This window comes from Scophthalmus maximus, chromosome 13 (assembly GCF_022379125.1).
Source record: "Scophthalmus maximus strain ysfricsl-2021 chromosome 13, ASM2237912v1, whole genome shotgun sequence".
Taxonomy (NCBI): domain Eukaryota; kingdom Metazoa; phylum Chordata; class Actinopteri; order Pleuronectiformes; family Scophthalmidae; genus Scophthalmus; species Scophthalmus maximus.
The window spans coordinates 21,416,109-21,560,287 of NC_061527.1; the positions used below are offsets into that span (position 1 = coordinate 21,416,109).

At 43.7% G+C, this 144,179-nt stretch overlaps 3 protein-coding genes, 2 long non-coding RNA genes and 1 other non-coding gene across 9 annotated transcripts; 4 read left to right on the top strand and 2 right to left on the bottom strand.

The window, feature by feature from the left end:
- Window positions 1-3,155: 3,155 nt before the first annotated feature.
- LOC118317831 lies at window positions 3,156-63,666 on the bottom strand. The gene is made up of 3 exons (XR_004795543.2): window positions 63,500-63,666; window positions 26,333-26,503; window positions 3,156-4,767 (listed from the first exon to the last, which is right to left on the bottom strand). It is a non-coding gene; the product is annotated as an uncharacterized LOC118317831 (long non-coding RNA).
- On the top strand, window positions 22,870-35,085 carry LOC118317830. The gene is made up of 3 exons (XR_007032049.1): window positions 22,870-23,002; window positions 27,940-28,114; window positions 34,696-35,085. It is a non-coding gene; the product is annotated as an uncharacterized LOC118317830 (long non-coding RNA).
- Window positions 63,667-64,648: 982 nt separating the features above from the next.
- On the bottom strand, window positions 64,649-71,714 carry LOC118317826 (kynurenine--oxoglutarate transaminase 3). 3 transcript variants are annotated; one of them, XM_035646853.2, is made up of 14 exons: window positions 71,597-71,714; window positions 70,512-70,584; window positions 70,068-70,129; window positions 69,298-69,442; window positions 68,240-68,389; window positions 68,038-68,124; window positions 67,783-67,905; window positions 67,545-67,665; window positions 67,220-67,296; window positions 67,044-67,133; window positions 66,768-66,954; window positions 65,668-65,747; window positions 65,470-65,556; window positions 64,649-65,310 (listed from the first exon to the last, which is right to left on the bottom strand). In XM_035646853.2, exons 2-14 carry the CDS (start codon window positions 70,581-70,583, stop codon window positions 65,254-65,256), a joined length of 1,338 nt encoding a protein of 445 aa, XP_035502746.1. In that variant the 5' UTR covers window position 70,584; window positions 71,597-71,714; the 3' UTR covers window positions 64,649-65,253. The 3 variants fall into 3 exon arrangements, with proteins under 3 accessions (XP_035502746.1, XP_035502745.1, XP_035502747.1); XM_035646852.2 differs by having other exon boundaries at window positions 71,531-71,667; XM_035646854.2 differs by lacking the exon at window positions 70,512-70,584 and adding an exon at window positions 70,356-70,511 and having other exon boundaries at window positions 71,531-71,617.
- Window positions 71,715-75,514: 3,800 nt separating this feature from the next.
- Window positions 75,515-85,649, top strand: lrrc8c (leucine rich repeat containing 8 VRAC subunit C). Its single transcript, XM_035646850.2, has 3 exons — window positions 75,515-75,665; window positions 79,784-79,926; window positions 82,040-85,649. Exons 2-3 carry the CDS (start codon window positions 79,789-79,791, stop codon window positions 84,287-84,289), a joined length of 2,388 nt encoding a protein of 795 aa, XP_035502743.1. The 5' UTR covers window positions 75,515-75,665; window positions 79,784-79,788; the 3' UTR covers window positions 84,290-85,649.
- An 811-nt stretch (window positions 85,650-86,460) lies between these two features.
- On the top strand, window positions 86,461-95,057 carry lrrc8db (leucine rich repeat containing 8 VRAC subunit Db). 2 transcript variants are annotated; one of them, XM_035646847.2, is made up of 2 exons: window positions 86,461-86,616; window positions 90,585-95,057. In XM_035646847.2, exons 1-2 carry the CDS (start codon window positions 86,604-86,606, stop codon window positions 93,140-93,142), a joined length of 2,571 nt encoding a protein of 856 aa, XP_035502740.2. In that variant the 5' UTR covers window positions 86,461-86,603; the 3' UTR covers window positions 93,143-95,057. The 2 variants fall into 2 exon arrangements, with proteins under 2 accessions (XP_035502740.2, XP_035502742.2); XM_035646849.2 differs by lacking the exon at window positions 86,461-86,616 and adding an exon at window positions 88,633-89,015.
- A 45,424-nt stretch (window positions 95,058-140,481) lies between these two features.
- On the top strand, window positions 140,482-140,554 carry trnak-uuu. The gene has a single exon. It is a non-coding gene; the product is annotated as a tRNA-Lys (tRNA).
- Window positions 140,555-144,179: the final 3,625 nt, after the last annotated feature.

The window sequence follows — 144,179 nt, forward strand, 5'->3', positions numbered from 1 at the left end:
AAACACAGGAGAACAGGAAGTGTAGAACAGGAAGACTGGATATGGGCATCAAAATAAAACAGGAAATCAATACGACAAAAACAAAACAAAAGAGTTCATAAAGAAAAAACAATTTGCAGTCTAAACGGTAGACAGGGTTCTTTATCAATAGCAAATATAAAAACACAATTTACTCACTGATTTACCCTTTTAGATTAAAACTATTTTTTGCTTTTGGGTGGGTTGACTGGTAGAAATCAGTTTCAATCCATCCACTCCTTTGATGATTTTGGTACTTTTTTGTGAAATTTTTTTTCTTAAAAAACAAAAACTGTTTCAATGGTAAATCAACTGTTTTTTTCTTGCATTAATAGTTCATCAAATGTGATCTGATCACATGTGTAGACGATCTGCTTAAGCACATTGTGTTTGTGCATTTGGAGACTAGATTTTAAAATCTTTCTTGTCTTCATAGAGCACAACCCGTTGAACACTCACATGGCTGGTGGGGAAAGTAAGTGAACTCTTGGATTTCCGTAACTAGTCGAACCTCCTTTGGCAGCAATAACCTCAAACAAGCTGAGTATCAGAACTGCACAATGTTCGGCAGGAATCTTGAACCTGTCTTCTGGCAGAACCGATGTGAGATGTGAATGTCTCTGAGCTCATTCCGAAGGATTTCTATGAAGGTCTGAGCTTTGACTGGGCCACTGGGTGGATTTTCCTTGTTTGAAGTCACTCTGAACTACACTTACTTCAATGTGTATATGGCCATTATCCTGCAGCATTACCTAACTTCTATTGATCTCCAACTGGCAGACAGCCACCGTGACATTATCCTGCAAGATACCTCGATAAACTTGGGAATTCCTTTCCCCGTTGACGACGTCGAGCCGCCCCAGGCCCAGAGGCAGCAAAGCCCCAAATCATAATACTCCCTCCACTGTACTTTACTGTTGTGATGATGATGTTGTCATGTTGGTATGCAGTTCCCTTTTTACTCCCTACATAGTGCTGCATTTTCTCCTAAAGAAATTCAACCGTAGTTCCATCAGTCCACCAAACAATTTCCCGGTAGCACTGTGGAGTGTCAAGTTGTGCTTTAGCACACTTCAAGAAAGTGCACTATGTAACCCTTCATCCAATTCAACAGTCCTTGACTTGAAGTCTTGTAAAATGTTTTGAGTGTTTTTTATGATCTGGATTCACTGACTTCAGTTACCTTCTATTCATGTCATAACGATAGGGGTTCACATATTTTTTTCCAACCTACAGTGTGAATGATTAAATGATGTATTTAGTATGGAAAATGCTGTGTGATATTAGTATTAATTCCAAAGGGTTCACATACTTTTTTCCTGCCGCTGTAATACTCCTTTTTGGTGGATATAGCTCATTTCATCCCAGTTGATGTGTCTGCTGTGGTGGTGACTTTTCCTGTGAAATGCCACATAGATGTGCTTCTTTGTTGTGGTTCATCGCATACAATGGCTTCATGGTAAATTTGATTCTGTAGATGGATCACCGATAAGGCCGGCCTCTATCAAACTCGAGGTTTCAGAATTCCATGGCAGTTTTTCTTCTTGCTCAAGGTTTTCATATAACTCAGGGACAGTTATGCGTATTCGTGTTATTCACTCTAACTAACACAACCCATGAATATTTGCCCGTTCTCCCTTCCACTTTCTGCGACAAACCTCCTCTGAACAAACACACACAGACACAAGCAGGTTAATATTAACTGCTGAATGAAAAAAAAGATGTACTGGAATGCCAATGAGAAAGCCACACAAAGCGACTGTGCTAAATTCCCCGTTCACGTTCTGCCAAGCCCTCTCCTTCTTCACCCGGTCACCTATATCAATTCATGTCGGGGTGCTCACATACATCGGCAATAATTTTATCTTCCATTTCTGACACCTCAGCGCACAACTGGCGCAAAATTGGCGCATACTCGCATCCTTGCATCGGCTTTGTATGTAATGTACTCATGTAAATAATTCACGTCGCGTCCGGTGTGAACACAGCATTACAACACTGATGCATTTGGCCGTTCATCAGTTGCTCGTTGTGACCTTTTCCTGATGGGGTTAACATTTTCTTTTCATATAAAGTGCGATGCAATTTCCGCACACTCGTATCATTGGCTCGCAGCGCACACGGTGGGAGAAAAAGAGCTAAATTTGGTCACAAGTGGCACTGCTGCCAAAATACCAAACAATGAAAAATAAATTCATTGGAGGGAAATGTCAGGTAGGAAGCTGTGAGAAGGGACTTTGGAGGTCTGACAAGACACAATTACAGACCGCCCCCCCACCGAGGACTGGGATGTGGTATTTTCATGTCGGTAGTCTCTCAAGTAAGCCCACAGCAGCATGGCACACCCCTCTTTGATCCGTGCGAAGGGGGCGCCTGATGCATCCCTCCTCCGCTGCTGATATAGTGTGGGAATGAATGTCAGGACAAAGTCGGCAAAGGGCCAGCCCCTCCCGAACACATTCCCAATGCACACGAGCATTGAAATGTATAAACCTCCATTTCAGTGGGCCTTCTGTCTATTGCTGATGATCTCTGCGAATCAATGTAAATTGGTTGGATCTGACACGCAGGACTGCGAAGGACTGTATTTGAAATAGTGGTAGAAATTCTTGTTCTAATTCCCATCAGAGTCTCCTCAAAAATTCACCAGATACAATTTTCTGACATGAAAGCTGTATATGCTGATATATACACTATTGACTCTCATCTAATAATCTTTCCAATTATTCATGCCCTGAAGACAGCCTGATAGATTGCCTGTGGTAATTAGAATGATTAAGTGAGAGGTGCAAAATGGTAATTTATCCTTGCATGACAGAGTTAAGTAAACCTGGTTATAAAACCTGCCTAATTAGCTGTCGTAAAATAGAGCAGAATGGTAAACCAGTGAACAGGTAGTTAGACAATGAAGTCATTTATTTCAGGCTTGCCAGATGGCCTGCCTGCCTTTTTCTCACCTCCAGTAACTACAGCTTTTTATATGTTACACTGATTCAATATAACAGTGTAATATTGTCACAAAAAGATAGTTTCTTCAAACTGCCAGGACTTCAGAGGGTAAGCAAAAAAATGGTCAATGGAGTTTTAATCTTTTAAGCAACTGAATACCTCATTGCGAAATTGCATCTTAACGTTGAAATTCAAATACCGCTGAATTTATAGCACTTAATTGTTTTATTTTCAACCATCAATCTATTTATAGAAGTGTGTGTGAACGGTCATGAGATATGTCACGTGTTAGTAAGGACGAGAGGAGATAATTTTTGATGCAGAGCTAAAATGCTCTGAGATTCTTTTCGTTTAAAGAAAACAACGCCATTTTAAAATGAAAACATATTTGTCTGAGTGGAACCATCAGTCAGTCGTCACCCTCACAGCTTTTACTCATGTCAAGTGATATTATTTGAAACTCGAAACAGTAAAGCATAACTTTGAGCTCCTATGTTCACTGTCCAAGAGTATGTTCTTCCATCTGAATTAGCCAAACATGGATTCTAAAATGATATTGTAATTGCTCACTTCACCTAAAAAAGAATACACTTTAAAAAGTTGATTGGTCAAATTCTCCTATCTTGGGTAAGGAGTTTGTCTAGTGTTGCCTGGAATAAACTTCCAATCTTTAAGGCGATATTTGCCTCTCTACACGACAGGGCTTGAGACCTGTAACATATTTTAAAGCCACTTCAATCTAATTTGTTGATTGGATGATTGTTTAAAGCTTCCAGTTAGTCTTTGTTAATCTAATATATCAACTGTCATATTTCATCCATGTGTGAGAGAAAACGAAAACAGGTAATAAATTCAGCAGGCCATAATTATTGGTCTTCCTATTTGTGTCCTTTGATGTAATCCGTCACGGGTTGGCAGTCCTCCCCTCCCTTGTCCCATCTCGCGGTTGATATGAAGTCACACGGTAACATGTCGCAGCCAATGCGCAGCTCACAGAGAGACATGCACAATAACCTTTCCCAACAACGGCCATCTCAGCACGAGTCTGTCACATCCTCAACAGCATTGCATGTGACACTACACTCGGGGGCAGATTTCTCCCAAATATGATTTCAGATGATTGAAAGCTTTTTGATTTAGAAGTGTATTCTCTTAAGCTAAGTGCTCTCAGAGACCATCAAGGAAATTTAATTGCCTCACTTAGAGAGAAAAAAAAAGCAGGTTTTCTGACCCAAATGATATCAGATCTTAACATCTCAATAGAAACACATGGAATTGGATGGTCAACTGGGCGCCTAATGTCATTTGGAAATGCAATTTTCTGATGGCATTTCCTAAGTCTGTCTCACCGAAAGCACAAGATTGATCAAAATCTTAATCAGCCATTTTCAGAAGTGGACTTCGGGTTTGGCTCGATGCTAGATTACGGAGCCAAACAACCATGAATGTTGACCTTATAAAAGGAAAGTTTCTATATTTGAGAAGCAGTCGGCCTGACGTGATTACCCAGTCACAGTGCACCAGTACAAAAGGCAACGGATTAAATTCCAGAGTCAGGAGGAATGATTGGAGTGTACTAAATACGTGCATCGTCAACATACGAACAGAACAAACTGATGAACAAAAGCATAGTATGTGGGCACTTAGTTGTGAATTTTCCGAGCTGATTGCCAACATGCTATCCAGCATGATGATCCAGACTGGCCTGCTGCTGGACACTCGTGGTCCCAGGTAAAGCCAAATTGAAGGGAATCATCCCGACCTCTTCAAACCAGATTGAGTCGGGAGTCCAACGTGCGCCTGAAATAGTGCCAGAAAAGAAATTCAGTGAGGGACATTAAAGATTTTCTTTACAAGCAAGAAAAAAGAAATGTTCGAGCAGCAGCATTGTTATTATGCTGAATGTGGTTCAAGGACAGAGGTCTTTCCATCAGGCCATACATCCAGGTGATATTCAACAAAAAATTGAAAGAATGTTCATTCCAACAAACCACTCAACACTCTCAGTGCCATTACACTTCAACTTCTCTTGGCTCCAGAAAACAGGGGATAATACCAGTGTGGCAGTGAAAGCTACTGCCGTCATCAAAGATGTGCTGCCGCCCATTACAAAGACTCAATCTTTATTTAATTTTTTTTAATCACATTTATTACACATTTATTTATTTTAAAAAGAAAAGCTTTGTGATTAGGTCTTCTCTCATCCACTGTTATTGACATGTTTCTTTTGCTGACTGTTCTCTTGACTGTTATCTCAGCCCTGGAAATGATTTAAATACTGTTAGTCATTTTTTTATATTATTTTTATTCTTCATTTGAGTTTATTCTGATATTTTGCTCAGTATAAGTTGGTCCAAATAGAGTCAATATCTTGACGCCTATGGGTATAATAAGAATAAAGGACTAAACTCAAACATATCAAGTATGCAAAGAAAGAAAAATAGCTTAATGTTGGGCCTGGCACACATACAAAGTGGGGTATGGTTGCCAATTGTGCAGCCACTAGTGAAAGGTAGGCAGTGAGTTGAGAAAGATCCAGGCTTTTAGCGAGTTATTATGATCATCTGTAGCAGTGTTTATCTGCAGAGCTCTGAGTCCAGTGGCTTTCTATTCCATGCCTGGCTTTCAGTGACCATTGTTATCCACTAAGCGGACAGCGAGACTGGCCAATGCAAACTCTCAGCATGGTGATTGTGAGCCTGGCCGACGAGGGCCGAAAGGTAACAAGCATCTGTACTGCGTTGGCTTCTAAACTCTTGTTGCTTGCACGAACCTACATTCACAGCACCAACTCCGTGTCTGCAAACACCATTGCCTGACTGTTAATCCAAAACAAAAGCATCCCTTTCACATATCTGTCTGAAGACTCTTTAAACTGTTTCGAAAATTGTCTATACTATTACCACTGATCGAATCTCACTTTAACCGCTCTATGGACAAATAAACGCGTAGGCTTTTGTGCCATGCGGCTTTTGTGCCATGCGGCTTTTTGCAAAGAGCTAATACGTTGTTTTTAGCCAGTCCGACTACAACAGACACGTCCGTTTCCATTGTGTTGTGTGCGAGAGAGAGAGAGCAGAGCGAGTTGGGGCTGACTGAATCAATGCATTGTACAGTTCTACAATGAAACAAGACTTTACTCATTTGAAATCGGAAAAAAAAAGAAAAAGAGGAAAATCAATATGTGGCGGTCAATGTTGATATTGTGGTGGGCTGCCACAAATAAATCAGTGTATGGGAAACTCAGAGGAGTGTCCTTCAGTGTGGCCCACAGCGTCTGGCTCTTCAAAGATCAAAGTATCTTATAGGATGGTGAAATTGAAACAAGGAGGTCCTCTAAAATAGTTCTTCAGCAGCCATAACAGAGGTTGACTTATTAATCAGTCAACCAGTATCATTTACACACAGCAGACAATATGTATCAGTGGCACTGCTGTACTGGATATAAATTGCCATATCTTATTACATAATAATAACATTATGCTCATATTCAAGTTCATACTCTTAATTTGGGTTACAACTTGAAAAGGTTTACATGCTCTAATGTTCAGAAAAGGCATCAGTGTTCTCATAATACCCATTCCTCTTTTCACCCTCTGTCTAAAAAATGCCTGTAATTAAATTTAATTAAACTCCGCCCCCCCGATAAACCCAAGTCTGCTCTGATTGGCCAGCTGGGCCCAGTTAGTTGTGATTGGTCAACAGATTTCAAAATGTGTAGGAAATGCCACCCCCTTTCACCAGAAAAGTGGAGATTCTCAGATTGCAGGTGGGGTTACCCCAAAAGAGTCCAACTGTGACATCACAGTGGGAAAGAAATCTGAACCAGTCGTTCAGAGCCAGACTGTAGGGTTTAGCCAGCTCACGAACAAACGACAGGGTGGTCTTTTTTCACAGTTTGTGGGCCGGCAGCCTCCACAGATACACACATGTATGTGCACAAACACTGAAAAAGGGATTTTTGCATAATATGTCACATTTAACATTTTTGTAGCATTCAGCAGCTGTACAGTTTCACATATTTGTTAACTGTCGCCCATGGATGGAGCAGAGGCTACAAATAATGAATAAAGAAAATTAGTAATAAGTAAAATAGTAACACGTATAACTGGATGTCTCAAACACTCGTTTTGAGCACTGTTTTGTGACCGTAATGCTCTCTGTAACATATTTGCATAATATTTTGAATTTCCTTAGTATGAACAACTACAGTTTATTTGTAACTCTTGAAACATTTTTTTTAATCATTGCATTATGATGTTTATAGACATCCCTGTAGATGGAGATAAGTATGAAAGTGCAATCTAGCCGAGTTCATCACAGATTGTCCTTGAGGCTTTGAAACAAGATCCATTTAGATTGTAAGGCAGAGGAAAGAAATATGGCCTATAATATCTACAACGGCTTTGTAGATAATGATCAAATGGAGAGGTCTTAGGAAAATAGCTTGAACCCCGGTGCTGATTAGGATCCAATAATAGGATGAGAAGAAGAAAAAAACTCAAATTAATTCTAGGACGGTGTAATTATTTGGTTCTGATGAGAAAAGTTGTTTTCTTATTTTTAGTATCATTTAAAAAAACAAACATTAGACAAGCCATCTGCCAAAAAAAACTAAACATACATTTCACAAGCATGTCTTTATCCACAGTACTGCTGTTAGGTTTTGTTAAAATTTTTGTGTATGTATTCATAAGTGAATTCATTTCATTATGTCTTGTTTATTTTTATATATTGAGCAATTTGGGTTTCCATGTCCACATAACGTGGAGCTGAAGCTACAGCAAATAAAGAGCTTGGAATGTAAATGAATAAAAGATAGCATGAATGATCAGGTACAAACTGACAGCCTGAGCTTTTCTCAATGGCCGATTCTGAACAGTGCCTCCCGAAGATGGAAACCTCACCACACAATGTGCATAGGCGAAGACAAAGCGCTCTGAAACACTGCCAGACGACTGAATGCTCCACACTCCTACAGCAAAGTCACACAAAATCTGATTCCACGCGGATAATATCAAATCGAGGCGTAACAAATCCGACAGCGTTGACACCAGCGTGTTCCTTTAGAGTCATCCCAGGACCATGAGGCCTACTATGGTGTTTGTTTAGTAATGTCGTAATGAACTTGCTTGATTCACCGAAACCGAGCCGCCGCCGCCACACTGTGACAGCGGAGCTCACAGCTGCCTGGGAAATAATATAAACTATTAGCAGATGAAACAGAGCTATCGGTTCCATCTCACTCGAATCAGGAACTTGTTTGCCTCTGCACAACCTTCAGGAAATGCACGGCCTCGGCTGGCACCCCGAACTGACGCCAAGACACCGAGCGCAATTAAGCCCTGCATGGCATGGGCAGCCATTATGTATGAAATCAAATTACCTTCATTAACCTGCCAAGTTGGCTGAGGGCGTCACTACCCACTGGTTCTTTTCTCCACCCTCGCGGAGGAAGATGAATGACAAACCAAAAGAGGTGCAGCATGCTGATATCCCTGTGGAGTTCTAATACAACATCCCCTCCCAAAATTTTCTAATGCATTCATACTCATGGAAACCATTTCTGCTGCCTCCGCCACGTATGTTTTAATGTTGCAAAATGAAATGCATGGCTTGAAAACAATATCGCACGGTATGAGATAATTAGCTCTCCTGGCTTGACAAATGGGCCAATACCTATGTGCATACATGCTTTTAAGCACCGCATATGTTGCCTTCATGAATAGGCATTGTGCTTGCATCCCCAATTGTAATACATATATTTATTGCCATAACTTGTAATGCCTGAACAATGGCTGCACAGGGAAAAAACTAAAATACAGCTAAACTGCACCACACTGACGCATAGGGAACAGTGAATGAAGATCAGGGATCATAGAGGAAGATTATAGCCACATCGCAGTCATGGTAATACAAGGAGGGTTTTTTTGTGTGTTGTGCCTTTCTACCAACGACCTTTCACACCATGGAGCATGTCAAACAGCATTGAATTTACGCGCTTAAAAAGGGGGGGGGGGGGTGATCCCCCCCACAAATGGTTATTTCTCATAGGAAAACGAGAATCAAGTTAACAGCAGAATGCAATTCTGTCTGGTTGCACGCGCAATCATTTGGCCTTATGTAAAACTGCCGGCAGAGGCACCGGGGGAACTGATACTTTTGGTGACTGGCTATCAGAGGCAGCATCAGAGGTAAGTGATTCTATTTAGATAGATAATAAATATGCGGTCATGGGGAACCTATATCCAAAACCCACATAATGACTTTCTGCTGTGGCTGGAGGAGGAGGTTGCCAATCAGTCTTTACAATATTTACAGCAATTTGCTCCCCTTCATCCTTTCTCAGTGCTAATTCTATTTCCTCATTCATTACGGACAACATATTTTTAATGAGGGAGGCCTTTTCCCAGTCTAAACGTCTCCTCAATTCTTGTGTTTATCAATCACGGAGAGGCTTTTAGGCCGGAGACACACGGATATCACATGGTGAAATCAGTCTTGAATTCCACTTAGCCAGTGCACTGACTGATTGGGGATTTAGCTTGAATGCTATTTTGAGTGATGGCCATGTAACAGCTCAGAAACCACAATATGATAAATGTATCTGAAGTCGGAAAATTGAAATATATATATATATATATATATATATATATATACACCGAAGTAACTCTCATTCGTTCTTCATTTGCGTGCTTTTTATGCAAATTCCCCTCCGAAATTTGGATCCTCTGATAAGTAATAAATCACATATGAAAGCCATTGATACTTTATCTCTTTCGAGTCATTGCTAACAACAAATGTTGCGCTTGTGCCACCTGGAGCCGGGCGATTTATCAATTTGTAATGATGTCATCAAATGAAAGTAGATAATATTGGGGATTTTGGCCTGATTGTGATGTAGCCTAAATGTGGTGTTTTTCTGGTCCTATCTGAGGTATTTCAGTTAATGGAACAATTTTCCCTATTAGACTGTAGCTGAGTGACATGAAACATGAATCCCTCTGCCTTCCTCTGTCATTATATCAGCATTCCTGATTATCATTACTAAAACCTTTTATATCTTAGGAGAGCACCAATAGTAATCCTAAAAACATTGTTACACTGATGGTATCAAGGTGGTAGTAACTGATGATGTCAATAGCACAGAGCCTAAAGGCCACCACATATTCAAACAGGGACGTATTATCACAGGTCTCTGTTTGGATACGTCTACACAATAAAAACACAAACCTACATGTTTAATATCTGTCAGACCAGGAACCATCCAATGATATTTCTGTAAAGGATTCTGTGGAAAGCTGCATCTCACCTAATCTTTCAGTTGCAGTACCTGTGACTATGATTGCAATTTTTCAATTTAGGAGTTTAAATGTAAAAATTTAAGAATAATCCTATAATTTATTCAGTTTGGCCGCTGGATCATTTGTCATTTTTTCTCTTTGCCTGAGCAAACAACCCGTGAATATCTGCCCGTTCTCTGTCGGACGCAGATGTCAGTGGTGACAAATTTTGCGTTCTTCGTGTTGCGTCATTCCCGTTTAATTGACTTTGAATGTAATCTCATCTCGCGAATAATTCGTGAACGCAGCATAACAAAACACCTTGTTTATAAAGTAGGACTTTAACTATAATCTTCAGAACATTTGTGATTTATTTGTTTAGCATTGTATCAACTGCAATAGCTCAGAATGTTTTACAAGCCATAAACCTGAAACTCAAAGAACATGTAATGCTCACATACGTTTTTGGCTCGCTACAGCTAGCTGTACAAACACTATAGTGGCTGTTGGATTAATTGATTATTGATGAGGTGGATCATAAGCTGTGAACACTACACCGATAAGTTGAAAATGGTCCATTTTCTTATTTACTGTATATATCTAGTAGTTACAAAGCAACATACCACCTTTCATTTGAAAACGCGTGTCTGGTGATCTGAGATATCTCCTTTGAGCTCTGTTTTGGTCTCCACCAACAGCATGAGGAAACCATGTATGTGCGTTCAGCCGCTCCATTATGTTGAACACCTGGTGGCTGCTCTGCGCAGTTGCCAGGCAACCAGCTGAAACTACACAAAGTTACTGCTGCCAGCCAAAATAAAATAAGCCGAGCACACTTTCAAAATCTATTTAGACATGGTTTCTACTTCTTTTCATTCTACCGCTTTAGGTTTCCGTGTTTAATTCTGTGGCTCAGGAGAGGGACAGCGAGTCATCCGCAGATTGGAAGGTCAGCGGTTAGATTCCCTGTTCCTCAAGTCCACAAGTGTCCTGTGCCAAGACACTAAACCCCAAAATTGCCCCTGATGGCAGCGTGAGGATGGGATGCGTGAGTGATAGACAACGCGCTAGGTATAGCAACCTCTATTTGGATGTGTGTGTGAATGGCTGGATGTGATCTGTGATGTAAAGCACTTTGAGTGGTTGTGAAGACTGGAAAAATGCTGCATAAAAACGCAGTCCATTACATTAAGTAAAGCATATTGAATGTTGTGTACGTAAGAAACGTGCCAAACTTGCCTTTGCCTATTACCAAGTGTTTGGCCCTTTGACAGTCTGAGACAACAGAGGCAGTGTAAATGTAGGCAGAGTTCCACAATATTTCGCCTTTTAGATGAAACCTGCGCGTCGGTGTCCCTGACTTCATAAATGATCCGTGAGAGCGGTCTGCGTGGGTGGGTGTTTGAGTGTGAAAAAGGAAAATTCAACAGTTCACACAGTAGCTCGACAGTCTCGTTACAAATCATTTCACTTCTCAAATGAACATCTTTAGAATTTCGGCAGACGTGCGACATTATGGTGAGTAAAGGACTCCTGGGTAGTGTCATTGATCAACCCGAATAGGCTACGGTAAAGTCACGTTTTTTTTCCTCTCATTAATTACTCTCATTTATTTAGTGGACCATAACTCTATTTGTGAATGGAAATCTTATTCAGAAGACAAAAAAAAATTAGCCGGTGCGTGCTGGATTGTTGGAAAAGGGGGAAAATGAGGTGTCTAACCTAAAGTGACATTTACAAATTACCTGTTAATTTCAACTGGGTTGAGGGATGATAGGACTGAATTGCACTGACAGGAGGGTAACTGGGTAATGAGAGCTGAGTCTGTAGTGGCCAAATAAGTAACGTGCACTTAGAGGGAAAGTGGGTTTATTCCATGTGAGCACCTCAAGTACTCTCAGCTCTCGTCTGAACTGTATTCCGTCCACACCCACCTGACAGGCTTGTGGGGCCCCCCACCCCCCACCCCCCCTCTACTTTTGGTCCAATTAAGTGGAGGCTGGATGATGAATAGTTACAATCAGCCTTGTTTTAGAGGCTTGTGCTCGGGAGGATACTCACCATGCAGAGAGAGTGCGAGAGGACGTCCACGTGTCAGAGTGCAAGGGGAAGTGGCGAGACTTGCATCGGTGTCACCTTGCATCCGTCCCTGCTAATGTCTGCTCATAAGAAAAAAGAGTCCCGCTCCCGCTACTGAGGACAACAATGCACAAAAGCTGGTGTCCCTCACCCTCCTTCTGCCATGCCCCGAGCAAACATTAGGGAAGACAAAACAGCGGCAAGTGGAAGCCGGTGACATTTGAATTGAATACCTCAATAATGGATGCCATCTCGCGCTAACCTCCATTTAGCCGGCAGAGCCGTGGCGGCACAAAATCAAGACAGGATCCCTCAGGTCAACGGAGACAGAGGACGTTGGTTAATGAGGCCTGTACTGCTCTGAAAGCATCATGCTAGATGCGGAAGGGGGGGGGGAGCCCCTGTACCTATTAGCAGTGGGGAGGATGTACATTTCTAATAGTTTTTTTTCCTGGAATCTGGATGTAAACGTCATCGTAATCCCTTATTCTGTGCCTGTCATGTTCCTCAACTTCTCTCATAGGTCAGTAGTTTCCTACATGTGTGAGAGAAAGGCAGAAGAGGGAAAAGAGAGATAAGGTCAATTAGGACCGAGCGCTGATTTGCCTTAAAAAGGTCACCCAAGTCTTCAGAGCGATCTTCCTATTGTAAGACACCGACTGGAAAACTCCTTAACAATCTCCGCTGTAGCTGCACAAGAGCACAAGACTCCACCCTGACCTCTTTAGAAAAGGCCGGCCCGGCTCCTTCCTCACTTTCGTCTGACCGGAGAAAACTAATGAGTGTGAGGCTGTGGGTAAAACCTAATGGGGCTCAGTAGTTTTTTTGCTCCGGGCTGACTGCTGAAAATGAACATTTAACCACAGCTCAAGTAATTGAAAAAATGACAAGTGGTACATACAGGCCATCATCCCACACAAACACGCACACACACACACACACACACACACACACAAACAACACGCAAATTATTCTGATTATTTGCCACCTCCAGATTAGAAGCGCCTCTCCACACTGTCACTTACAGCACCAACCAGCAGTAACGTCAGAATACACAGGAAGAAGCAGAGATGTGGAAGTAACGTCAATTAATATGAGACTGCTGGCCTCTAGTTACGCCGGGTACGGAGTAAGTGCAGAGGCAAGATCTTGATGTTACATATACTTAGCTGTGTGGAAGTAGGCCGCACAGTACTAATAAGCTCCATCTATGAGGAACCTTCTCAGGGGGGAAAAAAGCACCAACATATGACCGTCTCTTAGTGAAAAAATAAAAATAATATTGCAATACTAAGTTTTTCTGAGCTTAACTTTGCTCACAGCTCCACCTGCTTGTCATTTATTGACATTGACACTTGTGTCTCTTGAAAGTCAGAGCTAAATTGTGGCGTATGTGTTATGTTACCTCTGACCCCCCCCCCCCCCCCCCCCCATTACATACACTGTACCTTAAACAGTGTGTTAAGCATCCCATTACAAGAGCTAATTGGAAAATCTGAGTCAAAGTGAAAAAAGACTCAAAACTTAGAAGTTAATAAGTCTAGTATACAGCAAGCTTTGATGGATTGTCAATCAAAGACCCATTGTTATTCCAAACTTTACTTTGAGAGTCCCCCTCCGCTGTTACTTCACAGGAAACAGTAGTTTCTCTGCTGGGGACAGTTTCTCAGTTCAAGACTTAATGTATGTACAATCATTATACCGTGACGTGAAATTTAGTCTGGAGCCGATCATGGTCCGATATACGACGAGTGAGAATGGATTTAACAGGCAACACTGGATGCATCCTCTCCAGGGCCGTTTCTAGCTTTTTGGGTTCGTGTTTTTTTGGGGGGGGCTCCCTTCCAATTTCAAGCACAACAAGCACACACCAAATCTGCGTCACATTTCATATGCATGTATAATAACACAACATATCTCAAATTTGAAAAAAAATTCTACTGATAATGTTCTGATGAATTCCCCAAAGGCAGCTACATTAGCATTAGATCATTTCATAACCAGTTCACCCCAAACCTTACACTGCATGAGTGCTGTACTACTATTACTACTACTACTATAAAACAAATGATTATGCATTAATATACTGTAGGTTTGTAAAAAAAAAAAGGGTTTGCAATCAATTTACAAATTAAACCTGATTGCACATTAAAAAGGGGCTTTAGCTGCAAGGTGCTTTAATAAATCGCTTGTTTGAAACTAGAAATGACCCACAATTTTTTGATTTACAAACAGCTGACAACAAATCCAGTTCTATGATATTTGAAAAAAAGTTTTTGAAAACTTGTTTGCTTCACCTTAGTGTTTGGATTGAATAATGCATCAAAATTCCTGTTTGCATTGTATAACCCTTAGTCTTAGTTTTTAGTTCATTATTTTTATTTTTTCAATTTTACCTCAATTTTATTCAACCGTCATTTTTTGTTACGATGAGCATTACCCAGATTCAGATCAGCTGCCCTCTGAGATAATTATTCAAATGAGAAAATGGCAAATTTTAAAAACAAAATGGCAAATGTCCTATCCAACATACCCAGCTAACGTGACAATCTTGCAAGACTCAGCATAATCAGGCCAAGATTAAATGTTAAACAACCAAAGTCTGAGCTGTCAGTCATTAGGCAGAACAGGTGGGGGTTAAATGCCTTGCCTAAGGGCGCCTCGGTGGCGGTAACTTCATGCCTGACCTTGGAGAGAGCAGACGACAAAAACAGTCACCACAAAGTCAACTCAGCAGCTGCTCTGGAGCATTTGGGGGGAATTTCAACCCCTTACACAAAGTGAAATGTAAGAAAAGTATTTTGTCTCGTTGAAAGTGGAAACTGTGTGAAGTCGGATGGATGGGTGTAAAGTTAGCCAGCTAGTCAATTCACTCAAGTCCAACTAGTTAGTATCGTGGCATCATGATGAAGGGCCAGCGTTCAATGTAGCGCAACTGCACAGGAGCTATTGGTCCGACGATGTCTGGGAATTAAAGGCAGGGAACGACTACCAGTCCGCTAGTAAATGTTTCTAGTTCTGTGCATCACGCTTTAGTGGATTCAGCTGCCTGTCCGGCAAGATTATTTACTCCACCCACACACAAGGTGTTGAATCCAAACAGTCGGTGACCTAAGCATTGTGCAATTTTTTCGCTCCAAATTCTTTGGCGGAACAAAGTCGAGTTAGATTTTATGCAATTATTTCTCGACTTTTATTAAATATACCTCAGGAAAAAAGGCAGAGGAGTGGACCACCTGGGCCCCGACGAACGACCCCTACGTAATCCACCGACAGCGAACTCTGATCCTCTCGACCACATGATGTTCACCTCCATTGTTGTTCATAGCTTGTTACTACAGCAGGGTACCGAGAGGACAAATGACCACTTGCAGACCTAATATACATACACCCCACATCTTCAACCACACAAATACATCAAGTTTACGTTTATATGTTTTTAAACATGTGTAGAGGGGATCACTAATATTAGTGTACAACAATTTTCATACAATATTCATTGTAATTGATGTACTTCTACAATTTTGATGTTCTTCTAAAGCAACGTAACTAGAATATGTTCCTCTTAAATTATAAAGAATATATAGTCAGAATACTGACTGTAAATACAGATAGGTATAGTATGTGTAAGCGAGACATTAATGGTGAAGCTGGTGACACTGGCAGGATAGGAGCTAATCTTATCTATGTTATTAAATCATGTAGCCAACTATTTTATATTAGTGTAAAATATCATAAAATGAAGTACCTCAGAAATGTACTTGAGAGAACAAACTACTATTTACTAATTACTTAACTAATGACGGCAGATTCACAGACCCATACTGCGTTTTCATGGCTTCCCATTTTTGTTAAAGAATAATCGTCATATACTGTATTTGTTATATGTAGAGGTTAAGATAAATCCAGACTAGACCTGTAAAATAGTACTAACTAGTACTTTAAATAATGCACCCCAAAAATATGAAGATGCAATTGTTACAACAACTAACAAAGTACAGAAAATGTATTTTAGTGGTTAGATTATGTACTTATACGTATATTTACTATTATTCGAGGACCACAAGAACCCTTGATTGCCTCAAGGGAAATAAGTGATTTCAAATATACAAAATGAGACAGATTAAAGCTAAATTATTATCTCAGACATTAACCAGATTGAACACGAACACCAACACTGTGATCCATCATACGGCTCGAGCATTATCTTAAATGTCCAATGGCTATTCCATTTATGAATGTTATGCCTGATGGATGATGGCAATTAACAAAATTCAATCTCCAAAGAGTTCTCAGAATTCTCCCCCCACATTTAAATACACACTCACAGAGAAGGTAATGCCCCGTTTGCTGCGCTCTCCTTGAGCGGACTCAACTTATCATTTGAATCAGGCACTCATATTTACAACACAAATTATTGTGCTTTCAGAGCAATTTTTAAACATTACCTGGGACAGATCTGATTGCTAACCTCGAATATAAGTCACCCAGTGAGGTTTTTTTTTTTTTAAAAGATGTCTGTTCAGATCTACATTTGCCATATCCAGGAGCTTACGGGGGCAGCCTCACATTTCACACCTAGAGCCAGTGAAAACATCTTTTCTGATGAACATCTCTTCAATATGGAACAAAAGGTCTTTGTTCTCTGTCCTGCTAGAATGAAACCTAAGCATGCAGACGGCCTGTGTGCGTGCGGTGTGAGTCCGTACCTGTCCAGGGACATCGGAGATACACTGTCTGAATCCCAAACTCACCTTTAAAAAGACAGTAAATTATGCTTGATACTACGTCTGCAGAATATAGGGCCCTATTTCAAGATGCTAGTTTGTAGACTGCCACAGTTGTCATTGTTGAGATTACTGTAGACTTCTTTAATTTGTTTTTGGTGTTGTCCGCTGTTCTACCGGTTGGAGAAGCCTTCCACTAATCACTGCCTTGTAGTCCTTACTAAGATGGGGACAACATCTTTCTATGTATGCTTGGTACATCCATAAAAAATAGTGACCCAAAATATATCTGTAGTATGTATATAAATACACTGAACAAAATTATAACACTTTCGTTTTTTCCCCCCATATTTCATGAGCTGAACTCAAAGATCTAAGACTTTTTCTATGTACACATTTCTCTCAAATATTGTTCACAAATCTGTCTAAATCTGTGTTAGCGCACAGGATAATCCATCCACCTCACAGGGGTGGCATATCAAGATGCTGATTAGACAGCATGATTATTTCTCTACCATAAGCTGTCTCCAAAGGCGTTTCAGAGAATTTTGGCAGTACATCCAACCGGCCTCACAACCGCAGACCACGTGTAACCACACCAGCCCAGGACCTCCATATCCAGCATCTTCACCTCCAAGATCGTCTGAGACCAGCCACCCGGACAGCTGCTGCAACAATCGGTTTGCATAGCCAAAGAATTTCTGCACAAACTGTCAGAAACCGTCTCAGGGAAGCTCATCTGCATGCTCGTCGTCCTCATCGGGGTCTCGACCTGACTGCAGTTCGTCGTCGTGACCGACTTGAGTGGGCAGATGCTCACATTCGATGGCGTCTGGCACTTTGGAGAGGTGTTCTCTTCACGGATGAATCCCGGTTTTCACTGTACAGGGCAGATTGCAGACAGCGTGTATGGCGTCGTGTGGGTGAGCGGTTTGCTGATGCCAACGTTGTGGATCGAGTGGCCCATGGTGGTGGTGGGGTTATGGTATGGGCAGGCGTATGTTACGGACAACGAACACAGGTGCATTTCATTGATGGCATTTTGAATGCACAGAGATACCGTGACGAGATCCTGAGGCACATTGTTGTGCCATTCATCCACGATCATCACCTCATGTTGCAGCATGATAATGCAAGGCTGCAATGTTGCAAGGATCTGTACACAATTCCTGGAAGCTGAAAACATCCCGGTTCTTGCATGGCCAGCATACTCACCGGACATGTCACCCACTGAGCATGTTTGGGATGCTCTGGATCGGCGTATACGACAGCGTGTTCCAGGTCCTGCCAATATCCAGCAACTTCGCACAGCCATTGAAGAGGAGTGGACCAACATTCCACAGGCCACAATCAACAACCTGATCAACTCTATGCGAAGGAGATGTGTTGCACTGCGTGAGGCAAATGGTGGTCACACCAGATACTGACTGGTTTTCGGACCCCCCCCCCCCCCCCCCCCCCGGACCCCACCAATAGAGTAAAACTGCACATTTCAGAGTGGCCTTTTATTGTGGCCAGCCTAAGTAAGGCACACCTGTGCAATAATCATGCTGTCTGATCAGCATCTTAAGATTTAGACAGATTTGTGAACAATATTGGAGAGAAATAAGCCTTTTGTGTACATAGAAAAAGTCTTAGATCTTTGAGTTCACCCCATGAAAAATGGGGGCAAAAACAAAAGTATTGCGTTTATAATTTTGTTCAGTGTATAATCCAGATCCAGACTGGCAAACTGGTGGTGACTAACCAACCAGAAATCGCGTTGACGACAAACACCAGAAGAAGGCGGTGGCTGTAGATGTGGCAATCCTGAGTGACTGAAACATCAGGAAGAAGGAACATGAGAATAGGCCTGTCACTATAATTACGTTATCGACTTATCGTACGATATGAATATGAACTCACTCCTTTTTATTGACCTCAATAATAGCCATTGTGTTTACATGTTTTTTTGTTGATGTTACATCTGTTCTTGAGCTAATCAATGACTTTTTTGGTCTCTAAAATGTCAGATAATGTCATAGAATTTTTCGAAATGGGGACCATGTCTTCAAATTGCTCTTTTTTCTGGGACTAAACTCAAGTCTAAACTTTGGATAACATTTCTCTCTCAGCACACGCAAACGACCAATAGACCTATACTGCAAGCTCACATGATTCAAAAAATGGTGTTATGGTCAATCATTTCTGGGACAATTTATCGTGCAAATTTAGAGTCTTCAATGAACCTAACCCCATTCTGCATGTCTTTGGACTGTGGGAGGAAGCCGGAGAACCCGGAGAGAACCCACGCATACACAGGGAGAACATGCAAACTCCACACAGAAAGGTGCTAACCACTACACCACCATGCAGCCCTACTATTATCGTTATGATTATTAATATTCTTTTTTTTACTATATTAGTATTAACATCACAGTAGTCACTGTTATTGATTAAAGCTATAATTAGCACTGTGGCCTTTTATCTTTTGTCTCTTCATTTTCTCCCCCACCCATTTCCAATAATTCTTTAATTCAATTTAATACTTTAGTAATAACTATCTGTATCGTATACCACTATGACCCCTATGTTTTGTTTCCCTTGTTGTTGGCTAATGTTGTTATTTGTCTGCACATGCTTGTTTTGTCTCGTTCAATTTCACCAATAAGAAAAAATATATATATTTTCCAAGTGATAGAATTACTTATTTTCATTATTCCACTTACAGTATTGACCTTCTTTCCAAAGCACTCCAGCTGTTTCCTCTCCACCCACTGTAGCCCTTTCCCCTGGCCTCTGTGGGGTCTTCATTACCGCAGCATATAGATGCTGCCGCCCTTACAACAGGCTGTAATGAGGGACAAGATCCACGTATGGACGCCAGCTCAGTGCACATATACAGGCCCTGATCATGTTCTGATATATTTTGAAGAAGTACCAGCATCTACAATGATGGAGGCAATACAGGGCCTGTAACGCAGTCGATAACGATTTATTTAAATACTTTTTGAAACCTGCGCTTCTGTCACTGCCTCACTGTTGTACAGTCCCTATCCATTAACAGTCAAGAACCAACACATTTTTTTGAACCTCGGCTTATTTGGGGGAAAATCACACATTTAATGTATTTTTTCCCACTGCAGAGAGGAACGAAGAGAGAACTAATCTCAGTTCTTTTGACACCTCCATATAATGATGTTTTGGAAGGGAGACAGTGGAGGATAATCCCCGGATGGATGTGAGCCTACCCCGTGTGTCTGCAAGTCTGGTGAGAGCAGGGAGATGCAAGTTGGCTCTCAGATGTACCCTGCAGCTCCTGCAGCCGGGGTGTTGAGGGGTAAAGAAGAGGTAGAAGACACTAACAAGATCATGCAATATTAATGAGGCGTTGAGATGTAGGACATGCAATGCAAATCGGCCACTGCGTATGCAGGAAAAATAATATCATACATCAGCACGCGGACTTGCATTTGTAAAAGTGAGTAATTAGCGTTTACAAACAGAGAGAGGGGGCCACAGCAGCATATTAAATGATTTTTTTCTTCTTTTGGGAACACATTTTCGGATAGTAATAACAACAGGAAGTGAAGTGGAAAAGGCCAAATATTCATGGAAAGAGCACAGTAGTGGACGTTTTTGAAATAGAGTATCTCTGAGCTGGCCTGAGTTGCAACTCAGTCTCTGAAACAGGGGATGCAACTGGGGACGCGGTCAACTTTTCCAAAAACATCAAAACAACCCCATGATGCTATTTTTAACTGAATAATGTCCGAACACATGTAGTGGAAGTAAGTGTGAAGAGTGTTAATTTAATATTAACTGCAAGCATCCAGATAAATTAAAAGGGGCACCAGTGCTTAACTTACCAGTACAGCGATGCATGTAAGTATATTCATCTTTCCTAAATGATGACTAAACGAATTGTAAACATGGTGGCTGGTTTTTAATAACTAAGCTTGCAACACAATCATAAGTCTATCTGATCTTGTTTTTGTTTGATTTATTAAATCTCATGAAAACATCTGACGGAAGGAAATTGAGCTGACAGGTGGAAGAGGTTCTGTAGGATCATGAAAAACTTTGATAATCAATGAGAAGCAGATATGAAAGACGTGTAAGAGTTGCCCCATAAACTAATATTTCTCCACTGTGCTCTATACTGTACATGCAATTTAGAAAAACAATAAAAACCAACACTTTCTGACGTGTCACTGTGACAATTAACTAGAACATAACTAACTAATCTTAGGTGATTAGGGCCGATACTACTACAAATATTGATTTATGTTTGTAAGTTTGCAGTGGAAGAAAATCTCTCATGTTCTTGCAGCCATGGCAATCCTTAACACTGTACATAAGATGGTAAAATCAGTAAAAACATTTGCTGAATAAGGCGATATGTCAATGGAAAACCTTCACAAAAGGTGGCGAAGACAGAAGTTTAGAGATAAAAGTATAAAATCAGAGAGCTTCTGATGTGAAACAGAAAGTGGGTACGGTTAGAGAAATACACTTTTGACTGCAAGGTGGGTTCAGTCCCAAGAGGGACTGGTGAATTTGCGGAAGGGGGAGGGGGGTGTGAGAGTACCGCTCTCAACTTGTGCTGTTGGTGTAACGGATGGAACACATCTGCACTGTCTGACTTGACCAGCAACCTACTTCCTATAGTCTTGCCAAAGTAGGTCAACAATCCCACTAATTGGTGCAAATCTTGGTTCATTTTCATTTGAAATGTGTGGCTGATTGAAGAGGATTATCCGCACACGATCAACCTTAACGAATGAAAAATACCACTCAATTTTAAACAATGCTTGATAAAACACCAGGCTTCAACGGCATTGTGCACACTTCACGGAAAAAAAGGCGGAAAAGTGAAGCGCTTGCAACGCCTCTGCACGTGAGTGAGCGAGTCCCAGTGGGGGAAGCGAGACCATCTGCCCCCTTCGCAGGTGACTGTCCCCGGATGGAGGATGGAGTTCAGCTGAGACAGCGAAAGAGAGCGGCGGGGTAAACTGTCCTGCTATGAAGCTGCTGTAGCAGGCAAATAACACGTAATGGGCCCTAGATAAGCCAACGTACATCGGGCACACGGTTCTCTGGTGTTTTCTGCCCATAATTTCACTTCTACTGTAACTGACCGCGTGCTTCACCGCAGGCGAACTCCTGTCAGAGTTGAACGACAGTGGCAAATATCCTGTCACTGGCTTAGAAAAGCTGCGAGTGCCACATGCAGAGATCACCGAATCACAGAGGCCATGAAATTCAATTTTTTTTTTTTTTAATGTACAAAAATTTGATAATAGTAGCAAGAAGGGTTAATTGTGACGTGAATACTCATAAACCACAGCCTTGTTTTCGGTAGGCTGAGTATCTGGTTACAGTGATGTGCTGTCTTGATATTAAATACTGCTATCACGTCCATACGTGTTCCGGCAGTTTAAAACGTTATGAAAGCCATATACAAATGTCGGCGTTTTTTTCTCACTGAAGGGGTATGTATTCTGAAAAATAAAAAAAAAGCATTTTCAAAATCGATTTCAAGAAAGCCAACACAGTCTAACCCCTGTGCAGTTGGCTCATGCTCATTATGCAAATACGTAGCCCGAGGTAATGCAAACCCAAACAGCGAGAGCAAATTAGACGATGCAATTCTGCGGAGTGAAGACGCGACAATTAACATCTTACTTAACAATGGGAGTGTTTATTTTGGATCAAAGGAGCGAGGGCTGTGAGATAACCTCGTTTTTGCTTTCATGTTCAGATATGCTGCTTTGGACTCAAAATGTGTAATGTGTCCGAAGGGGAAATAATTTACCTAGCGCCCGCATATCAGCAAACCTCCGATAAGGAGACTCGCGGCGATTTGACATGCCTTTCCGTTGTAGCCGAGGCGGAGTTTAGCCACAACATTGAGTGGGACGAACACGGGCGAGCTTTTCATGCAAAGGAATATGAGGCGCAAAGGTCTGTCCAAATGGCGGGGTAAACACTGTACATTAAAGCAAAACAACAGGAATCAAATAGGTTGGAATTCACTTATGGAAGATAATTCAAGTTAGCCCACGGACTGTTAATTGGAAACAAACATGGTTATTGCGTCGCGCACCACTTGGCTTGTGTGTTTCCTTGACGGCCTCGGGGAAATTTGCAAGTGTTTTTTCAATGTTTTAAAAATTCTATTGTTACATCAGGTTACTGGCTTCTTCTTCTACTCTGTTGGTTCTTAATTCTGCCAGTACCCACCAGCAAGGACTGCAGAGGTAACAGGACGTTAAATGATACCGATTTGGGCTATTTCTTCGCTCTGACATTTTGGTTTAACGTGAGCGTGCGTCTCTGCGTCTCATTCAGCTGTTAACTGTGAAGCTTCCCCTTTACACAAATGTGTGCTAAAATGCTCTAATTTTAATTAAGCAATCCAATAACACTGTCCGCCTTGTTTGAGCACCTGGGTTAAAGAAATTGGAAAATGTTTAATTTGGTAAGGCATGCGCGCACACACACACACGCACACGCACGCACGCACGCACACGCACACACACACACACACACACGCACACACATACGCCTCTATTGGCAAACAGTGGATTTGGAAATAGTTTCTCATTCAATTTCTCAAAAGACCAACTCCATTAGCTGGAGGCATGTTTTTTCTGTGCTTGTTACAACCTGCTGTTCCCTGTTTGACTATTATTAGCGCTGATACATCAAATCTAATGGATTATGTTAATACGATAGCTTTTACAAATGTCATTCCAGACATCTCTGATAACAAACCACGCATTTTCCAAAGCAGAAATCATCAAATGATGTCTTGATTGCATCATAATGCTATAAGAGGATGAGCCTGTATTTGGTAAATGGAACACGTCCCCGCGAAACAACAAACCAAATGCATGTCATCCATTGATGGAAACATCTGTGAATTGTTATGCAAACTTGGGCTAATTCTTTAAGAGTTTGATTCATTAAGGAGTATTGTTAGTTTCAGTGGCTGAGCCCTTATTATCATGCATTTAGGAAATGAGGCAAATATAAAGGCATAAGAGCCCAATCAATAGCGCTTTTCATTTTGCCTTAATGGCCCCCCCTTTTTCCCCTCGCGGACTAAAAAGAACACGGGGGAGGTTGGTATTACAACCATAAAATGTAATTTCTCTGCAGGAAAAAAAACAACATAATAATGTCTCCTATCCCCTTTCTGCATATTCCTATAACATCCTGCAAAATTGAGTATGGATTTAACATCAAAATGTTACACGATTTTTTCTCTCTCTCTTTCAAATGAGATATTAAAGTCAATATTTCAGGCAGAGGATCTTTCAATTCAGGGGCTCACATGTTGGGCGCTGTGTGCTAAGATGAGCCGGCTTGCAGGCACGGCTGCAGTTTTTCCACAAAATTAACTCGCGAGAGAAGTCAAACTCAGGGATTTAGATGTCAAACACGGCAGAATATAAAGATGCTCCGACACCACTCCCATTTAGAAAGGGAAAAGAATAAAAAAAAAACTCATTTGTATGTTTGTTACCACAGTAGTTTCTTTCGGGGTCCAACGAGGTTTGCTTTGATATTTAAGAGGGATAAAAGCAAGTCACATTTTGGGGCATAAGTTTATGTAGGAGAGTTGAGTTTCATTCAAAGGGGCATATATACCTAGCACTCACACAGAATGAGCTTCAATATTTAACACCACATTTAAACTACACCAGAGGACAGAAAAATCTGCATGTTTAATCAAAACTGTTTCGTAAATTAAAACAATAAGGCTACTGTATCAAGCATTCTGTTTAACTCCACCATAAGTAGCACGGGTCCATTATAGCTAAACGTCAACACCATCGTCTCACGATCTAGTCTCGTCTAATAGCATAAAGAAAACGGAACCATCGGGGGCCAATGTAAACATTCCCTTTTCACTATGGTTGAGGAGCTCGACTTAAATTGTAATCGTCTGCAAAATTGTAACGTCAGTAACGTTAAATGAGTGGGATATGGAATAACATGGATGCTAGCTAATGCTAGACTCACATGACACATAATGTTGCATCAAAATTCCCGACAGCCAGGGGGGCGATGACGATATCGATATTAGGGAGTTCAAGATTTCTTATTCCGAGACATTGGCCGGAAATAAATATTTGAATCCGTCCGTGAGTCCTAAGATGTAGTTATCAAACCTGTGACACAGAAAGGTAACTGAGGCTTGATGTTTTTAGTTTACCCATAAACTTTATCATGAATAATCATAAATAAAAAGAAAACAATACAACCAAATTTAGAGAACCTGAATTAAGAAAACTAATTTAATTTACGTAAAATTTAAACATGAATACAATTATTTTTCTGCATTGTTTTTTGTGTACAATAAAAGATTTCATATCGGTAAACATAAGCGCTGTGAAAGGCTAATATTGGCCAATATTATCGGACAACTGATATAATGTATAGATCGATATAGATAGATATATTCACTCATCTCAGATGCGTTGCACAAAAGCAAGAAGCTTTTCTTTTTTTTTTCTTTCATTCATCAAACCGCCCTTACCCCTGCACCATTCCTGTGCCAGATTCACATATAAACGATGCACGCACGTCGTGCTGGAGGAGATGCGGATGGATGAAACCATTGACTGTTTTCTCCATGGTTTTCTTCTTCATTAAATCAATATGACCGGGATCCTCTCTGTCTACAGGTGTAGTGTGGTTCTAAACAAGAACGTTAATTGCTACCCATTTGCAAATAACACATACTTTTTAAAAAAAGCCACATAATAACCTTCATAAAGGTGTTTAGTCCTTTTGTTGTATAACTTGTACTCACAAACATTATATTGTTTGTGAGTACTCAGTGCTCATTATATTGGATTAATGGTACGTGGAAGAAAAGGGTTTGGGAAAAGCAACTAAACCACTCACATTTATGGAGCCATGAGTGTAGACTCAGTAGCTGAACTGGGTCACCTGATTATAGTCACACACAATACAAAGTGCATCGCTGTGAAAGAGAAGGTCCATTACATATTGTTTGTAATCAAGCTCTGTAATGAAGCCCTAATAACAGAAATGACTCTCCTGAAACCCTGAACGCAACAGCTTCTATCGCCGTATGCAACTAATGGACTTGTTATAGATCAGACCGCTGTTGTCTGAGGAGGCGTGAGTACATCTTGATGAGCAAAGCAGAATCATTTCTCCCACATTAACAGCTGCGCGTCCAATATGGCTTTCGACGGGCTAATTAAGAAAGAGGAGCTGATCCCAGCAAGAAGTGAGTCGAGGAGAAAGTTTTACCTCCTCTCCATCGGCGGGGGGTTATTCTTGAGGGAGCAGGTCGTGGGCGCCCCATCTTCCCCAAAATCCTCCACGCCTCATCCTTCATCTGCGGCTGCTCGTCATGTTCCGTCACCGGCACAGTTACACCTGAACACTCTGCTGCTGCCAAACACCTGGCTCCATCTCCCACTGTCCAAATGAAAAATAAGCATAATTTGCCTTTCTGAGTATCCAGCAAATGAGGGATTTCATGACAAATTGGGTGGTGGAGGTTTATTATGCAAAAAGGGGGGGGGGGGGAGTTAGGGCAAAGACAGAGAGGGGTAGAACTAAAGGGAGGTGTAGATACGATTTGCAGAAATTGAGGTGATGAATTTTGGCTTGTGTGCTCACTACTGTCGGTATATTTCAGGTCCGCGCTGTTTTTTTTTTGTTTCGTGGAAAGGAACGAGGCAAGGTTGTTCTCTTGTTTTGAATTCAAGGTGAATGCAAAAGTGAGTAGAATAAGAACCACACATGCTTCACACTAAAGAGTACACTGGATTTCGGTGTTTATATATTTTCAGTGTATGGCTTAGCTGCAATATTTCAATAAGGATTTCCTATTTTTGGGTTATCGTCCACGCAGTTTGTGTGGTAACCCAGAACAATGTGGTCGGGAAACGTGAGCATCATCCTGTGGAGGGATTCAGATTCACGCCTGCAATGGTGAATTAACTGCCTCGATGGTTTGATGGATGTGTTTCTTAAAACTTAATTAGTGCGAAGTTCTCTCGGGATAAGTGGGTGTTCAATAAATGTCTCGCAGTTCAACACAAGTGGCATTCGGAAAAACATCTCAGATCACATCAAACTGAGCGAGCATGGCAGGGCAGCAGTCGTGACGGGGTGAGAGGGAGTGAAACGGAAACGCGAAAAAAAGAATATTTAGACTAACAAGTGCCTCGCACCTTCTCGTAGAAGGGTGAGAGCATCTTAAGAAGCTCCAGGACCTGAAACAGGAAATCCAAAAGAATAATTGAATATTTATTATTTTTAAGGCCTTAACAGTGTTTTTCCCCTCTCTGATGCCAGATGAGTGACGAGGTTAATATGAAATCAGCGGTGGGATTCACACACCAGTTCCAACGTTCGTCAACATGCCGATGTTCCAACCCATGAGCACGACCCCCGCTAGTAATCACTACGTTATTACATGAGTAGTTTTCTGGATTTACAAGCGAGGTCATGGACCAACAGGCCTCGATTGTAGTTTTAATTTGTGCCTAATAAGTGTCACGTGTGTCTTGCAGAGTTTTCTTCCTTTAACTTACTTCCAACCCATAACACAATTTTAAGGAACATGAAGATCTTATATATGACCTTCATTCTGAACTATGAAAATTAGAAAACGTTCCTTTATGCCTTTCACCCCATTTGCTCTTTGTGATGGCATTTTTATTTCTCTTCGGCACCACATTAACCACCACAATTAACATCACGTTAAAAAGGTCTAAACAATGCAGTCATTTTTGTACTTTTCTGGCGGCACCTGGTGGTAAAGTTGCAAACCGCAACTAACTGAGCATCCGACAGGGGACATTTTATGGCTGCGCTCCGCTAATTCTAATTCTGGTTTCCCGCAGCGCTGGGAATTCAACGCGAATGCGACGTATTCTGGACCGTTTTCTGCCATCGTATTTAATGCTGCGTTCCATCACACCTCGGAACCCGGACCTCGGAAGTCGGGGTGGAACCGGAACGGAGCACAACGCCACGTAGCAAACATGGCGACTTACACGGAGGTCGGGTCCACCTCATGTAAGTTGACGAAAAAACATTGGTTCTTTGCTGCAGGTGATTTATACATATATGAACACACAAATATGGACAATATATTCAATTTCACTGAATATGTTCTTCTAAATATTACACACTGTAGCTTTAAGGAGGAGTCTGTACACATTTTAAATTTGAAAACGAGCTCCTCAATTGTAAAATCCATCATTATCAGCACACGAGGTCCTGATTTAAACGATATGCAAGCGGGGGGGGGGGCATGCCTGTGCCTTCACCTACAAGTTAACTTCAGAGAGAATGCAAAATATCCTTTCTTGTAAACTGACCAAAGCGGATTACAGTAATGAAGTTAAACATTCAGAGGCAGCAGAGCTTGTAAGTTCTGTTGAAAACCCAAACACTACTGGAGATGAATAAATATCAACTTAAGGAAGGACCAGCGACAGACAAACAACAAGGGGGAAAACGGCTTCACTCGCAAAATGGGACGTTTAAAAAAAACAAAAAACGCTGACATCTAAAAGGCAATTGCATTTGCATAGCGCAAACTTTCATCTGGGGGGATGTGAAGAAAGACTCCACCACAGGAATCATTTAATATTTAATAAATTAGAAACAGTAGCTATGGCTAATTAGAATTTGCACATTTACAAATCAGCCCTGATAGCAAAACAAATTATGAAATATAACGGCGCTCGGCGGATTACCGAGGGAAAATCAGATGACAGACAAAGCAAATGGAGTATCACTAACAACACACTGTCAGAACACATCACACGGCTAATCCAGTTAGAGGCGGACGCCATGGAGGCTTCGCCTTTAAAATATTGATACGCTATTTCGTAAAAGGTTTTTTTGTTGTGGTTCTTGAGTACATTCAATCTAACACTTGCTTATTGCTCATGGGTCATTAGCCTCTCATCCTCTGCTGCTTGGCCAGTTTGCTTTGAAAGAAAAAGGCCCGTGATTAAATGAATGTCTTTGCTCCGTTACTCCATTAGCGGAGGTCTTGATGCTTTGCAGTTCCATTGTTTATATTACGGGGTACAAAGGCGGGCAGTGTGCAAACTGTTCTCGTATTCCTTATTAGATTACTTCCTGGTGCGATGGCTTTTGGTAAAAGCCATGGAATTTCTTGTAAGGGGACTTGACGTGCACTCAGAGGAAAAAAAAAACATTTATCAAATGATAAAGGCCGAGGCATTTTCTTTGGCTAAGTAGTTATAGAGTAGATGCCATATAAAATGTGCATCAATAAAAGTCAAATAAAGAAATGTGGAACAGCACAGGAGAGGATTACGGCTATTCTGCATGTCAGGCCCACGGCTTTTAACGTAACAGAGCGAGAGCATATTTATCATAATGTAGCCAACGCATAATGTAACACTTTAACTCCATTTTACTCCAATTTGAAGACGTTTCCTCAAGTTTTCATTGCATTGAGTTTTGCATGCAGTCTCTTCATATACAGTATCTGAGCTTAAGAAAAGTGCTAAATTAAACAACACGTGCTATTGAATGTAATGAAAACATTATTTTGGTGAACAGACCACCATTGTTCATTACAATGTGTAGCCATATTTATGTTCACACACACGTATCTCAATACATCTCGACTGTAGCTATTGATCTTTGAAGGACATGGTGCTTTTGCATTGTCTGTAATACAACAATGCAGCCCTGACTTTTTTCAAGTTAAAATATATTCAGTATGGATAATCTTTGTGTATTAAAAATTGAAATTAAATGTGCGGTTTGTTTCACCATCTACAAAAGACAAACACAAAGACATATACTACTGCCTCATCTGGGTCTACGAATGGCTTCGTATGCCACATCAAAACGCCTACAGTATCTAAGCCTGCAAACTGTTGGCGTCATTGTGGTTGAGGGCCATCGGCTTTAGTTCCTATGCCACGTCCTAACACTCATCAGCAATAATACCAAAACATTCCCTATCATATTTCCAAAGCAGCAATAACACCATAACACTCACTACACATCTCCTAGTTACCACATCTAGGGATGTGGAGATGCCATTTTCCCCTTCTCCATACCGATTCCAATGCCTGGATTTTGCGTATTATCCGATAATGAGGACCAATTCAATACAAGTGCTTAAAACAAAAAAAAGAAGAAAAAAAAAAGTAAACAGGGTTTATTTTAATAGCTGTTTGCTACTAATCCTTTATGAAGTGATGATTGCTACCATTGTTGTTTGGCCTGGCTCAGATTAAACCCTTTCGAAAAACAGCTACATGAAGAGTAATGAATGTCAGAGAACTTATCTTATTATATAGTTTGAGATAGTCTCAAAAACTTAAAAAAACAAGACAAATTAATAAATCTAGCAATAAACAACAATTACTTCCTTTAAAGTGCAGCCACAGCTTACAAAAATAAATAACCCTTTATAGTTTTACAGTATCGCCTTTTAATTTTGGAAACTTTCCGGAACTTGCCGCCGGCAGTACAGCACAACTGCAGTTTTGTCTGGGTGAAATTACTTTAAAGAGGTATCGGTTCGGTACAGTACGTAGATTTGCGTACTAGCCAATGCGTGATCCAGCAGTCTCTGCAATATCAGAGGAATTTCCGATAACTGGCATCGGAATCGGAACATCTCCAACCCCATCCTGTCTGCACAGCACGTTTATTGTGAGACACGTGGCACAGAGCTTTCCATAAGCGCCTGCCGCCGGCCAACCAGCTGACTACAGACGAGCCTTTATTTACCTCACCTTCAGAAGGTAACAGGCTTTTTATTTGAGGCAGGCTTCGACCAGAGAAAGGCCTTTAATTCTAATTGCCTAATATTATTGGATATATTTTAATAGGGAGCTCAGTTTTCTCTCAGCTCAGGGCAGGGCCGCAGTTCATGCTACTCACAGACACACACGCAGAGGCTGCGGTGGACACAGGCGTGGTAAAGATAACTTGAGATGACGACAACCACACTGGTTACTGTAAGTGCAGCAAAAGGTAAAAGGCCAATAGTAAAATACTTTATCAAACCACCTGTTCAACAAACAAAAAGCTACAGTTTCACCTGTTTTGTCTGCAGGCTCCCAGTATCATTTACACAACCACAGGAGGTCAGGAGAGAAGAGGAAGGACTGATACTGACTGATGTGTTTGTTCTGCTCCAAGTCCCCCCTCCCACTAACTGGCTTCTTTCCCCCACTCACTGGCTGCTCCATATGCAGGTGGAAAGCCCTGTGTGTGTGTGTGTGTGTGTGTGTGTGTGTGTGTGTGTGTGTGTGTATGTGTGTGTGTGTGTGTGTGTGTGTGTGTGTGTGCGTGCGTGCGTGCGTGCGTGCGCGTTTGTGTTTGTTGCACAACAGGCTGTCCTGAAGGGGCCTCCCTGCAATGTTGTGATGCTGGCCTTTAATTCTGAACACATCTTCTCGTCAAATATCTGTCATTGCCTAATAAAGCAGCGAAATAGTCTTTAAAAAATTAAAAAATGACAAAAGACAGGTTCATGTTCCCAATGACTACAACCCAGCCAGCAAATACGGTTTCAGCAACATGGGCCTGACATGGGCTTCCCATGTGGGCCGAATTTATGGGACCCATAAGGGATATAAGTGGGCTAATTGGGCAAAGGCTGGCGCTGGGCAAATTGTGTGGGTCAGATATGGTTTTGGGGATCAACATGGGCATCACATGGAAAGCCCACGTGGGCTAACTGTATGGGCCCAAACAAAGGGACACATGTGGGCTAAATGGACATTGGGTAGGACTTGGTAACACTGTGTGGGACCCATATGGTTTCAGTTACATGGGTCCCACATGTGATGCCCATGTGTGGTGACTATATGGGCCCCATAAGGGACACATGCTGGCTGGGCTTGGAACTGGGTAAGATAGTATTGGCCCTTTGAGGGATATATGTGGGCTAAATGGGCATGGAACTTGCTAACACTGTGCAGGATCCATATTAGCAGCCCAACCATAATCCAAATGGGCACCCACATGGACATGCTGGCTGGGGAATGATTATTATTCATATCATTCACTAAGAAGTCATTACTAATCACCTTGTTACATATTTTTCATAGGGATTAAGGTTTTTAAAAGCACGGTTCAAAGGGAAGATTTGGTGTATTGTTTTTTTTTTAATGGCTCCTGTGGATAAATTTGCCCTGTTTGACAACGGGGGGTCAAAATAATGCCCTTTGAAAGAGATATGTGTTGTGACATTGTCAGCCCTAATCTGCAATTCTGTTATGATAGCCTGCTATGAGAGGTTAGAGGAGGGATGTTTAAAAAGAGTAGCGTACAGGAGAGGCATAAGCTTGCCTAATCACGAACGAATGTAGGCCTGAATTACATAGTGATTTAATCAGTAGCTTAAAAGGTTACCCCTGTTTTTTCCCTACTTTACGAAGAGGATGTAATGTAGAGAGGAAAATAATAGATATGTTACTAAAGTGACGGGACTGTTGGCATATATTAAAATAATATATCAATCTTTCACATTAATCCATACGCAGAAACAAATCTTGATCATGTAAATATGGAATAATCTGTAATACAATTAGAGTGATTGTTTCAACTGAATGTATTCTACAGTGTGCACACACATACTGTATACACTTCTCTACCACTGTGCAATGTGTGGATACAGCAAAATATTTCACTTTAAATATTTACTCTCTAGAATACACTGTAGGCTAAGGTGACACAATTTTGCGGTACACAGATACATGGAATTTCAATATGAAAAAGAAATGAATGTCGAATTCATTCACTTGCACTCAATCAGAGGAGAACATCTTTAACATTTTAGTCACAGGATAAAATTCAGCTTTTCCAAACACACAGTACGCTCCTGTCTGAGATCACGAAGCATCGCAGAGAAGCCTGAATGAACGGTGAGCATACACGGACTCACAACCTTTTGGGAGAATTTTATAATAAGGTAAAACTAAATGTTGCCAATTTATGTGTTGCTGAAGAAAGCCCTTTCAGCCGCTGGCTGCTGATGTGCACAGAGAAAGAAAGCATGGAAACTATTCAGCAAAATCTTTTTTCATCTCCACAATAACAGAATTTTTTGAGAAAATTTAACTTTTCTCTCTGTCCCAAGCACTAAAATACATTTCCAAGGTGTACCAAGTTTAAAAATATGCATGGGGAAACATTGCAGTACAAAGTATCAGGTAGGCAGGAAAAATTGCACACCAATAATTAATGTAATAAAGTAGCATTATGTAGTATTTGGTGTAATTCTGAGGACGCCCTTTTTCCAAATTCATAATCCTTTCATTGTCTCTGTTCTTTGTTAAGGTAGCCACTCCACGCGCGTCGACCAACCAAATTTTGCTCCTTTTCCGCGCTGTGACGTCTTTCAGAGCAAAAACTGTAAACACGCCAGGGGCGACCAGATGATAATTTGTTGTTGGTGTTTTTTTAAACAACAGCCATAATCCGTATAGGATACGAACAGCTGTAACTGAAGCGGAGCTGACAGGATTTGGGACAGCTGCTTGAAATTTTGGGGGGGTCTGGTGAACCTACTGTCACCTGCCGTCTTTGATGCTGTTAAACCAGAAACATTGTGGCTACACCTTATTTTCATACGGCCCATGGGCCACAATCAGCTTGGCACTGCTATGCTAACAATGCTAGCAATGCTAACTAGCTGCTAGCCAGCACCTACGCCTGCCGACGTTCTCTTTAGAGGAGAGTTCAAAATATCAAAGATTGTATATCACAATGTGGCCTAAAGATATAGCAATGTTATTTTTAAGGCCATTTTGTCCAGTCCTATGCATTGTCTAATTTATCTATATTCAAATATTGTCCATTGTATGTTTTGGTTTATTAAGTTATGTTCCAATGGCAGTCTCTAGATCATGAAAACCGACTTAAGATTTATTCATGCACGCCTGATCTGTGCACTGAAACTAAGCAGAATTTTAAATCAAGGAAGTCCAAAGAGAGCATACTTTGACGAGTGAGATACCCCCCCACCCCAAAAAAATTATTTGACACGATCTGCCACAAAAGATATTATAAAAATATAAGAAATAAATATACAAAATTTATTAGAGGCCAACAATCTTGATTTTGATATCAGTTCAAATCATGCCATGCTCTTCATGTCACATGGATGCATCCTTCAATGGCAGAATCCAACATTGCTGCAAAAGCATACAATGGAAACGTTTCTCGTTCTCATGACTATGGGTGCTCAAAAATCATACTTACGTTACTGAAAGAGCAATTTTTGCATGTAAGGGACAGCTTTACATGTATTTGTGATAGGTATTTGTTCAGCAGTAGATGTGTTTACCATAGGGTCTTACAGATGACCTTTTCTTTAACTGGCTATCAATATTTGCAATTTGAAAATGTATATAAAATCAGGTGTAATTTTGTCCTGGATACTCTAAGTGAACCAGCATGACACTATTAACCCACATGAGATAACAGTCACTTGACAATAAGAGGTTTAACATGTGAGATCACATAAGCGAGGTCCTCTGCACATACTCGCTCAGTGACCTGACTAGAATCAGTCATCGGGTCCACTTGTTTTTTTGTAAACTGAGACCTAAATAAAAGCCTGCGTCATTTGACCTGTGCCGCAGAGATCAAACTGCTTAAGTGGCTGAGGAGGCAGAAAATGGAGAGGACCGAGGTCCCGGTGAAGGCCTTGGCAAAGAAGAAGGAAGAATTCTCAGGGAATTGGTCACATTTTTCTCCTCAAATCCTTCAATTAGCATTTCCCCATTTGTATATATATTTTTTGTTCCGGGACCTTGTTGGTGAAAGCTCAACATGTCTTTGTTCTCAAGATTTTTGCTTTTCTGTATTTGAACCTATTTCCAGGTTTTCCCCAATTCATTCTAAATCCAAAAACTTACTTTAAATCCCCCTATTTAACATTTATCAAAATTAACACAAAATGAATGGTTTACAGCACACATATAAGAGCAAATGGAGTGTCTCCTAATGTACAACATTCGTAAAAAATAAAGATATATGTCGCATTAACAAAACTCTGTTTTACTATGATGCCATTTATTATCCGTTCATACAGAAGCCTCCACTTATGGGTGCCCACAGGTGACGTTGTTTACTAATACTTCATAAAAAATGTATTTCTGTGCTCGACTACATGAATGCGGTGATATAAAGCTTTTAGCAAGTGTTAATACATTTGCATTAGTTATTGTTACCCTGCTGTGGTTGCTGTATTCCTTTTAGCGCGGTTTGTTTTACAGTGATTTACTACTTCCACCATAGAATTTATTTCCTTTGGATTCAGAAAAAGCCGACCAGCCACTAATAGCCGGGCCTGCTGCTTCATTCTTCCATGGGTCATTAAGTGACCTTTCATCTGCTGCTTTTCACAGCTCCAGTGTTCGGACTCAGACGTACCGTTTGGACCCAAAAGCAGACATTTATGGCCAGTGGAGCCCAGATGGGGCCGGGATTGTTGTACTAGAAGAGGTCTTTTTCATATTTGTGAAGGTCATGTCCAAAATAGCCTGTCCTTTTAGTCCTTAATTCTTAAACCTTTGTTTAAATATTTGTTGAATGTCAAGGTGAGAAGAGATGAGTATTTCTGTGGGCATGAGATAAAAGTCCCTTTGATAAAAAAGGCCTATCAGAGGGGGAACCTCATCCCGAGGCTTTAATTTGGATTTTTAGTGTATGTGATATTTTGATATTTTAATATTTGAACTTTTATTTCTTACACTTTGGACGGTGCTTGACAAACACATGGTACAGTAGATGTCAGTGACTCCTACTTACATTGCTACATGAGATTTTACTGGAAGTCTGGCATGGGCATATCTAGTAGCCACACACAGTGAATATCTATTATTCACAGTCAACCCCCCCCCCCCCCCCCCCCCCCAATTTTTTTTTACATCTGATCTTAAAACATGCACATCTTACAAAGTTCAGGGTTGTTGGCATGTTTGAAATCTCGCTGGAGTCCATTTGAAAAAAAAACATATGATCAGAGGCCTCTATGCCAGCTGGCAGTTTGCAATATTCTGTATAGAATCAAATATTCTCTTGCCACTTCTGAACTGCTGATGTCCTATTGATGTTGTGAAATTAGGTTTAACATTTCCTTTGAAAGTTGCAATTCAAACAAGCACAGATCAAACCGTATAATTTGAAAGACAGGGGGTCAGTCAGTCAGTCACTGGCAACGATTCTCTTTCAAATGGAGGAGGTGGGGGTGCCGTTTGGAATCACATGCAACATTCACGGGCACACTTGCTTGATTAGCGGCCGCGATGGGAAGCCCTGGAGATTGGCAAGGCATCCTTGATCCAAAGGGAGTGAAATTATAACAAGTAAGTCTTTCTGGTCAGTGTCACTGTGTCCAGGTAGGAAAGAAAATGTGGAATGTGTTTATGACTCTGAGCCCCCCAAGTCAACAACCAAACTGTGGCGTACTGCACATGTAATTTAGGGCAGCATCTACGGCCCAACATCAGCGCGTCACTCATTACCCATTTCCGTTGATGTCTGTGAAGCACGACTTGCATCCCGACTGCAGATCCCTCATCTGACGCTAGCACCATGGATGGTGTTGTTAAGATTCTCGATGCTATGTGGAGAAGCGTATTTTGCCCTTCACGTGGAGCCCCTCCAGAGGCCCGAGCTGTGGGCTCCATCCCTCCATCCCCATGTGCCAACACGTCAATCAGCTGTAATTGCCATCCTGGAGGAACAATATCAGGCTGTGGAGTGCTAACCACACAGATTCATTGCAACACCTAATCTGCTAATGAGCTCAGCGTGGCTATTTTCAGCGCTGCCGCAGACATCATAGCCATCGCCGAGGAGGCCTGGCGTGGCTTCCAGTGACAGCAGAGGACAGTTGGCCTGTTGTAGGAGGTACAAAGAGGACCCCAGCCTGCACGCTTCAGGACAGCACAGTCACTCCAGATCCTGTTTGGAGGGATGTATACAGTATGTGTGTGAGCCGAGCAAATCACACATGCTGCTTAATATTTCGGATTCACGCAGCCAATTTTTTGTCTCCATTTCTTCACATGCCTCACGTTGATATCATAAAATACATCCGTGAAATCCAGAACTGCAAATTGGCCTGTGCTCCATCGAGACGATAAAATCGTCAGTGATCTTGCGATCAAATTGGATAAATAATGCATTGAACGACCAAAATGGACACAAGTTGGGTTTTTTCCAGCGGCTCTCTGGAGCACCAAGTTTTGCCGTTCGAGAACAAAAGAAAGAGGGAAAAAAGCAACACAAACAATCCTTAATGGAACTGATACAAGAGGCTTTTTAATTATCTAACTCAATCAGCTAAAGACCAGCAGATCAATGAATCCCCATTACACTCCCCAGCTCTGTGCCCAGACGGCAGCAGTTTACATCAGTTCAAACAGCAAGGGATGCTTGCAGCTAAGTGACAGATTACAGGTTGTGGCTAATCTAATGCAGCCACAGCATTTGTACAGAGTACATCTTTAATTCAGACTGCGAGCTTATCTCATTGTGACCATGTCACTTAACTAATACAACCTCTCTGAAATATTTATTGTCCGCCCGCAGGAGATGTTACTTTTCCATTTCGAGGGCTTTGTGAGCAAAAACAACAAGTTTGCGGGTAACCCACGTTATAAGACTTGTAGAACGAAACAAAAACCCTTTTTTGATCTGGTTTACAAGTGCATTCATCTCGAAAACAGCGCCACAAAAAGAAAATATCATATTGAAGTAGGAATCAAAGATCAAACATTAATAGTGATACATTAAATACATTAATATGTTGGGAGCATTGTTTTGGTTCAGGCTGCTAGGGTTGGGTACTGGTCAGTTTGATCTTAAATCCATGTCTGAGAGACTAATACGTCCCAACAGTAGTCATAAAACCTGTTATCTCCACTCAATCTTGTGTGTAGAATGTAGAAAACATTACCCCTTTCACGGTATGGACACACCAACATGACCTCAAACAACTCACATCGACAAAGACCGCCTGATGCATCCGCTCACATTCGTACTCGGATCACACCGACCACGTCCGACGACCAATTAGCCCGCACGTTCTGCACTTGCGTGAGAGGAAGTAATGGGGGCGGTGGTTTGTATACGTCGTTCAGAAAGGGAAACCGGAAAACCCAACCAATGAGGTTCAGTGGACCCAACACCATAAAGAGTAAACAAAGCAAACAGCCATGACGACCCAGATTGACAGAGAGGTAAGATTTGCAGACTGCGAGCCAACCTCTTTTTTGGGTGTGTACCCTCTTGACCTCATCGTTTGTGTTCTTTCACACTTCCGTTGCTCTTGATTCGCTAAATCTGAGGTATCTCTGTCATCAGCCGACTCCGATTGAACATGTTTAGTCGGCCACGACTTGGACAGTTCAGAAAGCCGACGGTCGGTGGCGTGTCCCGGCCTTTAGGCATTGACTTTTGCCGGTTAAAATAATAAACAGGATGAGTCAGATAAGCTGTTAGTAATGAATGGTAATTCTGTAATGGCTAAAATGAATATTTTGCCAGTTGTCAAGCAGTTTCTCTGCAAGCCGGTGACCATAATCCGCCAAAGATTGGAAGGGAAAAGAAACCATTCCGTAACATCCCTATTCAACTGCGAGTGGACCGAGCAGTCCACCCTGGTAAATATATCCTGTATATCCTGTGAGTATCTAGCATGTCGAGAAGATAAGTAGGCTCAACCGGTCATTTCAATATGGCAGATGGGCGGAAAGATGGATGATCTCATTTTCAGGTTGTATTTATAGCAACATTATTCAACTATCTAACCTTCAAAAAAACAGCTTCAATATAATTGTGATGGTACAGTGACCTTGTTGTAGTCAGTTTCAGGCCCAGCAAGTTCACGAGTAATGCCAAACTGTAGATCAGTTTAAAAGTCATTGAAAAACAACATATCTTCTCTGATATTCAGCCTGGAAACTTGCAACTTTGCTTGTATAAAAAATATCAATAATTCTTGGCGTGCTTTGTCAAGCAACAGAACTTTCCGTTTGGGAAGCCAGGGATGATAAGGAGTATACATCTTTGGGACCTTTTTTCAGTTCACTGAATAGGAGTATGCAGTTGGTGCCGGTCAATCTATGGATGGGCTTTGTTTTCTGTACATGAAAACCATTTAACCGCTGCAGAGGCAAACGTGTACACAGTGTTGCATTAAATGTTGTCCACATTAGTCCATCCATAAAAGTGTTTCCCAGAAAGGTGATTACAGATCTAAATTTTATCTTCAGTTTTAATTACTGAACGCTTCAGTTACTTGAAGATTTTACAAGCTAAACTTAATTAGTTTGTGGAAAGGGATTCAAAATGATTTGGATTCAGTAAGCGCAGTCAATATCCTATATCCTAGACCAGTTACAACACCAAAAAATATTTCTGAACAAAGAATCTAGAAAATGTCTGGAGATCACCTTGTTCAATAATCTTTATTCTACTTGTAAAACACATTGGTTTTGTATAGTGTAACTTCTGTATTTACAGAAACATCTTTAAACTTTAAACTGTTTGAAGTTTGGAGAAGTTTGTACCGATGAAATTGGCAGAAACCCAGGTCGACGCACTTTGGATTACTGCATTCAGCAATTGCAGCTACGCAAATTGCATCTCAAATATACAGATATTCAAATTCTTCTAGTTGGATACATTTGGATCAGACATCCGCTTTTCCTCTGTAGTTCTCTACATGGATGTACTGAAGGTTGCTGTAAGTGATGGGTGTATCCCAGGCTTAAATTTCAGCATGTCGATTTTGAGTGCAAAGTATTTTCATCCGAGGATTGCCGAGGCCCAACATGTCGATCATGTTTGGATTGCATAGAATTCAATATTTCTCCAGGAAATCATCACGACACAGACACACTCACAACACGACACACACTTGACACGCGAAAAACTCAAAACCATTTTGAAAGAGCGACACACTTCTCTGTGGATTTGAATTGGTTGTTTTTGGATTAGGACGGATATTAAAATGAATGTACGATTGAATCGAATCCAAGTCAAATGCTCAGACTGTTTTACGGAGATGATGAAGCAGTGTGTGACATTGAATGGGCAGTGTTGGCCGTGTCGTGGCTCAGTATCTGCGCAAAATATGCCTCCCATTTGTAGGCATCCACACAATTATTTTGGGTGGTGCCAAGTGAATATCTGATTGGGGGTTATGAATTCAGGGATTTAATTTCACTGCAACAATGCATCAATTGTTTCCAGTAAGAGATGCCGAGACGGTGCTGTTGTTCAGTAAACTGATCGTACGCAGAGTGTACTAATGTCTCTGCGGTGGAATCCATTGATCTGCTGTCCCCCTGCATAGTACTTTCCTAACGACATCTGAGATGCCACCGTTACAGAAACGGAGAGGAGCATTTCCCCCAGCTCTCTGTAGCAATTTATTGTGGGAAGGTAATAATAAGTCTATATTTGAAAAAATGGGAGTGGATGAGCCCCTGTCTGAATGTGGGCTCGCAGCCTGAAACCACAGCGGCTCATTGTGGCACGGGGAGTCATTTTCAATTTTTCTTTAGAGGGAAACATCACTGACTGCAAAAGAGCAGTTAGATAGAGAGGCCACATTAGTGACTCTTTTTACTGCTTTTTATTCACTCTGCTAGGGACTGTACAAAAGCAATTGAGGTCATGAGGGAGGTTAAATCATGTATCATTTTGTGACGACCCTTGCATAATTTTTTTTGGAACCCTCTGCTTGACTTTACCCATGGCCCCCGATATCTCAAAACAATATTACATAACATGTCCAAGATTCCAAACAAGGATGAGGTATATGGATTACATGTGACGACGGCAGGGCCTGACGTGTATGAGATCGTTCGTCTGATTGTCACTCAAATCAATTACGTGATGCATGAGTTACATGGTTGGTTGCCCTGGGAGATGCTTCTTGAAGTCAGCTGTTTAAAATAGACACGGTGGGAGGGAAATGTAATAATTTTCCCTATAGTTGCTTAGTGATTTCATACATCACCACAATCATTATTTTTTTCATGTTCTTTCAAACTTCTAAGAAAATTGATGTGGCAAACCTATGCGTTACGGGTTGAGCCATTACAAACTTTTCCCAGGAAGTTCTTCTGCTCCAATTTATTTGTTATTTTTTTGCAGTTCAAAAAAGAAACTTGTATCATCTGATTTTGGTGGCGGCCAAAGTTCGACGATAAAAATGACAAGTGACATGCTGGGGAATTTCATTTGGTATTTGTTTAGCTGATAAGTCTGTCTTATTTTACTAATACAATCTGGGATTTGTCATGTAGTCGAAAATCTAATAAGCAACCAAAACCACTTTCAGCAAACGTATTTCCAGAGCCTGCTTTTCTCTCCCCGGGGTGAAGTGTGTCAGTGGTGTAGCAGCGGCCGCTGTATGGTAAACATAACACTGAAACAAACCACAGTGAAGTTTCTGGCCATCGATCTTCAGTCATTAGCTATGAGCTCATGGCGCCACTCAATGACCGGCAAGAGTCTCGGAGTAATATAAGCATGTAACTCCGTTATTGATCGCCACGCGCCCCCTTTTCTGTGTCAAGAACTCTTAATAGGGGGTGTCAAAAAAAACAAACCACAGTGTCCAAACCAAGACAAGGTGTTGAACCAAACGGAGACCTTTGCTCTAGACTAAAGGCAACCCTGTCTCCTAGAATTGATTTTTTTTTTAAATATATATATATATACAACTAAACTGCGACACAAAATACCTTTTGTATGAAATGTAATCGCTACAGAGGCAACATATTGTTGAATGACCAATGTGCTACATTTAGTAATGGCAGTGAATATTTTGGTGGAAAACTCACACTGTGGACATTTTGAATCAATATGTTCGGTTGCAAAATACATAAATTAACATCATATCCTTATTATGTCATTATCAAATGTAATCCAACAGAAAGCTGTTGTACAACATTTAATAAGTGTTGCAGTTTAATTGTATAGAAAACATTTTGAAGACTCAGGGTTGCTAGATGTTAATCACAACAACAGATGTTTGTTTGACTAACCCAAGCTCAAAACTGGAAAATAATCAGTCAAATAAGTGTAAAATTCAACTTTTGATTTTTCATGGGAGCCGAATCAGCCCCCTGGGTATACGTCGTATGGTTGACTCATTCATCCACCGCGACCTCTTCCCAATGAAGGCTTGGTTGCTCTTTGTACCACCTACAGTAAACTGACCTCCCAAAGCCTTTCTGCTGAGAGGTGGCATGGTGGCAGACGTACCTGGTGAAGGTTAAAAAAAACACAGTACTGGAAGGTACTGGGCATTCCATGTGGATGTAAACAGCTGAACAGTGTGACTATTCTCTAGGAGGAAGTGGACCATTAATGAAAAGCAGATATTTACTGTTAGCGACCATGGGTGAGGTTGAATTGTCCTTCCTATCTACTATTCCTATCAACTATTCCTTGACCTCAGTGGAAAAGGTCATGAGGTCAAGGAAATGTGTAAAGGAGGACTGATAGGACATAGGAAAGGCTAACAGCGCTGCTCAGAGAATCCGACTTGACTTTCACTAATACTACGTCATCATGCGACGGCGGATGTTATTGACGTGCGTCTGTCGTGGTGAAACTAAATTTTTTTTAATACGGACTACAAAAACGCAGCGGGTCCATCCAGCATGTTTCAGTGCTTTACCACCGTGACATCAGATGTAAATTATTCATATGCAACAGTAACTTACATGATGATGTGCGCCGCTTCTGGGTCATATTCATACTCTTCGACTTTTCTTCTTCTACTTCGGATTGAATCGTTTACGTCCGTGCATGGCGCGTCACGTTAAATATCGCTGCCGCAATGAATTGTGGGGCGTCTATATCTCCTTACTCTCACAAAGGAAGCTCCAGTGTACCCTATGCTAAAGGAGATAGGAAAGGAAGCATTGAAGCTCCTTTCCTATGCATTTAGAGAATCCGAATAGCTCTTATCATGGCTGCTGATCAAATACTTCAGGGTCACGTCAAGATTTAGGAGACTTCCTAAGCCAATTTGACAATTGGCCCTCACTCCATGTAGACGGTTAACATGCTACTGGTTGTTAGCAAGACTAAACAATATTAAAATAAATCAGAGAGGTGACAGGAATTTGAGAATTTCCCTTGCAATTGTTGAATAAGACTGCAACAAAACTTTTATAATACTAATTTGTCCATTACAAGTTTCACTTTTATTTGTTGACAAAAATTGTGATGTATCATGTCATAAGTTACTTTTTATTTTGGTTAATGATGTCGTCATTGGGTGGAAAAAATGTTGTTAGCGAATACAACAAAAAGAAAGACATATTCCAACAACCCATAATAATTACCAGTATAACGCTCTATACTAATCCGAGGAGAATTTACTTTTCTTTTTAAAAAGGAAAATGTAAACTGCATTAAATATCACTAATAACCAAAACCCTCCTGAGTCTCTGAGATCTATTGTAGAAAGAAAAAAAAGAAGAAGAAAAAACACTCACATTTATTACACCAGACTTCGACATCACTTCTCATTTTACAAACAAAAAAAGTGAAACTGGAATGGAGTACAGTTCAACCCCTGGGCTAATCGTGGGGCCTTTTATCTGCAGCAGGAAGAGTGTCTTTTGTCAGAAACAGCACCCTGAGTCTGGAGTGGGGGGGTCGGGGTCTGGGCATTGTCTCTGCGGAGGACACTAATGGGTTTTGGTGTCATGTGTTTTTCACTCAACACTTGACACATGGAGCCGCTCTCCTTCAATCACTCCACTTTATTGTCCATTACGATGAGGTATGCCAAAGTAACGGGCCGACTCTTGGTCACTTAGATTGTCCAAAAAATGAGAGTCGATTTCTTAGACACCCCCCCTTCTTTCTCCTTTTTTCTTTTCGCATCTCTGTACGCCAAGTTGTCTTGGCAACACACAGCTTCACTGTATCTGGAGTGTGTGTGTGTGTGTGTGCGTGTGTGTGACACTATTTCAGTCGCGTAAAATGTGTAAAAGTCACCATCTGGCTGCCTGAGCACCTTTGTGTCTGGCAATGTATGCAAGTGACAAGAAACTATTTGGTTGTAATTCCCTTTTCAAGGTACTAGACCGTCTAATGAATCCCTGAATGTCAATGAGGGTGGGAAAAAGGAAGCTTCACAGTATTTGGGGCAGTAAAAGATGTATTCCATCCGAAAGGAAAAAAAGGAAATTCTCCTGAAATACAACTTCTCTTTGTCCTCACCTGGCACTATTTAAATTATTGCTCCATCGTAGCAAAGTAGGCCACTGCCATACCTCCTAATCCATTAGGCAATTAATATGGGAACTTAAAACACCGCCGCAGATTTGGGCCCGAGCTCTCGTCGCGGCTCTGCGAGACAGGGCGCACTCGGGGGCAGTCCCTGAAACTTGAGTAGATGATTAAGTGCATTTCTGCTCTCGAGAAGAGATTATGTCTTGCGCCAGTGCCCGAGTCAGAAGGACGGAGCGCGGCTGTGGAGCTTGGCAATTGTCGAGGTGCATTGAGATAATGATGTACCTGTCCTCAACAATAACGCTAATCATATCTCACCTCCGGGGTATCGCTTTAAGGTCAGAACGAATTCACGACCATACATTAAGTCCTTGCATTGTTTTAATGAAGGCGCACGGGCTCCTGCCGTTACGGATTGCACTTTGCACCTCGAAATACCCCGCGTGTACCAATGCCTCCGAATCCCAAATTCGCCTTTTTCTCACTTACCAGAAAGACAGAAAACTCAAAACAACGTTGGAAATACGGTGCACCTCTGAGCACCGAACGTTACGAGTAAGAAGGTTGTGACACGGACGACCGCAGGCTCATTTTTAATGAATGGGAAACCTGGCCCGAGTTTACGCTGGGCCGCAGTCTAGTCCCCTAAAATGAAAGCCGTGTAACACCTTTCCACTACGCACACTCCTAATGTATGGGGCCACTGAAACGAGCATCTGTGTAGACGCCAGCGCCTGATGGGAGGGTTTTTTTTTCCACAGAGGGAGCCACGGAGATATATTTATGTTTCCCCCCCCATTAGCAGAGCTTTAAATAATAAAGTAAAATAAATAGCATCCATTAAACTGATCACATTGTGCTAACTCAAATTGTGTTTATTATGCTAATGGTACATGAAATTAAGAAAAAGACCTTGATGCCAGTGGATTTAATTAATGGGCTTTGCGAAAGGCACCGGGACATAATTCATTTCTGAGTAAGTAAGTCTCATTTGCGGTTCCATGGGTCCTCGTGCCACTGATTGCCTGAGTTATTCTTGCAGATGTGCTGCTCACAGCGTGTCCCTCCATTAGAAATGAACACCTCATTATATAAACTACCTAATTAAACATAATACAGCTCCGCATTGACTCATTAATGCGTGGCCCTTCTTTCGTCTGAAGGAAAGAATGTGTGTGTGTGTGTGGGGGGGGGGGGAAGCGAGAGGCAGAGATAAAGCCGAATGACAGATAGAGGAAGAAGAAAAGGAGCCGCGTGCGGCACAGGCGAGTTCGCTGTCGTCCCATCGTACCAACATCGTTTCACAACTTGAAGTCCTCGTTACGGACACAATGGAAGAAAAGGAAAAAGGGAAGTATTGGTTGTACCGTAGGTGAGACAAAACTGCAGAGGAGTCTCTCTATTTATAGCAGCCTATGTTTGGTGCTAAACATAATCCAAAAGGCCCCCCCCCCAAAAAAAATGCTGGACAACAGAAACGCTGGAAAGAGATGAACAAATGCGTGTCGGGCAACAGGAAGATCAGTGGGTAAAATCGAGGCCACCCCCTCCTTTGTGGCTCAATCCGCCCCAAAACCTAAAGCAAACACGGCCCTGCGTAAGCCTCAATAATTCAACACTAATTAAAAAGACACCAGGATATACAACCACTTTGAGCGCTGCGGAGGCGTCAGTCACCGGCATGCACACAGTGCTCCATTCATTCCGCTGTGTGTGTGTGTGTGTGTGTGTGTGTGTGTGTGTGCGTGTGTGCGTGCGTGCGTGCGTGTGTATGTGAGAGAAACGATGTGTGTTTTTAATCTTCAAGGCATTTTTGCGAAGTGATGACATTGTGGTTGGTGTTCATTTCTTCACGAAGTTTCCTTTGGTCGGAGCGGTGAGTTTGGATTTAAGATTAGAAGAGTTTGGGGGTTCGGAATGTAGCGCAAGCTACAGGAATCAATCGCGTCAGCGAGGGTGCTCCCACGGCAATGTCTTACAAAATGTGTGTCGTTGAGTGCACGTCGAGTGAGCGAGTTCAAAGTGGGGCCACGCACATCCAAAGGCGAGCGCGGAAAATATCAAGACATTTGGCAAATAAGTTAACGTAGGGTCAACTCTCTAGCTTCGATCCCAACCTCAATCATAATCAGCACATGTGGAGTTTTAGAGTCACTATGACAACAGAGCAAACTCTGTGACATGAAGATGAAACGCTAATAGGTGAACGTTGAGTCATGACAACAAATGAGGTGAGAGATGTTTCCAAGCTCCCCTGAAAAGGTTAAACAAAACTGAAAATTTAACTAAAACTAAAACCAAGAATATGTGTAAAAAAAATAAAAGTTCAATAATCAAAACGTGAAAACAATTTCACACGACACATTTGTAATAGTAACAACCTGATCTGATCAATACTTTGTCAGCTTAACAGGCTTTTTGTTGTGGCAGGAGATAAGTTCAAAAGCGTTAACCGATTTCCTTGAATCATGGGTGTGATCGTCGCGGGTTGCAATGACTGTCTCTCCACTCTCTTTCCCCAAAGAAGAGAATCGTGTCATGATCTGAGAATACAGGGCAGAAGATGTCCCATTTTCTCCAAAGTCCTTCTAAAAATAAACACTTGACACACATTGGAGGAAAAATTCAGATTACTGCGGGGAAAAACGTTGATGAGTTGGCACCGTCATAGAGCGTTATGTCAATTTGGTAAAAGCATAAATGTACAAACCACTGATAGCATCTACAGACACATAACGACTACCTGCTCCTGCGATTACAAGCTGCTAATATAACAGGGGCGGCCACAAATCCTATAAGCTCCCATGTTTTTGACTTCACATCAGATTATTGTAATTGCAGCTCACCTTCAATCTCTGCTCATATAATTTACTGCCGCCTCTCCTTTCTCCCATCGGCCCCCCTTTTCTTACTCCGTCAGGGAGTCAACGGCGGATGTGCCCAACGCGTGTTCAGATACACACCGCACATTTTGCTTCATAACCGTATCACACTTGGAAAACAAATTCCAAATGTGTTGCTTACCACTTCATTTCTGAAGTGGAAAGTGGAAACGAAAACTCTGACCGCACCGGATCAAGTACAACTGCGTGTTCTCACCGGGAGGCCACGGCGCACAGTTTATCTGGCTTATGGAAGTATCAGTCAATTTGCCATTACTTGAATTCATTTCTTAAACTCAATTTTAAACATTGCAATTAGATTGCCAGTACGTGTGGCCTTCAGGACAACTAGTGGACACAGTGAAAGTACTCAGTGCCAAAAACATAAAGTGGAGAATCATTCCAAAAGAATGTGAGGGACTCATTAAAGAGCATATTTTTGTATTGTATACATAACCTACACTTTCTGATATGCAGAGATAACTCGCAGCTATTAGGCCACAGCACTTCAGGCTCAATCAGCTTTTTGTTTACACAGCAGGGTTGACATTTTTATATGTTTCGAACTTTTGAGTGATAAATTAAACATATCAAATGATATTCTTAAGTGACTCTGATCTCTGGCATGCATATGGAAGGAGTAGAAGTAAATGTGTCCTCATACGGAGCTGATTCTTATTTCTTTCTTTCCTTTCTCTGTCCGTGCCCACCACTGTAAAAATAAGAGTATCTAGATACAAATTTTACCTAAGTTAACAAGACGGCCAAAAAACGCAACCAACCGAGCAACCGACAGGGGGACACTTAATGGTGGCGCACCGCTGATTCCATTTCCGGTTTCCGGCAGCGCTGGAAATTCAACGCGAATCGCGACGCTCTCTGGACCGTTTTGTGCAACAACCGTATTCAACACGACGTAGCAAACATGGAGACTCGCACGGAAGTCGGGTCCACCTCATGTAACTACATTGAACTCATCCAAAGTTGACGACCGAAACATTGGTTCTATGTTGCGGGTGATTATACAATATATGAACACTTAGTTATGGACAATATATCACATTTCTTTGAATAAGTTCTTCTAAATATTTACCACTGTAGCTTTTAAAGATAATTAAGTCCCGTTGGGGATTGTCTCTAACAAATTTTTAGTCTTACTATTGGGCCCCTCATAGTATATTCTTGAATTATTGGTTGCTATATCAATTCCCTTAAGATCTGTTTTCAGTTTTAACATCGTGTCGGTTACCACCTTGTACTCTTTATGTATTTATCCCTGGCAGACGGTGCCTTTCTGTGTGGTCTAACACAGGTGTTGATAATAAATACTAGCAGACATAACTTTTGTGACTCACCTCTTTGATGATGATTTTTTCCACTCCATCCCTATCTATGCAAGTGGCCAGCTCCAGGATCTATACTCAGACTCATAACTGAAGTATGGACTCAATTAAGTCATTATGGGAGACAGATTTGGGGGATATGTCACACGAGGCGGGGGGGGGGGGGGGTGGGAACAGCACACGGCCCCTTCTTTTCGCACGCCTAAGATTTACAGGGATCTCCAGAGTGACAGCTGTCTTCAGACCCCTGCCAAATTCGTACATGTGCTTTGGCCCTATACATCTTTGTCTAACTTCTGGACAATGATTTTGGAATATTTTGTCTGAAAAATACTGGGCTGAAAGCACGACCCCTGTCCGTTTTCAGCGCTCTCTTTGGGGGTGTCAGCCCTCTTTACCCTCTTTCTCTTTATCCCCAGAAGAATGTAATCGCCTTCACCACTTTACTGGCCAAAAGTCTGCTCCGGATGAATTGGACACCGTCCAACGCCGTCTCACACACACTCGGACTCGGGACGTGCCACGGTATCTGGAGTTAAAGAAAATTACTCTCTCCAAGGGAAGCGCCGGTGCATTTGTCGAGGTCAGCGGCCCCTTTCTCGAGTATATCAGGAAGTCTTCACATATTCCAACACGGCAAATTAATTGTGGAGGGAGATAAAGTGAGGCGGTGTGACCTTTTTTTCAAATGAGGTACAATTGTTCACTTGCTACAGCTCCATCGTCATTATGCTTTTGTGTGGTTTTATGTTCTCTAGTTTGCCTGTGCACGTATCAAAGGTTCTTCTTTATAATCATACATGTTGGCATTCTTCTTTGCAGTTATAAATGGCAGTTGTTTTTGCAGTAATTCAGTGGCGAAGGCTACAGCCCAATGACAAACACTTCTACAAAAGTGCATTTGTGAAACAGTTAAGCCAGAAGTAAATGAAGCCCCGCCCTGTCCTTTTCTCCTTCGTGAGCAGAGCGCCTGCATGTCGGTACAGTTACAGTTACAGTCCGTGCACTGGGAACACGTCCCGTCAAACATGGTGAGTTTGTCCCAAAAGTTTTCAACCTGAGACACGAGACCTGCATTAACGTCATCTCGATCAGAACTCTTCAACAACTAAATGGGAGGATGTTTATCGAAATATCAATTTCCTGTCAAAAAGACATTTTAATATACAAAACATATATTTGTCATTTAGTCAAGATGTAATAGTTTCTTTTAAAGAATAATGTGTGTGCATTTGTCTCTCATCCAATTGCTGCACAATCCCCTAATGGAAAGGGTTTGGATTAAAGCCATGGCACGAAACAGTCTCCTATTAAGAATTTACCTTTTTAATTATGCTGCAGTTATGTCAGAGCTTTATGGGGCCGTTGTGCCCCCATGGTGGTTTTTCGAGACATATAACCCAGCGACTCATCCCCGGACTATAAACTCTATATTAAAAAGTTCCCGCACTGTTACGAGGAGAACTCACAACAACTGCAAATGCAGATAATTAGTCTGCGATTGCCAGAAATTAGGCCATTATGAAAACGGCAGCCACCCCTGCTGACAACTTGGCTCCGTGATTAACTGTTAATAATGTTGCTCCTCCGCAAAAACACTGGCACAACGGAATGTGCTTCATCCAGACGCAGCCCAAATAACCGTACAGACACAAAAGCAGCTAATAGAGAAACACATTCACGTACATTTTACTGTATCCGCGCGACGACGTGCTCCTCATCCCTAATTTAACCTCGTCATCCCGGATCAACAGAGGCGTCAAACCAAACCAGTGAATCAAAGGTATTTATCAAACTTAAAACTCTGAGGGATTAAAAGCAATAGTTACATTTATTTATAAAAATGTGTGGTTACCTTGAGCGGTCTCCCATACCGGAGGTCACGGGTTCGTGGCCCCGACCAGAGCAGTAAAATCACAACAACAAGAAATAGTGAAAAAAGCTTTTATCGAAAATAGCTTACTGCCCCTTTAAGTGAACAGACCACGTTAGTTACCGTGCTCCCAGGCTTCCAAAAACCATTGACACAATGTACATTTTGTTTGTTGTCTCCATTCAAATCCCAAACTCTCTACCTATGAATTTGGCTGTGCGAGACAGATTGCTCCACTGCTCATGTAAAAAATACTGTAGTTTCAGCTCCCTTTTGACTCTCACCATTTCACAGTTGTCCATCTCCTGTGTTCCTGACAGATCTCACAATGACAGAGTCCCTGACATGGTGACAGTTTTTACCACCTGATGTCAAAAAAAGTACAAATGTCAGTTTGCATTTGGTGAATCTACACTATAAAAAGTGGGATACCAGGTTTTGGCACCCTCGCCAACGGACGGGAGCTGGGAGCTACGACTCTACACATCAACTTTCTACAATTGTCTGTTTTTCCTCCAATATCATCAGTTGAAATAGCCTATAATTCTAGCCAACCGTCCTCTGTCATGACTGCAGACTTACAATACAGATACGATCTGATGTAATGATCTGGATTGAGTTTAGACAGAGTTGCATCTAGCGAGGATGGACGCGGAGCTGATGCAGGGGATGGAGACTGTGGTGAGGGCCACCTCTCACGAGCAGCTGAACTCCACCTTGACTTATGTGGGTCCATTAATTATGAATAAACGGACTGTATTTATACAGCGCTTTTTTAGTCATATAGACCACTCAAAGCGCTTTACAGCACAAGTCACATTCACCCATTCACACACATTCATACAGCGCTGCTATTTACCGTGCTTTTTCATACACTGCCCAAAGAGCAGCAAGAAGCAATCTAGGGTTAAGCGTCTTGCCCAAGGACACATCGGCATGCCGATTGGCGGAAGCTGGGACAGAACCGCCAACCTTCAGGTTAGGCGACAACCGACTGCCTCCTGAGCCACAGCCGCCCACCAATAGAGAACCAGATAACACTGTGCAAAACACGGCCTGCACAGATACTGTAACTATGAAAAAACTTTGAATCACCGCCTCGTGGTTGTACGACCCCAGCAACCAGTCAGGTTACATATTATATCTGCACCTGTATTTACATCACATAATGGCCAGAAAAGCGTTTTATGATTGTCACAGTGAAGCTGACCTTTGACCTTCTGAATCCTTTCATCTAATTTCACTTGCGTCGTAACAAGCAACTTAATTCTAGTGGTATTGCCTAAAATGTGTGTTGTGGTGTTGGAGAGACCTTGACCTTTGACCAACAATCAATCAGTTCATCCTTTAGTCCTCACGGTTCACAGGCATGGGACGGATGAACAACCCAGAAATGTAATGCCTTCAGTCAGGGTTTTTTAAACACAGCTGTCGCTGGTGCAGATGTGTTTAAAAAAAAACCCTCATGTATTAAACACATGTCTACGTTTTCAGAATGAACATGCTAATCGCTAATACAGAAAATTTGACTGCAATGGTCATTTGAAAAACACAAACCAAGGCCATTGCTAGTGGTTTTTCCATTCTGTTTCACTCTCTGTGGTGAAATGAATCCTGAGCACAAAGATAACCTGAAGAAGGAGCATCAACGGTAAATCAGCCAATGGAAAAATCTGCCAGTCAAGCCAAAATGTTATTACGCCGCTGCGAGTGGCCGAGCAACCTTCAGATACACCGTGTGAGTGAGATGATTTATTTTAGAAAGCCACAACAACTTAAAAACGGATACAAAAATTAAAGAGATTGACATTTAATCACAGGCCACAACATAAAAGTTAAAATTTCCTGCACAACGACATTTATTCTCGGCGTTTAAATTACAGATGGCGGATTGTAATCTTTTTATGTGCGCTTTTATTGAGTGTGTTTACGCTCTGTGTAGTCTGCGTTGTGGGGAGGGCCTCTGGTCATCGCATGCCAGCCTTTTCAGTGCAACGCAAGACCCCTCCTGAAACTCTTGAACGCTGACAGTGCTTGACGTGAGCTGTGTTAATTACAGTAATGGCACGCATTCTCATTAAGTCATTGTTTGCGTATCCCGGGGCCGTGTGGAGCCCGGGCGGCGCTCCGGTCCACCCAGGCCACCGCCGCATCGCCGGCCTTGTGTGGCTCTGGCCTCGTTAGCGCAGACAGCTGCTCCTCCCAGCCACGGCCGTGGCCGACATGGCGAGTGGCGCCGGACATGCCGCCGAAACGCACCCACCCACCGCGGAGGCGACTGTCAGACACAGAAGAACCCCCACGAGACAGGGAAACGTCAATGAGTAATCAGCGAGAAAAGAGCTCCTCGGGTTATGTTTTCCAGGGCCCGCCCTCCCCCCCCCGCGCAGAAAACCAGCCGCTCCCCTTCACAGGGACCGTTCACCGGGCTTGTGTCTCGTGACCTCGTCCCTTCCCTCTTAAATTGGTGCAGTCAAAGGTGCAGTTGGTGTGTAATTGCACCAGTGACCTGTGGTGAGGAACACCACGACACGGGCATCCTGCGACATTCCTGTGTCAGGGAGGAAGCCAAAGGGAAAGTGTAGCAGTGATCCGGCAGGAGGACAAAAGCAGCAATGACATCGACGACTCAGGGCCTGTTTTTATTCAACTAATAAACACCAAATTTTGGACTGAAGAAGAAGATAAAAGGAAGAATTTGCCGACTCATGAATTCAAGAATAAAAGCCACTGGTCACGTTCGGGATTTCTGGACGTAGATGTTAGATGGTGTCAGTTCAGACGGCGATGAGCTGAAACCTTCTGAGACATGTCACAGAGTATCACTGTCATCTTAACTGATACGTTAGCCACAGCAATATGCAGATTTCTGGCAAGTGACCAAAATGAAGTTGATGTTCATTTTGCTAATCTATAAATATCTTAACATTCCTCATTCTTATCCACTTGTCAAAGCAGCTTCTCCAGTTTAATTTACTATATTATCCCCATTTGTACGTTCATATATCATTATATTAAGGGTTTGTGCTCTAATTTACAGATATATTTCTAATTATTAGGTGTTTAAAATTTCAGAACACATTCAAAATTACAGATCACAGCACTGCAACTTAAAGCCCCAAATGTGTACTTTTTTCTGGCGGCATCTGGTGGTAAAGTTGCAAACCGCAAACAACTGAGCAACCGACATGGGACACTTTGTGGTGGCGCACTGCTGATTCCATTTCCGGTTTCTGGCAGCGCTGAAAAATTCAACGCCAATGCGACGTATTCTGGAGCGTTTTGTGCAACAACCGTATTCAACACGACGTAGCAAACATGGCGACTCACACGGAGGTCGGGTCCACCTCATGGAACTATATTCAACTCATGCAAAGTTGAGGAAAAAACATGGGTTCTTTGTTGCGGGTGATTATACATATATGAACAAGTAGTTATGGACAATAGATTCAATTTCTGTGAATGACTCTTTCTAAATATTACACACTGTAGCTCTAAGAAAACACATGCAAATAGACAAAACACAAGCAAGAAAACATCTTCATAAATTTGACAACACGTGCGCAGCATTTAGAAAACGCGCTGAATGAACCTGAATAGCGCTGTGAGTCAAAATCTGCGGCAACAACAAGCGTGTCCAGATGTGTGCATCGCTTTTAAGTGTCCTCTGGAAACACTTCCATTTCGCTGCGATCTATTTGCTGCGCTTTTTCTTAACGTCTTGTGCTGCGGTCTTCGCGGCGCGTTTTTATTAAAATGCTGCGCATGTGTCGTCAAATTGATGAAGACGTTTTCTTAATTTGCCCGTGGTTTGTCTATTTGCATGTGTTTTCTCAAGTTGCAGTGCCGCGAGCTCCCAGGCGAGCAAAAATTGCCTAATTATATCAACGCGGGTGCACGTGTCTCTGAAGGTGACAGAGTCGGTGGTCAGCTGGTTGAACCACTTTGGTCGGGCTGCACACGTGGAGGAGCAAAAAGCAAAAAGATGTGACAAATGATAAAACTTTGGAACAAATCAATCAGCACGATCAAATCAGCTAATCCAACAGATGAATGCGATACATTTTTCCCGCTAAAATAATCAAGTCATATCAAATTAGAGTTTATGGAACGTGATTGATGCTTTCTAAAAATGCACTGCAAATGTTCGAATCTCTAACGTATCATGTCGGAGCAAAGGTGTCAGCGATGGCTTCAAGAAACAGGGTTTGAAATGTTTAATATGGAAACACTGTCTCCTCTGAACGTGGGAACTATAAAAGGTTTAATTTCCCTATCATCACTGGGATCTAATACCAATCTGTATTCTCTATTCAGACCGTCTGTGTTGCTGCCAGACAAAGCCTTTGAAAAGCCAATTCCTGGGAATTAAAAAAAAAAAAGAGAGAGATTAAAATGTCATTAGGTGCTACATAATTGAATGTCAATTTTGAAATAAACTTGAATTCAATCCCTGGTCGTTAAACTGCATGCGGTTTGCCATTTTTTTCCAATCATAGTTTTGAGCGTGCGGATGAGAGCAAGGTGCTAACTTCAAAATCATTAAATGGAAGGGAGTCTTGTTTGGCCTCGCCGTGCCAGACTGCTTTGATTTTGGCTCAGAGCGAGGGGGATGAGCAGCTGGAGGAGAGATCAAATTGAAACAAAGCTTCGGGAAATTGAAGTAAACGTGAGCGTAATAATATTTAATAATAAATTCTCACAAACAATGGCGACCGAATGAAGTAATCTACGAAAAAGTGTGTAACGTCATTTGCATAATTGACACAGCCCCCCCCCCACCCCCCTTCTCCCTCCTGTAAATGAATGATGAAGACAATAAAAGATGTTGCTAAAATTGGGAACAATAACAGCAAAATTTCATCAAGGCCCCCATGCTCTGATTAATCTGCGCTTGCGAATCAGTGCAGGGGAAAGAGAGAGAGAGAGAGAGAGAGAGAGAAGGAACCAGAGGAGGGGGGGGGGGGCAGGTGATTAACAACAGCAGGGATTGCCACCGTGGACAACCGTGGCCCGCTTTGCTCAGCTCGAGGGGGCACCATGCGAACACCCCTTCCACGCAGCTGCTGCAGGCGCTGGCTAGCTGGATCATCCCCTCAAAGCCCGCGTGAGTGCAATCATTTGTATTGTCGTTAACCCCTGGTGCACCACCGCCTCCATGCCTCTGCACTGGGAACCCCCATCATTTCAACACCCCCCCCCCCCAAAAAAAGAAAGATGGAAACATCTCTGACACGGAAACTGGAGACTTTAAAAAAAAAAAAAGTTCCATGACATGGAAAAAGCAGTAAATCATTCCATGTGACATTCCTAAATGTTTCTAATCGCTCGCTCAGCTAATTATTTGCTATCTGAGTACACCGCCATTTCTAATTATTCAGTACGAAGGAGCCGTATTAAATGAAAACACAACACAATGGCAGACCCCATTTCATATTCAGGATTTCTAATTAACGGTTTTCTCTTTTACACACACACACACACACACACACACACACACACACACACACACACTCGTATCTCTCTGATCATTTAGATAACAACTTTCATCATCATCTTTTGATGTTTACAAAACACAAGACCAGGCAGCAAGTGAAGAGATTTATGCCGCGTATTCGGGGGGGGGGGGGGGGCTCCTAATAACATTTGCATTTATTAGTCAATTAACTTGATTAAATTCATATTCCACGTCTGATCCAACTTCGCTCGCGAGAGACAGTCGCTGCTTAGTGAATTAAATAGTAGCAGGGGCAACAAAAAAAAAAATGACGCAACGGAGCGGAGGAGGGAGGGGCTGGGGGATGGGGGGGGGCGGTCGGCTCTGTCAGGCTTCATTATGCTGTAAACAACACAGGACAACAGGAATTACACATTACAACAACATAAGCCATGTGAAGCGGGTCCGTCCGGAGAAAGGGCTCCTTCTACTCCCCTTGTATGTTCTTTCATCATCTTCTTTTCTTTTCTTTTACAAGCGATAAGTCACATTTTTCCGTCTGTGATCATCAGCGATCGCCTCTTGTCCTCGGCGGACTCCAGCAAAAAATCCTAATGAGCACATTAGTTAAAACATATGAGACTTTTGCCACATTCCTCCCCTGCAACCTCCCCGTGTATCCTCCGCTGGTTTCCTGCCGCTCCCACGAGCGCGCACTATCTTTGTAAATTCCAACGCAATTAGTGGCCCTAACATACCCGGAGACATCCATTTGATTTTAACCTCCGCTGTCCAATTAACAAAATGTAGGTTGGAAAATAAATGGCAGACGCCTAAGCAAATTAATTATGTGTCCACCAAGCTGTTAGCCCATGTGCACAGAGCAGGGGGCTGGCAGTAAGAGCCGGGCACACACTGCCATATGGCCCGTGTGAGAGCGGACATTGTTGTTGGGGGGTGGGGGGGTGGCAGTGGTACACCCCTCGAATTCTCACAGATCTTTATGACTTGCACGGTCACAATAGGCGTACGACGTGTTGTGAAATGCTGCAGAATTAGTCTAGTATAAAACTTTTCTCTTTCCTTTTTTTGTATGATTTGAGGATTAGTACGTTATTTTGATCCATCTGTGAACCCTTGAGCCATTTGTTAGTTTTTTTATGCTCTGCTGTAAATGTGATTATCCCGTGGCATGGTTTATAGCAGAGCATTGATTATAAATGCTCCTCTAGCTATCGTTTCCTGGAATTTGCAAACTACTACTTGGGTTACAGTAAGACTCATTGAAAGGGACACACTGCCAAATGTTACACGTGAAGTTTAGACTGCTCACCATGAGGACTTCTCTTTTCATACAAAGTGTTCCGTAGCTCTGGATGAAGCTTACCAAAGTTTTATTGTTTTGTTTTTTTTAAATGACCCTGGTCATGTCACAGTGACATGATCAGGGTCGTCTTCTCTTGGGTCGGAGAGAATCTGAAGGGCAATTAGGAGCCATGGAGGGTCTAGTGAGAGAGACCATTCTGTATATAAAAAGGGATGCTGATCTGGTTGCATTCTGGGATATGTATTTTTTTGTTCCAACTTGACCCACATACTAATAACCAGGATATCTTGGCCTCCTTTTAATATTATCTAGCATTTCAAAATGAAAAGAAATCAATCCTTCTCCAATACAAAACTTAAACCGCATCCAGATTTAAGTACACAGTTTGAGCAGACAGTCAGTCTGCATATGAAGAAATTAATTCATCAAATGACCAAGTAAGGTGTAAGATGCTTGATTTAAAAAGGAAAAGAAAAAAAGGGAGGTGTAACAATAGCAAGAACTGGAGCCACTTGGCAAAGTTTGGTTTGAAAGCTGGAAGGAGAGCAAACCCTCTTCAGCAGAACGTGATCAATGTGGCCACCTAGAGGCCACATGACATATCACCGACAGCTGCTCTCATTTTTAAGAGCAACAATAACCTAATTCCTCCCTCCGTAACAGGATCGTGACATCAGATTATTGGCGCAATAATCATAATTAACATAAATTATGACGGCGTCATGCGCGCAAACATCCTAATCCGTTGGGATTCGGTAACGGTAGCGCGTGGAATATGTCTGACTGCAGCTGCCTATGTATGGAATAATCCTCTTCAGATTGAGAAACTGCAGTTCCTGTGTTCCCAGCATTGGTTCTCACGCCACATCACAACTGTGCAGCATAATGCGTTGACAGTGCTGGATATTCCCTAATTATCTCATAATAAGAAATTATAGCAGGAGTAGGGCTGCGAATAACGATTATTTTCATTATCGATTAATGTGATGATTATTTTCTCGATTAGTTGTCTGGTCCATAAAAGGTCTTAAAATGGTGCAAAATGTCGATCGTGTTTCCCCAGACCCAAGGATGATGTTTTGTTTTGTCCACACGCCGAAGATATTTAGTTTCCTGTCACAGAGGAGCAAAGAAACCAGAAAATATTCACATTTCAGAAGCTGAAATCAGAGAATTTTGACTCCCCCCCCCCCATTAAACTACTTGAACCGATTAATGGACTATCAAAATAGTTGGCGATTAATTTAGTCGTCCATTACTTATCGATTAACAGTTGCAGCTCTAATCACGAGGAGACCCAGCAAACGTACGCAAAGGAAAAGAAAGCAGAGGACACGTGTTCCAAAGTCTGTCACTCCTCAAAGGCGTTCAGTGAAAATATTATTAATGAAGATGATCTGTGCCATCTGCTGCAAATGGCTTTAAATAGGTTTAAATTTAATTGACTGCACTAAAAATCACACTGAACCACTTCCACCAAAAGCAACCTCATAGTTTCTGGAATCGGATAAAGAACCAACGCACCGAGGGATCAAATTACTAGACAAGCTCGCCGCTGACACTCTATAACCATGAGGCTGTGGGAAAGGCCGAGGGCTCAGCGGCAGAAATGTATATGCAAAGGAAATGGATCTTTTGCCCGGGCAGACAGACAGGTGTAATTTCTCCCGAGCAAACCTGCATTCCCGTTTCCATGACATCATCAGCCTGTATATAGTCAAAGGTTCACACAGTCATGGTGTGTAGATGTTAATCTAGGGTTTGGAGAGGAGGAGGGGTGAACATTAACGCCCCTCCTCACCTTTCCCTTTCTCTCGGCGGCACAGCGCACCTTCGCCCCGGAGCACAGCACAATTTCACGCCGAGCAGCTTGGAACGTTAACTGTCAACTCTGAGGCGACAATTAAAAGCATTTCATCAGATGTAGCGTTTCCTCCACCAGATTAAGTGCAGGCAAACCACGGCTCACCATGGCAACTATAACTCCTCTTTGTTGCGCGATGTATTGTCCCAGAAACGATTGCGCTAAACGATATTATCTTCATTTTATGACCAATTTTTTGGATACCGAAGCGCGCGACCTTTTGGTCGTTGTCCTACACAATTTGTTTTGCTGCTGAGATAAATGTTATCCAGAGTTTAGACTTTGCGTTAAGGCCTCAGATAATTTGAAGGAAAAATACTAAGAAATCCATATTTCCTGACTTTTAATCGACCAAACCAGTAATTGATGAATCACACGACGAGGACAGAAGCAGCGAGACTTGCTTAACTATTGTTGATATTCATTCTTATGTCAACAAACACGCACGTAGACACAAGATTTGAGGTCAATCAAAAACTATTGAGTTCATATTCATGTATTGTACAATAAGTAGATGTCGTAATTATCGTGACAGGCCTAGAAACATCTTTCCGTTGGTCGCTCACTGTGCCAAATCTGGCAGAGAGAACACGAAGACCTGCTGCAGGTCCATGGAATCTGCCCACGGTCTGCCCTGGCAAATGGGCCTGCATGAGATCAACATTTAAAGCTCGTCCTTTAACGTCAGCCACACTAAGCAATCCTCACCAGTGTTTTTACTGGGATTTTCAAATGAATGTGAAAGCGCTTCTCCCATTTCTGTACTGTGCTACTTTCTATTCGTTGCTACACATCTTGAGGAACATCTGGAACCAGGAACTACTATTAATAAACATCTTGACGATTACTATGCAGTGTTTTGATTCATATACACCTTCGCCTTGCAATAGTACTATGGCACCTTTTCCTTCGATAAACAATGTGCCGTACTGTCTAAATGTACCGTCTGCGTGTAGGTTTTGTATTCCATTCATTCATAAGCGGAGGGAAAAAATATTCTGAAAATGTAACATACATATAACCCTGACAGATCCCGCTCTCGTCCGCCTCAGCAGCGACGGCACAGACTGGCCATGAGTACAGTAGTTTAGTTCCAGCTGTTAACGGAAGCTCAGAGATCTATGTATAAATTGACGAGTCATACATTTTAAAATTTTTCTGTGTCAAAGCATGTCCATTTTCTTCCACTGTTTATGTGACCTAATGCCTAACGCGTGCATATTTCCATCTTGCTGAGGTCGCGTCCTGTCATCGTCACGTTGAATAAAAATGTCCAGTGCGAGATTATAGAATCAAAATAAACATAAAAACGCGAAATGGGTTTTGTTTTTCTTTTTGCATCGCTGTTGTATGCCGGAAAGACAAATGGACTTTTTTTTTTCTGTCTGATGTACTTTGTCTCCCTCAAGTGGTCTAAAGGACCAATGCACGCCATTACTCACAGTGGTGCGTGTCAGTCGGATGACTAACAGAACACACACAGTACGGGGGACATGCTGAAAAGGCGCAGCAGGAAAACAGAAGTGTAACTGAATACTTTAATGGAGACTGCATTCCAGTCAGGTGAGTCAGTTCCCATGCAGGCCCGCGGTGCTGTGGAGCCACCGTCAGTGTTATTAAATACAAATGTGCAATTTGTGGGATTAACAAAGTAAAAGCTCTGCTGTGAAAAGGTTAATTGGTCCCTGCACGTTACTTTGATGTCTTTTCTGCTCTGCCGTGAATTACACAGCATAGACCACAGTCAAATTAGACGGGAAAATGGCCGACAGCCTCTCCCAGCTACTCCCTTCACTTCTCCAGTTCAGTCAGAGACATGAGCCGGTCGATTGTACAACGTGTCGACCAATCGTGGGAACCGGATCGACTTTCCCCATCGTAAGCCTTTTTTCCACATCACACATTTTCTCGACGCGTCAGCTGTCGCGACCCGGCTCAAAGGAAGGACAAAATGTGGAGACCACGCACCACTCAATAAAGGAAAACTAACTTCAACAAGTGTAACAAACCAAAATGACAACGCAACCAAAGTTCATCCATATCAAATGACCGAGATGAGGACCTCTTGTTTCTCAGGCCCCACATTGAGGCCATCTTATCTATGGCAGGTCGAAACAATCACTGAGCAGCTGAAGTCTCTTTCTCGAGGTGTCATAGTCGCGGGGAGATGACGACGTTACTCAAAGCTAATTGCACTACAGAGGCCGGGGATGGGCAGACCGTCTTGGGACGCCGAACACTTGTGAACCTGTTGATCTGTGTAGCGAACCGGAAGTCTCCTCAATATTGAGCTCTTATAATAAATACTTCTGCTTGAGACATCCACGCTTTCCGTCTTCCTGAATCAGCGTCCACTAAATCTATTATTCCATTTCAATGATAAATGGAATTCAGCCATCGCAGGGTGGCTTAGGATCGTCCTCCCTATCGTCTTTTCCTATCTACTATTCCTTGACCTCAGTGGAAAACGTCATGAGGTCAAGGAAAGGTGTAAAAGGCGGGTTCACACGACTTAGGAAAAGCCGACAGCTCTCATGCTCAGGGAATCCGACTCCGCTTTCACTAAACTATGTCATCATGCGACGGCGGACGTTATTGATGCGTCTGCCGTGGTGAGAATACAAATTTGTGAAGAAGGACTACAAAAAACACAGCGGCTCTGTCCAGCATGTTTCAGTGTGTATTACCAGCGTGTGGCATCAGACTTAAATGCTTCATAGGCAACGGTAACTGACATGAAGACTGCTGGGTCGTATTTCTACTATTCTTCTTCTTCGGATTTCATCGTTGACGTCCGTGCATGGCGCGTCACATTAAATATCACTGCCGCGATGACTTGTGGGAATTGTGAAATTCCCTTTCGCATAGGAAAGTCCAGTGTACCCTTTGCTAAAGGAGATATGAAAGGAAGCATTGAAGCTCCTTTCATATGCATTTAAAGAATCCAAACAGCTCTTATCATGGCTGCCGAGGAAATACTTCTAATTCGACCGCTCCCATCAATCCTATTATTTACACCTTTATTCCAAATATGCCATGTCGGAACCTTTTCTTCCAACTGTTGCTCTCCCACCCCGATACAACTTCCAATGCTTTGATGCCATACAAAGAGATGTGCAAAGACTACCTGTGTTACAATGTGTCGCACATAATATACATGTGCACCTGATCAGATCTTTTTGGATACAGAGCTAAATCCTCGGTGTGAGAGACTCCAACTTGCATGGCAACCATAAGCACAATGTATGTACAGAATATTATTAATCGCACACACCTCTTCATTCATCCTACTGACAAATTAAAGGGTAAAGATGTGAATTGGAATACGACCACCCACTTCTGTTTGAAAAATATAGCTACGGCTGGGGGAAAACCAGTGAGTAAAACTAACTCTGGATACAATTTGCATTGAATCATGACATTGAACAACTGAAATTTATATCACGATGAAAGAAATATGTCCACATTACCATAAATTGAATCTGCCGAGAGTCTTAAAATATTAAATCATCAATCGGCCCGTCTGCATCTGAATTGAAAAGCCGGGCCTCGAACCCGCAGCCTCGGTTATGGGATACCTACGCGCGCTTGCGTGGTGAGGTCTGTACCTTTTTTTTTAAATATTTGTTTTCAATTTACAGAGCCGGGACACACAGAACCGACAGCTAGCGGACCGTGGGGAAATATTCGCTGAATTTTACAAATCCCGTACTGCCTCTCAAACTCTTCTCAGAGCTGTGTGGAAATGTACAGCTAATGCTGACATCTCCTGTTTCTCACTCCCCTGTTTTATTGCAACCGTGTCACTCCATTAATCAGTTTCTGGGCCCTGATACTGGGAATGCAATTGTAGACTACACAAAGTACTAATTTTATACGGTATGAACACTACATCAATGCCTTAAGTATTCTGATTTGACGGTTACTATGAAAAAATGTTTCAACCGTATGCAGGCATTTTATACTAGCAGAAAAAGATACAGGTACCAACGCATAGAAATGTATATAGCAAACTGCCGCCGTGGTACTAATAACATTAATGATGGCTCCTTTCCATTCAAGTGTCCCAGCATCCCCATGACAGTAAACCATCAACAAGAATACCAGGACCCTGAAACACACAAGTGGATTCACTCGCAGTTGTCGTTGGTTTCACAAAGCTCTCAGCAAAAGGTAAGCATTGCAATGTGCGAGCATGAGGAGCGAGAGGATTACTAATTTCTGAAATCTGAGCGCTGACATTGTCATGGAGAGTGGTTTCGTTTCATCACCTTGTTTAGCTCTATTACAGCACTGTCCAGTGTTGATACACACCAAAAAACTGAATATGCTGGAATATGGTCAATTAGAAAAAACACATAAGGCCAGTTAGAGTTTACTAAAACTTACTAAAGCGTCACAGGATGTAACGTAAAGCAATGTCACAGTCAGGGTTTACCTGGTGTCTTTGCTGTATCCGTCGCTGTGCGCCTGAAGCTGGTCGCGTTCTCCAGAGGAAGTTTGCTGTGCTTTCTGAATGGGTATAGAAAAATTAAAAAAATAGGGGAAAACGGTTCAACATCATTTTTGAGGTGCCACTTTCATGACACAACAGGTACACGTGTGACAGGGTTTTATGTATCGATGCTTCCACAATAACTCACCTTCACACTACATGGCGGCCTATTAGTTGAGAGTGGTTTTGTGTGTGTGTGTGTGTGCCCTCTGCGTGCAGGCCAGGTACCATACACCGCTGTCTAAAGAAAAAAGTTGGGCTTCACTCAGGCTGATGGGTCTTGCCAGCCTTGTCCTCGGCATGGTCTAGAAATTACCGCCATCGAATGCAGTGTGGCTACAGTTGGGACTGAGGAGCAAGCCAACCTGTGATGTGTCTGACCTTTGGCCCTGGCCTCCCCCTCCTCCATTCAGACCCGGACAAGTGACTGTTTCCCCCCTCTCATTGCCGAAAGACACAAGAAGGCAGCCCAAAGGATCAAGCGACTTAACCTCCCTTTTTTAATAGACTGTTCACGATTTTAATATTTTTTTTATAATTAATTAAAAACAAAGCTTTTCAACTCACATTGTCTTGTGGTCTTCTGCCCTTACCGAGACTGGTTGGTCAAATCAAAAGAACCTCACACCCACTGTTTGTCATCGCAGTGAACGTGCGTTACACACGTGAAAGAGAAGCCAACTTTAAAAAAAAGTTAAAGATGTATATTAAACATTCAATAATGGCCTTTTCCTTTTTTTCCCCTAATTTGAAAACATCTGATTCGGCGAAAAACTTTCATTAAAGCTTTCATAAAGTCAATATAGTTCATCAATATTACCTTGTAACATTTAGGTACCATTTTGCAATAAGATTACAAAACCATGGTCTACGGTGGAGGCACTAGTATTCAAGTGACATAGATTTTACTGGTAAGGGCAAGCATGTAAAGTGCACACACATAAGCCTGCGATGCGTTTCAGGATTACATTTCAGTATTGTGGCATTGGCACGGACGTAACAAACCACCCATATTAGGTTGCATTTTGTGACAAAGGGTTTGAAAGCAGTCGAGTGTTAGAAAAACAGCTGCATGACTGGGACAATGACAAGCCGAGTCAGGACCTTTATTAAGTACACCGATTTTAACAGGGCATACTTTCTCACCACAACAAACATCTGCTTCATTTGTGGACACGTTTACAGCAGTTTTCCCAAAGAAAAGGAAACCAAATATAAATGCTGGTCCAAACGTCCAAGCAGCTGATTTTATCTGACTGTACACATCAAAGAGGCTCAACCATATCTGTGACCGTAGCAGAATTTTGCATAAATGTCAAGTGTCTGTTGGGTCTAATGTTAAACCCCTATGCAAACATCAACTTTAAAAAATGATTCTGAATAAATCTATACAGCAAAAACCAATAGGAATGAATAAGGGGTTGTTTATATCCACTGGGAACAAACTGACACCTCACCATAGTTACAGTATCTGAACCAAAGGCAGACAACTTACTAGTATTAAAACAATGGTAAACTATACTGAATATTGAACATTCAGATCCTTTCCTAATAGCATACTGTTAAAAATATTACAAAAGTCCTACATTAAAAACCCAAGTCTGTATATATATATCTATATATATAGATATATATATATAGATACATAGAGGCCTTATATCTGGCCTTGGGCCCCAAGATCCAGGCACTGCACCCCATTAAATCTTAGTCCAGTTCTTCAGGATCTTCTCTGCTGCATCGAGAGTACTGTCTTGCTGTTGATAAAATAAAATATAAAGTAAAAGTTATTAAAAATGCCTTTTTCCACTACAGAAAAGAGGAAACTGCACCTTTGCCAAAATGTATCTTTACTAGATAATTGTGGATGTTCTGTCCTTTCGCCTTATAACTATCAAGATAGCTTTTGTATTTACCTTAATAAAGCAAAGGCGAATATATTTCTCAAACTGCTTCTTGGACTCATCCCCAACAAACGCTGTGACCGGAATGGCTGCCAGTTTCTATAAAATAAAAGATTTTTTTATGAACAGTAATAAAGAAAAAATGAACATAATGTTTGCAATGCGTGTGCTTTATACCATAGGGAGCAAAATGGAATAAGGTCAATTTACCTTTTCCTTAATCATCCACTTCACAAACTTATAGTCATAGGCTTCACCCTCATCATCAGTCACATGTGACAGGTCCTGATCTACAATGAATGCAGAGCAGAGATGATTATTCAGCCGTTGGGTTGGAGTCCATAGTTCCACTGCCGATCCAAATTGATAAAATACTAGGAGTTCTGATATTTCAAGTTTATCAAGATATTATTGTCCACCATTTATATTAGCTTAAAGGAAATAATATTGCAAGTAGTGATTTATTTATTTTGAATGGTAAGGATATATCCATGAAATAAATGTACCATAGTAATCTTAGTTTTGCCTTATTTCAATATTGCATTACATGTTAAAAGCTGTGCAACCACAAGCCTGTGAACACAAAAAACACATTTTCTTGTTTTTACATTTTTGTGTCCAGTAGTAATCCCTTTTGCAAAAGTTGCGTTTAAGGGAAATGAATGGCCGCCGTCGAGTTTCACCGTTAAATAATTACCAGCCACGACAGCGTCATTGGAATTTTTTCACATTGTGAGTCTGTACAGTACATGTGCATCTGTGTCATCATGGCAAAGATGAATTCCTGGAGACATCAGAACTTTACAGGTGTAGAGTGGAGAGCAGGAGAAGGCAGATTTCCACAGTGGGTGGTTCAACCCACGACTACAGAGTACTCGTGTAGTAATGTACAATCAACCACTAAGTACTCATGAGCCGGAACAATTTTACCTAGAATAAGTCAGCTTTTGTATTCCTGCACTGAAAATGCATATCTTAAATTGAGTACATGTTCTGATTCAAAGAACCCTTTGAATTGCTAATTGCATACCATATTCTTTTGCATGAACTGATCTACATTGTTCTGAACAGATCTAGTTACTCACAATCTCAATTACAACATAGTGAGGATATTTCTTGCCAACTGTGAGTTCACACTATACCTTGAACATAAATTAGTAATCATCTGCTCAATAAACTTCTGTGAGGCACATACAATAAACATGATATGTGAAAATAGTTAATGGAACTTCAGTCTAATACAGCTTTAGACTGTTTGAAAACCAGTGTGTAAGTGTCTGTGTTGTCAGTTTAGATGGGCAGTAACTCACTGAGAGAAGTGACATCCACCAGCATGAAGTAGCCTCCCTCTGGGATGACCGGAGTCATACCGGCCTCCTGCACGATGGCAGCCATGCGGTCCCTCTTGCCTTCAAGCTCTTCTGCCAGTGAGGTGAAGTAGCACTCGGGCTGACCCATCAGCTCACAGTTCAGGAGCATACCTTGTGCCACGGCCTCCTGTAGATTAGAAAACAAGCTTCATTTGAAAGTGGATTTAAATATTCTTTTCTTTTTCTTACGGATCTGAAGGAGCTTCTCTGACTTGCCTGTAAAGGTGTCGGACAGGTGTAGAGAGTGTTCTGCATGACGGTCTGAAGGTGCTTGATCAAGTGCTCAGGTCCTATGGACCAACCAAGCTAGAAGACACAAAGTTTAATTCCATCTTATGCAAGACCTGATTGTTGATTGTTAAACACAAGTGTTTTAAATACGGATTTCTCACCTTCCATCCAGTGACGCTAAAGGTTTTCCCTGCACTGCTGATAGTAATTGTTCTATCCCACATTCCGGGCAGAGTTGCTGAAGAGATATAGGACAACAAATAACAGGAAGTTTGATTTTAAATCCAGAAACAACTTATTTTTATCTTAAGTAGAACATAATGTTATGCTTAAGGATCAAGTGTTTTCTGAAGAACTGTCCTGGTGTGTAAATCTCCTCTCGGCAGACTGAGACGTGTAAGACCACAATCATATTGTTACCTCCACCAAGGAGGTTATTTGCGATTGGTTGGGTGAATAATTAAATGTTAAGCTGGAAAAACATACCAATTTTGATATGCTGGTGGCCTCTGTAGATGAGCCACTCGTACACCTCATCGCTGAAGCACAGTGTGTCATGTTTAATGCAGAGGTCAGCGATCATCTGCAGCTCGTCTCTGGTGAAAACCTGCGGGAAAAGAACAGAAACCACCAAAGCCGCTCGAGTTCCCCGTCATGTCAAGACATGAAGTCTTTACATTTCTCAAACATATTGAGTGGTGACTGCGACGTGTACAATACTTGCCTTCCCTATAGGATTGTTGGGAGTGTTGATGATGATGGCCTTTGTCTTGGAGTTGAATTTACTGGAAAGCTCGTCTGGGTCAAGAACCCAGTCAGCACTTGTGATGGTCGTCTTTCCAGACTTCTAAAGGATAGCAGGGAATATTTCCTTTCATGACTTAAAATTTACAACTTTTCGCAGGCCAGAGTGGTTGGAGTAAATACTGTAAATGTGGAACATGTATGGCAAACACCAGTGTCTTTGCATTAAACTTACAAGGCGTAACGGTATCAACACAGGCTTGGCCCCTGCCATTCGTACCATCGGTACATAGCAATCAAAGAAAGGTTCTATTATGATGACCTATAAGGACAAGCATAATACACAATTAATAAATTAATAAATTCACAAAATACAGGGGGCATATTTACGAATATTTAGACACCCTTGTGTGGTCCAGTGAGAGGGAAGTCCTTACCTCGTCTCCCTCCTCCACCAGCCCCTGCATGGTGCTGAATAAGGATCCGTAACCCCCGACTGTGACCAGGATTTCTTTGAAGGGATCAATCTGACGTCCATAGACCTTCCCATAGACCTGAGAGAGGCCCTTCACCAGAGATGGGTGACCCTTTAAAATAAACAGTGGGTGTAAATCAGTGACATGATAGTATATAGACTAAAATTTGGACCTCTGGCTTCTGAACTACTGCATCAGAATCTACATTTCCAATTTAGATGATTGCTCCTAATTCAACACTTATAAACTGGAGATGACGAGAAGGAGGTGTGGTGTCTCATAGTATCGGAGCTCCGTTGATGATGGCTTTTTTATATATTCAGCGGGCACACGCGTAGCTCTGTGTGAAAATAATCAGAGTTGATCTAACCAACTCAAAACTGCTTTTCTGGAACCGAAAACTCTGAGTAGATCAAATTTGTAAAAACTTGCTTCCTGGAATAGGCCCCAGGTCATTGAGCACAACACATGTTGCTGCATGAAGACAACCACTGTCGTCTTCAACTTCTTTGCATCTCTAAACCCCAACTAAATAATTGGCCAGCCACCAAATAAAAATGGTTGTTTTGAAACCTTATTGAATCTTGCCCAACACTGACTAATGACACTGGCAAACATGCTTGCGACCCTGGGTCCCCCAACACACACCAGAACAACAGTTGCTCGGCAACTCTTTTATTTATGGAAAGACAAAACATACAACAACTTAAACTACATGTGACTCTGCCCGGCTTCGGTCACACGTGTTCACTCCCCTGGTGCAGCTGGAGGTCTCTCCTGAGCCTCCTCCACCCTCACAGAAACATAACTCACTCTATTCAAAATCGTGGTTAAAACCACTTCTCAACAAGGTAATGTAGTTAAATTGTGGCTGTGCAATAGAGCAACACCTATAGACTGTGCTTTAACAATCTCAGTCTCCTTCTGTACGACATTGATTTTTTTGATAGTTTTGGCGTCACAATGACTTTCCTCTTTGCAAAGTCGTCCTCCATGGTTACTACAGTTAATCATCTTACAAAGCCTCTGGTGTACTGGTTCATCTGGTCCACCGATGCAGCCTTAGCCAGCGCCTCCTTGACGTACGACGGCGGAGGGATGTCCGGGTAGCCTTGGCCAAGGTTAACAATGGACGGGTCTGCCGCCACTGAAGTAAATGCCACCCTGGAATGACAAAAGGAAATAAAGTGTAACTGGCTGATCCACACAAGACTCTAATCTGACTGGAGTAATTTGATATCACCATTGACTTAGTTATTTCTTCAGTTACAAGCACAGTCAGCAACGCATTTGCATGTTGTTAATACATTACTATATTATAATGGAAGAGACCTGCTGCAGTGTATAGAAGATTGCACCATGTCGATCAAAAACAAATGCATTAATCATTTTGTATACATTTCCACCATTTATTTTAAGTGATGGAAATGACTTTAATCAACCTCAATCCAAATAACATTAAGAATAAAAATTACTAAAAACCCTACTTGCCAGTCTTAGCTAAGAAATTTGACTGTCTGGGACAATCGCCATTTTCTGTGCCTTTCCAAGCAAAGTCCTTTCGTAAAAAAAAAAAACGACTGAGGAGAATGGTGGTGTTTTCTTTCTTCAACCTTAATTAGTTTGTGTAACACGAGATTTAACCGGTTACCACACCCTGCTAAGTAACCATACCTATTTACACTTTCCAGAATTCAGAAATGGGAAACAGATCAGACATATGTGCTCCGAACTCCTCTTCTACAGTGTCATACAAACAGATAATAAAGGTTTTTATTCCGTCACTTACCAGACATTTTTGTCCAGGCCCTGAATTCTTTTGGAGTTAGCGTGACGTGACGTCATGGTGTACTGCAAGTCAAAAAGAAACCAAATTTAATAAACCCGAATGAACATCTTACCAAGTGCTCGATTACACTGTGTTTAACTGCCATAAGCCCAGTGGTGGTGAAATACAGGAAGTGCTTGTCCAGCAAGAGGTTTGGCAGCTAAAATAATCATCAACCACGCAGGAGGTTGGTCGTCGTGTACGTTAACATTTCATTGTAACAGTGGAGAACATGTGTCAATGTATCACCTGATTCTATCATCCAGCAAATTCTTCAACAACACTACGCAACCGCTGCTCTGGTGTTCGCCTGTCCAGGGTCTCACTTATGGAACGCCCCCCTCGTGTTCATCACCACCATCATTGAGCAGAGGAGCTAAATACAAAGGTCTGAGGTGGACTTACCTGTGAAGTACAAAACCGCCTGTAGTGAATGTTGAATAAAGGGCAGTTCAGGACTTGGCGTGCTATGTTCATGCTGCAAGTCAAGACAAAGATGAAAATTACAGTGAAATTCATTTTTTAACCTTATCATGCTCTACTGTGTCACCTTGCAGTTTTTGCACACAAACCTTACCGAGTAATCAGTTTCATTTATCGACATGAACGTTAAAAGCACAAGACGGTCTGAAAATGAAAAACCATGTCTCGATGCAAAAAAAACCTTTTTGATTGATGCATTCACACGTGAATCGGTCAATGTACTACTGACTATAGAAAAAGGAGAGAGCTTAAGAAATGACGTTGATCAAATGGAAAAAAACACTAACGCTGACAATGTTTCTGTAGTTGTACTTTTTATAACCTCTATAAGGTTAAGTTCCATAGCTTCCTATTTGATTAATAGTGAAATGACCAAAAAAGGAGTCATTTATAAAACAATAAATGCCAAACATTTCTTAATGAAAGCATCTCAACTTATCTTGTATGGTTGTTTTGAGGGTTTTTTTTAAATCAGAATTCAAATGAGTATAAACAATCATTAACCCAACATTTTTTGTACTGTGGGGTCAGGAGGAAAAATACACTACACTGCAAACCTGCAACAGTAGGTGGCGCCAGTGGGCCGAGCTAAGGCCACAGTCAAGTACAGGCTCGTGGAACAGCTACGACTGCATGATGTCAAATATGAATATTATGGATAGCGACCAGTTCCCTGGTCGGGAGACATTGTCAAACCCCGGGGCTTATGTTGCCAACGACGCACGGGGGAACACGCTGCGTGTGAGCAAACCGTGCGCTAATGTTAGCTGCCCGCAGCCCCACACCAGCGGGCGCAATGACCGACGGCTAACGCTGGTGCGCACCCACTAGCTAGCCACGGCAGCGGCGTCAAGTGAAGGCGGCGAGACGCACCGGCAGGTCTCTTCGCTTTATTGGCCGTGGAGCGCGAGCGGGGGTTTGCCTGCCGCGAAAAAACGTACCATGTAGTGATAGGGGTTAAACAGCCGCCGTCGGTCGGTGGGTCGGTGGGTCACCGCGCAACTTACTTGTTGACGCACCGTTGTCCGTTGTGAGGGGCAGCGGGAGGAGGCGGTGCTGCTGCGTTCACGGTCGTTGGAAATCTGGGCCATACAGAAAAATGGGCATGACCCGACCTAAGCAAATTGTGGCTTCAGTTGTTTGGTTTTTTTGTTGTTGTTGTTTTTTGTGATACACTCACACAAGTGACGGTGAGTGTTCGCATCACCAGAGGGAAATAATAATAATGATAATAATTGTATTTATATAGCACCTCTCAGAAGTAGCTTCACAAAGTGCTTTCATAAAAGCATACAAATCACAGACAATTAAAATCAGCATTCCAACAATAATACGGTTTTCAGGTCACATATCTGTATAAAATATATATATGAAAAGACAATATAAAAAGACGACATCACAAAAAAGCAAGTCTATAGAAATTATAGAATATAGAATAGAATAGAGCTGGGTTACATTATGTGAGTTTGTCAAACTAGTTTGGCCTTAGCTTTGTATCATATGAATTTCTTCTTTGGAAAAAGAACAAAACAATGTTCATGGAGGCACTGGCAGTTTAAATCCTATCCGATGCACGTTTTATTCGGCGTCTTTGAGACTTAAACAAATCGTTTCCTCTCGTGTACACGCCGTCGCCCCCGATTTGTGCCTCGGAGACACAGTCCGGCCCCTGAGCTCAGCAGGGTGTTCCTCTGACCTCACCGCTTGGTTTTTGCTCTGAGACTTCATATAATCAGGTGTCCCTTTTCCAGATGATGGCCCGATTGCGTGAACCGACCACACCTGCACTGCAGTCAAGGTGTAGGAAGAAACATCTCGGACGATCAAGAGAAAGGAGAGGCCTCTGAGCTGAAATTTCAAATGTCACAGAAACGTTACGTCAACGTGACGTTACCGTTTTTCCCCTTTTCATTAAATTCGCGGCCCTCTAAAGTGCTGTTGTCACTCAGTCGTTATAGGGGTTTTAAGTGTAGATCGAGGGCAAATTGAACTTTTGCACATTAGTATAAGGCCAACATAACAAAGTGCACACGGAAAATCGGAAAGTAACGTACATGTAAACAATTGGCTTTTAAAACCATGTATCTACTTTGTAAACATCTGCCGATTTGTAACTTGATGTCAAATATAGTCTTAAAATGTAATCGTGGAACACAATTTTTTTCAAATGGAGTGCGAGTAGGAACTCTGAGAATGTCTGATTAAGGCATTAACCCTGCTTCAGTATTTATTTTAGCCATTGACTATGCTTTATTTGCCACAATGCCATCTATACTTTAACAAACTTTGGCTCCCCTGACTAAGATGAGCTGTCGTGTGCATGTGGTTCATGAACCACAGCCAGTACTGCACAGACAATCCGTTGGTGGCCGAGTTGGTAAACAGCCTACATTGTGCTTGAATGAGGATATGACCTGGTCAGCCCGAGTCAATGGCTGACTCATCTGGAGGACGACAGGATTTGTCCTGAGAACCTATTACAAAGTGAGGGCCTCAGATACAGACCCAAAAGCCTCACTAACCCCTTTACTCTGCGCAATTTACTCACTTTTCTCATGCATACACCCTATATATAGGGCAGCTGTGGATCAGGAGGTAGAGAGGTCGTCCACAAATAATCCCTGCGTCCTCCAGGCCGCATGCCGAAGTGTCCTTGGGCAAGAAACCTAACCCTAAATTGCCTCTGACGGCTCTTCAGGCAAGTGTGTGAATGTGTTGAACACAACCAGCTGCAACATGAACATAAAGTGTGCAACTAACTTATTTTCATAATCGATTCATCTGTCGATTCATTTCCTCGATTAATCGATTAGTTGTTTGGTCCATAAAATGGTGAAAAACGTTGATCGGGTTTCCCAAAACCCCAAGATGATGATTTTTTTTGTCCACACGCCAAAGATATTTAGTTTACTAAATAATATATACTGATTTGATATTTAGTTTTCATAGAGGAGCAAAGAAACCAGAAAATATCTACATTTAAGAAGCTGAAATCCGAGAGTTTTGCCTTTTTTTCTATAAAAACTACTTGAAACGATCAATCCACTATCAAAATGGTTGCCGATTCATTCAGTAGTCGATTACTAACAGATTAACTGTTGCAGCGCTATTGTAAACCTAAATCATGAGTTAGAATCAACGCAGAGCTATTGCAGACTGTATTAGGCTTGGGCGAATTGTGCCTAATAAACTGACAACTGGGCTCCCCCAGATATCAAACATTTTACATTATTAATACAATACCATAGATCTACAGAATATTTCTGTTGAGGAAATCTTCAAATTCCAGTCTTTATAATAGCTATAGTGACACTTTGTGTGTGTGTGTGATAGCAGCCAACAGCTGTTAAAGCAGTCAGTGCTTGTAACTGGCTCCTCCATTTTTGAGGGCGACAAAAATGGAGGAGCCAGTAATTTTCAAACTTTTATCAGTATCATTTATGAGAAAGTATACTGTAACCTATGACCTATACCTGTACTTGTATTTGTTTTTATTGCTGCTTTATACAATTTGCTTTAATTCACCGTTTCTGGTTTTCTGCTTTTTGATTAGTATGAATAAAAAGTTTATAAGCACAATGCATTAAACCAGTGATTCCCACATCTTTTGTTCGTGACCCCTTCCATTAAATACAGTGTCTTGTGGGCACATGATCACATGTGGAAGTCTACAAGTTGTTTGCTGTAGTGACCCCCCTCCCCCCTAAACTTTGAAGATATTGTTAGAGGCATTTCACACAAAAAGAAAAAGACTAAAGAGACAAATTTTTTTTATCTGTCCTAGCCCATTAATCATCTCATGCCCCCATACCACCCCCGATATATCCTCCGAACCTAGGTTCAGCGTACAAAGTACTCTGACACTGATGCTGTAGCATGAAAGGAAGTTAATGCAGGATATAACTCTTTCTACCTGGACGGAAAGGAAGGAAGGACGGAAGGAGGAGGAAGGGAGAAGAGGGAAACAACTTCAGAATTAAAGGAAACATGGAGGAGGAAGGACGGAAAGAGGAGTGGGAAATTAAAGAGTAAAAGCCAAGAAATCAGACAAACCGACTGAATTGTGATTGACCACTAAAACACGTCGACAAAGGGAGCTTGCTGATCTTTGGAGTGGGTTTTCCAGATTGAACATTTCATCTTCTGCCATTGCTGCGGACCTGGCTGCCGGAACATCCCCCTTGACTGTGGCGGAAAGTACGAAAAGCCATAAGTCAAGTCTCCGAATTTGAAAAAAAACCTCTCCAGGCTGCCTCTGTATTCATGTTCTCCTCCCCTCCTTGGACCCCACCCCCTTTATAAATACTTTACACATACACATTCATCCCCTTCACTGAGCGCTGAACCAAAGCCCTCAAACATCACAAACCTGAACTGGACTCCATTTAAACTGAAAGGTAATAAAAACAAGAGGGCCTTCGCCAGCCTCCTGCCGGTCGGCGCTCGGGTCCTAACTAACCTCCCCCTGAAAACACACATATCTCTCTCTCACACACACACACACATACACACACACTTACACAATTAGACAGTAGAGAAGTTGAGTAACTACACTTACAGTTACAGTCCATCACTAGTTATGTTATATATAATATGCCAAAGGGGGGATATTTTTTCTAGACGAGCACTTTTAAACACTCTTAAAACATAAAAAATCACACATCCCTTAGAATATATATTTTTTCAAATAAATGATGGAGTATTTTTATATGGTACGAGAAGAACTAGTACTGGTACTTTAAATCAAGGAAAAGACCAGGAGTACCTCTCCCACCGCCGTGACACAAACAGCAGACGCACGCACGCACACACACACACACACACACGCAGGAGGAGTGTGTGTGTGTGTGTGTGTGTGCGTCTGTTTTCCTTAGGCAGTCCACGCCCCCGGGGGCTGCAAGTCAGCGACATGCCAGCGCGCCGCGGCCGAGGATACAGGAAGGCTGTCCGGCCGGAGAGGGAGGGGGGGCGAAGGAAGACGGAGGACGGCGCACGGCGCACATCATGATCCGAGAGCTCGCCGCGTGAAAGCCGACCGCTCGGATTCCTCGAGTCCGGACCTCGTCTGAAGGCAAGGTAAAATCACAGCCGTTACTCATTCCTCCCAACGGAGAGCACACTAGAATGTAGAATAGAGCCCCCCCCCTCCCCTCAGATAGCCGCCAGCTCACCTGGTTCGTTCTCTGCGCGACCGTGAATGCGCGTTAGTTTTTGCGCACGCGACAACTCTCAGCGCGTGCGCCACTGCATGTGTCCAATGGGGAAGGTCGACGGACTTCTGGATGGGCTAGTCTCAGCTGTTCCGACTGTGTTTGCACCTTTTTTTTTTTCCACTGTAAAGTCTACTATAGTGTGCCTCATCATTTTTTTTTCCTGCAGTGCGGGTAACGGTTTTTCTTTTTCTTCACATTCTTAACGAGACAGGACTTTTCTGTGTGCCCCGGGGCTGGGTGTGTTCCAAACACGTCTGTTTTGGGATATCTGTGTGATTCAGACGAATTTCCTGTCAGGAAGGGGGATGAGGATATGGCCTGGTCAGCCCAAGTCAATGGCTGACTCATCCAGTGGAAGACAGGATTTTTCCTGAGGACCCATGAGTAAGGGCCTCAGAGACTGACCCAAAAGCCCCCCTTCACCCACTTTTCTCTCTGCAAGTTTGTTTTCTCATAAATCCATGCTAGTATTCGTGTTTTTACAGCCAAATTGCAACAAAAAACCATATTTCTCACTTTTGATATCAAGTCATTAGCCCAAGTTCTAATCGGTTGCCGATATATTTTATTTTAACCCCAAAGGGGGCATCGTGGTTAAAGTCTACACAACAAATTACAAGTGTCTGTTTGGTTTGAAAGGAGAGGACATTTGGGCGATATTATTTAAGACATTATAGAGTTGCGTTATGGGTTAAGTTTGTGGAAGTCAAGATGATTTTTGGATTCTGACCTTCTGTTGACAATCTGGGTCTTGCGAGTTCCCCTCATTGCGAGAGTGAAAATATTAAATCCCTGGACTTTTTGGTGCCATTAAAATGCACTACTTAAAAGTCTCAAATGTCACCACCCGACAGGGGTCGTCAAACAAAAATAAAAGTACATGTTAGGCAAAGAATGCTATGCTGTAAAAAATATTATTACCAATGTATTAATTAGCATGACCAGCATTTTCAATGTTGTGTCTATTTGAGGTGAAGCCAGCTGTAAGTGGGTTATATAACGTTGAGTCATCCACTGATCTGTTCCGCAAGAGGTTCACCAACCCCTTACCCGAAAGCGAAACCAGGTCTCTGAATTCCTGCTGCATGCAAATGGCAACAGTGATGAAGGGTTTGGGGGGAAAAGAAAAAGAACAAAATTATATGATACAACTTTGAGGGCTATTTTTGTGCTAGTTATATTATCGGAGTCTATGTCGCGGTTTTAATCATCACACCTCGTCATGAACCAAACAAAAACACACCGATTTTGAACCGAGATATCAGTCCGTACCTTTGAGTATTCAGCAGTTCATGAAATCTGTGCGAGGACGCAACTGCAGTGTGACTGAGGGGGTTCTTGAAGTCTTTGTAAGAAAAACGGTCCACAGCGCAAAAACTGTCGGGAATATAGACTGAGCTTGTGTTTTGCATGTAAAATCTTAATCTTCAGAAACTAGACAGTAGCTGTCAAATATACTAAAAACGCATTTCACTTACTATAAAGTAGTACAAGATATGAATACTCTGTTAAAGTTCAAATGTCTCAAAAATGTGTACAGTAGCTACAGTAAAAGTCCAAAAAAAAAAATCACAGCGCCGTCTGAGAATGACACGGCATTACCAGGACAATGTTTTTGGATACAGATGCTGCTGTTGTGTTTCCTGTAGAGAACAAAATCCCATGAGATAAATATGTTTGGCACACATCTGCACATCTACATCTACTGTTCCTGTTCAAGTCGACCATTAGTCGACAGTGGAGCGCAAACATCCCCCGAAGGGCTTCTCTCCATCCCTCCGGATGTTATGACACGGAGATGTGAGAATCATTAAAGACTTTTTTCCCGGTAAGAAAAACTTAATTGAACTATCAAAAAATTTGATCCGCCGAAAGGCCTCTGGGCTTCCAAGCAACCGAATTCAACGCCTCACAGCTACAGTCATGAATAATGGAGTGAAGTTTGAGTGTAGCTATATTCAGCTTTCGACAGCACCTGTCTTTTTGTAACCGGGCAACTCAAAGCGATGTGCATTGCAATCTAGCACATTTTAGATTATTCATTATACCTGCTCAGACGTTCAGACACACGCTTCACTACAAACACTGCCAGTGCTTAAAGGCGATTTTCAGCATCTAGCGCTTTTAATTTTGAATGACACTGCAGTCGACCTACTGCCAGACAGATATTGGAAACAAGATACTTGGAGCTGTAGAACTGTAGAAAAAGAATTTCACATTAGTGGACCACAGAGAGCGCGGGCAGAAAGCAGCATCAAGAACACACTGCGTTTGATCGTTTTTTAAAAGAGAGTAATGAGATGAAGACCCTGCCGGGATCTGGTTTGAATCCAATTACATCGGTGGTCGTGTCCAGTAATTACCAGATGTGAAACCACTTGACAAAACAAGTTGACTTAGAGAAATGAAATGTCCAAACACTCGTCACAAACGCCACAAAGTGACTCATTTATTTACTCCTCTGTGACCACTGGCTTTTATACAAGTACACCGGCAATGTGCATTTGTACAAGTGACGAAGATCGCCATGTTTTGAGCCGAAGCATTAGGTTTTCACCGCTCTCCTTTTTCCACCGAGCGAAGGCTAAAGAGGACGAGGTGAAAAAGTCAGAGCTCCTCTGGAGAGTGAAAAAAAAAAAAGGCTTTGGAGTTAAGCACAATGACGCTTTGAGCTAAATGCTAATATCAGCATATTAATATATTCATAAGCACATTGCTAACATGCTGATGTTTACCACGTGTAATGTTCACCAATGTTAGTTTAGGCTTAGGCTCATTATGAGCCATCCAACTTAAATGTAGATACAGGTTGTTTTCTCTGTCCCTCCCTGGGTATGGCCCATAGGAGCCTCTGTTGTCATGGTAACACTATCAAACATACGGTCAGGGTCGTGGAACGGGCATGGTTTGCTTCGATTTTTGGCACAGCAACTTTTAAACTAAGGTCGAGGAAAAAATCTTAGTCTGGGTTAAAATGGAGGACCTTTGTTGTTATGGCCATTACAATAAACACTCAGTTAATGTTATTTGGACAAAAGTCAACGCTTCCAATCCATCCATCCCAACAAAAGTCCATGAGGCAATTCTCATCCCTCAGCAGCCATCTTGGCAACACCCGTGGGCAGGTATTTTGAGGCTAACCTGACCTGGCTCCTTTCTTTACAGGGGTACAGAAGAAGAAAGGATCCACCTGTAAATGTGTAGACTGGGGCTTATAGAAATCTGTGTACATAGCTTATAAACTATGTTCTAGGATTCATAGACCGAGTCGGCAGATTTGTGTACCGTGCCCTCCAATACATGCGCTCAAATGAATTGGTTTGCGAGTTAATTGCAGTGAATGTATTGTTACATAGTAAAAGGTCCGAAACATCCAGCGGACATCACAATATAGTATGACATCTACCCTTAAAGGAGCAGTAAGCGATTCTAAAGCAACGCATGTTTTGTAAAAATCTGCCAATATAATTCCTCGCGGTCCACTAGCCGTCGGTTCTGTGCGTGCACTGAAAAAAAATCTGGGTTTTTCGAAAATGAATGGCTCGGGTTGCGCCACACAACACTGCAAGTGCAGTTTTGTAAACATCACGCGTTGATACGTTGAGAGACCTGCAAGCGGGTCAAGCTGCGACTTTGCGGTTTTGGCCCAGTGGTTAGTGCATCAGTCTCTCATTCCCCCGAGGCCCCGGGTTCGCGGCCCGGCCTGAGTAGGACAATCACAACAACAACAGAGAAGCAAGCTTTCTCCAAGATCGCTTACTGCCACTTTTAATGTTGCGGGAAAACGACTTGATTAAAGTATTTAAAGTATTGGACAAACTCAAATGTGACCCAATGATGGCATTGTAATAAAAAAAAAAAAAACGGAGGGTTTGTGAACAGTTCATCATTCGGGGGGACAGGAATGAATGCTGAAAAACATTTTCCCCTATTGTACTGACTGAAGGTCATGTGGGCTAATCTTACCTTCTTTTGGAACAGGCATCATGATTCCTGTGATGGAGTTCCGGCAGTTCTCTGAACAGCAGTCGGCGTTCAGGGTCCTGAAGCCATGGTGGGATGTGTTCACCGACTACCTGTCTGTAATCATGCTGATGATTGGTGTCTTTGGATGCACCCTTCAGGTCAGTAACCATGCCTCACCGTGATGTTTCTATTGTTAGATAATGGGATATATATATATATATATATATATATATATATATATATATATATATATATATATATATATATATATTATGGGCTCAAATTAGGGCCAGTAAGACTTTGAGCTTGTAAAGTGATGTTCACAAGTAACATAAATCATTACAAATCTTCTCTACATTTGTATAAACTTGAATTTGTCGGGCAGATTTATTTTACAGGTAAGCAAAGTTTGATTTACAACTACAGACGACAGACATTCTCTACCTTATGCACGTCTTCATGCTTTTATTACGGCGTGAGCTGCTTGTGTTCCCACTTAGGAACTGTAACCTCTTTGTAAGTGAAAGAGAACTGCACTGCAGCTAATGTGCGCTAATGTAAGATGAGTTTAAACTGCAAAATGTATATGAACTGAAAGGAGGTCCTCAACATTTATTTTTTTCCATTTAATCTAGAGTACTTGAATCCACCAGAGCAAGTTCTATGATGGAACATTACTGCCCTGCCGTCTGCACTGGCACCAGCTCAAAACCACTAATTCCCCGCTCTTACAACCTGGACTGTGTGCAGCAAAGGAAGCATTCAGCCCATCAGGAGTTCACGAGTGGAAACATTTACCCACCCAGCCCCTCTTTGTAAACACAAGATTCCAAACTCATGCACTTGATTCTCTCTCTCCCTCTGCAGAAACTGGGAATTATATCAGCCTATTTTTGGAAAAAAAAAACTGTTGACAGGATATTTATCAGGATGGGAGCAGCCATTGTTTCTCACTCTCTTTCTAACCGTGTTTGGCCATGATCTCATAGATAGTAAATTGACTTGGCATTTCATTTGGTAGCCAAGTTTACTTTATAAGTGGAGTATTACCAACATTTCATGCTATTCGATCTCCCCTGACCTGACTTTGCATTTTGATCTGCAATGTGCTGCAGCGCAAGTGCATTGTCCTCATTATGTTTATAATGTTATTTTGTATTCACTTGCACATTGCACATTCTCCTTGACATGATGCAATAGTATCTGGCAGCTGAACAGAGTGCACAAAGTACCTGCCAAGTGCCAACTTCCTGTTATTAGCATTGCAGAGTCAAACACATCATTTCCATTATTTACAGTAGATGTAAACACTAAAGGCGCTTGTTGTTTTCTGATGTCAACTTGTGGCCAATATTCAGGACGTTTACATCCACAATGTAGACCAGGATACACAGACGAATATAGTTAAATCAGAGACGAGTTTATGGGCATTGTAATAATGTGGTTACTGTAAATCCTCGTACACATGCAGCAAGTTCAAATCCCAACTAACTTTATTTTTAAGTCACATTCTTGCTCTCATTCTATTCTCTCAGTCAAAACACAAGAAGTTTTTTGTTTACAAAGAGGAAACGCATCAGGGTCACACGCTAAGGAGTAAAGAATGACTAAAGAGTGAGTTAAATTAAGTTAAGTTAAGTAAAAATACAATGATATTATATATATCATGTATAATAATATTATGATAATACTATTTGATTTTTCAGGAAAACAAAAGTTTCAAAAACGGTCTATTTTAGGACTTCGAAAAACTAGTAGTGTAGGTGATTTGAGTGTAACTGGTTATGGGGATGAAGCTTCGGCTGAACCTTCTGTGTTGTGGTGTGAGACTTTCTCGTCTGTGATGCATCAGGTTGTATGTAGTTGGACTAAATGGACTGCATCCACACAATGCTCTCCGAGTCTTAACCACTTAAAGCATTTTACAGAACAAACACATTCATCCATTTGACAAACACATTAATTCCGGCCTTCTATGTGCAGAACTTTTTCTATCACTATGTGCACATTTGGGGAAATTTGGGGTTCATTGTCTTGCCCCAGGACACTTTGACATGCACACCGAAGGAGCAACCACCTTAGTGTTTCTGCCAGGTGAAAAGATGGCTGTCTGAGGATGGCCCTGTAAGTGGCCACTGAGACAAACCGGTTGTACCGCTAAGTGGCTGTGCCGTATGATCCAGCTCTCTTGATAAATTCATCACATGACGTCTCCAAGTCTATAAATGTTTTATTGAGTTAATTTTAATATTTCCTTACATTTTGGTTTAGGTAATGCAAGACAAAATCATCTGCCTTCCCCAGAGAACCGCATCACCTTCAGATAACACGAGTGAAGTGGAGCTGAAGTCGCTGGCACACCTGCCATCCAACATCTCGGCTGTGCCCAGAGAAATGAGAGGCCTGAAAACAGATCTGGATCTGCAGCAGTACAGTTTCATCAATCAGATGTGTTATGAGAAGGCTCTGCATTGGTATGCCAAGTACTTTCCCTATCTGGTTCTCATACACACTGTAGTGTTCATGGTGTGTAGTAACTTCTGGTTCAAATTCCCTGGCTCGAGCTCTAAAATAGAGCACTTCATCTCCATGCTTAGCAAGTGTTTTGACTCTCCGTGGACCACACGGGCTTTGTCTGAGGTGTCCGGAGAAAATCCTGAAGAAAAGGACAGTAAAAAGAACAGTACTCTTAGGTCCAACATCACCGTGTCCCCTGGAGAAGGCAGTTTGGAAATGACACAGTCCCTCCGGTCCATCCCAGAGAAGATTGTAGTTGACAAGCCATCTGCAAGTGCGCTTGATAAAAAAGAGGGTGAACAAGCTAAGGCTCTTTTTGAAAAGGTGAAGAAGTTCCGTTTGCACGTTGAAGAAGGAGACATTCTCTACCTTATGTATGTTCGACAGACTGTGGTCAAGGTATTTAAGTTCCTCCTAATCATTGCCTATAACAGTTCTCTAGTGAATAAAGTGCGGAACCGAGTACGTTGCGAAGTTGAGATCCAGGACATGACAGGCTATAAAGAGTTTGAATGTAATCACACCATGGCTCATCTGTTTTCTAAGCTGTCATACTGTTACCTGTGTTTAGTGGCTGTCTATGGATTAACGAGCCTTTACACCTCCTATTGGCTGTTTTACCGCTCACTGAAAGAATACTCCTTTGAGTATGTGCGACAAGAAACGGGCATCAATGACATTCCTGATGTCAAGAATGACTTTGCGTTCATGCTACATATGATTGACCAGTACGACCCATTGTATTCGAAAAGATTTGCAGTCTTTTTATCTGAGGTCAGTGAGAACAAGCTGAAACAGCTCAACCTCAACCACGAGTGGACTGCTGAGAAGCTGCGCCAGAGGCTTCAGACTAATGCCAACAACAGACTTGAACTTCAACTGTTCATGCTCCCTGGGTTACCCGATACTGTCTTTGAGTTGACGGAGCTGCAGTCACTCAAGCTTGAGATCATCAACAATGTCACAATACCGGCCTCTGTCTCTAAGCTGGAAGACCTGCAGGAGCTGTCTATTTACCAATGCTCTTTAAAGCTGCACACAACAGCTACTTCCTTCCTCAAAGAAAACCTGAAAGTGCTCCGCGTGAAGTTTGATGACAACAGGGAACTTCCAAACTGGATGTACGGCCTGCGCAATTTAGAGGAGCTCTTTCTCATTGGATCACTCAGTCCTGATGCCTCTAAGAACATAGTTCTCGAGTCGCTGCGGGAGATGAAGTGCTTGAAAACTCTCTCCCTAAAAAGTAATTTGACCAAGATTCCTCAGTCGATAGTGGATGTTTCCAGCCATCTGCAGCGGCTGTACTTGCACAATGACGGCACGAAGCTGGTAATGCTCAACAACCTGAAAAAGATGACCAATCTGATCGAGCTGGAGCTTGTGCGTTGTGATCTGGAACGCATCCCGCATGCAGTCTTCAGCCTCACCAGTCTGCAAGAGGTGGATCTGAAAGAGAATAACATTCGCTCAATAGAGGAGATCATCAGCTTCCAGCATCTTCGAAAACTCACTTGCCTTAAACTGTGGTACAATGGTATCATGTACATCCCAGAGCATATCAAAAAGCTTGGCAGCCTAGAACGCCTGTACTTCAGCAACAACAAGATTGAGATATTGCCTTCGCACCTGTTCTTGTGCAACAAACTGCGGCACCTGGACCTGTCCAACAATGACATCCGATTCATCCCTCCAGAAATCGGAGTCCTTCAGAGTCTACAGTATTTCTCTGTCGCGTGTAACAAAATTGAAAATCTACCAGACGAGCTCTTCTTTTGCAAGAAGCTCAAAACGCTCAAGCTTGGAAAGAACTTGCTGTCTATACTGTCGCCAAAGATTTCCTACCTAGCTCTGCTGACATATTTGGAGCTCAAAGGCAACCACTTTGAGCTCCTGCCAAAAGAGCTTGGTTACTGTCGTGCTTTGAAGCGCAGTGGCCTTATAGTGGAAGACACACTGTTTGAAACTCTGCCTTCGGATATCAGGGACCAAATGAAGGCTGAGTGAGATGCCTTAGTGTAGCCACAGTGCCTGCTGTTCGTTCCGTCTACCAACTCAGAGCCCTTGTTTTGTATTAACTCATATCCATACTTATGTATTTCATTACTGTTATAACAAGTTGTTTTTCCAGTTTCCTTGATGGAAGGAAAATACGTTCTTTGTATGTTGTCATTCAGAGTGTGGCTCCACAGGGGTGATTATTCTGTTATTAACATAGCCTCTATGTAAAAATGGATGTAGTCACGGGTCCGGATAAAATTAAGCCAATGCCGAAGTGCCTGAAGACTGCATTCTCTTGAATGACCAGCAGTGGGTGACTCAGCTGGTCCACTTACAACAACAAGTCAGTTTCTATAGCAGTCTATGGCTGTGATCGGAAAGTCCTACCTATCGCCTTTTCCTAACTATTTTTCCTTGACCTTCAATGGAAGTCATCATGAGATCAAGGAAAGGTGTAAAGGAGGATTCATAGGACTTAGGAAAAGCCGACAGCGGTGCTTAGAGAATCAGACTCCACCTACACCATACTATGTAATTATGCGACTGCAGATGTTATTGACGTGCGTCTGCCTTGCTGAAACTACACATTGATGGACTACAAAAAGCGCATCTTATAGGCTACTTCGCACCACGCGTTGTTAACAGGTTGATTCATGCAGGCTAAACACAGACAACACGGTGAAAAATATTAATTCATCATGAAGGTTGGAATGGAGAAGCTCTCAGTCAGACCCACCCCCCGCTCCTGTCTGGTTGCAAAAAAATCCAACATGGCGCAGGTCACAATGCAAAACTCGAGGCTTCGAAGCGGCAGTTCACAAACCATTGGCTGACATCATCATGGGGTTGCCACTTGGTTATTAAGTATTGAGTCTTTATCCAGCTATAAATTCTTCTGATAGGAATATTCTGGCATTTACGGAAATACACCTTCTTATTTTAGATGATTAATATCTATCTCATATTTGTGTGTTAAACAAACAGCATGTGACACAAAGACCAGGATCAAAATGAAACCTGGCTCTGTCTAAAGGGGAAAAAATACCTGGGCCAGCTACTCTGACTCAGGCTCACAAATTAAGACTGTTGGATAAAAGACCATTGGATTACTGAATGTAAATAAAAACTGAAAACCTCACTTATGTTTAGGCTAGTAGCCTTATGCTGCATATTATATATTTGATGTTGCCCTTATTAAGTGTTTTATTTTCTTAAAGAGACTGTTAGCTGCAGTGATACGAACAACAGCAGGGAAAATGCAAAAAAACAAGGATATATCTTATAGAGAACATGTTGTATCTTCTCTAAACAATTCTGTGTTATAGAGAGATGCCATTTTAAAGTGCATTAAACTTAAAGGACAATATCATAGTGGTGTCTTTCTTCAGTTCTTGAAATGTACAAGTGTCGTACAAGTAAAGTGTCGCCTATTACACATGTATTTTTATGAACAGTAGTTTTACCAATTGTTGTTCAATAAAATTGGATTTATTTGTGTGTCAGTGTTAAGGTTGCAACTTCTGAAAGGAAAGTCTCCCTCTGTTTATTAGAATCTGTTTTAAAACCAGAGTGGACATGTGAAAAGTCTGGAACAGCAAGAGCTCAACAGCCCACAGATGTGAAAATCCTATTCATGTTCTGAATTAACATTTAATTATTAGCCGTTGTAACCACCCGACGTAGATTTACCACGAACTATGAGGCTGTGAAACAATGGAATATGCACCTGTAGAAGTGTGTATTATATCAACTCTGTTGAAGAAGAAAAAAGCGATGTCTTTGAGAAGTACTACACTACCCACAATCCTAGAGTATAACGAGGTCTCTGATTGGTTGGAAGTCGTTGGAAAAGCATTCGCAATGGATTATTCATCGAGTAATTCCTACACTCTTAAAATACTGGCCTTTTATCCATTTTCCAATTTTTTGGGGCTCAGAATAATATATGTTATGGTAATGATTCATCTTGTGGTTTATTGGCTTGGTTCAAGGCCTAAAACCCTTCATATAAGGATTCTATGAAAAGTCAATGGAGTGAATAACCAGAGCCATTCTAAAAGTGAGCGGTCACTGTTGAGCTCTATATCTGCTGCGCTTTATTGTTTGTCACGTTACTCTGAACTCTTTTGTCCCAGTCGGGATCCTGTAGAATGACGGCCCTGGTTTTCCAGTGATCTGACTGGTTATTAGTTGGACTGGTGACTGGCTTTGATCTATTACCTCGAACTTCACCTGTTCCAGAGCAGGTTAGCCGTTCAGCATGAGTTAACTTGGTGATTTTCCCCAGTAGGTAGATAGAAGATCGAGCTAAGTCGCCATCATGATTTTACCCGGTAAGTAGAGAACCAGCTTTGTAGGATGGAAAACCCAGCGTAAAACCTGAAGTCACCTCGATAACTGCAAATCCAGCTTCAAAGTACAGGCCTCTGCAATGTACTGTAGCTCATAACTCTTGCAATACAACACACAATTCAACCCACGAGGCTGCGCCTTGTGTCGCGCATTTTTAAGCCTTCGAATCACATTTCGAAGCAATCAGTGGGTGTGTGTGAAACACGACTTAGGACATCATTGGTCAAGTGATTTGGATAGAAGGAATCAAGCTCCTGTACAAAGCTTCATTGAAAATTGAAAAAATGTGTTGACGCGCCTTGGCACTTTGGTGTAACGGGTAATATCACCAGTGTTTGTGCCATCTACCGGAAGAGGATTTATGGGTCAAAACAAAAGTTATCGAGACAAAAATTGGAACAGCCATAAAGTATACGTCTACTTGATAGAAACTTTCATTCCCTTTGCTCTTCTTTGGCGGCTGGTTCGATAACAGTTGGTCGTAGGGTGATAAGAATTGCACTGTTGGAATCTGTGGAGTCTCGGCTTACCCATGATATGTAGCGTGTGGTGTTAGCATGAAATATACAGTTATGGTGTTTATACAATATGCAGATTTAGTTCCTTGCTGTTTAAATTGTGTTTCGTTGAGGTGAAAATGGTTGAAATTGGCGCGTAGCCGAGTTTCTCCCCATTCTGTGCATATGCTATGAGGCTATATTGCCTCATGTGTAGCACAATAACGTGATTTATTTCAAATGGGTCACAATCAAAACCAAATTTGGACCCAGTTGGATCGATTAAGATGTGTGCCTGAGGCCTTGATGCGTAGCCATCTTGTTGCACTTCCATTTGCACATCCAAATGTTTGCACTTCACGTGACTCAGGTAGACTTCAGGTAGTTCCCGGAAGTTCTTGGCACGCAATTTTCGAGTCCATTATTCAGAGCGACAGAAAATGCTATATTTGGTAAAAAATGTATTTGATTTACAATAAATGTATCGATTAACACTAAAGCAGACCGACATGCCTTTGTAGTTACTCTATGTAGTTGGTCGATGTTTTCTTAAATCATAAATAAATCATAAATCATAATCCACAAACATGCTTTAATGAGCATTTAGATTTGATTCAGATTGTGCTGATAATATACAATCTGATTATAAGTTCAACACAGACGGTCCATTGACTCCATTCTGCTGCTACTCTAATGCGCTGCCGCTTACTTCCTGGAACTATTGAGAGGCTCCATGATCCGCCATTGCTGGGGGGGAAAAAACTGGTTCATCGGAGTAAACAGAGATGTCACTACTCTCTCGCTCTCTCTCTCACGGGCTCTGGAGTGGAGGCCCCATTTTCAGAGGGGTTTTTAAACTTTGGGGGGGGGGGGGGGGGGGTAAACAATATTAAACAAAATATTAGGCATAGCAGATAATTTTTATATACTTAAAAACATGACTGGACACGCGGTTATTTACATTTATGGTGAAAAAAGGATTTAATGTCTTTACATTTTTCTAGTAAAATAACGACTTGCGTCTAGTACTTTATTCTCAAAGTCTCTCTTTTATTTTTATTTTTTTCAACGTTTAAGTTTGCAGTTGGCGCAGTAAATACATAGCCGGAGCACGCTTGAAAAAAAAGTGCAAACTTAAATGGCTGCCTGGTGAAAAAAAAATACATCCATTCGCGTACAATTGAACAGATGTATTGTTTTTTAAAGTAACGTTTAAAAATGTGGCGAAGAAGACGTTTTTCCGGCGGTCCCCACTGCAACAGTGGGACTCAGACTTACGCTACTTCCACTACTCTTTAACTCCGTTAAACGACATCGCTGATCACCATCTCCATAAGGTGACATACTAACTATGCATAAGTAACTCATACAACCCCACTTCGAAAATCACCCAACTATCCCTTTAAGCTCCGTCGCACATCTTGCACTTTTACGACGGTCCCTAACTTCGGTGGGTCATCCGTAGCTGTCCCGTTCGTGCGAGCTTTTTCCAAAGCGCTGTATGACGCACAGCGCATCAGCTCCTGGTGTGGAAGAAAAAAGACAACAACCCCCCACTGTGAAACATCAGGCAGCAGCACTCCTCCTTGCACACTGCAAGAGAACTTGCATCCGGTGTGTGTGTGTGGTCATGATGAGAGACCGAGGATGCGACTGAGCGCGTGAGCCGCATCCGAGCGGGTGCACGTCGTGCCGCGCCGGGGCCCCAGCGGACCCGACCATCTGAGGCGCGGGGCGGGGGTGGACGGCTAAGCCGCTTATACGGGCCTGCTGTTGTTGAGCCCGACGCGAAGGGCGCACGACTCCTTTTTTCCGCAGCGGAACATGGCGCGCGAGAGGAGGCTCTGCTCGCCGTCGACATAACGGGACCGGTCCACCCGAAGGTGCGTAACCGCGCGTCCGAGCGCAGGTCCTCGGAACCGCGATGCTCCGTCGGTCTCTGCGCCGTTAGCAGGCGACATAGCGGCGGTGACAAATGAATGGGTCCATGTGCAGGGTAACAATGCAATTGGTAGTGGATGTACACTTGTGATGTAACCTGAACGCGCCGTGATTATTATTATTCGTGCAGAACCTTAGTGCTGCGTTTAAAGGCTTGACGGACACCAGGTCCACCACCTTTTGTTGTGTATATGGAGATGCTTCTTGCTGCTGTAGCCGGTCTCAGCCTGCTGTGCAGCTGCAGTAACAATAGTGACCTCCGTGCTGTCAGCTAAACACACAAGCACACACACACACACACACACACTCTGGTGGCCAAAAGCCTTCGCTTGTGTGCTGTATGTGGCACTGGGTGTGTGTTGTGATCGGGCACATCATTGTATAAATCAGTGCAATGTTTCGTCTGCACAGATCATTTAGTGTGTCCCAATCCCTCCTCTCTAAATCCACAACAATCTCACAAGGCTGTCCTCTCCGGGCCCCTCCTCCGAAATGGGCCTGGGAAATGTGGCCTTGCCCTGATATTGGAACACAACAACCAAGTGTATTTCTTTCCGGTCCTCCTACGCCATCGTCACCTAGCCAGGAAATTTGAACTCCTACCTTTTTGTCTATATACAGAGAGTCACAATGTTTACACAAAGGACATTAAATGACACCTCTCTCTCTGACAGTGGAACTTAAACAACACTTCTGGTGTTAACAGAGCATGATTTATTACAAGAATGTCATTTTGAATCACATTGGATTACGATTCTGAGTCATCCTCTTGGTCAGTCAGTGTCTGTCACATAAACTGGACTGATGACCAAGCTCCTGCAGGCGGCAGGGTGTAAATAATGGATCACGATCAGACATTTACCCTGTTGGTTCTTTCATCGCGCGCTGCAGACAATCGTTTACGAAAACAATTATTGCTATTTGGGAGTTAAGATAAAATCTCTGCATGAACATGAAATTATTTTTCACAAATTCACTCTGCTGCTGGTCACAGCTAAAATATAAGATATTCTGCTTGAATTAGAGGATGAAAGACCCTTAGATGGAATCTCAACCGTTAAGCATGTACTGTATTGTACAGTACTGTATAGGTCTCTTTTGCTTCTCTCTCCTGTCTCCTCTTTCAACCCACCTCTCCTCTCCCCCATTTCTCTCCTCTCACCCCAACCAGGAGTTTTTTTTTCTTTTCTCCACAGTCGCCAAGTGCTTGCTCATTGTGGGGACTGTCGGGTTTCTCAGTAATAGTGTGAGGTCTCCACCTTACTATGTTAAGTGCCCTGAGATAATGTATGTTGTGATTTGGAGCTATACAAATACTATTGAATTGAATTGAAAGGCAGCTTGTGACAGCTGCCGGGGCCAAATCCCATTTGTGACAGCAGGGTGACTACAACGTAACCAAACCATCTGTTCCAACATGGACCCTTGGAAACATTATGTGGAAACAATTTGATAGGTTGGTGAAATTACACAAAAAAGATAATTAAGTTATTTCATATTTTCTGTTGCAGGCATGTTCTCCCTCACGGAGGTAGCCTCCCTGAACGACATCCAGCCGACTTATCGAATCCTGAAACCATGGTGGGACGTCTTCATGGATTATCTTGGTATTGTTATGCTGATGTTGGCCATATTTTCTGGAACCATGCAGTTCACTAGAGACCAAGTGGTATGTCTTCCAATTCTGGAACCAACCATGGAGGGGGCGGGGGGCTTCTTGGGCCCCCGACCACCAGAGACAGCTGATCGTTTCCTGAACAAAGAAAGTGCAATCGGGGAGCAAGCTGCTCCCCTGATTGCTAAGAGGCCTCCCGAAAGCATTGCACCCACAATTCACTTCGCACAGCCAGTGACCTTTGGGCAGCCCAACCCTACAGGTGTCAGCACCGAGCTGGATTTTCAGCAGTATGTTTTTGTCAACCAGATGTGCTACCATGTTGCCCTCCCATGGTATTCCAAATATTTCCCATACCTTGCTCTAATCCACACTATCATTCTAATGGTCAGTAGCAATTTCTGGTTCAAGTATCCGAAGACGAGCTCCAAAATAGAACATTTTGTCTCCATACTCGGAAAATGTTTCGAATCCCCTTGGACCACTAAAGCGCTGTCCGAGACTGCTTGTGAGGACTCGGAGGAGAACAAGCAGAGGCTGGCTGGCGCCTCGTCCCTACTGAAGCATCTGTCCACGAGCAGCGAGGAGGGGAGTCCAAACCAGTCTGCCCCAGTGCTGACTAAATCCGGGGTCACATTTTCTGCTGAAAAGCTCGTGAGTGAAGTCCCCTCTATGACCATACTGGACAAGAAAGATGGCGAGCAGGCGAAGGCCTTGTTCGAAAAAGTACGTAAATTCCGTGCCCACGTGGAAGACAGTGACTTGATTTACAGGCTGTATGCCATTCAGACAGTCATCAAAACAGTCAAATTCATTTTGATCCTCTGCTACACAATGACATTTGTTGCCGCTATTGATTTTAACCATGTGTGTGAGCCTGAAATAAAGCATTTGACTGGATATGCTAAATTCCATTGTACACATAACATGGCTTTCATGTTGAAGAAGCTCCTTGTCAGTTATATTGCTATAATATGTGTTTATGGCATTATCTGTATCTACACACTCTTCTGGCTTTTTCGGCGGCCACTGAAGGAGTACTCCTTTGAAAAAGTCAGAGAGGAGAGCAGCTTCAGTGACATTCCTGATGTCAAGAATGACTTTGCTTTCCTCCTTCACATGGTTGATCAGTACGACCAGCTGTATTCAAAGCGTTTCGGGGTTTTCCTCTCAGAGGTGAGTGAAAACAAACTTCGAGAGATCAGCCTGAACCATGAGTGGACATATGAGAAGTTGCGGCAGCATGTGACACGCAATCCTCAAGAAAAGCTGGAACTTCATCTTTTTATGCTATCCGGAGTCCCGGATGCTGTGTTTGATCTCACCGATATAGAAATCCTCAAACTAGAATTAATTCCCGAGGCCAGGATAACAGCCAAGATCTCGCAAATGATAAACCTCCAGGAGCTGCACTTCTATCACTGTCCCGCCAAAGTTGAGCAGACTGCTTTCATTTTTCTTCGCGATCACCTCCGGTGCCTTCATGTCAAATTCACAGATGTCGCTGAGATTCCCAGCTGGGTATACTTATTGAAAGGCTTAAGGGAACTGTACTTGGTCGGTAACCTTAACTCTGAAAACAACAAAATGATTGGACTCGAGTCTCTCCGAGACCTCAGGCACTTAAAGATCCTGCATCTCAAAAGCAACCTCACGAAGATGCCAACGAACATAACAGATCTGTCCCCACATTTGATCAAGTTGGTCATTCATAATGACGGTACGAAGCTCCTATTGCTGAATAGTTTGAAGAAAATGATGAATCTAGGAGAGTTGGAGCTTCAGAATTGTCTGCTGGATCGAATTCCCCATGCTATCTTCAGTTTGACCACCCTTCAGGAGCTTGATCTCAAATTCAACCACATTAGTACCATCCAGGAGGTCATCAGCTTTCAGCACCTCAAGAGACTGACATGCCTCAAACTTTGGCACAATAACATCAACGCCATTCCGGTGTCCATTAGCCACGTCAAAAGCCTTGAATCACTTTATCTCTCACACAACAAACTTGAGTCTCTGCCCTCTCCACTATTCTCCCTCCAGAATTTGAGGTACCTCGATGTGAGCCATAACTCCATAGTGGTTATACCGCTGGAGGTTGGCTTTCTGCCGAACCTCCAACATTTTGCCATTACGGGCAACAAAGTCGAGGTAGTCCCCAAGCAACTGTTCAAGTGCACCAAACTGAGGACATTGTGTCTCGGCCACAACTCCATCTCGTCCATTCCTGAGAAAATTGGTCAACTCACACAGATGGTGCACCTGGAAGTGAAGGGAAACTGCCTGGACCGTCTGCCGCCCCAGCTCGGCCAGTGCCGCCTCCTCCGCAGGGGCTGCCTGATTGTGGAGGATCACCTCTTTGACTCGCTCCCCGTGGAGGTCAAAGAGAGCATCAACCAGGAATCGAGTGTTTCTTTTCCAAATGGCTGCAAGTGTCTAAGTGACGGGCGGTAGTCACATGGGATCGAATGTTAGGCAGTAGATAGGGGTTTGTATTGGTCGGCAGTACTTGCCTTTGGCTACACTTAATAATATATCACAGGAGCTTATCCTTTGAACAAAGCTCAGCACGTACAAGGTCCGTTACACTGGAGAAATTATAGATTAACTAGAAATTATCCTGACTAGTGACATGTCTACATGTTTATTTTGCTTTTGTTTTCAGTTAACGTATGTGCACAATAGCAGTTAAATCACCCAGCTTATATATATTTTGTACCTTTTGTATGCAAAATATCTGTAGTGGATCTACAGAAATTTGTATGATTTTCCCCCTTTTTTTTATGACGGTTTTCTACGAATTAGATTGAGGTTGACCTCAGCTCAATGGGTTGGTTCACTCAAATTACAAGAAAAAGTTGCAATGCACCTAAATGTTCTGCCTCAGAGCTCAGAACATATACATAGTGACATTTCTTTTCAGAAACAGAGCCCCCATTACCCTGGATAAGACCTCATTGCACAGCTGCATTACATCTTTTTCGTTAAAGGGAAATACTGCTGCTAAAAGTTGTCAGTGTTATGCGTCGCTCAACAAATTTGAAAATTTGTTTTCAAAGTTTCAACCCAGGCTAATACGCCACCAATACAGTGTTTTCCCCCTTTTATTATTCAGCCTTTGTAAAACTAAGCTGAATGCATCTTGGGCTATATTTGTGTCCAGTCTGGGCCATGAGCAGGAGAAAGACGCTTACAGGTCAACGTACCTGGGTCATAAGGGAACAGCAGGGCCAACAGTTGGGTATGCAGTGTGTGTACCCGAGTTTTATTAAAACCTTCCAATCTGAATAAACTTGTAATACGTTTTCATGTCACACACTGAAATGATGAAAAATCTCATTCCCATTTCCTGAAGTGTCATTATTTTTTGACACAGTGGGGAAAAGAAACGTTACTCTTTTTTTTTTGCTTGCGCTACAGCCAACTCACAATGATGATTTTTCTCAATTTTATTTTTGCTCTCATGTTTTACTATGTACTGGTATTTTACTATGTATTTTTGTGTGCTCTTTTTATCTAATCATGATCTCATTATCTTCTATCTGTACTTGTGTCTCCACAGCACTTTGTTTAGCTGGTTTTAAAATGTGATGTACAAATGAAGGAATTACTGTCTGTAATTGCACTACTGTTATTTAAAGGTTGAACTTAAAGATACAATTGCAACATAATTCTGTGTTATGTTTTGCACCTAAAAAAGCACATTTTTGAAATATTCTGCATAGTTATACGATTGAACCTTGATGCCTGAAAGACATGGCTGTTTGAAACCCCCCACGAAAATCATCTTTAAACACATTTATTATTTGTTAAACCAAGATGTTCTCCTCAAGTAGCATGACTGCTAAACACTGTGCAATCGGGCAGGGCGTGCCGAACATGCTCAACTCTGTCAATGAGATGACACGGTCAGGGCCCGAACCCGCAGCCTTGGGAGTAGGGAGTATGGGAGACCGTCGTGCTAACCACGAGGCCAAACCCCTGAGTCGTCCGCAACAATCTTTTGGGTTTTAAATGTACAGGATTTTTCTTTTTCTGCGCACAGACGGCGGCGGAATTTTACAAAAAGTGTATTGGCTTAAAATCGCTAACTGCCCCTTTAAGAGATTATTAAGTTGTCTTATAACAGCCTTCAACCAAGGCTTGTAACAGTGTGACCAATATTATCTATGCAATACATTCACAAGTGTTTTTTTCCCCAGTTGGTGATAATGTGGAAGACAGTAATAAATTCTATTATTTTTCTATGCTTTGATACTATCAAAATGAAATTACAAATAATTTACTCAAGGGAAACAACCATGTATTTACAACAGAATACATTTTTTTTTTAAAATTATGGTCAATAAATACTGGTATTATAATCAGACGGCTGCCACATTTTATTTAATGTTACCAACACATGACAATGTCCAATTCTTTTTTTTATTCCTAAGCTACCAACGTGACCCAAAACATTTATATACTGTAATATGACACTGGAGAATGCCCAGTTCTTCCAATAATGCCTACTACAGGTGGGTTTAAAATTAGTGTAGGGGTCCCCTCTCAGTGAACTCAACAATTACAGCATTGCTTGAATAACCACGTGAACTCTGTCTGTTGCACTTCTCCTCCACCAGACCTCACATGTCCGCCAGGGAGGTCCAAAATCTGTAACACTTAACATTTAACGTGTTCAAAAAAAACAGTATTCATACAGTATGCTTCAATAGTCTGGGACATAGCAGCTGGAGACTTGGAAGAACTGACAACAAATATCTTAAATAACCCTCAGCACCGCAGCCCACAAATGTAATCCAATATACATGTAATGAAATTGTATTTGGTCCCAAAGATGATACACACTCGCCCGAGTCGGGATCGAGGTTGAGGATGTTGCAGTATCTGAACGTCAAAATGCAGATATTTCTTGGATACTGTTGCCCTCTGTTGGAAGTATATAGTCACCGCATATTCTAACACTGGGTATGATCTGTGCTGCTGCTGTGAAGCACACTGAAACAACCCCTCATATGATGATGAGGTTTTCAACTGCTCATCGGACAAGGATTCTGATTAGCCCTTTAATTGCATTATTTGTTTATAATTCAACATGAAATATTATATTTTAGATATTCGCAGATATTTATGGTTGTTTCAGAATCAGAACAACGACCCGCACGTGTTGAGAGGCAGGGAACGAGGCCAGACAAACACATTCACAATCATTCATCGAAAGTTTTAAAACCTCCAGTTAACGATGATTACGTTATCGGCTAATCGTACAATGCATGAATACGAACTCAACCATTTTTATTGACCTCAATAGTCGCCATCGTGTTTGTTGACATACGAATGAATGTCGACAACGGTCCAGCAAGTCTCGTCTCACCTGTTCTCGTCGTATGATTAATCAATCGATGGTTTGGTCTGTAACATGTCAGAAAATATGGATTTCTTAGTGTTTGTCTAAAGGCACCGTGTGGTCAGATTGCTTGTTTTGTCTGAGGCCTAAACTCAGGTCTAAGCAGCGACACAAATCGCGTAGGACTTACCAATAGGCCTAAAACTACATGCTCACATGAGTCAGTATGAAAATATAATATAAAATAACAATAATATCGCAATGATTTCTGGTACAATATGTCGTGCAACAAAAAGCAGTTATCGTGACAGGCTTTACTCCAGTTCACCTTAGCTTCATGCTTTTCGCCTCACAATGACTCTAGTATAATTATTTTCTCAATTCAGTGGCTGTTTGCTTGAGCATATCTGAGATTCAGATTTGCTGCGTGGGAAAAAAATTACATTTTTCCCACATTACAGATGGATGGACACAGTCAGGAGTATCATCCACTGATTGTTGTCGCATATAACATGTAAATTGTGGAGGCTCAATGAGCAAATGTTACACATTGCAAATGTGCAATGTGCTCAAATATATATTTTTCAAATCAGAATCACCTGGCGAAACAGTCAGTAATATAGCTATAGCATTTCCGCGGCGTTCTGTTTCGCCTGGACTCGCTTCGGTGCTTCTTACCCATGTAAAACGAGTGACAATCCTCTCCTTAGGGAGCTAGACAGCGCGCGGACCAACACACACACACACACACACACACACACAGGTCTAATTGAGCTTTTATCCTACACAAAAACTAATGAGGCTGTGAACTAGCTGTTTACACATTACAAATATAATTTCAAAATTTCATGTGCAAATAGTTGTTGTTCATATCATGCGCATAACCTTAATAGCAAAGGAAGGTGTGTCGCTGTACTACATCTGTCTAGAAGTACACACAAAGGTAACTTTACATGAAAAAAAAATACATCCTAAATTATGTATAATGTATAATCTTGTCATTAAGCTCAGTAAGAGTCCATCTTGAGGGGAAAACCTCCTGGCTTTAAATTACTGTATTTTGATTCACAGCTAAATATTTTAACTGCGGAATCAACCCTTTTGCCCATGATGCTTTGCAACATGCTGTGAACAGGTTTTTACAGTGGGGGTTTGTCAGTTGTACAGTAACAATGCTGTGAAAACTACAGACATTGTTACAATGTACATTATACACCAAGCATCGAGCAGTTTTAGAATATACTTGGAAAAATAAATAGTCTGTTAAATTTGCTTACAGTTACATTATAACGTGTCACAAACTGTCTATTGAGTGTTGACATACTTCATATTAATATTCAACAGTTACTCCAAAGGCAACCCTCAAACCTCTATTTAATAGTATTTATTAGGGATGTGATGGCCCAATCTGATATTTCATATCTGCATCGGGGGCAATATTGGCCAAAATGACTGGATTGGATATCGGATTGGATAAAAACCGATCCAATACACTACAGAAAACATACCAAATAAATGCCGATTTACATATCTACTAAGCCTTGAACGACATTGCGGCATCATATTTTTATGTTAATTCATTATTATTTAATCAACAGCTTACAGTTACATTTGTTCTTTGCTTGTTTGAATCGGAAAAAAAAAGGTTTTGCCAAAAGTTTTGCGAGAAATAAAACAGCAGTATTCCATAACTCAGTCATGTTATGTATGTCTTCCTTTCGGGGAATTGATTATTTGTCTTGCAGTTGAGCGTGAGGTTTATAGATGGCTTGGTGAGGCAAAGTGCATGCTGAACAATGCATTATTGATATTTTATTTCACGAGCAGATGTATCAGATTAGTATCGGATCGGTATCGGCAGATACTCAAGGTTGCAGGATCAGTATCGGATCGGACACAAAAGTGGTATCGTCCCATCCCTGGTATTTATTTACCTTCTCGGTGCAGTGTTTTGACTTTGTCTGTTGTGCATGTACTTCACCACCAGTGGGCGCTCTGTCGCGTTCTGCCTCGCATGCCTTCTGTGCTCTGCTCAGTATACGCCACACATTAAGAGACACAGTCTCTCCACTGACTCCCGAATAACACACACACTGTCAAACCAGACTAGTTTGTGACCACGGTGCCTGTTGGCTCCGCTGCGCATTGGAGTGTGTGGGGGGGTGGGTGGACACATGAGGCGATAACTCCGGAGGAGCGGCGCAGAGAGGCCGCGTGACCTTAAGCCGGACTGACACCGGCCTTGTTAGAAGTCCGCCATCAGGTGGACGGAGAGGAACACGCCGCCCGCGGTCCAAGCCTTCGTTACCTCCTTGGGATCAGGCGGTGGCCTTAGCACGCGTCACAAACACTTAGCGCGCGCCCCTCCCCCTCGCAGGGGCCTGCCAGCCATGTTGGAGCGAAGTGGTCATCTCAGCAGCAGCAGCAGCCACCGCCATCGACCCGTACTGCAACCTGAGGACAGAGCGAACGCCATGTCAACTTAAGAGGTGGAGTGGCTCCTCAAGTCTGCGCCTCACCCGAGCGTACAGTTTTTTCACATCAGCCGAGCAGGCGGGTTATTGCTCTAACGACCTGCAGTGCATTCTATGCTTCCCACGGCTACCTGGTCTGTCCTTGGCGGGCGGCATATCTCTATTTTTGTTGCTGAACAAACGCAGGTGTTTATCGAGGACAATAAGCACTCGCGCGGCAAAGTGCCCATTTGAGGCCCGCGAGAATTGCGATTTGAGTTTGGACTGTTGCGGCCAATCTGGTTCCTCCGCGGTATCTCTGGTAACAAGGCATGAGTATTCATTTGGTGTGAGCGTTCGCCGCCCGTGGGGGGGCGGGTTGGGATCCGCATGTGGCCCCCCCGAGGACAGCTGCGGCAGCATCTTCAGCGGCAGCACTTTGTGAGCACTTGCGCGGCTGACGAGCTGTGATTATGTTTTAATTACTTCTGTAGGGCATCATTCTCCGCTGATGTGAACCGCCCGGCGCAGCCGCCTCCGCCGCCTCCTCCTCCCCACCAACACCACAAATGGAGACGTTCCGTTCTCTGAAAAAAAACCATTTGGTGACGAAACTCCTCTCCGGTCCAAGTCCACTAATTACCGCACAGCCCCTCGAGTCAGCACCCCGCACGAAAGGCGACTTTGATGTCTAGTGCCCGGCACGAGAAATCAAGGGCACGGATCGCAACGTGATTGGCTGTAATTGGGACAAGTTGTTTAAAAAAAAAAGAAAAAAAAAAGGGGGCACCACATGACTTTGACGGCTGCTTTTGCACAGCCACTGCTCCGAGACACCATGCCCCCCCCCCCCCCCCCCCCCCCCCCCCTGTGCCCACGGGGTGAGGAAGCCTTGTCACTTATTAAGGGGGCCGTTGCCACGAAGTGACAGATGTCCTGATGTGATCTGCCTGCTTCTCTGGCCTCCATCTGTCTTGTTAGCACACACAGTTGAAGGAGGGTGTGAGGACAGAGTTGTTCTTCTTTTCATATATGTTAAACGTATCGGAGGAGGTTTTTCCGGGAAAGTGAAACCAGCTCCCCTGGCGATCCTTCGACAACAATCTCTCAGCTCTTCTTTTTCCCTCCTCTTCTTTTTTTCCCCCGCCCTCCTCCTCCACCGACACTTCTTGCCGGGGCCCTGATGTTCAGGGTTCAGTGCCACTGAACCATTTCTGAATCTCCATTTTTGTTGTGTTTGTGTGCGTGTGTGTGTGTGTGTGTGTGTGTGTGCGTGTGCGTGTTGCTCTGCTTTTGCTCCCTAGCTCGGCAGAGAAAGATTAGGGGCTGGGGTCCTGGGGTGCCTATCCCACCCTCTCTCTCTCCCGTCCTCGCACCCTCCCCTCTCTCCACCCGGCCTCGGAGATTCGGATCCTTTTAGCTTCTTCCTCAGGTAAAATTGCCAAGGACCTTGTGAGCCCTGGGTTCCCCTGGAGGTAAAATCTATAATGGAGTTCTGATTTGAGCAGCAACAGCCTTGAAAGTGGACTTCTTTAACTAGGCAGCTGCCTCGCAGAAGGTCAACAGTGCTCCAGGTGGACGCAGCGCGCCGCGACTGCGTTGGGCGAACAAGGGCAGAACAAAGGAACAGTTTTAGTCGAGAGGAAGTGACTCGCAGTGAGGTTTGTTGCACACGAAAAAGGGAAAGTGCGGGGTCGTTTTTGTGAATTTCTCACGCGGAATTATTCAGCGTCACTAACAATCTGAGCATCGGCTTTCGGCGCGAGAGTGTGTCCGTTGGCAGGATAAACTCCCGTTGCCTGTCGTGTCTGTCAGCGATCTCTGACTTTGAGAATCGATTCTATTTGAACTGCGAATGAAGGAAATTGTCAAATTATCTTTTTTTTTGGTTTTGTTGCTTCTATGACTCAAAGGTAGAGGGCACCAGAGCCTCATTTTTGGAAATACTGCTGTTGAAACATCAACAATACAGGATTTTTGTTTTTCTACATTGGCACCAGGGCAAAGGTCAGGGGTAGGATTAGGCTTAATAACGGGATAAAATAGCTCTATTATTATTATTATAATTAGTATTATTATTATTAATAATAATAACATCATCATTTTTATTATTATTATAAGAGTTAGGGTTAAGGATGAGGGTCTGGAAATAGGTACATGACATAACAACAACAACAACAAGTTATTATTATTACTATTACATATTTTAATGATAACAAAAATGTATCATTTCTAACCTCAACCATCAGTTATGATCAGCTCTACCGGCAGTGAGAGCGGAACTAACGGTGTCCTGTTCGGCTTCATAATGTTTAAATTTTTTTTCGAAACATCAGCGGATGAATCTGGACCGTTTGCCATTTGATAAGTGTCGGACCAACGCGCTCAGTGGGCTCCATCACAACGGCAGATGCTGCAGACGGCTCGAGTTGGAGAATTAGAAATTTCACACAGATATGCTTCATTACCACTTTATTGATGTACCCTCTGCTGACTCTCAATTATTCATCAGCCACTCCAAAAAAAAAAAAAAGAAAGAAAAAAATGTTTGCTCCCCCTCAATTTATGCTCCGTATCAAAACAGAAATCACATCCCTGCCGCAGCTATAATCTTAGTTAATCAGCATCATTTAATGCACTTAGCAGCAGTGTTTCAAATTCAATTGGACCACTTGTGCGAAGGCAACCGGCGGCTGCCCTAGTTCTCATCGATGGTGGGTTTGTCAAAAAATGATGCAATTGGTCATTACCCCACATCAGACGCCCCGGAGACATAACTCTGCCTGACAGTCGGATTCCGGCTTTGACAGCCGCGAACTTGTTGAGTTTTCTCTAAATACTTGCCACTGCAATGAGTTAAACATCCCCCGGAGGCACCGCCGAGTTTTCCTTTTGAACAAACACCCGAGGGACGCCGGGCTGGGACTGCGCGAGGAACCGGAGGTCTTACGGAGAAGGGGCTGTTTGGGTTTATCTAATGGTACAATGGGTAATTTCTTCTGCCACTGCAGAGGGAAGGGAGGAGGGATGAAAAGAGAGAAGGGAGTATGTTTAAGAGAGAATCTTTATCTGGGCTTAATTTCCCATGCTCTAGCAGAGTGGAGGATTTTTCTGCCGTGCAGATCTCTTTTGTCAGATCCTACCTACCCATGGAAGACCCAGGGGCACTCGAAGAACATACAGCATCACCTAGATTTGCCTTCCAGCCCACTTCGCTCCAGCGATTGCACCCTCTCTCCCCTCGCCGCCGGCTTCTTTGTGTAGAAGAGACGAGCGAGCATTTTGGAAAATCAAACCTCTCCGTTTGTCAGAGGGGCGAGAAAAAACCAGGAGCAGGATTTGCAATTTGAATAGATTCATCTCTACGTTAATTGTTCCGCGCGCATACGTGCAGGGAAAAAAACACAACCCCTCGTGTGTTCGGCGCTTTGCCTGGTTGTGATGCAAAATTTGGAATGCGGCGTGCTCCCCTGGCTGTGCCATTGAGAATCCCTGTATATCCATAATATGTGATCACTGGCGTATATGTATATACATAATCTCCTGCCGACAGTGTTGCAGTCTGTTCATTTTCATGCCGGAAATTGTTCAAGGTCTCCCGACTGCTCGAGAGGGCCCCCGGGCCCCGGAGCAGAGCGCGGCTGCAGGGTCTCCGCGGGCCAAGCCACTTTGCAAGGGAGAATCAGGGCAGCGTACGGTAGTCGTCGCCGTTGTCCAAAAAAAAAAGAAGGAGTACACAGCACTGCTGGGACAAAGGAAAAGGTGCCGGCGAAAACACGAGGTGAGTGAAACAGGCTGAGGTGGAGATGGGGGGGGTGGGGGTGGTGAAGAGAGTCCCAAAGCTCCCTGCCAGTGATGACCAGAGTGTCCATCAGCGAGGTCTCACGGGTGCCCACTGAAACAGCAGCGCTGGCAGAACTGAAAAACACCCACCCTGGGAAAGTGCTTTTTCTCCCGCCAGACGCCCGAGTGATGGATTGGGCCGGCCAGTGCACACAATGCATTTGTGAAAAAGGAGAGAGGAAGGGGGGGGCAACCTCTGTCAGAAGAAAAAAAAACAACAATTCCACTTTACTCCTAGAATGCACTAAAATATTTAAAGGGGTTCGATGTTTATTTCATTATTGCACACATCAGATGCGAGAATGGACACGGGCACAGAATGGAAGTGTACAACAGAAGGTTGAGAGTCACGTATTTGCACACAGCACGAGGCCCCAAGTGGTCCAGGTATGAAGACAGAGAAATGCCAGGATGACTATTTCATGAGGGGTTGCTTCTGTTTTGTTGGGGTTTTTTCAAGGCAAAATTTGTATATTGAACTACTACTAAACACTCGAAATGACAACAGAGGGGCGTTTGAAAGTTGGGAATTAGATTCGCGGCGTGGCCGCGTCGTGCGCCTTTCCCCGTCTCCGAATGATGGAAGCGCCCTGTGCCGAGAGGTGCGGCGCACACCGCACCTGCCAACCTCGGGAGTCGACAGTATTGATTGAACCGCCGCATCCTCTCAAATCCATCCCCGTTTCCTTTGAAGACGGTGAAATCATCCTTGATATCTGCCAACAGCTTACTTACTTAGGGATTTCCTCCCCTCCATCTAGGTTTGTGTTAATTAATGCAATGCTTTTCTTAAATTAGCCCTCTGAGGAGCTATAACTCAAATTCCTGTATTTATGGAAGTAATAGGTTGGGGGGGGAAGAAAAAAAAATGCTAAACTGCTAAATAATTATGCAGTCCAACACTTTGCTCTGAGAATAAAAAAACCGCGAGAAACCCCGATGAAATATGAATGTGCAATGGGTGCAAGGATGGTTAAATATTTACAATCCTGTGTTAGTCCACAACCCCAGTAAAGATGCTAGTCAACTGCAATAATTGCTCGGCTGCAAAACTTTGCGCTTGATTTTTCGCGGATTCACATGGTTTGTTCCAAGAGAAGATCAGAGAACTTTTTTAATTTATTTTTTTATTTTTTAAATAAACCTACACCGATTAAAAATATATATATTTTTTTCGGAAAAAAAGCTGCTGGTACAAACCGCACAATCTTGCGTACGTCGAATTTCTTTTTCCCCTCCCTACGTAATATAAGCAGGCAGGTAGTTGCATCTCAAGCAGCAGCCCATATTGCAGTCGGGGAGAGGGCACGCTGCAGTGAGATGGCGAGGGGAGCCCCCTGAGGGACTGATCTTATATCAGGGAGACTGTATATTCCTACGCTAAAGAGGCTATTCAAACCCACCAATGCCTGAATTATTAAAGACACTGTATGTTTTTCAAAGCCTTGATTTAGCTTCTTTTTTTTTAAGGGGTGGGATAGCATGCTGTGCTCGTAGTGGTGTGGCCAGGGGTTGGGGATATAGTAGGGAGGAAAGTGAGGGGGTGGGTGGGGGGGGGGGGCTATTGGAGGCCAGATTGTTTCTGTTTTCCCCCCTCCCGTCGCTGGGAGCGCCTCCTCTGCTAAAATGGCCTTTTACTCTCTAAGCATGCTTTCACTGCCTCTGAAGGGTTATTTCTGTTGATGAAAAGGATACGCCACCTCGGCCGAAGCGAGACCCCGGCTATTCGCAAGGTTGTTGAATACTTTCCCCTCAGTTGGGCTTATAAATTTATCATCAGCCGAGTACACCAGCGGTCTCATGCCCGTCGAAGTACGGGCTCCGAGCTAAAGTGGCTGAGGTTGAGCGAGCGAACGCGGGACGGGGAGAGGGAGAGAGGGTCGAGGAGAGGGAGAGAGAGACGGGACGGGACGGGACGGAGAGGCAGAGAAAGAGAAAGCGGTTTAGCGGCGGCGAGTTGATCCCGTTCCAGAGTGGAGGAGTGTGTGTACTCCAGGTTTTAAGACATTAAAAGTCTTAAACTGGCTTTATCGACGACCCTCTTGATTCTGAGATACAGTACAGAGGCCCCACTTGTTAACAACGTGTATGTTAATGACTTGTATTAGAACTGATCAATCCGCTTTGGATGCAGGCGTTTCCCATCGCTTTGAAGTTGAACGCATTGATTGGTGGGAATATAACCGAATTAAACAAACGGTCCTGCGCAGTGCCGTCTGTTACCGCCAGCCTCTTTCCCCTTTCTATTAATAGGTCACAAAACAGCATTGCTGGTAGAGCACAGATTGCCATATTGGTATTGTATTATTAGTAGTATATACTCTGTGGCAGGACGTATTCGTAGAGTCGAACATTACGCAAATGTAAAACTGTGGGCATAAAAGGTGCTGCTCCGGCCTCCACTCTTCTGGTCTCAGGCTTTCCGTCAGATGTGTTGGACCCCGCGTAGCAGTTACTCGCCCTGCGAGAGCTTCGGTGAATTCCCAACGCCGGTGCCGAATGATGAGGCCCGGCTCTCGGTCGGTATCCCCATTCAATCCCTATTCAAGGTATCGGATCAGATTAAGGTCAAGGATTTGTGCAGGGGCATTGGAGGTCCTCCTAGCCCCGGTGTTGACATTGGACACCTCTGCGACAAAACCCTGGATTACGATCAGTCAGAAAAATTAAAACTAGCAGAACAAAAACAACGAATCTTTCTTTTTACAATGGGTACTAACTAAAGCACTTAGGGTTAGGAAAGATGTATTTGAAATTTCAAAAAACAAAACAAAAGACCATATGAGTCAAATGCACCACAAACAAACGTGCCATCCTCTCTGCACTGACATTGGACATTGACACTGAGCTGTGTAATTATCTGATATGCAATTCCGAGGCTACAGGACCGTTTCTTCCATACAGAACTTGGGAAAACCGCTTCTATTCAGGGCCTCCCCTTGTGTGCAGGGGAATTGTCATGTCACGTTCAAACAGGAGAGGGTCCTCGCCTACTGTAGCTGCTGCCAGTAATGTGAATATACACTGGTGTCTCATTGTATCAGTGTATCATTGCTTTAATCAATATTTTGTTGTTAACGACGGATCGAATGTGTGATGTGAAAAGGGGTCATGATCACCCAACTCCACATCTGCTCTACGGCGTGTTTTAGCATCTTTTAGCCAGTTGTTTTGGTTCTTTTTATGACTTCACTACTTCGGCGCGGTTCCACTGCTCTCGTCAACCTTGTTTTTGAAAACGCAGCAGACATTTTTTTCCGGCAAAATAGGTCTGATAAATTCGATAGAGTGTGCTGTTCCCCATACCCGCCCAAACAGCAAACAGACACAGGGTAGTCAGCCCATTGAGGCATTTAGCAGCTAATCGCCATTTTTATGATTGTCGGTATCGGCCATTTTTTAAGCCGGTAAGGTAATTCCACTGTAAAATGTGCTACTTTGGCTCTGATGCAGCCCGTTCACGTTTGTTTGTCAAAGGGGGCAGTAAGCGATTTGAATCCAATGTACTTTTTTTGTAAAAAAATCAGCAAATATTTCCTCACGGCCCCCTGAGCTGTCGGATCGGTGCGTGCGCGCCCCTGGCTCTGTAAATTGGGAACAAAACAAAAATACAAATAATGATCTCAAACATCGTTCTCTTGGATTAGTAATAATCTGTGTCGTTATCGGCCCTAAAAATCTGTCAACCCCTACCCAGGTTGACTGAAACATGAATCCGAATGAATTCCAATGTTGCTCGTTGTCCACAATGGATGTACATATTGGCCACTGTTTGCTAACACAGCTTTGAGAAATGAAAATATACCTTGTTTCTGCTGCCGTCACGTAACACACACATAGTATCACAGGTTCAAAATGATCACTGATTGGATCTTAACTTGTCCTAACCATGACAAATACGTGGCATGGAGGTGTCTACAGGATTTCCGCCACAGTGCGGTTTTTCTATGTGAATATGCGCATGCTTCACTTGATTTGCTCTCCCCAGAAGAGTTTCCATCGCTTTCAAGAACAGATGTTAATTATGCAGATCATCATTTTGGACCCGGTGAAAGTGGAGTCAAAATCATCACATCCTGTACACACACACACACACACACACACACACACACACACACACACACATATAACGTCCGCCACCAGCAGCACCACCACCTCTGTTCTGTGTGTGTTAGTATGGGGTGAAAAGGAAGCGATGCTGTTTATGGATGCTATTCCAGGTGGAATATTGCCGGTGTATTGCCCACCAAACAGATGTCTCTCCTGAATTAGTTACCTCAGGATCCTCTCTGAATACCAAATCAGGGGGAAACATACAAGTTGTGCACAATTCTGATTTATTCATCCGGCCCATGCCCTCGTGCTCAGACTATGGCATGCAAATCAATGGCATTTATCACCATTTCATGGTGTGTAGCATACAGCGGTATGGATACGGCAGTCTGATGTTTTATTGATTCGTCTCCTGCGAGGATATCATAGATAAATAAGTGATGCGGCCTTGAATTAAAGGTGGTGGTGCCGCTACACCTGGCGCCGCCGCAGTGCCGCCGGGATTCGAATGGCCGCAAGTAAATCTCTGAGGCAGCCGTGTTGCGGCGGGATGTCGAGGTGGTCTAGACTCCTCCGTTCGATCTCGGCCGCATTTGTTTCCTCTGCTCGGGCGGGAGGGGGCGCGAAAAACAAGCAGAGCCTCGCGGTATCAGCCCGCCTCCTCCTCCTCCAGCAGGCCGCGCTCGGCCCAGCCTTTTTCCTCATTGCTGCGGAGCGCTTGACAAAGCAGGGTAATTAAAGCAATGGCGCCGGCCGGGTTCCATTGATAAAGATTGGAGCCGATGCACCTCTCTGTGGCGTGTGTCAGCAGCAGAGCGCGCCCGTCCCCTGGATTCCTCGTTCGCCTTTCATCTCCCCACTCAGCCATGAAAAATTCATCCAGGACCTCCAGAAATATTTATTGTAAAATCTTAGGGAGAAGTGGTAGCACTGAAAAATTCATGGCCTCCTTCGCCTCCAACAGCTGTGGACCCCCTTAATTAATTTGATTGCTCGCATTACACAATAAATTCATTTATACAATATTTATCTGTCCTTTTCCTCAACTTGGCCTAATCAAACAGACATACATGCAAAGCAAAGTGTTTTTTTCTTCCCCCTACCGACCCCACAGTATATATTTCTGTTTTACAGGGGCCTTTAATTATCCTGCCAATATCTTTTTCTTTAATACAATACCACTGTATGGAAGACCCTATGTGATAAAATGAATTAATATGAATTAATTAACAGAAAATGGTTTTTTTAATCAGACATTACATGTCTCTCATAATGTCTTTCTATTTCAAGATAAATACATTCTGTTGTGCTGGAACTACAATAGTAACAATAATTATAAACACGCGCTGTGAGCTAAATGCTAACATCACCATTCAATCCTTCTCACAATGACAATGCTAACACGTTGCTGTGTAGCAGGTGGACTGTTTAGCATCTCCACTATCTTAGTTTAGCGTGTGGGCATGCTACGAATCGCTAATCAGCATTAAACACAAAGTACAGATGACACTGATGGGAATTTTGGGTAATTTCCAATTTTGCCCCGAGGATGACGCTTGATTAGAAGTCACTGTCCAACCAAAGCATTATCGGGCTTCATCCTCTGGGGACCATGAGAGTCTGTACAGGATTTCATGTCTATGGCTTACAGTAGTAATTTAGGCTGGACTAAAGTGCTGAAAAAAACCAACCCATGCCACTACATGGCTCAAGTCCATTCATGAGGTAACTGTAACATTACAATAATAGTCCATATTTATTTAAAAGTAATATTCTATATGTTTTTGACAGACTGTGTGACGAATTGCGATAACGACCGTCAGCGCTCCGTGCCCCCTTGGTACAGGCATGTCCATTATTTTGGATTTGATGTGTATTTTTTCCGTTTTCACATGTAAAAGCTTGACACCACACATCAGTGGGCCCGCTTGTTGATGGTGGCGACTGATAACAGTCGCGTCGCTTTGTTGGTGTTCAAAAGTGTCATCCCGACTAATATGATGCCGACGTATACTGCAGGACAATCCTTTCATGGAGCGTTTTCAAAAATCCCCGTCCATCATCTCCAGCACCCAGCGGTAAACATTACAGCCCCCCCCCCCCCCCACCCCAAAAACAACTGAATTAAAGAAAGACTCCCCAGGTAGCTCCAAATACCTGTGAGTGATTTTTAAGTCACTTCCCAGAGTCCCTCCTTTGGACGAAGCATTTTGTTTCTGAAAATTGGATTTAGGCATATGCAAACAAAATAAAATGACACACTCCAAGATTAGGCTCGTCATTTTCCCCCCACCCCCCCGATGCATTCATGTGAGCTGCAACCAATCTGTAGTCGCTTTGACAGCTTGTAACAGCCAGTAACGGCTCCGCGTGACAGGTTTCTTCCTCCGGTATGTAATCACAGTGTGAGGACCCATGCTGTGCAAAACACACAACAACAGTTTCTTTTCTTTTTTTTTTATATAATGATGGAATATGTACAATGTGCAGACTCGAGGCGAGGGCTCCGGAGACGCTCCCGACGCACGTTTGAATTGCAATTCTTTTCAAAGTCAACGGCGGCGGCGCCAGACGCGCAACCCGGTAGTAACGCAAGCGTCTCCTAAAGGTTAGATCTTACGCATAATGAAGTGAAGAAGGTGAGAGATAATGGGCCCCACCGGGCAATCCATTACCCGCGGACCTTGGTATTCAGTCTTGCTGCCCACTGAGATTTGGTACCGGTCCAGTCCTGCACCAGATGTACGCCCGGGGGGGAGTACCGGGTCAGGGTTAATGGCGATAGCGTGGTACCATGTTCTGCTCTGTTGAAGCCCACCCTCTCACACTGCCAACAGAGCTCAGGGGTCAGCAGGGACATTAGTCCCGGCCCTATACTTCATTAGCCTTTGCTAATTACCGGGGCTCCTCTGCAGGGATGGCAGCTCGTGCTCGGGACGAGACGCTCTCCCGCCTCCCCGTCTTTACTGTACACCACCACGGGCCCTCCCGTATGTCGGCCCCGATTAAAAATACACACTTATCTGTGACTCCCCAGCCAGTTTGGACATATATGTCAAGTCCACAAACCGCGACCGCTTACTGAACTGTGCTCCCCGGCATGAAAACAGAGAATCTTTGTGCGCCGACAGGTCCTGTTTTGTGCCGCGACGGAGCTCCCTTACGGGTCCTTTTCACCGTTATCGATGGACGGGTCGCCTGTGACATTGCCGTTGGCCTCCATCGGCCCGTTGTTGTCATGTGGCAGACTGCCTCCTCCTCCGGCGCCGAGGAAGCTCCTCGGAGCACCGCTGGGCGAGGTGTCAGAAATCGTGATTGCTTTCTGACCTTGGTCGGCTCTCCATTACATCTATAATGAAACCTGAACTTTTCTCTACAGCTGCCTCTACATGGTAAAAGGTGTCTCGCTGTATATCGCCTTTGATATGAGGTTGCCGCTGGCATTTGATCCTTGAACACGCCTCCCCGTCTGGTGACCTTTCGGGACCTGTCCTCATGGCGCAGCAGTCGGCCGCCTTCGTTCATTCATCTGTGGGCCTCGTCTGCGGCCCCTTTGATGAAGCTCTGTGAACGAGAAAGAGGGACCTCGTCGCTGGACTTGGAGCAACCCTTTCTGACCCCAATGTGGAAAACTAGCCTCAGTAGAGTTCAAAGGAATCTCTCTTCTCACTTAAAAAAAAAAAGAATATGAGAATGTCACTTGTCACTTTGGCTGAAGGATTTAAAGAAAACGCCTGAGTCACACTTGCGAAACGATATTGCAATACTTTTTCTTCATGGGTCGGCACCACGTTTGAAAGGAAATGAAATAAATTGAAAATCAACTAAATTGTATCACGCACAATCACAAAAATGTCAGCGAGACAAAATGACACAATCGCTTGTTGTTGACATCCGCCCTAGATTTTATTTTGAAGAGTCACTGGGGGAAAAAAAAGACATGACCTGAGTAACGTTGGCTAATGCTAATATTCGTGGTGTTGACGTGACTCAATAACAATGAAATAGTGTATTTAACATGTTAGAAGAAATTCAATTAGAGTTACAGCCAAAATGTTATTTTCCCGTGTTTTGGAACTGCTAGATGTTACGTCGCGATGACATTTCTTGAAAAAAGCTGCACGGCTATTGATTTATAGGGATAATGACGAAATGTTTGAATATTGAACTTCTGACCTGGGGCTGCACGGTGCTGTAGCGGTTAGCACCTCACAGCAAGAAGGTTCTTGGCTCGCATCATCCATGTCCGAACCGACCAGGGCCTTTCTGTGTGGAGTTTTTGCACGTTCTCCACGTGTACGCGTGGGTTCTCTCCGGGTTCTCCAGCTTCCCCCCACAGTCCAAAGACATGCAGACTGGGGTTTAGGTTAACTGGACACTTTTGACCATGCCTGTGAATGGTCTTCTGTCTCTATATGTTGGCCCTGCGACACGTTGGCGACCTGTCCAGGGTCAACCCCGCTTTTTCGCCCAATGTCAGCTGGGATTGGCTCCATTGGCTCCCGCGGGAAAACCATCCTTAGCCATTTTTTTGTGTTACGTTAATAGTGGTAGAGTTTCATTTGTGGTTTAATGCATTTATTTAGCTGTCGGACAAAACACTGCGCTGAAGGTCAGCCTCCAGTGTTGTCTGCGTGTGTTGTCACCCCGTGCATGAGGAGACTGAAGCGAAAGAGGAGGGATGGTTATTAACAAGTGGGAGAGTGGGAAAAGGGGGGAGCTTCTGTGCAGCGCAGAGGTGCCATGCCATAGTTTCTCTGCACACAGGCCTGTCTGGAAAAGTCCCATTGATCAGCTCGGAGTCTCTTGTTCGCCGCTAACCGCTGTCCCTCATCCCCAACTGTCACGAAGCCGTCAAAGATCAAGTCCCGCTTCTACACGGCAGGCCCGAGAGTGCGTTTCCCTCTGATACCGCACCGCCCCTACAGACGAGGGAGCAATAGAGAACCAGCCCAGTAGAAAAACACTAGAACTTCTGCCACATCTTTGGCAACCGTCACTGCCTTTTGTGTGACACCCTTTTTCTTCTCGATATGTCACCTTCTGATCTGACGCGGGTTTCTGCTGGTCTCGCCTCGAGGGGTCGGGGGGTAGGCTGCGCTTGCAGAAAAGTCGGCGAGAAAACGAGCACTTTGCATTCAATTGCTCCCCGTTTGGTGCTTCTTGCTCCCCCCCCCCCGCCGCATCCGAGGAAGGCAGCAGGCAAACAGATATCCAGAGGAGCGTTCTCTCCTTTTTCATCCCCAGTGTCAAGTTAATTTACTGCGGAATCTTCCCCCGGATGCCGGATGCCATGTGAGTTATTGATTATTTTCCTCCCACTCTCAGAGCACATCATCCCGAGCCCCGATGGAACAATGAGGGGAGGGTGAGGGGGGCCCCGGAGGAGCGGTACGCACGACTCTGTACGCGCCACTTTACACTTGTAGTCGCTGTCGGGAACATACAGCGAAATTCAATTTACACTGCTTTTAGACAAATGTAAACACACCGCATGCAACGCGCAGGTGCAAACCTCAGCGGTGCGGGGTCATCAGACGCGGGCTGGCGGGGTTGTGATTTGACTTCCACTAAAGGATGTGTGAAAACGAAAAAAGGTGTCTCATAGAGAGTGAATTCGAAAAACAATAGCTGTGAAACCGCTTCTTTTTTTTTTTCCTGTTAGAAAAAAAGACAATGTGACCAACAGAACTAGCACGCGTTGTTAGACTACACCAACACGTGCTGATGCGAGATGGCGATGCAGACGCTCCGCTTTAATTCTTATTCAATTTAAAGATGAGGGAGTCAGCGCGCTCCGCAGAGACTTTTGCAGACTGTGGGAGCATCGAGGGAAGAAGTGAGGAGGAGTGACCCGGTGGAGCACTGTCGGAATGTCAAAAAAGCCTCCCTGACTCGAGTAATCCCCTCGCCTATGAAGGCCCCCCCCCCCCCCGTGCACCCCTGTGATTAACTGTCTAACGAACGAGCGCGGAGACGGCGGGCGAAATAGGTCAGAACGATGCTTCCGAGGCAGTTGGATGACACTTTTGTCCTCTGACATTGTGCAGATTTTAAAAAAAAAACAAAAAAAACAACCAAACATTTGACCGAAAGATTAGGGGCAAATAAAACACTTGGCCTCCGATCACTGACCGGGTCGATCCGCTCGTTGTTGTCCGTTGAGTCGGATATTTACCTGAAACCACTGAAGAAGCTATATTTTTCAGCACTGAGATAATAAATGCGAAATATCTATCTCTCTATCTATATTCATAACGCAGCCCTCCTCGGTCTGTGGTTTACATCAGTGTTCTACAGAACAGTTGGCTCGGTGGGTTTTTGCACTGTGTCATCAAAAGAAAAAATCAAACAGAGGGATTGTTGCTTTTGATGTGAACAGATTAAATCATCAGAGATTTTAATTTGTTTCTAAAAACACTTTCAGATCTTTAGTATTCCCTTCGCAGAGACTGTCTTCCATCTGTCTCCCAAATGCTGAAGGCGCACACACGCACGCACGCACGCACACGAACACACACACACACACACACAGGCACGCACGCACACACACACACACACAGGCGCGCGCACACACATACGCACGCACGCACACACACACACACAGGCGCGCGCACACACACACGCACGCACACACTGGCATATACTGTACACATAAACACCAGGGACAAGAGTAATTTTTAAAAAAGCGCAGATAATTGGATTCACTGTTAATGTGTGAAATGATATACTTAATGTTACTAAATGCACACTAAACATTAGCACGGTTTATGTTTCTAAAATCAATCGTACTGTATGTTTCATATTTGATGCGACGTACGATAGCCTCAGCAGAGTTCTTGACTCCATGTTTTTTTGACATGTACCTCCGAGATACCTTAAATCTAAGGACCCAAATATGCTCATAGATACACACACACACACTTTCAAAGACATTTGCTGTAAATCAGGAAAATCTGAAGACGTGCGATCGGCAAAATCGTGATTCGATTTCTTCCCTCTCATCCCGTCAGGGTCATTGTTACAAAATGTGGATCAAAGAAATATTCTAAAAAGACAGAAAGTTCCTTTTTGACACCCCCCAGACACAAATATCTCTTCAACCACAAACTGTTTTTCTTTTTCTTCTTCCTGTTCATACAGATATAAGACCAGGTACAAGACACTGTATAAATAAATCAGTGCTGGGGCACAGTGCAGCGCCGGGACAGCTGTTTGCCCTTGTTGCTGGGTCTTTAGAACAAATGCTGACTCCGGCTCCCCATATAATGGAAAAGTGGTGTCTATTTAAAGCCTTTCCCCAGCCATGGGTTCCGTTGGTTATGATCATTTTAGCCGCAGCAAGGCAGCGGCTGAGGCTTTCGTAATGCGGAGACATTGTTAAAACTATAGGTGTGACAGAGCAATACACATGAGCAGTCACACACACACACACACACACACACACACACACACACACACACACACACACACACACACACTTACAGGGTGGCAATAATCCGGATGTTTTGGCAGCACGTCCCGGACCAGAGGATTTGTGCACCACATTATGATTTGTATGTAAAAATCTAAAGTGAGAACACTGGTGATGATGTCGATGATAGCCCCTCACTGCTCAAGACAGTCGTAAAAGTAAAAGTGTGTAAGGTCAAATGTATAGTAACTGTTAGTCAGTATAAACTTTGTTAAACTGTATCCAGGCTTTTTGCAGTAAGCGTAGCAGACATCAGCTGTTTTCGGAAAAAAAATGTTTTCTAAATATGAACTTTTTTGGTTTCCAGTGTCATTAGTTTTGAGCAGCTCCTCCATGTCTATATGGCATCGCCTTGCTGGACAACAACGGCACCAACACAAGTTTTTGTTTGCCTTTTTCTTTTCAGTGTTCATACTGACAAAAGCTTGTTAGAACTAGGGAGTGTGTGTCGTACGTTATTGAGACAAAGCCAAGGGTGTTTACAAAGGACCATCATGGGTTATATATAAAGGGATGCCCCCGATCCGATATTCCATATCGGTATCGGGGGCCATGTTGGCCAAAATGACTGGATCGGATATCGGAAAAATTTGAAGTAAAATCCGATCCGACACATTACAGTAAACATACCAAATAAATGCCTATTTATTATCTATCTACTTAGCCTTGAACGACATACCAGCATCATATTTTATGTTAATTTATTATTATTTAATTAACACATTACAGTTCAATTAGTTTTTTGCTTATTTGAACGGTGCTGGCCATAAAAAAATTCTGCCAAAAGTATCCTGAACAATACATTATTAATATTTTATTTAACGAGTGGGCAAAAGATTGTATCGGATCAGTATCGGATCGGTATCGGCAGATACTCAAGCTTGCAGGATCGGTATCGGTATCGGATCGGACATGAAAAAAGTGGCATTGTCCCATCCCTAGTTCTAATTGTACCGCTGACCTTCTGACCTTCTATCCATGTGTTTCTTTCTTGCCCTCATTAAAACCTAAGTTTTCTAAATGTGACAATAATTCTTTTTGCTACGTTCCAAGATTCAGAAGTACAGATGGATGGGAAATGAATCTCACTTGTGACCGTGATGCGTCTGCTTGCGAGCCCTTTCTCACCTCTGAACACACGAGCCAAATTGGGGCAATTGAGGAGCGTAAAAAGTTGCCGGAGCGCTAGAAAGTGGCGAAACTTTGCGCCGGCACTGACCTCGGCTGCACAGCGGGGGCCTGGCCTCTGTCTTTTATCTTCCCTTTGTTGGCGTGGCCGCGTCGAAAAAGGGCAGAGGTTTCAGCGCGTCTCCTCCCCACTCTGGTGCGGCCCCACAAAAGTGCGATTGCCTCCTAGTCACGAGCCCCCGCCCCGGCAAGGCCGGCGCCGTACCATCACCGCCGTACCTCAGCCCACCTCTCCCTCCTTTTTTTCTCCCTTTCCCTTCCTCGCCCCGTGTTCGCTCGCTCTGTGCTTATAGCACACATCAAAGGGACCTATCATACCCCGATGGTTTAAATCTTTTAACAGGGAATAACAGCCGGAGTACATGCTGCAGACCCCTCGTGTCCCACAGTCATGTCACCATGTGTTCCCCGCAATGATAGCCAGGGGAGAGGCTCTGGCCCGGCTGGAGACCCTTTCTGGTGGTGCGTGGTTCTCTCTGCAGGACCGTGAGGGGGGGGGGGGAGTTACTGTGATCAGGGGCCAGGCTGAATTCTGTTTGAAATGTGAATGGGCTAATTTTCATCAGCCTCCCTCATGCTAGGGGAGGTCCCAGGTGCCGCAGCATGCCAAGGGTCATCATTAGAAGATGGCTGCCTTCAAAACACAAAACAAAAAAAATGTGTGTATATATATATATATATATATATGTATACATATATATATATAAACGGCACAGCCACGGCATCTCGTGGCAATGTCTCCCTCTTCTTCTTTTCATTGTTCCTCTGTTAAATTCACAAACATTAATGAACAAAAATGTATACAACCCACATGCTCCTTTCTCCAAGGCGCCCACATCTTCACTTTTTTATTTCTTCATCTTTCTTTCTTTCTTTTTGCGCCCCCCCCCCCCCCCCCCACCCCTGGCTGGTGTATAAACAAACAAAATAGTGACTGAAAAATGTGGAGACGACCTAGCTCGAGATATGGGGTGGGGTGGGGGCTGGATGGGGGGGGCGGGCGGGGGGGTTCATATCTGATTTGAAATTCAGACGGATTCCATGATCAAAGGAGGCTCAATATCTCTCAGCTGTTCAAAGGGACTTGTATGAAACAAATGTGATGTGACCAAGTGTAGAGGAGCACTCATTAAGAGCTAAGCAGATAATGACAGGTAAGATGGGGGCGCCGGCGCCGCAGCGGCTCCAACCCCCCCCCCCCAACTGAACAGGCATTTGTTTGCTTTCGCGCGTGTTTTCCACGTGTCTTCCTCGCGCCCGCGTTTTTCTTTTTTTTTTTCTGTTGTTGTTGTCGCTTTTGATATTGATTAGGGAGGGAATAGGAGAGGAGGTACAGACGCCGCCGCGCTGCTCCCTCTTAGTCGGAGGCGGCCCCTCCGAGTTCCTCGGTGTTGTTCTTCGCCGTGTGCCGAGCGCGGGGAGTTTCTTCGGCTGCTTTGCGCACAAAGTCACACGGAGCTAAACGCCTCCCTTTAGGGTCTGCAGGGTATAAAACCGCCCCGTTGTTTTTGTCGCCCCCCCCCCCCCCCCCCCGCTTTTGTGCAGCAGAGTAGAAGCGAGCGAATGTGAATCTCGCTTTTCCGTAATAAAGAGCAACTTTGCGCAACTAGACGGGAAAAAATACTTCAACCTAATTGAGCCGACCGCGAACGGGGAGTCGCGAGTCGCGAGTGTTCTCGGACATCTACGCGCGCTAGATGTCGCACGCTTTAAATCCACGACCGTCAGAGAGACAACCGTGCCCCAAAAAAACAATGCTACTCGTCATTGGGATGCGTTTCAATGTTTGGCCTTTTCAAAAGGCCCGTGCCGAGGTCCCGAAAAACACGCGGCTCCAAATGAGCCCGGTCAGTTTTGGCGTCTTTTTGTCATGAAATATTCAAGCTCAGTGCTTCCCTGAGACCAGGCCGGTGGCCGGTGGCCGGTGGCCGGTGGCTCTGTTAGCTCCACCTCGCCCTGCACTCCACCGTCCGGCGTCCACTCCGCACCTTGAACTTGAAGGGGGGGGGGGGGGGGGGGGGGGGGGCTCACTCCCTTCCAAACGCAAATGTGCCATTTTATGCTCGTCTTCACCAAAAGGTTTTTTTTTTTGTTCCCCAACGAGAATCCTCCATGCATCCAACCCCCCCCCCCCCCCCCCCCTCCAGCAGGTAAGGGTGTGGGATATAGCCCTATGTGGACTTTGTCAATTCATGACCAATGGCGAGGTCCTGCATTATACACTAAGCTGAGCGGGAGAGCGGGTTTGTTTTATTCACAACCTCGCGGATTCAAACAGATTGCTCAGGCTGGGGAATTGAAGCAGATGCTATCATACAGGTCCAAAAACATGGAGCGAGAACAGGTAGGAATGAAGTATGTATAAAAGCACTGCTAAGCTTCCGCCTCGGGCACAGCTACACGGGCTACAATGTTACCCTCCCCTAAGCCACAATCAATTCTTGGCTTTTTCGCGGTGTCCAAATGTTTATTTTTTGCTTGGCTGAAATATAATGACAAGTCGTTCTGAGACACGGCCGTACGCTCGGCTCACACACCGGCGCTACAAAGCACCTCGCTCAGGATTCGTCTCGGTTTCGGGGAATGGGTTTTCGGCGCTGATCAAACCTAAAACAGAGTCCTAAACACTGACGGCCGGAGCCGTCACCCCCCATCAGGATCCACGCGGTTTCCCTCTGTGCCTGTTTAAGAGAGTCTCTTCCTAGAACCCGGCCAATTTCAGCAATTCACGTCACTCCGGATATCTAAATCCCGCATGTCAGAACTAACAGCTGTGACATATTACCGCTCTATCCACCCCCTTCTGTAAAATAATGCCCCGCCGCATCCAGAAATATTATCATCTCATTCGAATTCACAACACTGATGGCTTTCAAGCCTCGTCTATATAATCCTGGAATAATTTCCCCCGTGCGTCCGTCCATAAATAACTGTTCCGCCACCAAATCCTCTGTAAAAGGGCAGACTTTTGCCTGTGTGGGTGTCAGTGTTGCCGCCGCATGTTCGTCCTCTGCGAGACATAAGCCCCCCCCCACTATCTACTCCGTCTGGCCTGACACGCGCTTAATCCGGCCTGACGAAGGGATGCGCCATGTCGGTTAGCGAGGGGCTTCGGCGAGGCGGCGGGCGGCACCGCGGGCCCAAATCCCACCTCCTGCCCCAATCCTTCCCTCAGCCGCCGACACACTACATCCGTAAGTATTCCATTAACCCCAGTGCATACCTGTCTGAAGAGCTGAACGCGGCTAAATCAATGAGTATGTGTGCGTGTGTCTGTCTGTGTCGTTGGCCGTGCATCACACCTGAACACACGTGACCGTATCTCTACCTGCCCCCCCATGCCTCCACTTTTTCTTTTTGCATCATTGCTGCTGGTTCGTTGTCAGCATTAAAAATCTTTGCCATAGGCCCAGATTGCCATCCACCTCATTCCTCGGGGGCTTGAGCATAGAGAAATACATCACACGCTCGACACAAATGTGTATCTATGTGAACAAGACGGGTAAACAAAGCACCATGTATCTTTTGGGATCCTCAGAGTACCCTAACCTTACCATCACCCTAAACCTAACCCCTCCATGAACACGGCCCATCTGCCCCGACTTTGACGGCACCGAAAAGGCAGGGTCAGGGAAACCGAATGTCCGCCGCTTGTCTCCCCACTCAGCTGCTTCAAAACACAAATACTCTCTCACATTGAACAATTTTGGATTAATCATGCTATGTTTTATGCAATTTCTTTCTCCAATGCCTCCGTGTACGGCAGACAATCCCACTGGAGAGCAGTCTGCCATGATTGCATTGATTTGAAGCTGTAATGCATCACGCTCACACTAGGGGGCAGTATGTGACTTTAAAAAACCCAAACATGCACTTGATGAGGCCCCGGTGCCTTTGACAGGCCCATTTGTGTGTCTGTGTGTGTGTGTGTGTGTGTGTGTGTGTGTGTTTGTGTGCGCTCTTAGAAATATTTAATGAAAATTTTAAAGTCAAATTGATCTGATCCTCCTGTACAAAAAAAAAGAAGCAATCCTCGAAGCACACATCAGCGAAAACCGCGAAGATTACGTGAATTTCGACGGCCTCTAAATAATCACACGCTGTGCGGCGCGCGGCTTCGTACACGCGGAGCTCTTCGACAACAGGCGGCAGCACACATACAGTGGGCTTAGCAGGATTAGCGGCTGCAGCACCTACGTTTCTTATTGTTTTTTTTTTTTTGTGTCACCGTTACGTCACCAGATCCATATATCTTAGAAAGTTAGTAGTAGTCTTTGGGAAATGTACACACACACACACACACAGACGTTGGAGCTGGAAACAGAAAATGCAGACGTCTATGAACCGTGAACCGAATGTAGCCCTGTATTTACGTGGATAAATATGCAACATTTTTTATTTTTACTAATTAATCTATAATTAGTCTGGAGGCTCCAGATGTCTGGATGTCTTACATCACATCTGTCGTGGCCATGCATTCAATTCTGCACTGGTGTTGCACACACACACACACACACACACACACACACACACACACACACACACACACACACACACACACACACACACACACTGTTGCTGAGGCCCACCCAGTGTACAGGGACCCACCTCCCTACACCCTGGTATGAGGAAATAGAGAGTAATGTGCAATGCTTTGTACATATGTGTAGCACATATCTGTTTATATATATATATTTGTATAGTTCAACATGTGGAACGTTCAGATTCAGTCGTGCGCAATTTGACGTGATTGAAAAACAATCACGTCAAAACATCCGTTTACGTTTCCAATTTTTGAAAACGCAGGTGGGCACATGACCGAGGTCGCCGACACGTGCGGCGGTCTGTGCACAGAGTCAATTAGAGGCGGCTGCAGATTATTTGTTAATTAAATAGGGGGGGGGCTACCTTAACCACAGAGGTACAGCGGCTCACACCTCACGGTGCAACACTAACAGCTGCCAGGCCTTGTTCATCCGGGTGTGTGTGTGTGTGTGTGTGTGTGTGAGAGAGAGAGTAGAGTAGAGAGGAGGGGGGTGGTGGAGGGGGGTTCATTAAGCAGCGCTATCTCTCCTGGGCTTGTCCACCTGCCTTGATCACGTTTGCATTAATAATGCATCGCCGCGCGCAGTAATACAACCATTACATCCGCTGGCTCCCCTCAGCCGCTCGCTGGCAGCGCTGCCACCACAACATGGGGGGAGAGAGAGGAAGAAAAGAAAAATTGAAATCTTTTTTTCTCCTTTATCCCAGGCCTCCTCTTATATTGCCAGCCCGAAAGAACGAGCTGCTTGCTGCTGTACGCACACACACGCGCGCGCCAAAATGGCTTTACCCTCTCTCTTCTGGGTTCAGCGCACTTTGAAAATAACAGCTACCGGAGACGTGGCTCCCGCCAGATGAAAGTTGACCAACCGGAGTCGCGTGTCTGATGAAATGCGCGTCCCCGTGTCGCAAAACTAAAGAACAAGAGTGTTTTGTTTTCTCTCCCCTGAGGAGGAGAAGTGTCACGGTGACCATGAATTCTAACGGTATCTATAGAGGAGTATATGTACAGGAGTTTGTCTATAGGAGCAAGGTGGAGGGGCCTTTAATTATCCCTCTGTTCTGATTGGGCTAGAGATTTGCACGGGGTTTCCAACCACCTGTGCTGAAATCTCAATGTGCTGCATGCGGCCTCTCTGCAACGGCGGAAGCCACGGCGGCGGAAGGAAGAAGAAGAAGAAGAAGAAGAAGAAAAATAAAGACACCATGGGATCATGTCCTGCTCAAAATTCACACACAGTAATTGTCTTTGTGTAGGAGAACCGTATATCCAAACAGTCAATATAGGAGGAAGCGAAAAACCAGTGGCGGGAGCGCGCGGGTCGCGCGGCGGCGGCGGCTGGGTAAATATGACTTATTATTTTTTTTCCAATGTAGCACTCCGTGTGAGCCCGAGCTCAGATTTCCATTCGGATGCAAACATTAAGGGGATCGGTGGAAGTCGTCCAAGTGGCCCGAGTAATTAATGTTACCGTGCACGCCCAAGATATTAGGATGTTAACAGTGTCGGAGCCATGTGATTCCGAATACAGAGTGAGGGCTTTATTACCGCGGCCCAGACAGGGGGTGACATCCCTCCTAATTGGGGACATCAGAGTTCCTGCTGCTGCGTCTTATCCTCAGTTTCAGCTCGCTCCCTTTTTTTTCCCTTCCTTCTTTCTTTTATTTTTTTTAATTTATTCACTTTTACTCCCCCCCCTCCCTCCTTCTTTCTCCTCTTCCCTCTCTCGCTCCTTATCACTGGGATCTGCTCTCATTAGCAGTCGGCTGCGGCGACCCCCCCCCCCCCCACCCCCCATCCTACTCGTTTGCATTTCAAGTGGCGGCGCTGTGCAGGAGCAGCCCCGCGTTACCGTGAGGGAGATACGGGGAGGGGAGCGGGCGCGGGGGGGGGGGGGAGAGACGTCGTACGCGGTTGATGCTTCATCACGCCGCCGCATCCCGACATCTGGGGCCGTCTCTCTTTTTTCTCTTTCTTTTTTTTCTTCATTTTTCCCATGAGCACCAGCGTGTCATTAACAGGATTAATCTGGGCCCTAATTTCCTAATGATTGCTGTTTTAATGTTTGTGAACGAGTGCCGTCTCTTGACTCATTACCGCCAATTTGCCTGAGACACACATAATCAGACTCTCTAACAACCCACCAACATTTATTTTTGCTAATATGATTTTTTTTCCTCTCCCCTACCCACCCCCCCCCCCCCACTTCCCTTCCTTCCTCCCACTGTGGATAGAGCAAACACAGTTTAGTTCTGGCTGAGTGGATTCCTAATCATTGCTTACCGTAACGCTGTATACCGATGCAAAATCATAAAAGCTCCACATGTGTGGCCTGATGTCACTCTACTATAAGTCCAGTGGAGGCTGCTTCGCGCGTGTTTCCTTGCATCACAATGCACTTAAAAGTCACCTCACCCGGCAAAGCTCGAGCAACAATGTCGACAAAACTCGCCGTAGTCAGGTGAGCACATCACAACCAGTGGCGTGTGATTGAACGCAGGGCTGTACAATGTGGTGCAAACCCGGTAAGCCCACTTAAACATTAACATCAAGTGCACCGTCGACTGGGGAAATGGTCGGGGGGGGGGGGGGGGTTTGTTTGTGGCCGGTGGTACCGCGCCGTTCCTATGAAACACACAGATGTATTCAGGCCCCGGGGCGGCTGCGGGGCGGACCTGTGAAACCCCGGCCACGGTGTGTCTTGGTTTGAGGGGGAAAAAAGTCTCAAGGATCTTCACCCAGGAGGATCATCCGTGGCTTCTGTGACAGTTGACCTTTAACCCCCCCTCCCTACTCCCTCCTCCCAGTCTCCACAGCAGCTGGAACCCCCCCCCCCCACAGTGGCTCAAGTTGTATGTTTCCAGGTCGGTGGCCCCTGTGTGATTTCATAAAGATGGACCTGGACAGGTGGATGACACAATCTTTAATATCAATGTTCGATGCATATTGTCCATAAATGGTTGTTTCATAGGATAGGATTCTGTCTGAATTTGCTTTATGTATAGCTACCAGTAAATTGAAAAATACAGGCAGAGACTGCAATTGTAGTAATTTTAATTAGATCATACGACCTATTATCCGATGACAAACAGCGAGAGTATAAACCTGAATTAGACTGCAAATAAAAAGTCTGTGCAGCGTGCGCAGTCACATTCAGGCACATTACCATTAGCTGTACAAACAGGCAGGTTTAATGGTCTCCCTGAAGAGGAAAGCTGTTGCTTGCCCTGAGAATAAGGTGAGACTGAGGAAAAAGAAGAAGACGGGGGAAAAAAAGAGCCTATATCATGTTTTATTGTTCATTATATGAGAAGTCGCGTGCTCGTCTGACAAACGGTGGAAGATCTGTTACCAGCAAAATGTGCTGGGAAATATCAGACACACGAGTTATATGTAAACGTTGCGTTCAAATGCTGCTCGCGGTGAATTTGAAAAGCAAATACTCTCCAGCGTTAATTCATCAAATATCTGTTACTCCCACGCAGTCGCTGCCGGGCCAATCAATAGTCATTTGGGTCATTCAATAGTCATTGCTTATGGATGGTTGGCAATAGATTGTCATATGCAACTCTTAAAGTGGTAAAACAATCTGACACGGAAAAATACTGCAATGCACATAAGAGACGTACATTTCTTATTATTCAAAAAGGGAAAGAAGCATCGGGGCGACTGGCCTAAGAGATGTGCCGGCCAGAACAGTCTATGCGATATAAGGCGCACGCACCGTACAACACACTGCACAGTCCCGTGTCACGCATGTGCCGTCGTCCTACCCGCGGAGGGATTGCTGGTCCTTCCCACGGCCTTGGAAAAAAGATAACACGATGTAACAGGCTTGTTGCCGTACACGGCGCAGCGCAGCACGCGTGCGAGGTGTCGAGAGAGGAAGCGGGAAAATCCCGCTCCCCAACCTGCAGATGGTGCAACACTCAGGTACCCCCCCCCGCCCCATATTTGAAAACTCGCGTGCGTTTTAAGGCTTTTTTCTTTCCTTTTTTTTAAACATAGCTGAAATCCTGGAGTTCGTCTGTGACGAAATATTAATTAAAAGTCCCTTTTTAAATGCCAAACTGCTAATTGCTTTGCACCTGCGATGCGACGGGCAGATTTCCAAGATTAATATTACCCCCCCACAATCTCCCACTCTATGCCCGGTAACTCCTGGTACAAGTGGAGAAGTGCAGGGTAAATATTGAATCGGGGAGTGAACTCTGCGCCCCGTTACGCGGCAGAACAGTGGGAAGACGTGCGAGAGATGAGAAGCTGTCCTCATTAAGGAGCTGCAATCAGGCCCGGAGCTCGGGGGGGCTGGGGGGGGGGCCAGCTCCCCGGGTGTCACTTGTGATATTAAACCTGCGCTGTCCTCCTCCTTCTGTTTGTTGTGCCTCACTGGCTGGAGCTAATCCCTTTTAATAAAGCCGCGGATATGCAAATGGCCATTCCAATATGCCGAAACCGTCGGTGGCGATCCCCTTTTTAATTCAACAAAAGTCAAGAGCGGGACCTTGTCAGTCAAACTCCCTCTCCCCCTCATAACAATACTAATGTTTTCCAATTACGCGCCATCCAACTAATTAAGGGGAAGTTCGTGGCGAGGATTTGTCGGATCCCAGGAGAGCGCAGGACGTGGCTTCCCCCAGCCCCTCCGCACTTCTCGGGACTGGCCTCGGGCGCCTCTCAAAGTTGTTTGCTTACACTCTTTGAGTCTTCATAAAATAATGCGGAAACGCACATAGCAGGCAGCTCGGGTCCAGTCGAGCCCAGCCTCCCCTGGCGGATTGCAATGCTCTCCACGCGAGCGGCCGCGGAATGAAAAGCTCAGCATCGCCGTCTTGTGAATGGATGGCGCAGTTTGTGAGCGGAGGGGGGGGGGGGGGGGGGGGCTCGAAAAAGGCCAAGTACCCCCAACAATGAGACGGCGGCATTTATATCCCTGCGACACAAATTCATAAATAATGGATGAATCTGTAGATCCGCGGCATCCCGTGCATCTACGTGTCACAAGTGACTCGATGATGATGCCATAAAGCAGAGCTAAAGTGGTTTAAGGTCTACTCTGTGGAAGTCTTCGGGATAAAGAGGGCTAAGAGAACCGAGGGACATACTCCCCCCCCCCTGGCTGTGGGGAATACGAGAGGAAGAAAAACTCTGCTCTCAGCTGCTTAACCTCCCGACTAAAAATCAACCTTTAAGAACACTGTAACTGCCAGCCGATGGTGGGAGTTTCAACAGCTCAGGACTGGTTGCTGTACACTTCCTGCCTCCTCTGGGCTTCGCTCCAATCAGGTGGATGTAACTTCTGGAACTGTTTGAGAGCAGACAAGTCAGTTCTGAGCTCCAGACACAGAATCATTTGGGAAGTAGCTTGGGGAGCATGTACATTCCTTATATTTATATTGCCTATTCTTCTACATTTTCTATCTATCTATGGTATCTATCTATCTATCTATATTTCTATTCATGCTATCTGTCTATCTATCTATATTTCTATTTATGGTATCTATCTATCTATCTATGGTATCTATTTATGGTATCTATCTATCTATCTATGGTATCTATTTATGGTATCTATCTATGGAATCTATCTGTCTATCTGTATTTCTATTTATGGTATCTATCTATCTATCTATCTATCTATGGTATCTATCTATCTATCTATGGTATCTATTTATGGTATCTATCTATCTATCTATGGTATCTATTTATGGTGTCTATCTATCTATCTATCTACCTATCTATCTATGGTAAGATAAATCCCACCATGTCCTCCACATGTCCATTCTGTCCGCACACGGAAACCATCATTCACTGTTATCTGGACTGTCACAGACTGAAACCTCTTTTTAACATTTTAAAGATGGTGTTTTTCGACTGTGGGGAGGTTTTTACGGAAACTGATTTCATTCTTGGTGCTGGCTACAGCAAACAAGATGCAAAGAAGTGGCAATTGTACGTGTCTGTGGTGAGAGCCAGAGTGAGAGTGGATTTCAGATTCCACCCTCCGATGAAGGACATACAGGAGTTTTAAAGCCGTTTCACCACAGCTGTGTGTTCAGTGAAGGAGGAAGAGCTCATCTTTCACTCTTTGTTTTATGACTTGATTTATTCAATACATTCATTTATTTATTTTTTGTTTTTTATTTTTTAGTGCATTTGTAGAGGGCCGTGATGTTTTCTGGTAAATTTTAATAAAAGTTGTTAAAAAAAATCAAATCTCTATACATATATCTATGATATATATATATCTATTTATCTTTCTATCTATCTATATATCTCTCTGTGGTATCTATCTATCTATCTATTTATCTATCTCTATATCTATGGTATGTCTATCTATCAATTTATCTATCTATCTATCTATCTATCTATCTATCTATCTATGTATTTATTTATTTATCTATCTATATATCTAAATATCTATTGTATCTCTATCTATCTATCTATCTATCTATCATCTATCTATCTATGTATCTATCTATCTATGTATCTATCTATCTATCTATCTATCTATCTATCTATCTATCTATCTATCTATCATCTATCTATCTATCTATCTATGTATCTATCTATCTATCATCTATCTATCTATCTATCTATCTATCTATCTATTTATGTATCTATCTATCTATGTATCTATCTATCTATCTATCTATGTATCTATCTATCTATCTATCTATCTATCTATCATCTATCTATCTATCTATCTATGTATCTATCTATCTATCATCTATCTATCTATCTATCTATCTATCTATCTATCTATTTATGTATCTATCTATCCATCCATCCAGCATTACGCAGCATAAATAAATGCACTGCAAACACAGCCAAACAGAGACATGTACTAAAGTCAAGACCCGTCGATTGTGTTAGAAAACAAGTTAATGGTTTAAGATTATTTCAGTTCTAAAAATGATGATTGTTTGATATTGTTGCAGACATTTATACACGTGGATAGCAAGTATATGTAGTGCACTGGTAACGTAGGCTGTATCATGACAAGTGATGGTGGCCATGATAATAGCAACAGGTTTGTAACATAAAAATCGGTGTTATTGTTTTTTTTTACTGCAACTTGCCTTGTTACTTTATTTTGTTGTCTGTGTTTGCATGAGGTCGTGTTGTGAGTTTGTAGCAAATTTCTACATTCGGTTGTGTTTTCTGTATTTGGTTAAGCGTTCAGTGTTCATTGCCAAGGAGGTCTCTTTCATTTTTTTTTTTGCCATTTTGTGGTAATTATTGTTGGAATACTTGTCTTTGTTTAATGACTTGAAAAAAAAAGGGGCGGGGGGGGTTAAAAAAGCATTACAAAGCTATAAATCCCGCCTGAATTCATTTTTAGCTCTCGTCTCTCGGAGACGTTAATGGGCCTCATGCCTGAGTTGACAGTTGCTGGAAGGTGTTACCTCTAGTAGACTGCAGTGCTGGGCTATGACCTGTTGTTAATAGTAGTCAGATGCATCCCCGTAGGTGCAAATGAGGTGAAAATGAGGATCGGATGGAAACGGCTGAGACCGAGTATTCACTGGGGGTTTTCTTTTGGTACGTCACGTGCTGCTCAAAACAGATGATTGAGTGGATTAGAGCATCAATACAGATGCCCCCCCCCCCCAAATAAACCAACCTCCCAGCCTACAGAATAAGGCATGGGCACGCTTGCCTCTGTGAAGCTCTCCGGCGTACGTTTGTAACTTGCTGGGTAAACTCAGCCACCCTCCTTGCCCCCTTCAAATAGCTCCTTTTGGTAGCTCTTCAATTATTGATTGACAGTAAAAAGCTTGTGGGTTCATTAAGATCATGGATGTGCTGGAGGGTAATGCTCCAAAACTGGGGTAACTGCACAGCACTTAGTCACAGATGGCCCGGTAACCGTGCTCAATAGCTGGGAGGAAGGAGCGCCGGCACGAAGCCGCGGTGTGTCGCGCTCCGCCCGTTGTCGGTGTGCCGTGAAACACTGAGCCAGACTGTTCCTGCTAAGGATCTGTGTATCTGCTCGAGGGGAGCTCAAAGCAACAGCCGCAGACAAACCCTCCTCAAGGACGCCACGTAAACGTCACCTCTTAACTGCGCGTTCGAGGGATGCCCCTCGATCGCGCAGTGCCGCGATGTGAATTCAGCCTGTCGCCTGCTGAAGACAACGTGATGTGTCCATACGGGTGATCGGATCAAAGTACGGCGGCGCTCGTCCCCCGAGAACACTAGGTGGAAAGGTGACACTACCTGACAAATCTCGTAAGGTTGGTCGACGGGGAGCCGCGGCACAGCGAAGCCAGGGAATGGGTCTCGCAACGGAAGCAAGCGGGATATGAAACAAGAGACTGTTTCATTAAAAAAAAAAAACCCTGCTATCTAGGTCACTGGAACTAACGGCATAAAGATCACTGAATTATTAACTATAATTGGTGCACCTAGTTGAAAAAGACTGGCTCAAATGAAGCAGTCTTTCATAGTAAGTTGTTCTTTTTTTAATAAAAAGGGTTTGTGTTTATAAAACTAGCACCAATTGCCACACTGGAAAACAAGCACGACTATACAAAGCCACAGAACTCCTCTTCTCCGGTGAACTTCCTCATGTTAAATCGGTTTAAATTATAAATAACGCGATGATTGTTGTCTCCTGACAGCCGAGCAAAAAGGAAATATAAATGTTAAGATGAAAAAGAGTTCTCTGGACTTGCAGTATACTGAATGTTCATAATTAAGTCAGAGAGAGGACTCCCCCCCCCCCCCCCCCCCCGAGGTGGACCAGGTTAAATTGAGTTGAAAATGAGATTTTAGCATCTCCCGCAATAATAGCGGGGCGCTGAACTCGGGGTATGATCTCTGTTAATAGAGTGAGAGCACAGGAGAATTCGGTGTTACTCTGTGAATAGAGGCAGAGCAGGTGGAAACTAGGATCCCTTTCATGAACAGACATGAAGTCAATTAGACAGGGGAGAGGGAGTGTGAAGAGGGGAGGATGGAGCATGTGCTCGGAGGCAGGGCCGCGTTTGGCTCGTGGTGTTTTTTTTCCGCCAGACGCCACGTGACCGGGGACGGGGAACTGGTGGCCCGGGCACCGGCATCGTCGGGGAGAAATGATCCAGCTCCCACAAACATGAGTGGAACCGTTCATTATTCATTAGTGGACCGTACCCTGAGTAAGAAGAGGTGAAAACAGGTGACAGTATTAACTATTATCGTTGCATTTGGGCCTTCCTAATCTTAGGCTCATATATTCCTCTAATACAAAGCTGTAACTTGTATGCGGCTATTGTCTGATAGCTGGTCCGTAAGCCTCTCCAGAATCCAAATATTCAAATATTTAGCAACTTGAACAAGTAGAAAAAAAAAGGTTAAAGGGATAACAGTGGTGATGGTCGACAATATCTATGGCCGAAATCAGCATGTTGGTGCATGTCTTCCTGTTCTAGCTGTCCACACCTCAGTGGCCCAAGCCCACTGGAGACAAATCTTTAAATAGAAAACAAAAGGCTGTCAGATATATGCTTTCATTTTCAAAGACAATTTGAAAAATCTTATCAAGCGGACACCTCAGATGTCTTGATTTATGTGATCAAAAGCCCAAATTAACCATCCCAGAAGACCAGAGCAGTAAATATTCACATTTAAGGAACTGGAACCAGTGTATTTTGCTATTTTGGCTCAAAAACGGCGGATTATCAAAATTGTCGAAACCTGATTTTTCTTGTCGGCTGATAAACTATTAGTTCCAGCTCTCATGCCACTTTTTGGCAACAAGAAAAATGAAGGAATGAACTTTGCATACAATGTGAACACACACCGATATCGATGAACGTACAATATACATCTACACATTAACATAAATGGACATATTCAGATAAAAAACTATGGCAGAAATGATATGTCACCAACAAAATATCGTAACAGTCCTGTATCTTACAGACTCATCGACTCTCTCTCATACGGTTTTCACTCACACGGCACATCTGTTTTGATTCCGTTCGGTTCGTAATGAAACAAAGATCCTACCCCTCATTCCTCCTCGACAGACTGTGTGCAGTTGAGAGTGTGTACGACGGCGGCGCTCACCGGGGGGGGGGGGGGTGTCGGAGGGTGTCTTTCAATTAAACCTGTTGTCTTTAACATTCCAAATATGCAATTATGCTAATTGGTAAGATGACTCTTTGTGATTCCAAACCGCGGCGGATGACGAGGGGAGAGAGGGGGGGGGGCGGGTCTCATCCGCCGCCCTCTCAGCCCAGCTCATTGGCCTTTTTTTTCGGCGTAATCTGCTCCACTAGGCGCACCCTTGCCCTCCCCATTAGGACGATCCCCGGCGGAGGGCCTTCCCCCTGCGTTTGCACTGTAACGGCCTTTGTTAATAATACATTGATGAAGAGCTGCTCCTCCAGATTAGGTGGTGGCCCCTCTGATAATGGGGAGCTGGGAGAGGGCCAGGGAATCACCTCGCTGTTGTAATCTCACCCGGGGTTAAATAAAGCTTTTGTTAGAGAGAGAGAGAGAAGGGGTGGGTGACGGAGAGCACGTGCCCCAGGAAATGTAAATGACTCTTTTGTCTCAGAAGTGGGCGAAAGTATTAAAGCGGGGAGGAAGCTGATTTAAAGCGCCCGCGGCCTCGCCGTGCACGATCGTGCGGCGGAGGGTGACACAAGTGGCCCGGTGCCGTGTGGAGATGGCGGGTGGCTGTTGCTCAAATGCCGAAGCGTCGTCGGCGAGTTTCGTGGCAGGGAATCGTTTCCTCACGTGTCAAAATCCCCCCCCATCCACCCCCCCACCCCTGTTCTCTACCGTGAGTGACGGTCCGCGCATCCGCGGCGGGATTGTACCCCGCTCAGGATGTGGGGTGGCCCGCTTGTAAATGCATTCTGATGCCGGCAATCGACAAACAATAAACACCGGGAAAAAAACAACAAAAAACAAAAAAACAAAGAGGGAAAACGCCAAAGAGTTTGGCTTAAATATTTCAAACACCCCTCTGCTCTTTCTTGAACGGCGTTCACTCTCGGCGTGTACACGCTTGTCTCGTCTGCGAGGGGCTGTTTTCCTGGCAGCCTCTTCTCCTGCCGTCTGTCTGTCTCCTAATGGAAATCTTGATAGAAAATATCAGACAGAGATTTTAATCACAGGGGTGTTGTGCATGCTTACTTATGCGAACCACAAAGGAAGAAAGAATTTTTCCCCAGCCCGACGCTGTCACCCCCCCCCCTCGTACGGCAGCCTCTGTCAGTGGGAAATGTGCCTTAAGACACGTCTCTCCGATTTCGAGGGGGCTATGTAACACTTGCCAAGCTGCGGCGGCACCGAGAACAGACGGAATGAGGCAGCGATAGGAAAATGAGACGGAATGAGATGTTTCCTAGAGTCAAATGCAGTACGTCGAAGGGGGAGCCTTGAGAGAAAACATTCGGGGGGGAGAAGGTAAACACAGCCATTACGTTTCTGACTGAGACAGAGTGCACAGGGAATTGGGATTGTTGCTTTTTGTCTCGTGATCCACCTCCCGACCCGTGTCTTTGTTTTGCTTTTGCACCTTCGGGGGGGGGGTTTTGATGGGAGCAAAAAAAAAAAATTTGAATCCTTCCACTCAAGTGTTTAATTTTTAGGTCCCGACGATGAAACGGCGCCACCAGTTTGAAAGGGCGAGACCCGGGTCGAGCGCTCCTCCACCTCGCCGTGCAGCGGCTTGGATCTGCAGACCGCTACGTCGCGACTGAATCCGAGACTCGCGTCTTTTTACATCTGTCCTTGATGAATAAATAAGGGCACAAATAAAACTTTGGGGGAGTGGATGAAGAAATAAAGAGGGGGCTGCCGGAGCAAAGTCAGTCGTGTTCAATTATGCCCTAATAACCAATGTTCTTTCTAAAGTCGGGGGGTAATTCGAAGCTCCCTGATGTGTTCATACGGGCCTTTTCTACTCATCTCCACATAAAAGGGGGGCAGTTCAGAAATTGTTGTCCCAAAGTAAGTTCTGAAAGACCCCCTCAAATCATTAAGTGTGAATATTTCAAAGAGCGGCCGATTGAAAGCCAATGGGAAAGTCCTCACCACTTTTATCTCGGATGTTAAAGAAAAAGACGAGGATCTTGAGCCTGGGCCTTTCAGATAAGTGAATATATTTAATTTTTGAAAGAATCACAGAGTTGGCGTCTTTGGTCCTCATGCCTACTGGGGCCGAGGCATGAAGAAGTCAAAGTCCCCCCCCCTCTCTCCATCTCTCACCCCGCTGTACTCATAAAGAGGAATAGGCCCTGAAACCTCACTGGGCCTCTAAGTTGATTTATTTATCAGGTCTACTCTGCTCCCGAGTGATGGCTGTGTGTGATGGATACCCAGGGGTGGGTCTTCTCAGAGTAACCCCCCCCCCCCCCCCCGTCCTCTGCCTCTACGCTCCCTCGCCGTGGCTTCACAGCTCCCGCCTGACACTGGGCTTTCATCGCGGGCGCAGGACTCGGGCCTCTGCGCCTAATGAACGCCGAGCTCCTTTGGGCGAACACGTGCAAGAGCGGGACTGACCAGGCCATGCAGACGAAGACAGGTTAGGTGTCCGCATTGCCGCGAGGGGCCCCCCCGCCTCCTCCTCCCCCTCGGCCGGGCGGCTCAGACTGTAGACGTCCCACACGTATGCCACAGATGTTTGTTTAGCCCTGGGAGAGCTGCTTGTCACCGAGCCAAAAAGTGACACTCCGAGACACTCCCGGAGAACGGCACATGCGACACAACAAAAAAAAGAAACTCCCTCATTAACCCGACATGGAAGGAAAGATCGTAACGCATGAACACGGCCACTCTGTCTCTGGAGGAACACAACTTTTTTAGGCCCGCCGCCGTGCACGGTCCCAAAGAGCCCTTTTCGTGATTTGTTCCAAAATGGCTGCTGTTGGCACCAGAAAACATTTGTTTGTTGCTGTTTGGTCTCCGTCGCCCCGTTTCCAACGTTTCAGCGGCGCGGGGGACCCGCCGACCGAGAGAACATCTGCCTTTTGTGCATAGCTGAAAGAGTACACACATATATTATACATGACGTTCTGCACGTCTGCCAAAAGAATCCAGCCTGTACGTTCCTCAATCAGTGCAAACACAAGGGCGCACGATAGTACACAAATACTGTATCACATTTAGAACCTCTCCACATCACAACCACGCTTAGTTCGAACGGGACCTTCTTTGGTTTCGACTGAATTCCCATCTCGGTGGGTTTTGCTGCACGCATTTGTACGGGCAGACAATGGTTAAATATTGAGTTTTCCAATTAGGGGAAATTCGGTGCGAAAACAGATGGATTGCCAGTGGTGTTACAGGCAACACCTGAATTCTGTCAGCGATTACAGCGCGCTCGGGTTGGAAGACAATTTAGCCGAAGTCATCAACTCTCTCGACATAAAACGCACCCTCTCCTACCTGAGGTTTACACAGCCTTTTGTGTTGCACGCTCTCGCACTGTACTGTGTTCTCGTTCGGTCAAAGTAAAGATATGGTCGACAGATATTTATCTGAAATATGAGGCCGTGGCGGTGCAAACTGTTAACGTCAACTGAATGCCTCTCAGGGACAGGATATAGATGGATGACCATACAAAGTTTAAAAAAACTAAACTACACCAAAATGTTATACGAGCCATGAAAATGCTCCACCATTCACACTGGAATACAAACTTGTGCCAGCCATCTGAGACACTCGTCAGGAATCCCTTTGGGGTCTGGGTGAAAGCGAGGTTCCACTCGCCATCTGTTTCATGACTCTTATGATAACAGGAGCTCTTCCATCTTTTCAAAACTAGCAGGAGAAAAACAAACTAAACCGCAGCAGATGCTGTACTCTTCGAGGAGCGAGACACACACGATCATACTGAAAACCAATTAAATCAATTAGATAGGAGCACTGGAGTGAGAATACAAGGAAGTAAGTGTGTGATATTGATGGGAAAATACTGTGATATATAACTTACACATTTTAATATCAAACAGATACTGTAGATAAAATAACCAAATGACACTGTTCTTTTGGTTGCTACAGGAAATTAAATAGCAAACATACAATATATTTCTATGAAGCAGTCTCCAACACACCCACAGATATTTAAAAGATGGCTACCTCTGTTTATAAGTTGTATTGCATTGTACGTATATTGTATTATCATTTTTCACACCACTGTTGGAAGAAGACGTGCCTCTACACTACGTCCGATTGGCCAACCCTTATATTTTGCGCCAACCATAACCAATCATCACTCTTCATGCCTAAATGTAACCCTAATCAGAGACAGGGTAGGGGGAAGGTCTTCCCCGCCCTTGGGTTGGGAAAAAAAAAGGAAAAGCAGCCCAACCATACGTGGAAAAAAATATATATAATTTTTTTGTGTGCAAAAGGGAGTTTGGCCGAAACTAATATGAAGCTTATCTAAGTCTGGGTCAGCTAAATTAAGTGGGTTTCCCTACAAAGTCTTTATATCATTATTATTGCTTGTTAGCTTAAAATGTTTTAATGTGGTCTACACATCCCTACCTCTGCTGAATTAGTTTTACCCCCACCCCTCAAAGTGATCAATGCTACTTGACCAAATAGACCATATGAAATACCTCAAATAGAAATGTTTCTACTAAGTAAAGTGCTGCAACGTGAACAGTCTATAGTGCGATTGAACGATTAAAATCAGAAATGGACCGCCCGAGGTCAGCCCCCATGTGGAGGTCGGGGCTTTGAAGCCACCCCGTGACACATGCTTCGTGTGGCGACCGCCATAACTTTCAAAGCACATTAAGAATGTGTGCATGCATTAACCGTGTTTGTCCTTAAACATATTAAAAGCAAATAGCCTGTATAGGTGTTTTATGCGAGACACAGTTGCCGGTGATACTGCTGCCGGCACTCACACTATATACACACAAAACGAAATAGATGAGGGTAAATCCAGTGCACTGAGTAATGCTCACGGTCCAAAATATGTCACACTGCTTCCTGACATAACGGCGCGCACCCCTCGCCTTGCATGTCACACCGACCCGCCTGTCAACCGGGGGGCGAGTGTGTGCGCGGAAGAAAAAAAGTCGCATGATCCGCACCCTTCTGTTCTCACAGGAAAGTTCCGCCGTTCCCCGCGCCGCCGTCGGAGCCGCGAGAGTGATAATTGGGTAATGAGTAAATAAACAGCTGGAGTCCCCGTGTTTTTTCCTCTTCAAGTTAAAAACAGTTTAAATGTACGGCAAGAACGGGAAAATGTACGGCAAGAACGGGAAGGCGACGCGCACACCCGGCTACGGAGCCACGCGCACTGACACACACACTGTACACACACACACTGTACACACACACACACACACACTGTACACACACACACTGTACACACACAGTCCTCTCCGATGCTCCCTCCAACACCACTGAGGTAAACGTGTCACAGAGCGAGCAGCTATTTGGGGGCCATCTTGTTGTGTGTGTGTGTGTGTGTCTGTCTGTGTGTGTGTGTGTCTCCCTGGCTGAACTACAGGGAACAATGACAGGAAGGAAGCAGGCTGGAGGTGAGTGAGGTGTGAGAGCCCTAAGAGTGCGTATCCAAGCCCTAATTAACTCTCTGCTGCTTCCCCTCTCCCTGGCATTTCTGCCTTCCTGGGGCACATGCCAGTTCCACGGAATGGTGTGTGTTTATGCATATGTGTGTGTGTGTGTGTGTGTGTGTATTTGCAAGCACCATATTACCACTGTCACCACCGTTTGTTCCTGTGCTACCCCCCTCGCCGCCTCCCCCCTGTGCGCCTGGCACGCCTGCCCTCCTGTGTCAGGTTTTCGCGAAGCGTCCCAAAGCCACCGGATGGAGCGTAATTACCCCTCTGCTCGCCGCGAACCCTTGTTCCCCCCCCCCCCCCCCCCCCCCCCCGCCCCGCCCCAAAAAAACAAGACCTTTCTTTTTCGATTGTATCCATAAACAAAGCAGCGCAAACGCCCACCTCCTCCCCACGTGCCACCCACTCATTATGGGTGTTCCTCGCACTGCAGACCTGGTCAGGGAGTGCCCCCGAGTCTGACAGCAGCTTTTTAATGACATCTCAACATGGCAAATGTTCCCTAACAACACTGTCGTGTATGGTAGATTCTGACCCCTCTTCTTTAAGCAGGAAAGTCAGCCATAAGTATAACCCACGACAGTCAGCTGCTGCTTACAGGAAATGCATAAGGCGACGACAAGAATAGGCATTTATTCATCCCAAGGTGCACCAGCTGCCCGCCCCTCGGTTTGTCTGAGCCCATTTTCCTGGAGTAGCCTCGCCAGAACTTGATGCGAGGCCATTAGAGGCGGTGATGATGCGCAGCGGCGCTCCCCGACTCCGACAGCCGCGCTGTCGCCCGGCGAGCCGCAAAGCTTTAGTACATGACTAGGAAGGCGTCCAAAAGACCGGAGCAAATAAAGGAAGGGGGGAGAGATGAAACGCATGCAACGGTGAGGCAGACAGCTGAACAAATGCAGTGACTTAGAAAATGGGCCTTACAGCTCACTCTTCCCCCCTACTCTTTACACAATCAACCATGTAAATTATTGAGATATCTAAATATCTAAATAGTTGAATAAAAAAAAAAAAGGATCGGCCGAGGACCAATTATGCAGTTTAGCAGCATATAGCAGTGGGGTTTTTTTTTCTGCCTGGTAATGACTAGAACGAAAAAGGCTATTGTCAGTGTGGTAAAACATGGCTCAGAGTACCAGCGTTGAGCCAGAGGAGAAAAAGGAGGGGGCGTGTAGGGCGTAGACCACCACGTAACGCAGCCGGCCGCCAGCCTTCATCTCTCCGCCCGACGAGGTGATACCTAAGAAATCAGATCAGGTGAACTTGACACGGCTCACTTCCGGCGCGAGTCGTGGGGTATGCATCTCCGAATGCTGCGGCGGCACATATCTTTGAAGCATTAGCTGAATGAGTGCTGGAGGAAAGGGGAAGGTGCAAAGGCTGAGCTAAATGTCCATTGTTTTTAAGGGTTCGAGGCTTTATCCCCCGTGTTCTCCTGTGGCACTTCCTCAAAGAGCGAGTGCCCTGGGAGTCTGGGCGCTTTGAGCCGGGACTATCCCTCTTCCTCTGGTCCTTACATGTGATCTCCTTGATTTTAATGAGGCCACATGGACCCCCTGTGATGTGCTTTGGAGGATGGAGGGAGGAGGAGGGGGGATCCCGTGCTGGCTCCGAGGCCACGGTGGTGGTGGAACACCAGTGACCCCTTCCCCCACCGCCCCCCTCGCTTCAGTCGGGGCCCTCTCAGGCGCTTCTAATGTTTTATTAACCAGGTTCACCGGTTCACACTCTTCTAAGGAAATACAACAGCCTGTCAATCATCCATCTGTGTAAAGTGCAGCGTGGCTCCACAATGGGGGCCCATGCATGTATCGCATGCACCGGATCGATAGGTAGTCTTTGTGACTGCCTCTCGGAGGATGTTGACAATGTTGCCGCTCCTGAATATTAAACAGGCCTTGGGAAATACAGTATGGATGGTGTACATCCACCGCACAGTGGCAGTAATTAATTAGTCCTGTCATGTAAGCATGACGGAAATATCAAATGGTGCTCGTAGATGATCACTGAGACAGTTAGTTGTTGTATCTTCTCTCGAACCTTGACCGTGCATCCGCTTGAGCAAAATCAAAATTAACATCTTTACAATTGATATTTTTACATGAGCAACGGATCAAATTTCTTGTATGTGAAAGGTATTGCTTGCGGCGACGAACCCACAGATAAAATATCATCTTTTAGCTCACCGTTTTTTTCCTTTTTACAACACGCATCTCAATGTTTTGTTCGACTCCCGCGTTGAGGTGGTCACGCCGCAGCATCACTAAACTTTTGTTGGGGGTGAATGGGAGGCTGCACCGCAAACTAGACAACAGCTTAAGTCATGAAACTGTTTCACATAATAATGAAGTTATTACTTCAGGATTTATACTGCAAGGACAAACAATAAAATAGTAAAACTCTGGTAGTCTGCACTGTATTTTTATGTAATATAACTTTACATGAGGCTAAACAGTTGGCGGAGACACAAACAGATGATACTGCCCAACAAAATTGAATTTCCACTTTAGCTCATAATAAGTTAAATCAAAATGCCTTGGCTGGATTTCCATTTTTTTGTTTAAATGCTTGTGAAACGTGCAGCCCCCCCCCTCCCTTCCCGTGAAGATGAATCCTAACATTTTTTGTGACTCGCTGACCTTTTTTCTCGGGCTCCACCATCAGACCAAATTTCACGAGAAAGATCAAAATCTAACAGGTAGATTACACGTGACATTTGACAAGCGCACCGACGATTCCCCGAGAGGATTTACTTCCTTTGAGTTTTTAATGAGACGAAGGGCCGCTCGCTCTGATGCAACGGCAGCTGTTGAATTTCTTTAACCAAACAATTAATACGGCTCCGGGATCAGCAAAACCATCACTACGTTTTATCCATTGAACAAAGTTTGTATTACTATTATATTGCGATATGGCAAAATGTAAAGACTATTGCAGCTCCTAGAGGCCACCAGCATATCTAGACCGTGATACACATTCCTATGTACAAGTACTGTGTGTATGTACGTGCATCTACCGTAGGACTTCTAAGACAGAGGAGGGAGCGCGTCAGAGTCACAGCGTTGTGTAGTGCAAGTGTGCCCTCTTTATTTCTTGCGTTCACACGCGCATTGGGAAATGGCACTGAGTCAGAGGTGACACCCTTGAAGGTGAGACAGGAAGACAGGGGCAAGACACGGGTGAGAGACAGAGAGCAGGCCTCGACAGGATCTGAGACGGGCCTGTCATGTCAGCATGGGGCTCTGCACCTCCTCTGAAACAGCTACAAAACACACTCTCGCACAAGCTGGGACACTTAATTGTTTCCACTGTTTACATTTTCACCTTCCAATTGTACGAAGCCAAGGTTTCACCTCCTCCGTCACAACCCGGCATTTTTGTTCATGTATTCCTCGCAAAGAAACCCAACAAAAATTGATGGTGACAAAATGAGGGGATTCATGTTTTCAGAGTCGTGGTTGATATTCTGCAGATACAAATAAGTTCCTCATGGATTTTTATCGCTACGGTTGGTTTTGCACTCAGAATTGGTCATGAGGGTACTTGGAGTAAATGAATCCCAGCTACGGGGGGGGGAGTTCCATGATAATAGCAGCTTAACAGTAAAGGACGTACAGAGAGATTAACCTGTTCTGGTAATTGCAGCTAATGGTAAATGGATAGTAAATGGATAGTACTTTTTTAAGTCTTATCCACCGGCCAAAGTACAAGTTACATTTACCTATCACACACACATTCCAACAATGCTTCTATAAAGAGTGCTTTTTCTTTCACACAGCCTTCAGGGGCAACTTTAGCATTAGTGTGTCTTGCCCAAGGACACTTCAGCATGCGGGCTGTAGCCGGGGGTCGAACCACGGACCTCCTGGCTGGTGGACGACCCTCGCTATCTCCTGTGCCACGGCCTCCCCATACGCTGACAGACAGCAGTGTCTCATCCGACTCAGGTGCACGACCTTGCAGCCTGCTAAATGAGGGGAGTGGGTGCCCTTTTCCGTGCTTGTAGACCAGAGTCAGAGTACCATAGAAAAGACGATATAACTAAAAAAAGCTAATAAAAAGCTAATGTTCGCTACTGTTCAGAATTCACAGACCTTTTGTAGCTACTGCGGCCGTAAACCTGCTGGTTTCCCCTTTTTCGGCTATGACTGTTCAGTTGCACGAAAACAGAAAATGTCATTTAACTTTTAAAACAGACACTCCGATGACAGTAAACACGGACATACTGCAGATGCTTCACATCAAACATTATCTGTTTATTAAATGTATTTAGGTCCAAATGTAATTGATGGGCATTGTAATCAATTTTCACGGCGCAATACATTTTAACCGTAAACATGGAGAAGGGTTATCGGCTGCAATTAATGATATCTCGGCCTGTGCGCCAAGAATTAAGTCCTTTGCAAAATGCTAACATGGCCCCCGTAAGTACCTCAACTTTAGGAAAGAACAATCATTTTCTAATTGCGCAACTTTCAGTTCATAGGAATGGATAGCACTCAACTACAAGTACTGTGGTAGTCAATGGTAGTTGAGACACTGTGTTCCATTATGATGCTTTTTGGGGGCCTATCCGAACCATACTCATAACCAGTTCTGTTGTAACCCTGGAGCTCACCTCAACCAACAGTTCCAAAATAAATCCCCAAAATGTGCTCAAAAAAACAACAACAACAAAACAATGGACTATAATCATTTCAGAAGTGCAGATTTACCCAGACACGCGTCGGCTCACAGAGGTCTGAGGAGGAGTCCATATGAAACATCTGTTCCAGTCACGGCATCTCTACCTCAACTACAGCACCATTTGAATCGACCACAAGTCATTACCGCTCGGCTAAAACAGCGCTTGCTGCGCAGAGGAGAAGGGCGTGCGCCTCCACGCTCGTTGCAAATCTCATTTCATTCTTTTGGAAACTCACAGGACCCGGGTCGGCGCCTCCGCCAGCAGCAGTCTTCATTTCTATTCTGTGTGGATGAACAGAAAACGTGAAGAAACATTGAGAGTTTGTGAATTCAGCTGGCCTCGTTTCCTTCTCCAGGCTCCATTTAATTTAAAGACTTCATGCAGGCTATAATATTTTCACGTGCTTCTCGGACTACAAGCACTGTCATGTCCACGTTTTGCGCCACCGCACACGTACATGAGACACTTCCGCTCAGTTTGTGAGATAATGCTCTGCTTGATGTGATGATACAACTTATTCCTTCTTTTTTTTTTAAGTTTCTACCCAAGCCGACATTATATTCCTTGGTTCACAGACAGTGTCAGTGTACTTAAGTATGTGTATCTAATGTCAAATTAGTATAGTCAATTATTTTGTCCACATGGAACGCCTTTTCCGAAGCCTGGGTAGCTCAGTCGGTAGAGCATCAGACTTTTAATCTGAGGGTCCAGGGTTCAAGTCCCTGTCCAGGTGGTGGAGTAACCCCGTGAGGAGTTCACATTGATGCTTATTGTAAGTAGATATCAAGATGGAACCTGAATTCCAAAGTTGGAGGCTGCCTGTACAGTGGGCGGCCGGTTGTGAAACAGCGGCCTACCGCAGAGACGCGCTGTGACAGCGGACAAGACACGTCGCCATGGCGGTTATGCGTGGGAGTTTGACCCGGTTTGTGACGGAGAGCATGTAGAAGAAACAGGTGGAACAGTAGAGCAGGATGGGTTGAACAATACTTTGGTACAACAGTAGGAGGAGATGGGGGGCGATATTGAATATTGATATTGAATTTCAAGTTTATGAAAAAATATAAAAAGGTATCATCTGGTCAAACTAGTAAAGAAATTAGCAATATACAAAGGCATGTGGTGGAAAAGACAATTGGTTGTTTAGTGCTGCTACATTTGTAGAAATCCCCTCATCCCGTATGTATCAGAGTGAAGGACGTTCTCTTAATAAAGTAAAAATAGAATAAATAAAATATATTTTTTTCAGTTTTATTTTCCCTTTTGGGTTTCAAATGATGATATAATGATAATAGTGCTGTATCAAACAAGTGTGCCACTGCTGATGTTATGATTTATTAGATCTGTTCAAACAGAAATACAACCGACCACGAAAGAATTAGGGTCCCAGATGTAACCTTAAGTGGCCTTACTTTGTCTAATTTGTCCTGTTTTACTTTGCGATAAATATTGCATCGACAGTAAACAGACGAAGATGACAGTGATGGCCAGAGTGGTGTCTTTACATTCCTGCTCCTCTTTTCAAATGGACCCCTCAGCGGGAGCGGAGAACGCCCCGACCCCCCCCCCCCCCCACCCCCCGACCAGCGCTGTGTCCCACAACGTTCGCAGTGAGGGACAGGCTCAGGAGAGGGAACGTGACATTTAGGAAGAGCCCAAACAACAGAACAGTAGTGCTTTAATGTCTCATAAGACGTGCTCTAAACATGGCTTTTCCATCTGAGAGCGTCTCCGCGCTGAGTCAAGTGCACTAACTGTGCATGAAAGCGCTCGCTCCCCCAGGACACGGCTGCCTGATACCCGCAAGAATCAACTGGCCTTTAACTGCCAAGCTCCACGCGGCACACGATACGCAGACCAAAGCTCCCTGTGCCAGAGGGACAAAACAACACCAGACCAGGGCTACAAATCTGTGCAGACCCCCAACCCCCCCCCCCCCCCATATAACATCCACCAAAACATCTGAATAAGACCTCCCGCGAGCTGATGACATGAGATTTTGCATTTGTGAAAACAATAATACGCTTCAGATGAACTTTGCCAAGTGAAAATAGAAACATTTGGACGGACAGTCGGAACAGCTGATGGTTAGCGACTGCGGGCGCGTGGTAAAGTCGAGTAAACGCTTTCAGGAGCGCAACTGTCATATACAGTGAATCCAATATCCAATGAATTACAGATTATCAAACACCTGATAACAAATTTAAAGTTTATATTATCATAAACTCTTAGAAGATTGGATTATTAGATTGGAACACTTTATTAATCCCGCGTGGGGAAACGCATTTGCCACCAAACGAAGCCACACAAAGACAACAAACAACACAGACATTGCATTCCTAGTACACAACACATTCCCCCACATGCAAATAAATGACACAATAAAAAGCCATTGGAGGCAGGAATAGCAGCTGAAAGGTGCTATGGATCCAGGTCCCATCTGAAAAAAGGTTCATTAAAAAATATCTGATCGCTGCTGGAACACAAGACCTTCCGAGTCGTTTAGCACCGAGGCATCACTAGTCGCTCACTGACCGAGCTTCTTGTCCCATTAAAAACAGGGTGGCCTTCAAAACACAGGACTGTTTTGTAATCTCCTTATTTCATTCTCCCTTTTTACTCCCCTATTTCTACAAAATGATGCAAAAAGCTCTAAACGGTACGAAAGCCCCGTTTTCTAAGCAATGATGCGAGGTGATCAGCAACTTCACTCGGTCGCATTGGAAAAAAGAAGAAGACTTGAACCAATAGGAATGACCGAACTAAAAGAAAATACTGCTGCTAAATGCATGGACTTTATAATTATATCGAATTATTAACAATTCAATACAGTGATGAGATCATTTTTGACTTATTAAATACAATCATGACATACTCAAAGTAACTCAAGTCAAGTAAAACATTTGACTCCCTCTCAGATTTATACTTATCTCCAGATGTAACTTAAAGCATCTTAATATTATATCTTTGACTTAAAAAAGGACAACTGTTAACTTATCTTATAATTGCTTAGTGTAAGATACATATTACTTAATAAGCATTTGGTATAAAGACAATGGGTGAAGGTACAGTAAGTCAAATTGTAGGTTATTTCATTTTAAAACTAAACAATAGAACAACCAGGAGCAAATAGAAAACAGACAAGAAGTCTGTCATGAAAAAAGTCTAAATTATGGTTTCAGTTTTTCTCCACTGTCATTTCAATAAAATGCTAAAATGCTACATGAAGTAGTCTTTCAAAAGTGTAGAGATTCATATTGCAAACACTCACGAGAAGTACTGTGTGTGAGGAGAATAATAGTGGTACTGACTCAAACAGTGTGATGACCTGACCTCTGAGTTATAAACACAATACTCCCAAAGATTTGTTGCAACTCTTTCTCGGACATTCTCCCGATTTGAACGGATGCTTTCCAAGAATTGCCTTTTGTGGAGTTCAGATTAAAATTGATGAAAGGAGCGGCGGCGTCCCCCCGCGCCCCTGACGGGCAGCTCACCGTCGCCGGTTCGGAACGGGGCTGCCGAGGAAAACAAATATTTTTTTGCCAAGCGGCTGCGGTTGTGAAGTACATAAGTCCTGCAGCTCTGATTTTACATCCTGTCACATTAATGATTCAAAGCACTCAATATAAATATTAAAAGTAATAGCTTCACTATTCAGCTATTACTCCATCATTCCCTGAAATCATCATAAAACATTCAGAGCCTTTTAGAAAATTTACACACTTGAATTTGATGGCGGGGAAAGGAGGCTGTCAGAGTGCGAGGTCCTTGGAAGCTTAAATAATAGTGGAAAGCTGTTTATGGAACATGCTTTATTTATTCATCGTCTCAGAGTAACGTCCTCAGTTTGGATGGAGAGGCGGCAACAGCGAGACAGAGGGAGGGTGAGACGGACAGAACGGCATACACAGCAATGAGAGAGGCAGAAAAATCAAAGCAAGACCAATCTGGGGGGGGGGAAGCTGAAACATAACTCTTCCCACAGTGAAATAAAAAAGGAAAAAGGGGTGTGGGGGGGTGCAAAGTCCATGAGATGCTCGGCACAAGGTCAATCAATGGAAGGACTCTGGGTCCGGGAGCAGCTAATGGATTGTGAAGCGGCGTAGCAGGTTTATGAATTTTTAACCAGTTCCTCCTTCAGCCCCAGACCAGACCTCCATAAATCAATGACGACTTATTGGAGGGGATCAATTATGCAAACTAAAAAACATTTAATGACAGATAATGAAGAGGTCCCCGGAGGCGGGCTGGCGGGGGAGCGGGACCCGGCTCGTTTGCCCGGGAATAATTTGCGGCAGCGGAGAGCCGAACCCGGGGCGGCCCGCGGTACAACTTTCAAGGCCGCGCGACGTGGA

Bases quoted from the DNA above. Each gene is read 5' to 3' on its own strand.
- LOC118317826 (XM_035646853.2), bottom strand. From the start codon at position 70,583: ATGAACATAGCACGCCAAGTCCTGAACTGCCCTTTATTCAACATTCAC. The intron at 70,130-70,511 runs GTAAGTCCACCT...TTTGACTTGCAG, and splicing joins GGCGGTTTTGTACTTCACAG to TACACCATGACGTCACGTCA. The intron at 65,557-65,667 runs GTAAATTGACCT...TTTATTTTATAG, and splicing joins AGTGGATGATTAAGGAAAAG to AAACTGGCAGCCATTCCGGT.
- lrrc8c (XM_035646850.2), top strand. From the start codon at position 79,789: ATGATTCCTGTGATGGAGTTCCGGCAGTTCTCTGAACAGCAGTCGGCG. The intron at 79,927-82,039 runs GTCAGTAACCAT...ATTTTGGTTTAG, and splicing joins TCTTTGGATGCACCCTTCAG to GTAATGCAAGACAAAATCAT.